The sequence below is a fragment of the Trachypithecus francoisi genome, unplaced genomic scaffold, assembly GCF_009764315.1.
Source record: "Trachypithecus francoisi isolate TF-2019V2 unplaced genomic scaffold, Tfra_2.0 Lachesis_group4, whole genome shotgun sequence".
Classification (NCBI taxonomy): domain Eukaryota; kingdom Metazoa; phylum Chordata; class Mammalia; order Primates; family Cercopithecidae; genus Trachypithecus; species Trachypithecus francoisi.
The window spans coordinates 121,646,116-121,790,294 of NW_022681469.1; the positions used below are offsets into that span (position 1 = coordinate 121,646,116).

Below are 144,179 nucleotides of genomic sequence, written 5' to 3' on the forward strand. Positions count from 1 at the left end.
GGGAATTCACATTTTTTGTTGCTGGCAGCATCAGTAAAGTGAACATCCATGTTCATGGTGTGACAGTACTTGGACTTTCTCAACTATAAATAGGTCAAGTTTGCTTTGGTTCCTTCAGCCACACCTACAGGGCACCTGTTTCCCATTCTAAGGATCATTCTTTTCAGGAATCATGAGCCTTCAGGATCTCGCTCCTGTTGAACTCCAACTGAAGGAACCTGCTGCAAATCTGCACTTACCTAAGGGTGAATCTCAGCTCCAGGAGTTTGCATGGAATCCACATCTCTCACTGAAGGTGTTAAGGCTTGGTTTTCTTCTTTATGAATTCCAGGTACCCAATAACAGGCTTGAGGAAGGTATGGTCTTAAAGGTGGGACAGGAAGACTTTGCCAGGGCATTTGAAGACCCAGCTATACATTTATCTCTGAAGGCTGACTTCCCTGTAGAGCACAGATGTCATAGATGAACAAGCTGAGATATGAATACATTTAGGAAAAAAAGGAGGAATTGCTGTGTCCTGTGCAGAAATGGTTAGTTCCTTTCTCTTCTTGACTTTTCATACCTTATTAAGTTCCTCTTAGTAATTTTTATTCATTGTCTCACCCTACCCGTTGGCTATACACCCCTACTTATCACTGTTGTATTGCAAACTGAGGCCAATATCTCTCCCTTATTGCAATAGTCTTTAATAAAGCTTTCCTTGCCGTTTTTAACAAGTATCAGAATAATTTTCTTTCAGTGATACTCATGGCCTGTAATCCCAGCACTTTGGGAGACTAAGGTGGGCAGACTATATTTATGCTAAAACTTTTACCCCAAGAACTATCTTGATGGCATGATCTGGGTGCAGCCAACTTGAAACAAAAGGAATCCGGAGAAGCAAGAGCTGTTCCGTCACTTTCTACTACCTCTAAAGGTCTCTGAGACAATGACCATAGAGACATTTGTGACCCTGGTAACGGTATCTGCAGCCAAGGGCTAAGAGGAGACCCCAAGCCCCACACACCTGACAGACTATCTGTAAAGCAAGCAGGTCAAACAGGAAATATAATTTAAGCTCATAGTGACAAATCCCATCAACGACAGCAGTTCCTCTTACTTGCCAGACAGAGCCTCAGGTCCTGCATTGAAGAGATCAGTGAACAGTCCAAGATGATCAGCCACTTGCCAGGAAGTATTCTTGAAAGCTTTTCTTCCTGGAGCTGGAAGGCTCCCAGAAGCACAGCTAGAGCTGTGCAGCCTGCTGTCTAACAAAGGCTGCTAAGGAAGAGAGAAAGCCAGGTGGGCCTGTCCAACCCACTTAGCCCAGGTGGGACAGGTAGCAAGCATGTCAAGCTTTCTTAGTGAACCATTCACTGCAGCCTTGCACAGACTAAAGCTGTAATTTCCCAAGACTATCCAAGGTGACATAGGCTGCTCTTCTAAAAGCATTAATTAGGAACATCTCATTCCCCGTGGCAGGGGTGGAGCAGATCTTTCCAACTGGAGTGTGTATTTATTTAGAGCTATTACCACATAATATTTACAAGATACTTAACATGCATTAATTACCCTGTAATGAACTCTATGGCTGTAATATCAATGTTCTGTCAGGACTGTAAAATGTCCCTACACACACACATGCACATCTTTTTATCATCTTGGGGAATAAATGAAAAATGAAAATTAATTGTGTGCCTATTAAATGCTTATTTTTAATAGAAAATGTGCAAATGATGTGAAAATGCAAAATAGGGTACGCAGTAAATCAAGAGCAGATAACACACACTTCTAGACACATTCTACTGTTTTTATGAGCATGTTTTACAATCCATTCATTATGCTGTCTGTCCTTCTGAAAGCTGGTTATTATATTGCTCATACAAAGAAACATGTGAATGGCTGTGCAACAAGCCATGAAAATCAGAACAAAACTGAACATTTCTGCTGCTATTTGAACCCGCCTCCCTCAAATCTCTGCCTGGAGAATTCTTACAGGAGGTTCATCCCAACAACACCCACTCAAAGCCTGTAGAAGAGAGAGAAGGGAAAGACTAGCTATGGTAGCTCAAGATTCAAGTTACTCTGGTCTGAATATTTTTATCTCCCCAAAAATGGACATGTTGAAACCTAATCTTCAGTGCAATAGTATTAAGAGGTAGGACCTTTGGGAGGTGATCAGGTTATGAGGCTTTGCCTCCATGAATGGAATTAGTATAGTTATTGTTATTATTACTATTTTAGAGACAGATTCTTGCTCTGTCACTCAGGCTGGAGTGCAGTGCTGTGATCAAAGCTCACTGCAGCCTTAGACTCCTGGGCTCAAGCTGTCCTCTTGCCTCAGCCTCCTGAGTAGCTGGGACTACAGGCACACACCACCATGCCCTACTAGTTATTTTGTTTTTTGTAGAGAAGAGACCTTGCTATGTTGTGCAGGTTGGTCTTGGACTCCTGGTTTCAAACAGTCGTCCCTCCTCAGGGTCCCAAAGCTCTGGGATTACAGACATGAGACATCACCCCCAGCCCTGGATTGGTACCCTTATAAAAGAGGCCTGCGGAACCCTATTTTCCCCTTCTACCATGCGCAGGTATCGAGCAAGAAAGCACCTTCTGTAAGGAATAGACCTTTACCAGACACCCAATCTGCTGGTGCTTTGATCTTGGACTTCCCAGCCTCCAGAACAGTGAGAAATAAATTCTATTGTTTATGAGTTACCCAGTCTAAAACATTTTGTTAGAGCAATCTAAACAGACTGAGACAGTGGTTATTCAATGAATGGTCAGCAACCCTCTTATTTCTTCAGAAGGCAGCATTTTCTCTGGAGACAAGGAGATGAGGTAAGAGAATAAGTGTTGTACAGAATAATCTGCATCATAGAATCACCAGTAATCACTGCTACATGTCCCTCCCCAAATACAAGTAATTTTTTTTTGAGACAGAGTCTCACTCTGTTGCCCAGGCTGGAGTGCAGTTGCACAATCTTTGCTTACTGCAGCCTCAGCTTCCTGGGCTCAAGCAATGCTCCCATCTCATCCTCCCAAGTAGCTGGGGCTACAGGCATGCACCACCACACCTGGCTAATTTTTGTATTTTTATAGAAATTGGGTTTAGCCATGTTACCCAGGCTGGTTTCAAGCTCCTGAGCTTAAGCAATCCTCCTGCCTTGGCCTCCCAAAGGGCTGGGATTACAGCCACCATGCCTAGCCTATAAGTCATTTTTATATTACCCATGGCATGTCACCATCCAAGCTATATTTCAATAAGGACACCTTAGCTCAATGAACAGAGTTTAACTGACTTAGTTTTCAGAAAAAAATCTTCTTAATTAAGCCAAAATCTTATGTCTAAAAATTGTACCCATTTGTTCTACTGTTGACCTGTGGGACCATAGATAGCTATAAAACATTTTATTCCTTCAATTATTTGACCACCTTTTTAGTAGTTGCTAACAGGCAACTAATTCCCGAAAGGGTTAAACTTTTCGGTGATGTGAAGAATGTCCTTACTTTGTACTAAGGCCATGCACCAAACAGGCAAGTTTATTTGGAAGTTTATCTGCAGACAAATACAGAAGCCCTGGGTTCCAGATCACTGTCTTTCCATGGTTTTTTTTTTTTTATAGCATCCCTGCTTTAATCATAGCACCCCTGTTTCAATCTACTCATCTATAAGATTGAAGTGTCTGTCTCTCTTTTAGGCCAAAGGGCCCTTCAGGTTCTCAGTTTGCTTCTCATTGGTAGTCATCAGCTTGAACTGTATCCCAGTACACTTGTGCATTTCCTAATTACAGTTTCCAGTTTGATGATAAATGCAGAGTGCTTCTTTTATAGAGCTTACAACTCGTGACAAGCATGCAATAAAAGTATGAAATGAACATCTTACTCTGAGAGGAGGATTACAGACAAGAGGACTAGTTGATACGAATACATGCTGGAAATGATCCAGACAAGAGGAAAATTGAATACATTTCCCAGGTAATGACCAAACATTGCTTACTTTATGCTACTGAAAATTGTGAAATTATATAGTGAATTGTCTCTTACTTGCACAAAGAAATACCATTGACATCTCTTTGGGTTGCATTTCTTGGAGCATAGAACTGAGAGCATTCATTCAACAAACATATATTAACATCCACCTTTTGCCAGATACTATGCTAGACACTGAGGACAGGAAAGTTGGAGACACTTCTCTAGAGGTATCCATGAAGGACACAGATATAAAATAATGATTGTAGTATGTTGTGTGCTGCTAGCAAGCCACTTCTGGTTTGCCAAGAAACCACAGAAGGAAGAATAACCAACTCAACTTGGCACAACTGAGGAAGCCTTCACAGGGCACTGATAAGCTAGCTGGGTATAAACGACAAATAAGATTTATAGAGCAGACAAGGGTAGGAAAGACATTCCATGTAAAGGAAGCAACTAGTCAAGGCCAGTAGGGTAAAAGAACCTGGCAAATTCTGTTACGACTGAAATTAGGGGCATATGAGAGAGAAAAGGAAGAAGAGGCAGATAAAGTAGTTTGTGTCTGTGTCATGCAAGGCCTTTGATACCTTGCTAAGAATTTAGGGTTTATTTCAGATACATAAAGCAACTTGAAATTTTTCAGCTGGAGAATGTTTAATTATGTTTTTATGGTAGAAAGAGAAGTTGTGTGGCATTTATAGAAGAGTGGCAAGGTGACACAGGAAGCTGAGAAGTCATTTTAGTAGTCTAGGAGGTGCTTATAAGGACCTGGGTGCTAGGCATGGCCATGGGAACAGAGAAAAAGGAGACAGAAACAAAAGATGGTCAGGTTGTAGAGTCATCAGGGTCCGAAGAATTAGTATACAGGCACAACAAGAGAGTAAGAGAATCCAGAAGGATGATTAGGGTTCTTGATTGGGCAATTTGGAGAATAAAGCCATTATTAACTAAGACATATGGCAAGTTCCAGGGGTAAAATAATAAGCTTTTAAAGGGTATATAAATATAAATGTTATTTGCCCTTTTATACCCAATTGGTCTATCATTGCCCTGTGAGGACTTCCTCAGCTGTGCCAAGTTGAGTTGCTTATTCTCTCTTCTGTGGTATCTTGGCAAATCCGAAGTGGCTTGCTAGCAGCACTACAACACACTGCAATCATTGTTGTATACATTTATCTCCCCAGACGCCCTGGGTGTTCCTGTTTTGTATCAAGGCACATTGATATGTGTGATATGTGCCTGCAGGCACATTACTGCAAGCCAGTGATTCTGAAAGTGTGGTGCCAGGACCAGCAGCTTTGGCATCTCTTGTTGGGAATACAAATTCTTGTTGTAAATACAATAGGTCCCATCTCAGGTTTATTAAATCAGAAACTCAGATGGGAACCAGTAATCTGTGTTTCCATAAGATCTCCAGGAGGTTTTGATGCCTGTTCAAGATTGAGAGCTACAAAAAAAACCCTGCTTTTCTCTTGTTCTAAAATGATACATGGATAGATGGATAATGGATAATGAATTAACCATGGATAATGGACAGATTCAGTTCAAAATGAAAAGATTCTGGTGTTTTCTTTTTAAATTACATTATACTTTAATCATACATAATATCCAGAGTCTAATCTACACAATGATTATCCCCAGGTCTTTTAGTTCTTATTATTAGTTAATTGAGGGGAAAATTGGCAGAAGGTAGAGTGATCGGCTGTCCAATTATCAGTAACTGTTAAAGGAATAGTAGCTAAATGCCAAAGTCATGTAACAGGAATCTTTTTCTTTATCTTTTGACAAGATGATGGCTACAATAAGCCTTAATGTTTCTATATTTTACATTTACATGTAAATGTATGTACAAAAAATTATACATTGTATTTACATATGTTGGTCTATGCAGTGTACAATGTATGTACAATACAATACATACATTGTGTTGTTCAAAGAAATATACATTATATATTATATATGTATTATATATTATATACAATGCAAATGCAATATATAATGTATATTCAATATATAATTTATAATCCATGTATAATGTATATTATTGTATAATGTACAATACAATGCACATGCAATATATAATGTATATTTCTTTGAAATAATTAGAAATCAATGTTTTATATTCATTTGTTAGTATCCATCCTCATTCTGCGAGACCAGAGGCAGCACAAAGAAAATACATGTATTGAAATACTAAATGAAAATGTAAGCTTCAGATGAGATGCCAGTCTTAGCACAGAAGGAGGCCTGGAAGTTTCCTTCTGTGCTAGACATTAACTTTTTAGCTACTAGAGGTAGGATAACTGGGAAATGGTCCAAGGGAGGAACTACAGTTTCAGAAACACAGCTCTAATTGGCTGGAGCAGTGACTATCTGTTAGGCTGGGTGATCTATCATTTTCTCCGAAAGAAACCTTAAGATTATCATAATTCCTTCACATTAACACTGCCATAATTCATTAAAAATGACATCATGCATGTTGCACTATTTGTGTGCACCTGATTGACTCTAGAGTGTCATTCTCTGCCTTTCCTGCGTTCAGAGAGTCTTATGCCTGAACACAACCAGCTTGGCCAGACGACCTTAAAATCTTCATCATCTTTTGACTACGTTGTTGTATAAAATATGCATTCTTTAATTATATATCTCTCTATATATATTTTTACAATTTTTGGTTTTTCCATTCTCACAAATCAATATCCAATCCCTTATACCTAATACATAGTATGCAATAATAATATTTTCTGAAAAAATAGAAGTGCAGCAAGGTGTGAAGGCACTGTACTAGCAAATTGAGCGATCTGGGTTGTGGTCCAGACAACCGCACAGATTTTTTTAGTTTGAGTGAATTATTTCATTTCCCTAAGCCTTAGTTTCTTCACCTCTGAAATGAAAATACGTAAAATCTTCAGTATTCTCAGCCTTGGGTATCACGGATTAAAAACAGAAAAGAAAGTGAGAAAACCACCTGTCTAGAAATTTTCCAGTACTGACCAACGTGTCTGCTACATTCTTCGGAAGTTTCTGGAAGATCCCTGGGGAGGTGGGGGGGGGTCCATTTCAAGTGAGCAAGAGTTGATTTATGATTTAGTCCAAGGGCCATGAGAAACTCAAGGATCTAAATTGCTGTTTCCTTGAAATTATTCCATTCCAGTGAACCCAGATGAAATGAGGCAAAAGCAGGATCTTATAGGAACCCTGGAGAAGCAAAACTGCTGATTTCTGTGAGCCTCTGACCTGCCCCTGATAAATCTGCTGACACTTCTACACCAGACTCTCCCATAAGGTTCACAGTAGTCCCATCCACAGGAAGGAAGATGTAAAAGTATCTCCTGACCTAAATTCTGGGAGATAACCCAGGCCATTTTTCTATCAGTCTTTGAAAACAGACCCAGTCTGATGTTACCGCCTTGTATGAACGTCTCCAAAGTGAGAGGTGACACTTGTGTGCTTAGAATATATGTTTAAGGCTGTTTAGAGCATCTCAAATGATGCCCACAGTCAAGGGTACCCCACGGCTTTCAGAGAAGGGGAATTATCATCAGAAGACCTATAACTCCCATTTCTTTATGTTTTTGTTTTGTTTTGTTTTAGAGACAGGTTCTCACTATTACCCAGGCTGAAGAGCAGTGGCATTGTCATAGTTCATTGCAGCCTTGAACTCCTGGTCTCAACAGATCCTCCCATGTAGCCTCACACTCCTAAAGGGCTAGGATTACAGGCGTGAGCCATTGCGCCGTCCCAGTGCCCTTTCATGAGAACTTAATGCCACACAAAGGATATGTTTTACATAAGACATCTCATTTAAAATCACACTTGAGAACCCTCAAATTTGAGACAGGTCTCAATTAATCTAGAAGGTTTGTTTTGCTAAGGTTGAGGACATGTGTCCACGACACGGCCTCAGGAGATCCTGACAACATGTGCCCCAGCTGGTCAGAGCACAGCTTGGTTTTACACATTTTAGGGAGAAATGGCACATCAGTCGACATATGTAAAATGAACATTGGTTTGGTCTGGAAAGACGGGACAACTCAAGGAAAAGTGGACTACTTGAAACAGGGAAGGGGGTTTCCAGGTAACAGGTAGGTGAGAGACCAATCTTGCATTCTTTTGAGTTTAGCCTTTCCAAAGGAGACAATCAGATATGTATTTATCTCAGTGAGCAGAGGGGTGACTTTGAATAGAATGGGAGGCAGGTTTGCCCTTGCCCTAAGCAGTTCTCAGTTTGATTTCTTCCTTTAGCTTAGTGGTTTTGGGGGGGCCAAGATATTTTCTTTTTACACACTCAAAGTCATTGGTTTACAGGTGAGAAAAGCAAGGCTTAGGAAGACCTTCATGTGTTTATCTTCTGAGAGATTCTCAATTGCCTTAATTCAATTAAGAGCAGCTAGTATCTTGTAGAATGAAAAGAGCCACGTTATTTTAGAGTCAGATATTTTGTTATTAGGGTGGATAATTTAAAATGTCAGGGAAGATTTTGTTCCCTTCCCTTCCCTTTCCTTCCCTTCCTTTCCCCTCCGCTGCCCTTCCCTCCCCTCCCCTCCCCTCCCCTCCCATCCCTTCACTTTTCCTCCCTTCCCTTTCTTTCCTTTTCTTTTCTTCTGTCTTTTCTTTTAAGTTCTGGGATACATGTGCAGAACGTGCAGGTTTGTTACATAGGTAAACGTGTGCCATAGTGGTTTGCTGCACCTATCAACCCATCACCTAGGTATTAAGCCCAGCATGCATCAGCTCTTTATCCTGATGCTCTCCCTCCCTCAACCCCAACCCCGGCAGGCCCCAGTGTATATTGTTCTCCTCCCTGTGTCTCTGCGTTCTCATTGTTCAGCTCCCACTTATAAGTGAGAACATGCGGTGTTTGGTCTCAGTTCCTGTGTTAGTTTGCTGAGGATGATGACTCGCCATCAGAGCGAACAGGCAACCTACAGAATGGGAGAAAATTTTTGCAATCTACCTATCTGACAAAGGTCTAAAATCCAGAATTCACATGGAACATAAAGAAATTTACAAGACAAAAAAACAAACAATTCCATGAAAAAGTGGGTAAAGGACCTGAACAGACACTTCTGAAAAGAGGACATTTATGTGGCCAACAAACATGAAAAAACTCCTCTTTTCTTTTTGCTGGTTGGGATGGTTAATTTCTTGAGTCAATTTCAGTGGGCCATGGGGTGCCCAGATTAACCGTTATTTCTGAACGTGTCAGGGAGGGTGTCTTTGGATGAGATTAGCATTTGAATGAGTGGATAGACTCAGTAAAGTAGATGGTCCTTCCTAATGTGGTTGGGCATTTTCCAATTCATTGAGGGCTTGAATAAAACTAGAGGAGGAGAAAATACGAATTTGTCCCTTTCTTTGCTGCCTCATTTCTTGGCCCTCAGAATGGGATTCACACTGTTGGTTCTCCTGGTTATCAGGCCTTCATACTTAGACTCAGTTATGCCACTACTCCTTCATACTTAGACTCAATTATGCCACTACTTTCCTGGTGATAAAGGAGTTAAAAAGAAATTATTTAGGCAGAGAGTGAGGATAAGGAAGTCCTTGGTAAGGTTTTCCTTTTAATGAAAAGCATCCCCCAAATCATTTTTTTTTTCTAACAAGAGCAGCCTGTAAAATCAAGCTGCAGACATAGACAAGCAAGCTGGAGGCTTGCATGAGTGATGCCCGCAGTTGTGCCAATAGGAAAAGGCTGCCTGGGACTAGGCAAATCCAACATGGCAGCTCCATCTTCCCTTTTCCTTTCCAACCAGGTGTGCAGTAGAGAGCAGACAAGTGGAAAGCCCATTTGTATAATAAGATTAGAGTGGGGCGGCCAGCTTCCCTGCACACTATGACTATGTAAACGTCACACCTGGTCCAACCAATCTGTAAGCCCTATGTAAATCAGACACTGCCTCCTCCAGCCTGTCTATGAATTCTGATGCACTCCACTGTGGGCCGGAAGTCCCATTTGGGCGCCCCTCTCTCTCGAAGGAGAGAGAGCTGTTCTCTCTTCTCTTTCTTTTGCCTATTAAACCTCCACTCTTAACTCTACATGTATCTATGTCCTTGATTTCTTTGGCATGAGGCAACGAATCTCGGGTACTTACCCCGGACAACGACACCACTTCACTGGGTCTCTAATTTGCAGTTGGCAGAGATGGGATATTGTAGTACTTCTTAGCTTAATAATTATGTGAACCAATTTTTCATTATCAATCTTGTATGTGTGTTTCCTATTGGTTCTATTTCTCTGGAGAACTCTGACTTATATAGTAATATAACTGAATAAGATCACATTTTGCAAACTTTCCTGGAGGTTAGCAACATTTCAGAAGTGTTTGCCAAAGATCTGTCATGTTACTTGGAGGAAATACAGAAAGAAACCTGAAGGTCCCTGATAACATGTGAACTCTGAAGAGAGATGGGAAATAGGAATTTGGCTTTTGGGAGAGGAAATTCAGTGGTGAAATTGTCACAAGAAAGGGTATGGTGGTAAAAATCGTAAAACTGTCAGAAAAAAATTATTAAATGGACACGTCCTTGGAAACCTTGGTTTTAGAAAAGCTGTGAGTCTCTTTGACAATCAAACCACATCTGAGAGAGAATTGGAGGAAAATAAAATAGAAATGTGATGTTAAGATCAGGACATTTTAACCTAAAAAAATGAAAGTTAGAAAAGTGGCTCTTCACAGCCTGGGCAACATAGCAAGACTCCATCTCTACCAAAAATAAAATAAAAAATAGTTAGGCATGGGGGTGCATGCCTATGGCTCCAGCTACTCAAGAGGTTGAGATGGGAGGATTCCTTGAGTCCAAGAGTTCGAGGCTGCAGTGAGCTATGATCACACCACTGCACTCCAGTTTGGGTGACAGAGTGAGATCTTGTCTCAAAAAGAGAGAGAGGAAAGTGGCCCTTCACTTACTCAGAATGACTTATGAGAGGGGAGGGGGAGCCATGCCCCTGTGGTGGGACTTGTTTATCTTCTATGATTTACTACACACACTTAGTCCATGAGCCAGGAGAGAGGTTTCCAAAAACATGACAGAGAAGAGGTGACCTCTATCATGGGAGGAGGAGGACTCTCCTCCCTTCCTGCAAGGTTTGAGTAAACCTGGAAGGAAGGCTTCTGAGCTGCTAATGAGGTTTCTCTTAGGCAGTGCTAGTGTAGAGAAATGTATCTCCCCGGCTTCCCCGGGTTCTTTTAAAAAGGACCTTAGCTGAGACAAAGTGGAGGCACTTTTGAAGAAGCTCAAAGTGTGCTTTGTGGGTTGTTGATAACAGTCTTGGACCATTAGATAATAGTCTTAGTCCTTAGAGAAAGAGGAGAAGGAGGAGAAAGAGGAGGAGAAGAAGGGGGAGAAGAGGAAGAGGAAAGAGAGGAAAAGAAGAGGGAGGAGAAGGAGAAGGAGAAAGGAGAGAAAGAGAAAGAGGAGGAGGGGAAGGAGGAGGAAGAGAAGAAGGAGGAGAAGAAGAAGGAGGAGAAAGAGGAGGAAGATGAGGAGGAAGACAAAGAGGAGAAAGAAGAGCAGGAGAAGTGGAAGGAGAAGAAGGAGGAGGAAGAGGGGAAAGAGAAGGAGAAAAGAAGGAGGAGAAGAAGGAGGAGGATGAAAAAAAGGAGGGGGAGAAGAGAGCGGTTACGTCAACTTTGCCATGTTAGGATGAAACCACCAAAAGGTGAAACCTAAGGTTGAGTAGAAGAATGTGGATAACACATCAAAATCAGGTTTCTGCAGGAAGAGAGGGGGCAGAAGTATAGCCAGTTTTATCAATGAAGCTGGCATGATGTATAATGGGAGGTGCAAAATCTGAGCACAGTGTGTACGGATGCCCAATTCTGGTAGCCAAATCTCAAGTTAAAGGCAAAATGATACTTTACCCTCAACCCTTTAAACAGACCCATTTGGTACATCATTAGGATCAGGTAACTATCCAGGCTTTCATGCACTGAAACAGACAATTATCCATTTACCTAGAATTCCCCTTCTACTGTCTCTCTCTTATGCTTTTAGTTAATCATGGCTGCACTATAATCTGTGTCATGGCATAAAATAACCATCTTACTATGCTTATGGGTTCTGTGGATCAGGAAGACAGCAGGTTGTAGTCGAAATGATTTTTGTCTACTCTGTGATGCCTAGGGCTTCATCTAGGAAGATCAGATAGCTGGAGGGTGACATCTGGAGTCTGGAATCATTTGGATACTTCTTCATTCACATATCTGTGTCTGGTCTGGGATGACTCAGAGTGGCCTCAGTGGAGGCTGTTGGTCCACATGTAGCCTCTCCTGTGCTCGGGCTTCCTCACAGCATGGTGACCTTGTAACTATAATAGATCATTTGCTAATGCACAGAGCAAGTCAATACCCTGAGACACCAATTTGCACCAGAGAAAGAGGTTTAATCATAGGATCACCAAAGGAGGAGATGGGAGAAAACCTCACATCCTTCTCCCTGAGGAATTTGGGGTTAGATTTTTTGAGGGTTTTGAAGTGAGCTGAAGCGTGGAGATTATTAATTGGTGGAAAAGTGTGGGGACAGAGAGATAAAGAAGCTATATTCCATGCTGATCCCATTCTTCTGTGGGGGCCTCCAAACTGGTTGCTGAAATTTATGGTTTGAAAAATATCTTAAGCAGTTCTTAAACAAAAGCCCTATGATTCTAACGTCAGAGATCCTCTCTAGAGGAACAATGGTGGTGTACATGTTCAGGATCTAGTGCTACATGACTTTCAGCAACAAGGAAGTCAGCCAAAGCCCAGCCTATTGATGTTTAATTATAATTATGTTTCTGTACAGAAGCTGGCATGCAATTCTGGTCAATCCTGTGAGGATAGTTTCAACCTCAGGATAGCCAGTGGTGGCTCAGGTATCCAAGAGCAAGTGTCCCAGAAAACAAGGTGGAACCTGCTTGTCCTAGCATTGAAATGTCCCACAGTGTCTTGTCGTTTGTACTCTGCAGGTCAAAGTAGTCACAGATCTGCCCAGATTCAACAGGGGAGGGCACAGAGCTCACATCTCAGTGGGAGAGTATCGAAGAATTGGTAGCCATGTTTAAAAATCACCACTCTCGGCCGGGCGCGGTGGCTCAAGCCTGTAATCCCAGCACTTAGGGAGGCCGAGACGGGCGGATCACGAGGTCAGGAGATCGAGACCATCCTGGCTAACACGGTGAAACCCCGTCTCTACTAAAAAAAAAAATACAAAAAATTAGCCGGGCGAGATGGCGGGCGCCTGTAGTCCCAGCTACTCGGGAGGCTGAGGCAGGAGAATGGCGTGAACCCGGGAGGCGGAGCTTGCAGTGAGCTGAGATCCGGCCACTGCACTCCAGCCTGGGCGACAGAGCGAGACTCCGTCTCAAAAAAAAAAAACAAAAACAAACAAACAAACAAACAAACAAACAAAAAAAAAACAAACAAAAAAAAATCACCACTCTCATTTTCCTGAGCATCTCTCTCCTGTCTTGCCTTTTCATGTCAAGGTTTTTGACTCATCTCTGGATTTATTCTCCTTTGTATCCAGATAGGTGTCTCCTGCATTCTTCCACACATAGATTGGGTTGTTGTATTAGGTTGGTGCCCATGTAATTGCGACTATTGCTCTCACTTTTAACGGAGAATTCTTCACTTACATATCTGTGTCTGGTCTGGGATGACTCAGAGTGGCCTCAGTGGAGGCTGTTGGTCCACAGGTAGCCTCTCATGTGCTTGGGCTTCCTCACAGCATGGTGGCCTTGGAACTGTAATAGGTGCATTTGCTAATGGACAGAGCAAGTCAATACCCTGAGACACCAATTAGCAGAAGAGAAAGACGTTTAATCATAGGGTGACCAAATGAGGAGATGGGAGGAAACCTCCGGTCCATCTCCCCAAGGAATTTGGGGTTAGACTTTTTAAGGGTTCTGGAATGGCCATTATTTTAATGGCAGAAATCGCAATTACTTTTCCATCAACTTAGTATTTCCAACAGCTAAGGTCAAACAGTTCTTAGGTTTTGTAGGACTTGGGCTGGCTTCATGGCGAAGTAGAAATAACACAGGTTTGGTTAGAGACACAGAAACCCAGGTTCCAATGGTTTATCAGTCCCTATGCTAACTTCTATGCATGCATGATCTTCCTGGATCCTTGCAAGAACTCCTCGATGAAGGTATAATTAGTTCCCTCATTTAACAAGTGAAGGAACTGAAGCCCAGAAATGTTAATGAATTGGCCCAGGGTTCCACAGCTAAGTGACAGAACCGCAATTTAAATCCGCAGTCTTAATCACCATGCTCTTCACCTCTCCTGCCAATGTCATTTAGTGAATATTTCTAGCTCTGTGTATTTGGGCATGCAGTCAGTATACGGTTGCATTTTCTATACTTTCCTTCCCTATGTCATGGTTGGTTAGGGTCATGTAACCAGTACCAGCCAATGAATGATAAGCAGAGGTAATAAATGTAATTTCTGGGGCAAGCATTTAACTGCTGTTGCAAGACCTTGTTCCAGAGTTCTCTCTCCCTTTGGGGACAGCGACTAGCATTATTTGAGGTGGTAGCTGTTTAATCAGCCCGGGTCCCTGATATGGTTTACATCTGTGTCCTCACCCAAATCTCATGTTCAGTTGTAATCCCCAGTGTTAAAGGTGGGGCCTGGTGGGAGGTAAGTGGATCATGGGGGCAGATTTTTCATGAACAGTTTAGCACCATCCCCTTCAGTATTTCCCTTGAGATAGTGAGTGAGTTCTCATGAGATCTGGTTGTTTAAAAGTGGGTGGCACCTCCTCCTTCACTCTCTCTTGCTTCTGCTCTTACTATGCCTGCTCCTGCTTTATCTTTTGCCATGACTGTAAGCTTCCTGAGGCCTCCCCAGAAGCCGAGCAGATGCCAGCATCATGTTTCCTATACAGCCTGCAGAGCCATGAGCCAATTAAACTTCTCGTCTTTATAAATTACCCAGTCTCAGATCTTTCTTTTTTTTTCTTTTTTCTTTTTTTTTATTTTTATTTTGGAGAAAAGGTGCACTCTGTCACCCAGGATGGAGTGCAGTGGCACTATCTGGGCTCACTGCAACCTCTGCCTTCTAGGCTCAAGCAATTCTCCTGCCTCAGCCTCTGGGTACCTGGGATTACAGGTGCCCACCACCATGCCCAACTAATTTTTGTATTTTTAGTAGATATGGGATTTCACCATGTTGGCCAGGCTGATCTCGAACTCCTGACCTCAGGTGATCTGCCCACCTTGGCATCACAAAGTGCTGGGATTACAGGCGTGAGCCACCATCCCTGGCTCAGGTATTTCCTTATAGTAATGCAAGAACAAACTAATACAGTCTCATAGCCCTCTACCAACCCACAGTGGACATGTAACATGAATGAGAAATAAGTATGTGTGGATTTAAGCCACTGAATATTTAAATTATTACACAGTATAACTGGAACTATTTGGACTGACTATATCATGTCTTTAATCTTCAGTTTCTTTAGCTGTAAAATGGGAATAATAATTACTACCTAGAGGGACTATTTAAAGCTTTTAGAATGGCCCAGCGTAGTGGCTCACCTCTGTAATCCCAGCACTTTGGGACGCCAAGGTGGGCACATCACTTGAGGTCAGGAGTTCAAGACCAGCCTGGACACCTGTCGTCCCAGCTACTTGCGAGGCTGAGGTGGGAGAATCACTTGAACCCAGGAGGTGGAGGTTGCAGTGAGCTGAGATCATGCCACTGTACTCCAGCTTAGGCGACAGAGTGAGATTCTGTCTCAACAAAAAGAACAACAACAAAAGTTTCCAGAAATAGTCTATACATGTAAAATATCGAATTCAGTGTTTAGCCTAAAGCAGGACAGTATCACTATCATATATATGAAGGATACATGGCATTGAGCAGAATGGTAATTAGGCACGGGCCTGCCCACATAAGTGGAGCTGAACTTGCCTAATTCCCATTTATTCTTTGTAAACATCTATTTGGCACCTGTAAGATTTCAGCAGGGTGGACCCTGAACGTAGAGAAGTCAGAGAGAAGAAAGATAGGGAGTCGTGGGGAGAATCAGAGTTAATAGGGCTTCTTAGGAATGTGATGTTTGCTAGGATTATAAACTGGCAGTTGGTAAGAGTTAAGCCAGTTGGCGAAATACTGAGACGGAACCAACCACGACTCTGCTATTTTATCCTGGTTACAGTGACAAGAATAACTTTACAGAACAGAAGCTCCCAAAACAGATTTCTTTCATAACCAAATAACAACCAGGTATAGAAAAATCATGTTTTCCAAACGGAGCTTCAATTTCCCGTTAGAGGAGGAATTTTGAACACTTCCCCTAGCGGGAACTGAGGAAGTGCCTCTTATTCAAATGGATGCCAGTCTATGATTGTCCAATTATTCACTGCAGTTTGTCTTTGATGGCCCAGATGTTCTCAATTTCTTGTAATAAGTTCTTTCATCTGAAAAGTCGTTCTACTCAGAAATGCAAAATCCTCTACAGCTCGCCAGCTTTTTTTGATGAGCTGGTATAATTGGCCTTCAATTTGCTCATTGTTTTGCAATAAAAAGCCCAAGTTTAATTTCATTTCTGTAAACCTGTAGATAAGAGCCGACCACTGCCCCATTTAAGTCACTGTCATTACAATCCACTTGGGCTCTGCCCACCAGCCCATCTCCATTGGCAGGATGAAATTGTGCAAAAGCCTTTTTAACATGTCTCCTTATTTTTCTGCTTAAAAAAAAGAAAGAAAAAACACACAACAAATTTTTAATTTAATTTTATTTATTTTTTTGAGACAGAATCTCGCTGTCACCCAGGCTGGAGTGCAGCAGTGTGATCTCATCTCACTGCACCCTCTGCCTCCCAGATTCAACCGATTCTCCTGCCACAGCCTCCTGAGTAGCTGGGACTACAGGCGTCTGCCACCACACCCAGCTAATCTTTGTATTTTTACTAGAGACGAGGTTTCAACATGTTGGCCAGGCTGGTCTTGAACTCCTGACCTGAAATGATCCACCGACTTCAGCCTCCCAAAGTGCTGGGATTACAGGCATGAGCCACCATGCCCTGCCTTAAATTTGATTTATTAACATTTATTGATCACTTCTTGAAAAAGCAACATAACTTACACCCAATGATTAATCAATAGATTAACATCTTTAGTCACCAATCTAACCATATCAATCAATGCATATTGAGCTCCTTCTGATCCCATAAACCATGTAAGGCCCATGAGAGAGACAGAGATGTATGAGAAAAGTACTTGGTCTGAGAGTTCCTTATCCTCTATTTGTGGAGGCTGGGTATACTCATTAAAAAAAAAAAAAATAGAATAGTAGGCCTGGCATGGTGGCTCACGTCTTTAATCTCAGAACTTCGCGAGGCCGAGGTGGGAGGATCACCTGAGGTCAGGAGTTTGAGACCAGCCTGGTCAACACGGTGAAACCCCGTCTCTACTAAAAATACAAAATTAGCCGGGCATGGTGGTACATGCCTGTAATCACAGCCACTCAGGAGGCTGAGGCAGGAGAATCATTTGAACCTGGGAGGCAGAGGTTTCAGTGAGTGGAGATCTTGCTATTGTACTCCAGCCTGGGCCACAAGAGTGGAACTCCGTCTCAAAAAAAAAAAAAAAGAACAAATTGCCATCTATTAGATGATTAAAGTCACTCATTCAAAAAGCACTGATTAATTTAACACACAGTGATTAAATTCTTCAACATGGTTGAATGCTAGGAGATCAATTATTCCCTTGTCTTTACACTTTAAATTGTTGTGGCATTAGAACTGCACCTTCCCCACCTTTTTTTTCCGGATGGTTTTGTATCTAATTCCGTCTCCTGCATTAAGAAGATTTCACCTTTTTTTTTCTTTTTGGAGACAAGTCCATGCTTCTCCGCCCAGGCTGGAGTGCAGTGACACAATCATGGCTTACTGCAGCCTCAACCTCCTTTGCTCAAGTGATCCTCCCATCCCAGCCTCCAAAGTAGCGGGACTTCAGGTATACATCACAACACCTGGCTTGTTTTTTTTTCCTTTTGTAGAGAGGGGGGTCTTCCTATGTTGCTCAGGCTGAACTTGAACTCCTGGGCTCAAGCAATCTTCCCACCTTGGCCTCCCAACTTGCTGGGATACCAGGCATGATCCACGGTTCCCAGCTGGAGATTTCACTTTATAGGGATGAGAAACCTGAACTATCTGAGATGCTTCTGCTATGTCTTCTGGACTGTGGCATACAGAGACAATGTCTCACAGTCGTTACAGCATCGGCTCTCGAATCAGGCAGCCTGGGTTCAAATCCGAGGTCACCTGCTTGCTGCATGACTTGTCAAGTAACTTATCTCCTCAGGCCCTAGTTTCCCCATCTATTGGGATAATAGGACCTATATTATTAAATGGCATGATAGAGAGAGAGTACTTGGAACAGCATTGGGAGCAAGTTCATGCCTCTGTGCTCATTCACTGCTATTAATCTCTAAGCTATAGTGCATAGAGCTTTCTGGCCATTTGTACCTCAAAATTGTCCCTCCATTGCCAATGCCCTCATCTTGGGATACACCCTCCAAATACAGAATTGATACTGTTGTTGTTGCTGTTGTTGTTGTTGTTAAGATGGAGTTTCCCTCTGTTGCCCAGGCTGGAGTGCAGTGGCAGGATCTCGGCTCACTGCACCATCCACCTCCTGGATTCAAGCCATTCTCCTGCCTCAGCCTCCCAAGTAGATGGGATTACAGGCGTGTGCCACCATACTCAGCTAATTTTTGTATTTTTAATAGAGATGGGGTTTCACCATGTTGACCAAGCTGGTCTCGAACTCCTAACCTCAAATGATTGCCCGCCTCAGCCTCCCAAAGTGCTGGGATTATAGGTGTGAGCCACTGCACCCGGCCTAGAATTGACACTTTTCTTGGTACCTACCTGATTTATTCATTTTCCCCCTTTGTATATCTCACTTGAAATCACATTATTTCCACTCAGTGGAAAATAATTCTGTTGGGTCATAGACGGACTCAAACAGAGAAACTAGAAAGAATCAGAAATTACTTACACCAGTGAAATGTCAGGCGGGTCTGCATGCCCCATTCTTCCAAGAACATTTTTGGTAATTCTGTAGAAGAAAGAGGATTGTGAAGGTTTTGTAAGTCTTTTTTTATTATTATTCTTTTCCTTCTTCTCCCAGATGATAAGAGCCCTCAACAGCCCTTTGTTGAAGAAGAATTTTCCAAGGCTACCAATTTGGATCTCAAAAGCCCAGATTCAAAGGGAACCTCAGTTTGCTGTCTAAAATAAGTGTCTGAATAGCTATCAGTTAAGGTACACACAGAGCAGATGGGAAATAGATAGCTACATTATAGATTGCTCTGTGAATTCAAGAGGTCTTTGACTGAGGACAATAGTAACACGAACAAATATTCAGGTTTTCAGTTACAGGCCAGCCAGAGGATCGAGCGAAAAAAAAAAAAATCAAATTAAATCTAATTCAATCAGCAACGCCAGCACCACTAATACAAAATGCATCACCACCAGATATGCTTCCCCAGGTTGCCTGGCCCAATTCTTGGAAATGTGGCTGGATTGAACCCAATATAATACTTCCAGGTATCTTTCTGGTTAAGTACAATGGGGTTTTATTGTTTCTAATTAAATAGGGTTGATTCACAATCCTCAAATGGTTCCCCTGTGCCTTTCACCAAATGAGAATCCTCTCAAGACTCTAGACACGTTATCAATAGGAAATGTACCCTATTAGTTATTTGAATGTTAGTGAATGCAAGTTCTGTGAAGAGAATGACCTGGAAAATAATCATCTGTCATCCATAATTGTGTTCTCAATCAATTGAAACCATTTAACACTGAGGTTTGGTTTTACCCATAATTGCTAGTGACTGTATTTTACTAAGTGAGGGGAAAAAAATCTATCTGTATCTATGTATCTTTTTGCTCAGATTAGCTGTCTCCTCAAATGTCCTATTTCAATTGAAGGCACCAACACATACCCAATCCATCATCTTTGACACCACCTTCTCCTCCTCCTCCTCTGTCACAGACACGTCCAACAACTAGTCACTAATCCTGTTAATTCCATTACCTACGTAGCTGTCATATTTATCCCTTTCTCTCCTTGGCACTGCTGCTTATCCTGTTCTAGTGGGAGTCGTCATGGTGGGTAACCAGAAAGGCATTCTGGGACATTCCCAGGTGAGAGGGAAGAACAAGTTAAGGGCAATAGGTTAGTAGTTTTGGAATTGGATTTAGGTGAAAAAGAATAAAACTTCTCAGAGATGGGATAGCAGTTTAAGTCGCTAAATGCCATAGATGTAACAGAAATGAATCCCATCCAGATGATAATGTTTAACTGAATTATCTGATTCAACAGGACTGGGCCAAGAAGGCATAATTCTGAACAGTAGTCATAGGCACAAGTGCTAAATGAAAGTCTAAACCATGGCTTCAGATGTCCCTGTTTGGGTTCCAGTAAGACTAAATATGCAAAGCAGAATCCGGCAGATACAACAGCAAACAAATCAATCTAGATGTTGATCAGGCTTGGTGGCTCATGCCTGTAATCCCAGCACTCTGGGTGGTTGAAGAGGGAGGATCGATTTAGCCTAGGAGTTTAAGACCAGCCTGGGCAACCCATTGTGAGACTCAGTCTCCACAAAACTATTTTTTAAAAAAAATTAGCCAGGGGTGGTGGTGTGTGTTTGTAGTCCCAGCTACTTGGGCGACTGAGGTAGGAGAATCGCTTGAGCTCAGGAGTTTGAGGCTACAGTGAGCCATGATGGTGCCACTGCACTCCAGCCTGGGAAAACAGAGCAAGACCCTGTCTCAAAACAACAACAACAACAACAAAAAATTAAACAGCTAGATGTCAAACTCAGATTTAATGGTCTCTTTGTAAAGGACAAGCATTGAAACTATTTTATATACATAGAAGCTCCTAATAAAGATCTCAATGGTCATTCATTCCCCAAGGAAGAAACAATCAACAAATTTATTCATGATCTTCCTGCTTTCTTATCTGAATTGATGTATACAAAGCACTGAACCTTGGTGTGGACAATTATTGATTACGTGTAACTGGAATTGTATTTAAATTTCTCATCTCACTTTTATTCTAAGGAAGGCATTCTACTAACCCTCTCAAGTGCTGATGACTATAATCTAGCCATCATAATAATAATAATTACAATAATGATAATAACAATATACTTGTCTCACCCTTTACAGTTTATAAAATCCATTCCAAGATGCGTTCACATGTATTATCTCACACATAAAAGGGTATTTTTCTACATTAACGGGGATTGGTCTTGAGAGTAAAAAGCATAAACAAAGCGCGTGATCATTTATGAATTAGCATTTCAGGGTCTTTGTGGCAGGTCCCGTCTGTGCGCCTCCCGCATCTCTTTGGATTCTATTACTATTTCTGTGCACACCAGCATCTTTGCTGACTGGCTGACCTGAGGCTGCCAGAACACATTCAGCCCATATGTAAGAGATGAAAGTGGCTGGAAATTGACATCTTCTGGAATATTCATATTTTGTAACCAATAGCTGATGGGTGGGGGATATAAATACCCCAGCTCCTTTGCCCCTTGGCTAGGATAATCCTAAAGTGTGTGTTTTATGGTATTTTCTGAAGCTTCCTTGCAGGATTATGCTTCAGGTGCCAACAACAGTAGCTAGGGTTTCTGACTGTTTCTTTCCCTCCCTGTGTCTCCTCCACGTTATCCTTTTATGCCTCTGCAACTCCCAAATAAACTGTGCATCCTCAATCCTCCTCTTATGAACTGCTTCTGATGATAATGATCTTAAGACAGTGTATATATCATTCCATCAAGACAGGTACTTGGATGTTCATTGCTGCGCTATTCACAATAGCAAAGACATGGAATCAAACCAGGTGCCCATCAATGGTAGACTGAATACAGAAATTGTGGTGCATATACACCATGAAATACTGCACATGTCCTATAGGACAGAATTTCATTCTTTCTTATGGCTGTGCAGAATTCCATGGTGTATATGTACCAGCAACATGGATGCAGCTGGCAGTCATAATCCTAAGTAAATTAATGCGGTAACAGAAAAACAATTACCACATGTTCCCACTTATAAATGGGAGCTAAGAATTTGAGCACACATGGACATAAACATGATAACAATAGATACTGTGGACTACTAGAGGATGGGAGAATGGGTTAAAAACTGGTTATCTGCCTATTGAGTGCTATGCTAACTGTCTGAGTGACGAGATCTATATTTCAAACCTCAGCATCACACAATATTCCCGTAAAACAAATCTGCACATGTACTCACTGTGCCTAAAATAAAAGTTGAGGCTGGGCACAGTGGCTCATGCCTGTAATCCCAGGACTTTGGGAGGCCAAGGCAGGTGGATCACCTGAGGTCAGGAATTCGAGACCAGCCTGGCCAACATGGTGAAACCCTGTCTCTACTAAAATACAAACATACAAAAAATACAAAAGCCAGGTGTGGTGGTGGGCGTCTATAATTCCAGTGACTTGGGAGGCTGAGGCAGGAGAATCACTTGAACCCAGGAAACAGAGATTGCAATGAGCCAAGATTGCGCCACTGCACTCCAGCCTGGGAGACAGAGCCAGACTCAGTCTCAAAAAAAATAAAATAAAATAAAAAGTTGAATTTATTTTTTTTTAAAGTAACCATGAACATTCTGATTCAATGCATGGTATGTGGCATACAAACAAAAAAGTCATCTAAACTGAACAACATTAATATCCATTGAGGAATCAATTTTGTTTTTAAGAAAGTATTCCACCTATCTGTAATAAGGTAGTTGCTGCTATTATCATGCATTTGTCATCACAGTTCAAGTCCTGACCCCTGAACTGACAGTATGCTGGACACTGTGAGTAAAAATTAAGTGACCGACTTTGCCTTTCCAGTGACCAGAAATTCACATCTTCCCAAATGTTCATTTTGTAACCAATGAATGATGGATGTGGGGATATAAATGCCTCAGCTCCATTCATCCCTTGGCTAAGACAATCCTGAAGTGTGTGTTTTACGTATTTCCTAAGGCTTCCCTGCAGGATTAAGTTTCAGTTGCCCACAACAGTAGCTTTACATTCTGGGCTGGCAGTGGGAGCTCACGCCTGTAATCCCAGCACTTTGGGAGGCCAAGGCCAGGGGATCACTTGAGCCCAGGAGCTTGAGACCAGGCTGAGCAACATAGGGAGATTTCATCTTAGTCTTTATAAAATAAAATAATAAAACAAAAAATTAGCTGGGCATAGTGGCATGCTCCTACAGTCCCACCTACTCGGGAGGCTGAGACAGGAGGATCGCTTGAGCCCAGGAGTTTGAGACTGCAGTGGGTTCCAATTGTGCCACTGCACCGCATCCTAGGTGACAGAGTAATAGCAGGTCTATAAAAAAACCAGGCCGGGCACAGTGGTTCACGCCTGTAATCCCGGCACTTTTGGAGGCAGAGGCAGGTAGATCACCTGAGATCAGGAGTTTGAGACCAGCCTGGCCAACATGATGAAACCCCATCTCTACTAAAAATACAAAAATTAGCTGGGTATGGTGGCAGGCACCTGTAACCCCAGCTACTCGGTGGGGTTAGGCAGGAGAATCGCTGGAACCCAGGAGGCAGAGGTTGCAGTGAGCCGAGATTGTGCCTTTGCACTCCAACCTGGGAAACAAGAGCGAAACTCCAACTCAAAAAACAAAACAAAACAAAAAAAAACCACCCAGAGTTTCTGTTCTGGTGGTTAAAGAAGGACAGCAAAACAAAGCGTCTATTCACTGTGCAACAGTGATTTCAAGCTGGTGTTGTAAAGAGAAAGGAAAGACTTATTACTTTCCAGTGATTTTCTTAAGGTGTGACCAGACTTGGAAACACAAGAAAACAGCTCAGCTGGGGAAATGACCACCTCCCACAGATTGCATTACAGCCAAGGAAAGGGCAACTGTTTGGGGGTTTAATGCACCATCAGAAGAATGTGTGTCAGTATGACGTCATCTTGCAATTGAAAACAAAAGGAGAAAACCAGGCGTGCTGATCTTAGCAAATCCTTAGAGATCTCAGCTTTTGTCACAAACCTTGTTTGTCGTATCAGAAAAATTGATGCCTTGCAACCAGTTCTTGTAAGATCTGTCTCTGAAGACGGAGTGGAAATAGATAGATCAAGTTCCAAGCATGTTTTGTTGAAAGATAACAAACATTTTTCACAACAATGAAGCAAAGAACAAACAACAGTGTTCCCTCCAATCTCCATATCTCTGATTCACAGAATGGTTGTTGAGATGCTCACTTAAGTGTAAAATCGGCTGTCCCCACCTCCTCTTTCCATTTTCAAACATGAGCAAGATAATCCAAGAACAAAAGAAAAAAGACAGCATTTCTTAATACCCTTGATAACAAACAGATACAACTTATTTCTCTAAGGAGCTCTACAGGACAAATACATTAAGAGTTTCCAGAAGAATTGTGATAAGCTGATGGCAGATTCAACACTGATTGTTAATAGGTTTTGTCTAAGATCAGTCAACTACATAGGATAAGAGCAGAAATTTAAATAGCAGGCTGGAATTCTTAGGAGCTGTCCGCTCATTTTCTAGACAGCCGCGTTCTGCAAACCTCCTGTTGTGCAGTGTGATTCCTTTTAGCCCTCAGAATGGTTTCTATTATAGATACATAGGCAGACAGCAAGATCTCAGAGAACAAGCAGGCTGTGAGATCCTTCCAGCCAGCAAGGGGCTATTGATCCTCACAGAATTTCCTTTGGTCTGGCAGGATGATTCTCATGTGCCCTAGGGGTGACCCAGGACATGTGGAAAGAGAAGCAAGCCCTCAAAACCAAACACAGACATTATAAGACAAGAAGACTACAGACCAATATCTCTTATGAACATATATGCAAAAATCCTCAACAAAATATTAGCACACAGAGTTCAACAAAGTATGAAAAGCATTATGCACCATGACCAGGTGAGATTTCTCCCAGCTATGCAAGGCTAATTCAGCATTCAAAAGTTAATTTTTGTGGCCGGGGGCGGTGGCTCACACCTGTAATCCCAGCACTTTGGGAGGCCGAGGCAAGTGGATCATCTGAGGTCAGGAGTTCGAGACCAGCCTGGCCAACATCGCGAAATCCCATCTCTACTAAAAATACAAAAATCAGCCAGGCGCAGTGGCACACGCCTGTAATCCCAGCTACTCAGGATGCTGAGGCAGGAGAATTGCTTGAACCCAGGAGGCAGAGGTTCCAATGAGCCAAGATCGTGCCACTGGACTCCAGCCTGGGCAACAGAGTGAGATTTTGTCTCAAAACTAAAAATAAATAAATACATAAAAATTAATTTGTGTAATCCACTGTATTAACAGGCTGAAGAAGACAAATCATGTGATCCTATCAACAGATGCGGAAAAAGCATTTAACAGCAGCTGACATCCATTCATGATCAAAGCGCTTGGTAAACTAGGGACAGATGGGAACTTCCTCAAGTTAGTGAAGGTCATCTACAAAAAACCTAGAGTGAGCATCACACATAACGAGGAGAAACTCAAAACTTTCCCTGTAAGATCAAGAACAAGGCACCACTGCCTTTAAACATCACATACGGGTATCTATGTTGGCAAATAAGAATAAAAATGGCTTTGTTTACAGATGGTGTGGTTGTCGATGCAGAAAATCTGAAACTTTTTTCTAAAAAAACTTCCTGGTGGTCTATGCAGAAAATCTGAATTTTTTTTTTTCTAAAAAAACATCCAGAACAACTTCCAGTCCTGCAAACTCCAAGTATGGTATGTTCCCTATACAGATCTACCATTTTTTATTTTTTACAACACATTTTAATTGTACCTTTTCTACATACAGATATGTTTAGATACACTAGTGCTTACCTTTGAATTGCCTGCAGTGTTCAATACAGTCCCATCTTGTACAGGTCTGTAGCTTAGGAGTAATAGGCTAGACCATATACCCTAGACACATAGTAGGCTATGCTGTCAAGGTTTGTATAAGTACATTCCATGATGTTCACACAATGACAAAATCACCTAAAGGCACATCTCTCAGAACCTATTCCCGTCATTAGGTGATACATAACTGTATTTCTTCAAATAACCTTGAAAAACCTATATCCACCTAAAAACCTGCATGTGGTTGCTTATACAAGCTTTATTCATAATTGCCAAAACTTGGAAGCAACCAAGACATCCCTCAGCAGGTGATGGATAAATAAACTGTAATATATCCAGACAATAGAATATTATTCAATGCTAAAAAGGAAATGAGCTATCACACCATAAAAACACATGGAAGAAACTAAAATGCACATTGCTAAGTGAAAAAAGTCAATCTGAAAAGGCTATAGTACTGTATACTTACAACTCTATGACATCCTGGAAAAGGTGAAATTATGGAGACAGTAAAAAGATCAGTTGTTTCCAGGGGCTAGGGGGAAGGGAGGTGTATGAATAGGCAGAGTAGCGAGGCTTTTTAGGGGAGTGAAACTATTTTTTTTTTTTTTTTTTTTTGAGACGGAGTTTCACTCTTGTTGCCCAGGCTGGAGTGCAATGGCACGATCTAGTCTCACTGCAACCTCCGCCTCCTGGGTTCAAGCGATTCTCCTGCCTCAGCCTCTGAAGTAGCTAGGATTACAGGCATGTGCCACCACGCCCGGCTAATTTTGTATTTTTAGTAGAGACAGGGTTTCTCCATGTTGGTCAGGCTGGTCTTGAACTCCCGACCTCAAGTGATCCGCCTGCCTCGGCCTCCCAAAGTTCTGGGATTACAGGCATGAGCCACTATGCCAGGCTGAAACTATTCTAATGATACTACAATGGTGGATACATTACACATCCTTCAACACCCACAGGATGTATAACACCAAGAGTAAATCTTAATTTACACTGTGGCCTTTGGGTGCTAATGATGTGCCATTTTAGGCTCACCGACTCTAAGAAATGCCCAACTGTGATAGGGGATGTCAATAGCAGGGAAGTAATGCAAGGGTGAGATAGAGGTATATGGTACCTCTGTGTCTTTCATTCAATTTTGCTGTGAACTTAAAACTGCTCTAGAAATAAAGTCTATTAAAATAGAAAAAGAGTTTTGCACACAAACATGCAGATCTCTCTCCAAAATTATCCCCACCCAAGAATTTGACTGTAGTCCATGACTCCACCAAGTCTTCACCTCCAATTCTCCATTAATTTATTCCAGTTAGGCTTTTGCTTCTCCTCTTCTGCAGAAACTTCTCTTGTGAAAGTCGTTAATGACCTCCATGTTGCTAATCACAACGACCCATTCTCAGTCTGCATTGTACGTCGTGAATCAACAGCATTTGTCAGTTATCCTCTTCCTTCTCATCAATTTACTTTCTTTACTTGGCTTCCAAGACACCAGATGCTCCAGGTTTCCTCACACTGTGCCCCTCCCACTTCCTTTGTTGGATTTTATTTTTTCCCAAACTTTTTTAAAATAATTTTTTTGATTTTTGATTTTCGTGGGTGCATAGTAGGTATATATATTTATGGGGTACTTGAGATGTTTTGATACAGAGATGCAATGCTGAATAACCACATCATGGAGAACGGGGCATCCATTCCCTCAAGCACTTATTTTTTGTGTTGTAAACAATCCAATTATGCTCTTAGTTATTTTAAAATGTACAATTAAGTTACTATTGGCTATAGTCTCCCTGGTCTGCTATCAAATAGTAGGTCTTATTGTAAGTCTTATTCATTCGTACTATTTTGTTTTCTTTTTTTTTTCTTTCTTTCTTTCTTTTTTTTTTTTTTGAGATGGAGTCTTGCTCTGTCACCCAGGCTGGAGTGATATGGCACAATCTCAGCTCACTGTAACCTCTGCCTCCTGGATTCAAGTGATTCTCCTGCCTCAGCCTCCTGAGTGGCTGGGATTACAGGTGCCTGACAACATGCCCAGTTAATTTTTGTGTTTTTAGTAGAGATGGAGTTTCACCAACTATTTTCTTTTAGTACCCAATAACCATCCCCCTACCCCCTCAGCCCCCACTACCCTTCCCAGCCTTTGGTAACCAACCTTCCACTCTCTATGTCCATGAGTTCAATTGTTGTAATGTTCAAGCATCACTAATAAGTGAGAACGTGTGATGCCTGTCTTTCTGTGCCTTGCTTATTTTACTTAACGTAATGATGTTATGTTGCAAATGACATGTTGTTGCAAATGACAGACTCTTGTTCTTTTTTTTTTTTTTTTTGGAGATGGAGTCTTGCTCTGTTGCCCAGGCTGGAGTGCAGTGGCGTGATCTCGGCTCACTGCAAGCTCCGCCTCCCTGGTTCACGCCATTCTCCTGCCTCAGCCTCCGGAGTAGCTAGGACTACAGGCGCCCACCACCACACCCGGCTAATTTTTTGTATTTTTACTAGAGACGGGGTTTCACGGTGTTAGCCAGGATGGTCTCGATCTCCTGCCCTCGTGATCTGCCCGCCTCGGCCTCCCAAAGTGCTGGGATTACAGGCATGAACAACAGCACCCGGCCTTTTATTCTTTTTTATGGCTGAATAGTACTCCATTGTGTATATGTACCATATTTTCTTTATCCATGCATCTGTTGATGGATGCTTAGGTTGCTTTCACATCTTGGCTCTCATGAACAGTGCAACAAACGTGGGAGTACAGATATCTCTTTGATATACTGAGTTCCTTTCTTTTCAGTACATGCCTAGAAGTGGGAATGCTGGATCATATGGTAGCTCTATTTTTATATTTTTGAGGAAAGTGGAAACTGTTCTCCATAGTGGTTGTACTAATTTACATTCCCACCAACAGTGTACAAGGGTTCTATTTTTCTCCTCATCCTCGCCGGTATTTGTTATTGCCTGTCTCTTGGATAAAAGCCATTTTAGCTAGGGTACCAAACTCAAAAGATTAGAGCACGCCAAGTCTCAGTCTTTTTAGTCTCTTTTCTCTACAGTTAGTCCAGGCCTCAGAGATTTAATATGTCAACAACTCGCAAATGCAAAACTCTCATCCAAACCTCTCTCCAGAATTCCAAATCTTTCTGCATATTTTGTTGGATCTACCACTTCATTGTGTCTAGAATCTGATTGTTTATCACCACCCAGTCTGAATCATCATCATCTTAGCATTGTAACTGGTCTTCCTGTTTCTAGTCTCCGTAGAGGACCCTTGACATAAGTAACTCCATCTTAGAAGAAGACTCCATCTTACATTGCAAAAAGCAACTTGCCATCAGGAACCAGATGTTTTGCCTAATCAGTAAAGACTGCATCTAACCAGGTAAAGACATAATCAACCACACTTTCCACTGTCAGTCCTCACCGGAGGCCCCATGGCCATAAAGAGTGCAGGACTTCAACAGCTCAAAATGACCATCTTAACAGACATGGTCTTGCTGTCACTTGAAATATTCACACAGCATATGCCAGTGAAGGCTCTAACCACATCGAAGACTCTTCCTTGTAAGACCAGTGGACCACCCAACCCAGGCCAAAATGTTGTTTTTGTTCAGGTCGTTTTCCCTAGACTGATTTTTTTTTTTTTTTTTTGAGACGGAATCTTGATCTGTTGCCAGGCTAGAGTGCTATGGTGCAATCTCAGTGCGCTGCAACCTCTGACTCCCTGGTTCAAGCGGTTCTCCTGTCTCAGCCTCCCTAGTAGCTAGGATTACAGGCATGTGGCACCATGCCCAGCTAATTTTTTTGGATTTTTAGTAGAGACTGGGTTTCACCCTGTTGGTCGGGATGGTCTTGATCTCCTGACCTTGTGATCCGCCTGTCTCGGCCTCCCAAAGTGCTGGGATTACAGGCGTGAGCCACCGTGCCCAGACTCCTGGACTGATTTGATAACCCATTTTCCTGTCCCTTCTCTCTCGATGTTAAATGTCACTTTTTTTGTGGTGCAATGTTTACTCTATAACATTTATGTATTGATTAGGTATGCTATTAGGTGTGGTTTGCAATATTGATTGACTTGTGGAGTGGCTTGAGCCCGTATGTCGGTGGCTCTGACTTCCGAGTGGACGGGAATTACTAAGTGGAATTGCCTCCTTGGGAATTCCACATAGCCGATGACTTTTGTGATCGAAATAGCATCAATAAAAGCCTAACATGGTGGAAAGACACAAACCTGAATAAATCTGATTATCTCTGGCCCCATGCTGCTCACAATACACCTTTCCCCTACATTTTACTTTCCAAACAGAGATAGAATTTTCCTTTTAAAATCTATGTCATATCGTGTTCGTACTTTGACTCAAATTCTCAATAGCTCCCATTTCACCAGAAGAAAAGTCAAAGTTCATCCAGTGTCTTCTTGAGGCACCACCACTGCCTCTCTGCTCTCTTTATCCATTTCCCTCCCATCCAGCTATCCAGGTATATACTCAGGTGTATAAAACCTGGATAAAGAGACAGCTTTGCAGGACCATTTCAAAGAAATATGTTTGGGGGTAATATTTTGACCATAACATGTGAGGGTTAATTTCAATTTCTTTCAGGGCTTCCTATCTGTTATGTTGGCATCTTATTGTCACAAGGAGTCTGTTTTGTCAGTGTTAAGGTCTTTGTTTTTGTTTCTTTTTTTTGAGATTGAGTTTCACTCTTGTTGCCCAGGCTGGAGTACAATGGCACAACCTTGGCTCACTGCAACATCTGCCTCCTGGATTCAAGTCATTCTCCTGCCTCAGCCTCCCAAGTAGCTGGGATTATAGGCACCCACCACCACGTCTGGCTAATTTTTTATGTTTTTAGTAGAGTCGGGGTTTCACCATGCTGGCCAGGCTGGTCTCGAACTCTGGACCTCAGCCTCCCAAAGTGCTGGGATTATAGGCATGAGCCACCATGCCAGGCTTAAGGTCTCTGTTTTAATATTAATGCTGGTTAATGCTGTGCCTGAATTGCAAAGGGAGGAGGGGATAATGAGGCATGTCCAACCCCCTTTTCCCATCATGGCCTGAGCTAGTTTTCCAGTTTTACTTCAGAATGTCCTTGGTGAACAGGAGGGCTCCATTCAGTTGGGTAGGGGGCTTAGAATTTTATTTTAAGTTTACAGCTTGTTACCTTTTATTTATTTATTTTATTTATTATTTTCTTTTTATTTGGGATCAGGGTCTCACTCTGTCGCCCAGGCTGGAGTGCAGTGGTGCAATCTCGGCTGATTCCAACCTCCACCTGAGGGGTTCAAACGATTCTTATTCCTCAGCCTCCTGAGTAGCTGGAATTACAGGCGTGCACCACCATGCCCAGCTAATTTTCATATTTTTAGTAGAGATGGGGGTCTCACCATGATGGCCAGGCTGGTCTGGAGCTCCTGGCCTCAAGTGATCTGCCCACCTCAGCCTCCCAAAGTGCTGGGATTACAGGCGTGAGCCACCGTGCCCAGCCTAGTTAGCTTTTAGATGACAATCTAGGACTTGAACTTGGTGCAGTCAAGCCACGTATCTCACAATCACAAGCACTAGGCTACTTGCGAACTCTCCAGTTGCTATCCTGCAGTAAATTCGAGGTGATATTCAAAGCACATCTCTTTACTTGAAGTGTGGTCCACAGACCAGCAGCTTTGGGACCATCAGGAGCGTGATAGACATGCAGAATCTTTTCCTCACCTCCTCTGGCCCCCTCTAGTTAGACTCGGCATTTTAGCAATAGTCAAAGCGATGAGCATAAACATCAAAGTTTGAGAACACTGGAAGATTTGGCAATTCAAAATGTACTAGTAACAAATACCCAAAAGGAATAAGGTGAGGGAAGATCCCAAGGTAGGGCTGGAAGTCAGAGTGGGAGTAGAATTTTGGGTGAAAAAAGTCATAGCTTTTTGTTGTTCACTGCAAAAGTATTTCAGTATTTCTTTTCTTTTCTTTTTTCTTTTTTGCTCTGTCACCCAGACTGAAGGGCAGTGGTACCATCTTGGTTCGCTGCAACCTCCATCTTCTGAGTTCAATTGATTCTCTTACCTCAGTCACTCGAGTAGCTGGGACTACAAGTATGCACCACCATGCCCTGCTAATTGTTGTATTTTTTGTAGAGATGGCATTTCGCCCTGTTGGCCAGGCTGGTCTTGAACTCCTGGCCTCAAATGATCCTCCTGCCTTGGCCTTCCAAAGCGTTGGGATTACAGGCATGAGCCATCATGTCCCGCCGCAGTATTTCAGTATCTCAATAACAGTAAGAGTAGCAGGTATTTACCAGCTGGAGATTAATCTCTGGGTCTACTAATGTGCTATGAATGAGTTACAGTGTGTTCGATACTGACCACCTTAACCTGCTAGCATCCAAGTGAACTTGCTGCCACGAGAGACCTAAGGCCTGTGTGTAAAAGCCATGAGTAGCTTAATGTGGGCTAAGAAAGTGGCCTTGTTATTGCCCAGTGGGTTCACCTTGCCTGCTTCCTAGACAGAGTTGATTTGTCAAGACAGGGAATTGCAGTGGAGAAGGAGTAATTCATGCAGAGCCAGTTGTGCAGGAGACCAGTTTTATTATTACTCAAATCAGACTCTCTAAAAACTCAGGGATCAGAGTTTTAAACAATAATTTGATGAGTAGGGGGCCAGTAAGTTGGAAGTTCTGATTGGTTGGGTCAGAGATGAAATTATAGGGAGTTGAAGATGTCCTCTTGTGCTGAGTCAATTCCTGGGTGGCGGCCATAACACCAGATGAACCAGCATATCAATCTGGGTGGTGCCAGCAGATCCACTGAGTGCAGGGTCTGCAAAATATCTCAAGCACTGATCTTACGTTTTACAATAGTGATGTTATCCCCAGGAACAATTTGGGGTGGCTCAGACTCTCACAGCTGGAGGCTGCATGGACTCTAAACCGTAATTTCTAATCTTTGTGTGTGTGTTTTCTTTCTTTGAGATGGAGTCTTTCTCTGTTGCCCAGGCTGGAGTACAGTGGTGTGATCTTGGCTTGCTGCATCCTCCACCTCCTGGGTTCAAACAGTTCTCCTGCCTCAGCATCCCAAGTAGCTGGGATTACAGTACACACCACCACACCCAGCTGATTTCGTATTTTTAGTAGAGACGGGGTTTCACCACGTTGGCTGGGCTGGTCTCGAACTCCTGGCCTCAAGTGATCCACCAGCCTCGGCCTCCCAAAGTGCTGGGATTACAGCATTAGCCACCACTTCCGGCCTGTAATTTCTAATCTTGTAGCTAATTTGTAGATTGGTCCCTAGGCAAGAAGGGGTTTTTTTTCAGGAAAGGGCTCTTATCAATTTTGTTTCAGAGTTAAACTATAACTAAATTCCTTCCCAAGGTTTGTTCGGTCGATGCCTAGGTGTGAAAAAGGACAAGGTAAAGTTTAGAAGCAAAATGGAGTCAGTTAGGTCTGATCTCTTTCCCTGTCTTGATTCCCTCAGCTGTGACTTTTGCAAAGGTGGTTTCAGCCTAAGCAGAGGTGAATCTGACAGTGGATCCCAAATGTCAGCAAACATTGAATATAATAAGTGACATGCAACACCTCCACCTTGCCACAATCCTCCAAGAGCAGCCAATGAGTTTCTTTGTATCTTGGACACCTATGGTATAGCCAGCAATGTGGTATACCCCAACAAGTATGCCCCAGGAACAAGGAGTCCATGGACCTGCTAGTATAGTTTGTATTCCAAACACCTAAAGAGTCAGATGCACAGGTGAATATGTAGGTGTTAGAGTTGAAGAGGCTGAGATATTAGCAGGTGCTCCCGGCAGAGCAGCTCCAGGGGGCCCTGAATCTCTGCCTTCACACATATCAGATGCAATTGCTGCTAATATGCCCTTTTAGTGGCATACAGGATAGCTGCAGGGTGACTGCTCTAACAATGCATGCATTTTCTGCTAATTAGAGCATCATCATTATTTTGAAATACTTGATATGAAAACATTCTGTTAGATTTGAAACACATTTGCATTATCACAAGAAATTTCAACATTACATTTGTCAGTGCAAAAATAGAGGAGCTGTTAACTCCCTTAAATATGCTTCAACTATTGCAAATTTGTGAATAGCTGTAAAGACGGTTTTAAATTTTTTATCACCTACCAGTATGAATACATTTTCTTGCCAATGGTGAATATCAAAAATTTGAAAAGATCATCATTAAAAGGTCATGATCAGGAATTCAGTATAACCTTGACAAGCATAAAACTTGATATGAAAATTACTATGTTCATGGAGGATAATGGCTGAGTAAGATCCAACCAGACTAATCCACCTACTGATAATCACTGTAAACCATGGATATAATACAAAACAAATAGCTGCCTTAAGGCAATGGAGAGTGCATAATGCCTAGAATATAATAACAAAGTGCCCTGATATATGAAATATCAAGAAAATGGAACACATTCTTACAAAAAAAAAAAAAAAAAAAGACCTGTAGTCAACTCTGATACAGTCCAGATGTTAGAGTGAGCAAAAATGAATTTAAAAACAGTTATTATAACTATTGGTCGCGTGTAGCAGCTCATGCCTCCAGCACTTTGGGAGGCCGAGGTAGGTGGATCACTTGAGGTCAGGAGTTTGAGACCAGGCTGCCCAACATAGTGAGACCCTGTCTCTACTAAAAATACAAAAATTAGCCAGGTGTAGTGTTGCATGCCTGTAATTCCAGCTACATGGGAGGCCAAGGCAGGAGAATAACTTCAACCTGGGAAACAGAAATTGTAGTGAGCCAGGATCACACCACTGCACTCCAGCCTGGGCAACAGAGCAAGACTCTGTCTCAAAAAATAAATAAATAAATAAATAAATAAAATAAACAAAAATAGTTATTATAACTATTAACTCTTCTCTGTGAAGTAAAAGAAAACATGCTGGTGGTGAAAAATTAGGGAGAAAGTGAAAGCAGAGAAATAAAAACAATACAGATAATGAAATGGAGTATATTATAATTAAAAATATACAACAATCAAAATTAAAAAGGCACTGGATGGGCTTAACATAATGCCAGTGACATGGGAAAGAGTAAGTGAACTTGTTAATACAAATTAGCCAATGTGAAGAACAAAGAGAAAAAGACTAGAAAATAAAAAGAACTGAGCTCAAGGAACTCACTGAGCAATAGAAACTACTCTAATACATGTGTAATTGGAGTCCCAAAAAGAGAGCAGACAACAAATGGGGCAGAAAAGAAATTTTTGAAGAAACAAGGGTCAAATATTACAAATTTAATGAAAGAAGTAAATTTACATATTCAAAACGCTTAACAAACACCAAGCAGAATAAAATTGAAGCACATCATAGTCAAATATTTGAAAGTCAAATGATGAAAAGCAAATATTGAAAGCAGCAAGAAAAAAACCAGCTCCTTATTTGGTTAATAACAGACTTATTGCCAGAAACTACAGAGGCCAAAGGAGAGTAGAACAATACTTTTTTAATTGCTGAAAGAAAAAAGATGTCAAAACACAATTGTATGTCCAGTGCAAAATGTTTCTTAGTAAAAGATAAATTCATAATCAGATAAAAGGAGACTTTGCTGACAACAAAACTATCCAAACATGTACTGCTAAAGGAAGCTCTCAGACTGAAGAGATATTATACCAGATAGAGATTCAGATCCTCACAAAGAAATAAAGAGCATTATAAATGATTAGCATCTTGGTAAACATAAACGTATTTTTCTTTTTTTCTTATAATTTCACTATAATACACATGAGTCTCTAAGGAAAACACAGCAACTTGGTTTTTACATTTGGAATATATGTGAATAGTATAAAGGTAGTGGCCAAAATGGACCTATACATTAGCAAAGTTGAATAATTTTCCTTAAAATGGTACAATATTAACTGTAAGCAAAGTGTTAAAAGTTAAAGGTTACATTGTAATTTTAAATCAATCACTAGAATAAAATTCAAGAAGTAAAGCTAAAAGACAATAGAAGAATTAGTATGAAATTCCTGAAAGAGCCAGATAGAATTCCCCTTCCTCCTACCCCAACAAATTAAAAACAAACAAGAAAAGGGACAGAAAAGGAAGAACAGAGGAACAAGAACAAAATAAACAAAACTTGAAAACAAATAAAATGGTAGCCTCATTCCAAATCATATAAATAATTAAGTCAGCATTATCAGCAATCTTGACTTAACCCATTTATGCCTGAAGTTGCAATTTTTGGAATTTTTGCAATCAGAACTTGGCAATGACCTTGAGCAACAGAATACAAATAACTTCCACATGCTTAGCGTTCCAATAGTGGAAGGCTAAGCATAGATGTGCTCTAGAAATTGTGCTCTAGAAATTAATATTTATAGAAGATATATATTAAGTATATATATTTAAGTTTATTCCAAAATGGAAGAAATTTTCAACAAAATATCCAGGAAAATTCCAAATATTCAAAATTAAACAACACACTTCTAAATAATCTGTGTGTCAAAAAATACAAAATAAATTAGAAAATGTTTTGAGCTGGCCCGGCGCGGTGGCTCACGCCTGTAATCCCAGCACTTTGGGAGGCCAAGGCGGGTGGATCACAAGGTAGGAGATCGAGACCATCCTGGCAAACACGGTGAAACCCCGTCTCTATTTGAAATACAAAAAATTAGCCGGGTGTGGTGGCGGGCACCTGTAGTCCCAGCTACTCAGGAGGCTGAGGCAGGAGAATGGCGTGAACCTGGGAGGAGGAGCTTGCAGTGAGCCGAGATCGCGCCACTGCACTCTAGCCTGGGTGACAGAGTGAGACCCCATCTCAAAAAAAAAAAAAAGAAAAAGAAAATGTTTTGAGCTAAATAATAATCAAACTTCACTGTATACAGATTTTAGGGATGTAGCTACAGTAGGCTTTAGAGGAAGTTGCACAGCTTAAATGCTTACATTTGAAAAGAAAGATCTAAACTGAATTTTATACATTTCCACGTTAAAAAAAAAAAAACAAAATTAAAAAAAATTATGCCCGAGGCATTTTTTAAAGGGAAAACAATAAAAAAAATCAACAAAACCCACAATTGATTATTTGAAAAGTGTAATCAAATTGATATACCTCTGCCTGATAGATGAGGGGAAAAGGGAGACAGAGAGAGAGAGAAACTGCAAATTACCAATATAGGAAATGAGAGAGAGGATGTTACTATAGATCATACAACATAAAAAGGAAAATAAGGGAGCGTTATGGACAACTTTATGCCAATAAATTTAACACTGTAGATTAAATTGCCAAATTCTTGATAGATACAAAATACCAAAAGTGACCCAGTAAAAAAAACTTGAAGAGCTTTATATATATTAAATAGATACAATTTAAAATTAAAAAATTTCCACTAGGAAAACTCCAGGTCCAGATGTCTTAACTGGTGAATTATGTCATACATTTAAGAAAGAAATAACACTAATCCTATACAAACTCTGTCAGAAGACAGTGACATTATTTCCCAACTTATTTTATGAGGCAGGATTACACTGATAAAACCAGACTAATAAGTCACAATAAAACTACCTACATGCTATAATTTACATGTGTGTGTTCCTCTAAAATTTGTATATTGAAATCTTAGCTCTCAGTGTGACACTATTTGGAGGCAAGGCCTTTGAGAGGCGATTAGGTTCTAGAGATGGAATCCTCATGAATGGAGATCAATGCCCCTATAAAAGAGGCCCTAGAGAGGTCCCTCACCCATTCCACCATGTGAGGACACAGCAAGAAGATGCTGTCTATGAACCAGAAAAGGGACCCTCACCAGATACTGCATCTGCCAGTGGTCTGAACCTCGAACTTTCCGGTCTCCAGAACTGTGAGAAAAATATATATACATTTATATATTTTAAATATATATATGTTAAAATACATATATTATAAAATATATGTGTTAAAACATATATATTATTAAAATATATATTTTCACATATATTAAATATTAAATTAAATAGATAAAATGTATTTATTAAAATATGTATTTATTAAAATATATGTGTACAATAAATTAATATATTATATCTATTTAATATATATAAAGTTTTTCAAGTTTTTTTTTTAAATTTCTTCCTGGGTCACTTTTGGTATTTTGTATCTATCAAGAATTTGGCAATTTAATCTACATTGTTAAGTTTATTGGCATAAGGTTGTCCATAACACTCCTTTATTTTCCTTTTTATGTTGTATGATCTATAGTGACAACAGAACACATATATTTTAATAAATATATATGTTTTAACGTATACTTTTAACATATATATTAGCATGTTTTTAACATATATTTTAATAAATGTATGTTTTAAATAAATATATATTTTTAAATAAATATATTTTAATAAATATATATATAGCTTTTACAAAATATATTTATACATATGTATTTTGTTTGTCAGCTACCCAGTTTAGGGTATTTTGTTACAGCAGCCCAAAAGGATTAAGACAGTTTATCTACATTCTTCTGTCATAATAGAGATACTAACCTCCTCCTCACCAAATTTTAGCAAATGTAGTTCAGCAATATATAAAAGGACAATAAATGTTGACCAAGAAGTGTGTCTACCAGGAATGAAGGTTGGTATAATATCCAAAAATGAATCAATGCAATCCACAGAGTCAATAGAATAAAGACAGAAAAAAGAGGACATTTTAATTGATGCAGAGAAAGCATTTGAAAACATAAAAACTCCCAGAAAACTAGAAATAGCCTTTTGGCCAGAACCACTATCTTCCAGTAATTCACCAAAATGACGAAAGCAAAGGGAAAGTGAAGAAGCACCCGATATAAGTTCTCTAGGCTTTTTAGAAAACGTGGAGTCGTTCCTTTGGCCATGTATATGCGAATCTGTAAGAAAGGTGATATTGTGGACGTCGAGGGAATGGGTACTGTTCAAAAAGGAAGCCCCACAAGTGTTATCATGGCGAAACTGGAAAAGTCTACAGTGTTCCCCAGCGCGCTGCTGGCGTTGTTGTAAACAAACAAGTTAAGGGCAAGATTTTTGCTAAGAGAATTAATGTGTGTGTTGAGCATCTTGAGCACTCTAAGAGCCAAGATAGCTTCCTGAAAGGCGTGAAGGAAAATGATCAATAAAAAGAAAAAAGCCAGCCGAGCTCGGTTGCTCACACCTGTAATCCCAGCACTTTGGGAGGCCGAGGCAGGCGGATCACTTCAGGTTGGGAGTTCAAGATCAGCCTGACCAACATGGAGAAAGCCGGTTCCTACTAAAAATACAAAAAAAATTAGCCGTGCATGGTGGTGTGTGCCTGTAATCCCAGTTACTCGGGAGGCTGAGGCAGGAGAATCACTTGAACCCAGGAGGCGGAGGTTGCGGTGAACTGAGATGGTGCCATTGCACTCCAGCCTGGGCTACAGAGCGAGATTCCGTCTCAAAAAGAAAAAAGAAAGAAGCCAAAGAGAAACGTACCTGGGTTCAACTGAAGCACCACTCTGCTCCACCCAGAGAAGCACACTTTGTGTGAACCATGGGAAGAAGCCTGAACTGCTGGAACCTATTCCCTATGAATTCATGGCATATTCAGTGAAAAAAAAAAAAAAAAAAGACTTCGGGGCTGTAAAAATGTTTCTATTGTCTTTTAGCTTTACTTCTTGGATTTTATTCTAGTGATTGATTTACAATTACATTGTAATTTTAGAAGAATTAGTATGAAATTCATTGTCCTCTCCCCCAAAGAAAAATTTAAACCAAATTTTAATCGTGTCCTAATTCATTATGTAATGTCTGTACTACCCAGATGTAATGTATTTCTTATTGAAAGATGTGAGGGAGCTTATTGTGCAACAAATTACTCAATTGCTTAGAAAACGGCCAGATGTTATTTATGAAATAGTTGTACTGGGTTGAAGACAGTCCCTCTAAATCATCATGGAGGAAGTGAAATAATTTACAAAAATTAAAAATAAAAGAAAACTAGAAATAGAAGGAAATTTCCTCAACCTGATATAGAGCATTTATAACAAACTCCTAGCTAGCATCATAGTCAGTGATTAATTACTGGATATTTCTGGCCTAAAAGCAAGAGCAAGGTAAAAATGTATATTGTTATCATCAATTATTTTTTTAAAATTATTTTTAGTTTTTGTAGGGACAGGGTCTTGCTATGTTGCTCTGGCTGGCCTTGAACTCTTGGCATCAAACAATCTTCCTGCCTTGGTCTCCTAAAGTACTGGGCCTACAGGCATGAGCCACTGTACTTGGCCTCATCATTTTCATTTAATATTGTACTAGAGGTGTTAATCAGTGTCACAGTTAAGAAAAAACTTTAATGTTCAGTTTAGAAAGAAAAAAACATATTTGTATTCATAATGATATGACTTATAGAATCCTAAGCAATTTTTTAAAAGTCACTAGAACTAATAAGTGAATTTATAACAGTCCTAGGATAAAAATTCAGTATAAAAAAATTAATTGTGTTTCTATAAACTATTAATGAACAATTAGAAAGTGAAATTGAAATCAATTTATAATTAGAACTAAAAAATAAGTAAATTAGCTACAAATAAATTTAATAGAAAATGTAGAAGAGTTTTACACTGAAAACTTTAAAAAATATTGCTGAGGAAAATTAAATACCTAAATCACCTAAAGAAATGGAGGTCATCCTGGCTAACATGGTGAAACCCCATCTCTACTAAAAACACAAAAAGTTAGCCAAGCGTGGTCCGTGGGCACCTGTAGTCCCAGCTACTCAGGAGGCTGAGGCAGGAGAATGGCATGAACCTGGGAGGTGGAGCTTGCAGTGAGCCAAGATCACGCCACTGCACTCCAGCCTGGGAGACACAGTGAGACTCCATCTCAAAAAAAAAAAAAAAAAAGAAATGGAGGTAATTACCTAAATAAATGGAGAAATACATGGATGTTAATGTGTTAATTTAAATATTAGTGTGGAAATTCTTCCCAAATTAGTCTGTAAATTCAAAATTCTCTGATCAAAATAACAGTGAAATCTTTTGAAGAAATTTACAAGCTGATTCTAAAATGTATATGGAAAGTCAAAGGGCTTAGAGTAACAAAAAGAATTTGACTTGCATTTTCTGATTTTAATACTTAAAAATTTACTGTAATCACGACACTAGAACTAGCAAAAGGTCGACATCAAGATTAATGGAACAAATTAGAGTTAAGAAATAAACCAGATATATATGGTCAATTGATTTTTGACAAAGATAATTTGTCAAAAAGATAATTCAATAGCGAATAGCCTTTTCAACAAATGTTGCTGAAAAAAATTGAGTATCAGTGTGGAAAAGATGAACATCAATAACTACCAAACATCACATAAATAAATGAATTAAATTTGGGTCATAGACCTCAACATTAAATGTAAAACTATATAATTTCTAGGAGACAAACATAGAAGAACATCTTTATGGCACAGGGTTAGTGAAAAAGCATGAGAAAGTTGGTTAAAGAGATATCATTAGAAATGAAAACTACTGTTCTTTAAAAGACACACATAAAAACACAAAAAGGCAAGCCTCACTCTGGGAAAAAATATATGTGTGTGTGTGTGGTGTGTGTGTGTGTGTATATATATATATAATAAATATATCTATTTTTACATATAAGAATATAAATAGTAAATAATTATTTTATTTATATAAACACACACACACACATCTGACAAAGAACTTGTATTCAAAATAGTAAAATAACTTTTACAAGATAATAAAACCCAAGAAAAAATATTCAAATGTATTCAAATGATTTGAGCAAACACTTCACAAAAGAGGACATATGAATGACTAATAAGCCCATGAAAAAATGTCAGCCATCATCACTCATGAGGGAAATACAAATTAAAACTAATATGATATACTGCTACACACTTCTATTCCACACACATTTCCTGGAAGGGCTGAGACTGAAAATACTGACTACACTAAATGTTGGTGAGAATGTGGAGCAACTGGAACAATCAATCATACATTCCTATTGAGAATGTGAAGTGCTACAGCCACTTTGAAAAACAGTGAAGCAGTTTCTTGTAAAGTTAAACATAAAGTTGCCATGACTGGCCAGGCGTGGTGTCTCACACCTGTGATCCCAACAGTTTGGGAGGCCGAGACAGGCAGATCACTTGAGGTCAGGAGTTTGAGACCAGCCTGGTCAACAAAGTGAAACCCTGTCTCTAATAAAAACACAAAAATTAGCCGAGTGTAGTGGCAGGCGCCTGTAATCCCAGCTACTCAGGAGGCTGAGGCAGGAGAATTGCTTGAACCCGGGAGGCGGAGGTGCAGTGAGCTGAGATTGCACCACGGCAATGGCGCCACTGCAATGGTGACAGTGCCTGGGCGACGAAGTGAGACTCCATCTCAAAAAAAAAAAAAAAAACCCAACTTGCCGTGACCAAGTAATCCCACTGGGAAATTAAAGACCTAAATAAATAAAAATGCATGTTCAGACAAAAACTTGTTACAAATGTTCATAGCAGCTTTATTGATGATAGCCAGATATTTGAAACAACCTAAATGTCCATTGACATGTTAATAGATAAATTATTTTATTTTAATATAATGAATATAATGTAGCAGTACTGAGAAATAAAAAAGAAAAAAATGGATCCACACAATAGTAGAAATTTATGTCATAAACATGCTAAATGAGACAAAGTCAAAATGGAAATTATCATACACTGTATGATTCAATTTCTATAAAAGGCTAGAAAAGGCAAAACTATAATGACAAATATCAGACCAGGGTCAGGCATGGTGGCTTACACCTGCAATCCCAGCACTTTGGGAGGCTGAGCGGGTGGATCGCCTGAAGTCAGGAGTTTGAGAACAGGCTGGCCAACATGGTGAAACCCTGTCTCTACTAAAAATACAAAAATCAGCTGGGTGTGGTGGCATGAGCCTGCAATCCCAGCTACTCAGGAGGCTGAGGCAGGAGAATCACTTGAACCCAGGAGGTGGAGGTTGCAGTGATCTAAGATCATACCACTGCACTCCAGCCTGGACAACAGAGTGAAACTCTGTCTCAAAAAACAAAAACAAAAATGTCCCTTGAGTTCCTAGCATGTACACACACAAGCAGCTGGACATGGAGAGGAATACACCAGTAGAAGAACACACAGATGCCAACAGGCCATCGACAGTGGAACCACGTGGATGCTGAGGGAAATTCAGCCAATGGCAGTCAGAAGAGAGCCCAGCTGCTAGGCAACCTGACTCCAGGGAAAGACCACTTTCCCACTCCATCCCCCTTCTAGCTCCCCATCCATATGCTAAGAGCTACTTCCACCATTCAATAAAACCTTGCATTCATTCTTCAAGCCCATCTGTGATCCGATTTTTCTGGTACACTAGGGCAAGAACCCCAGGATACAGAAACCCACTGTTGTTGCAATAAGGCAGAGGGACTAATTGAGCTGATAAGCCAAGCCACCTGTGGATGGCTAAGCTAAAAGAACACACTGTAATACATACCCACTGGGGCTTCAGGAGCTGTAAACACTCAACCCTAGACACTGCCATGGGGTTGAAGCCCATACTCCCCACGACCTGCCCATCTGCATGCTCCCCTAGGGATTTGAGCTGCAGAGCTCTAAGGAAGCAAGCCATTCCCCCGTCACACATCCTGTGAGGCTAGAAGGGAACTTTTCCCATTTCACTGTCAGAGTCCATTCTCAGCAGGACCCTGAACAGGGTGTCCCAGGTGCCACTGAAGACCCAAGGAGCTCCTTGGAGATGGAACTGCCAGCCACAGCTCTGAACCCTACTGTCCCAGCTAAGTGTATGAGGATTTAAGGGTAGGGGGCTCTAGGCCCTTCAACAACCATAATAAAAGTTACAGAAACTGGGGCTAGGCACAGTGTCTCACGTTTGTAATCCCAGCACTTTAGGAGGCTGAGGCGGGAGGATCACTTGAGGCCAGGAGTTCAAGACCAGCCTGGCCAACATGGTGAGACCCCCATCTCTACCAATAATACGAAAATTACCTGGGCATGGTGGCAGGTGCCTGTAATCTCAGCTAGTCAGGAGGCTAAGGCAGGAGAGTCGCTTGAACCTGGAAGGTGGAGGTTGCAGTGAGCCAAGATCGTACCACCACATTCCAGCCTGGGTAACAGAGCGAGACTTTGTCTCAAAAACAACAATAAAAAAAATAGAGTATAATAAAAGAATATGGACTTTGAAATTAGGCAGATCTTTGCTGGACTTTCAGTTCTTCCTTTTCTTAACCATGTGAACTTCAGTGAATTATTTAATCCCTCTGTAACATCTATTGCTAGTATTACTATCAATCATAAGAATTACATGGTGATGAAAGCCATACAAAAAGGCACTAGAGACTAGAACTCGTCTCAGGATCATAAGTAATCTTAATTCTAGGCCCCACCATGCACTGTTCTCCACACCTTGGTCATAAATAACTCAGAGACGAATGAGAGAGCAGTGAGGCTGCTTATACAAATTTTTGTCTCTGCTTGACAGAGGCTAGTGAAATCAGTGACCAAACAGAAGCATTTTCTGGAAACGACTTGTTTCTTCTTCTTAGTGGACAAACACTATCTAAGGGAAACAAGCAATTCCAGCCTCATTTTTATTCAGAAGGCCTCAGGGCTTTGCAAAGCGAAGAGCTGCAGGTTAAATTGCAACTTGTGTTGATGGAAGATCTGTCTTCCAACATAAAGATGTATGTAAAAGGAGACAAACTGCTCTTCTCCAGATCTATACACCCTATTCTTCTTCTCAGAGGCACAACGTAACATCGCCGTTTCAACGACAATGTCAATAATTATTTAATTCATGTAGAACACGCCATCTTCATTGAGAAACCAGCAGCAAGCCGTCCCCGGCCAATGCAAACCGCACAAGCCTCCTGGGTGCAGGAATAAAGCCGACTGAAGACACGGTAGACGCAGAAGACAACCAGTGGCAGACAACTAGGGTAGAGCAGAGTTGAATGTCTTGTCACTTGCACGGTGTATTTGTAACTAACGCCTTGATGGAATCAATTAGTAAGAGACAAGCTCAAAAAGAAGAGAGAGAGAGTAGGTTCTGTAGGAAGGAAGAAAAGAACGGAAACATTTTCAGAGAAAGTCATTTACTTTTTATCTTACGAAGACCAGAAGTTCTCCTTGGCAGCTGGATATGCCTAAGATGAATAAAAATGAGAAAAATAAATTACTTAATACATTACTTTAATGTACTGTATTTAGGAGATAATTTTTTTAAAGGTATGACTTCTGCAGAAGAAAATAGCAGGACATCAGTCTGATGGCATAGAGGATGGGGCAGCATCAGTGCAGATCTCTGCTCACTTTTAGTTCTGGGACAATCAGAAAACTCAGTTTTTCAATAAAAAAGGAAATAGGCCAGGCACAGTGGCTCACGCCTATAATCCCAGCACTTTGGGAGGCCGAGGCGGGTGGATCACGAGGTCAGGAGATAGAGACCATCCTGGCTAACATGGTGAAACCCTGTCTCTACTAAAAATACAAAAAAAAATTAGCTGGGAGTGGTGGTGGGCACCTGCAATCCCAGCTACTCGGGAGGCTGAGGCAGGAGAATGGCGTGAACCTGGGAGGCGGAGCTTGCAGTGAGCGGAGATGGCGCCACTGCTCTCCAGCCTGGGTGATTGAGCAAGACTCCGTCTCAAAAACAAACAAACAAACAAACAAACAAAACAAAACCAAAACAAACAAAAAAAAAAAAAAGGAAAGGAGATAAGTCTCTGTAGCTTTATCTTGCTTCCTTAGGGTCCCATTATTTTCCTGTTCACCCCTAACTTACTTCCAAGTGCCCAATATGTCCAGGCCATCTCCAATGATCAAGGGACTCCCTTACAGATGGGGCCCCATTTGACTCTTCATTCTACCTTTTTCCTCTGCCCTAGTTACCATTCCAGGGTGCCACCTTGTTAGAGCCCTGTGCTCTGCTGCTTCATCTGGCAAACACAGGCAGATGTCAGAAAAGTGCCATCAGGTTCAAACCATCTTGCAGATTGGATGGTTTGTTATTTGTTTGTTTTGAGACAGTTTCGCTCTTGTTGCCCCGGCTGGAGTGCAAAGGCACGATCTCGGCTCACTGCAGCCTCCACCTCCTGGGTTCAAGCGATTCTCCTGCCTCAGCCTCCCAAGTAGCTGGGATTACAGATGCTCACCACCATGCCTGGCTAATCTCTCTCTGTGTGTGTGTGTGTGTGTGTGTGTGTGTGTTTTAGTAGAGACGGGGTTTTGCCATATTGGCCAGGCTGGTCTCAAACTCCTGACCTCAGGTGATCCACCCACCTCTGCCTCCCAAAGTGCTGGGATTACAGGTGTGAGCCACCATGTCCGGCCTGGATGTTTTTACTAAACACTTCTTATTTACAAAATGCCAGGAACCATGGAGAACGTGAAAATGAAATGAAGGCATCATCTCATGAGGAAGAGCTACAGGAAGGACCATGGTAAGTGCTCAAGAGGAGAGCTGTGACTAACACTAAGCAGGGACTGTGTTTCAGGACCATGTTAAGCACTTGCTCACTTAACCCCTCCCATGACACCGTGAAAGAAGATGCCCATTTAGCTGAAGGTGATACTAAGATGCTCAGAGATGAAGCAAATAACTAGTAGGATAAGGATCTGGTCTCAAATTACTAACTTTAAGACATATGTTTCTTCCACCTCCTCTTACACAAGATAAATTTCAGCTGCAGGAAACTCTACTACCTGGATGAACAGCTTGTTGTGACCTGAATAAGCATGGGCATGGGTTCAAAATGTGGATGGAAGTCGTGATCTTCCCTGAAAGAGATTTTCTCCAAAATCTGTTGGTTTACATTTATACCCAAAAGCAATCCTTCCTAATTGTATTAGAGTTTGTTTTCATATTGCTATGAAGAAATACCCAAGACTGGGTAATTTATAAAGAAAAAGAGATTTAATGAACTCACAGTTCTACATGGCTGGGGAGGCCTCACAATCATGGCAGAAGGTGAAGAAGGAGCAAAGGCAAGTCTTACATGGCAGCAGGTAAGAGAGGTTGTACAGGGGAATGGCCCTTTATAAAACCATCAGATCTCGTGAGACTGATTCACTATCATGAGAACAGCACAGGAAAATCTACCCCCATGATAATTACCTCCCACTGGGTCCCTCCCACCCAACAGATAGGGTTTTATGGGAGCTACAATTCAAGATGAGAATTAGGCAGGGACACAGCCAAACCATATCACTAATAATAGCAACAATAATACCTTGCATGATCTTTTAAAATATTTTTAAAATATATTTATGATCTCATTTTAAGCACCTAAAATCCTTTTAGGGCAGGAAGGGGGAAATATTATGCCCACGTTACTAAGAAAGCAACTAGTGCCCAGACACACAATGAATTAGAAGAAGAGACAAAATTCAAAGAAGGTTTTTCCATTTGGTGGAACACTGCTTTCAAAGCTAACCCAAATGCATCTTGGGTAAAAGAAATGTTTAATTAAAATACAATATTCGGACCAGGTACAGTGACACATGGCTGTAATCCCAGGGCTTTTGGGAGGCCGAGGCAGGAGGATGGTTTGAGCCCAGGAGTGGGAGGCTGCAGTAAGTTATGATCATGCCACTGCACTCCAACCTGGATTTTATTTCTCCTTCTCTTATGAAGCTTAGTTTGGTCAGATAAGAGCAAAGCAATATTCAAGTAAGAAAATAACACTAGATGGTAACTCAAATCTATAGGAGCAAAGGAAATAAACCAAAAATATAAATATGTAGGTTAAAGTAACCAACTATACAAAAATACATAGTCATGCAGCACTAAACAATGGGGATGTGTTCTGAGAAATGCCTTGTTAGATGGTTCCATCATTGTGTGAACACGATAGGATGCACTTACACAAACCTAGATTGTACAGCCTACTACATACTTAGACTAGATAGTATAGTTTATTGCTCCTACACTACAAACCTGTACAGCATATTCCTGTACTGAATACTGTAGACAATTGTAACACAATGATATGCGTTTGTGTATCTAAACATAGCCATGCCTGGAAAAGATACAGTAAAAATATAGTATAAAAGATAAAATGTTGTACAGCCATATAGAGAACTCACCATAAATGGAGCTTGTAGGACTAGAAGTTACTCTGGGCTGAGTGAGTGAATGAACGCTATGCAAATGTGAAGGCCTACAACATTACTGCCCATTACTTTAGACTTTACTATCACTGCACACATCATAGGCTACCCAAAATTTGTAAAAACTGTTTTCTTCAACAATAAATTAACCTTAGCTTCCTGTGACTTTTTTACTTTATAAATTTTATAGATTTTTTTCTAATTTTTTGACTCTTGTAATAACACTTGTCTTAAAACACAAACATGTTTGTATAGCTGTACAGAAATATTTTCTTTCTCTACCTTCTTATTCTGTAATCTTTTTTCTATTTTTGTTTTAAAAATTGTTTTTAAATGTTTAAATACTTTTCTTTAAAATGACACAAACACACATACTAACCTAGGACTACAAAGCATAAAATCATCATTATCACTGTCTTGCAACTTGAAATCTTGTCCCACTGGAATGATTTTGGGGCAATAACAGACATGGAACTGTCATCTCCTAGGATAACAGTGCCTTTGTCTGGAATCCCTCCTGAAGGACCTGCCTGAGGCTCTTCTTGAGAAGGTGTCACTCTTTCCAGAAATATGTCCAATGTGGTTGGCTTGGTTTCTTTTTTATCATTATCGATTTACTTGTTGGCAGATAATGCACCATGAACATTCCTCTGTATTAATGGAAACCTTTCAACGTTGGCGTCCATGTTCTCAAACTTTTTAAGGAGCTTGTTAAGGTCTTCAAAAGCTTCTGCTAAACCCTTCACTGTGAATTTTCTTGTTTTCTTCTTCTTTTTTTTCTCTCTGTTTCCTTTTCTCTTGCCTCTTCTTTGTCTACATGTTTCTATTCCAGTTCCAACAACTCCTCCTTAGTCAATTCCTCAGGAACCAGCCCTAGGAGCTCCTCAATGCCATCCTCATCCACAGAATTGTTTGCCAACTCAAGGCAACCACAGCCTTGTATTATTGCAACCTCCTCATCCTTGGCAAATCCTTTGAAGTCATGGACAAAGCTCTTGAGTGCCTCCTTCTAGGCGACATTAAAACACTCCTTGGTGACATCACCCCAAGAGCAGGTTCTTGATGCAGTCATAAATGTTGTAAGCTTTCCAGAAATGTGTCGGTATCTCCTCAGTGTCTTTATCATTTGCAGCAATAGCCTCAGCAAAAGTTCTCCTCAGGTAATAGGTCTTAAATGTTGGTATAATTGTTTGATCCATTGGTTGGGTGAAATAGATGGTATTTGGAAGGAGAAATACTCCTTTGATATTGGGATGAAGATCACCAGTAAAAGGAGAATATGCAAGAGCATTATCAACAACAAGCAAAATCTTGAAAGGTATATTATCCTCCAAACCATCCATTTCACTGGGTCATCCATAACTTCTTATTGCTCCTGTAGTAGACAGGCAGTGTGTGCTTACTGAAATGCTTGAATGTCAATATGCTTGGGGGCCTTACTGTACCAGATTACAAAATGTTTCCATTTGTAGCCTGCAACATTGCCCCCAACAAGACTATTATCTTGTCCTAAAAAGCCTTGAAACCTTGCATTGACTTGGCCTCCTTATGGATGAAAGTCCTTTCAGGCATCTATTTCCAGAACAGAAAGGTTTTATCCATATTGAAGATTTGCTTTGCAAGTAATTTTCTTCCACAATCAGCTTAGCTACAGTTTCTAAAAATTCTTCAGCTGCCTTCATATCAGCACTCTCAGACTCGCCACTCATTTTCACATTATGTAATGGATAATGATTCTTTTAAAATGAACCATTTAAACCACTCAGAGTGAGCAGTAAATTCACCATGATAGTCAAGTCCAGCCTTTTCTTTCAACATCACAAACTTTTTGGTTCGGCTGTGATTGTCGTGATGCTGAGAGGAACACAGTTGTGTCTGGTCTTCAATTCAAGTTGTTAGAAGTTGCTCCATGTCTTTTAGAGATCCTTATTAAGAGTCTTATTGCCTTTAATGAAGCAAATCCTTTAACAGCTTCCATCATTTCGTTCTTGTTCTTCAAGACGGTAGCTACGGTGGAATGGGACTTGGCTGACTGGCAAGCAATCATCATTACTGATTTTCCACCTTTGTAGTCCTTAATCACTTTTAATTTCCAGGTCAATCACTTGATGTGGCTTCTTACTGGCACCATTAGCAGTGGATTTTGTATACTTGGGGCCATTATGAACAAAACAACATAAGATTAAATTATGCACAAGAGAAAACGATGCAATCAAGAGACACGATAAACAGGAGATGTATGAGGCTGGGGCTACTGCAACATGGCATATTATATAACAGTAAATACTTTTCAATAAGTAGAAATATTAAATAAATACTCTAAAATAATCATTAAAAGTATAGAATAGTAAATACCTAAACCAGGAATACAGATGTTTATTATCAATATCAAGTATCATGTATTGTACAAAAGGGGATGTCCTAGACTTTTATATGACTGGCAGTGCAGTAGGTTTGTTTATACCAGCATCGCCAACAAATACATGAGTAATGCACTGTCCTATGATATTCCAATGGCTACCATGTCACCAGGTGATAAGAATTTTTCTGATAACCTTATGAATCCACCTTCGTATATGTAGCCCATCATTGAAATGTTATGCTGCACGTGGTTGTACATGGTTTTGCTCCTTCTCTCCACATCATTAGAAGAAATAACACTATATAAAGCAATAACAATAGCAATGCATCATGTACATAAAACAACAATAAAAAGAGAAGAGAGAATAGAGTTACAGAGGAGTAACATTTCTGTATATCAATAACATTGTTAGTATAAATCTAAATTTGATTCTGATAATTTAACATGTATACTATTAGACCTAGAGCAACCACTAAGAAAATAATTTTAAAAATTCTAAAAAAAATTACTGAGGAAATTAAATGTTACACTGAAAATATTCACGTAATGCAAATAAAAGCAGTAAAGAAGGAACAGAAGAACAAAAAAGAAATCTGAGACATATAGCAAGCAAAAACTATAGTGGCAGACATAAGTCCAACTATGCCAATAATAACATTAGGCTGGGTGTGGTGGCCTATGCCTATAATCTCAGCACTTTTGGAGGCTGAGATGGGAGGATCACTTGAGTCCAGGAGTTTGACACCAGCCTGGGCAACATGGCAAAACGCTGTCTTTTCAAAAATAAAATTAAAAAATTAGCCAGATATGATGGCACATACCCTGTAGTCCTAGATACTTGGGAGGCTGACATGGGAGAATTGCTTGAGTCTGGGAAGATGAGGCAGCAGTGAGCCATGATTGCACCAGTGAATTCCATCCTGGGTGACAGAATGAGACCCTGTCTCCAAAAAAACAATAACATTAAACATGACTTAATTAACCAATCCAAACTAAAGTCAGCTATTGTTAGACTGGGTAAACAAACAAGATTCAACTATATGTTCCTTACAGGTGAAATAATTTAAATCCAAAGATACACATAGTTTGAAAGCAAAAGAATGGGAAAATGTATATCACGCAAACAGCAACCATAAAAAAGCTGGAGTAGATTTCTAATATTAGACAACATAGACTTTTTACAAATGTTACTAGAGATAAAAAGGGACATTTTGTAATTAAAAAATGGTCAATCCATTAGGAAGATATAAATATTATAAACACATATGCATTTAACAACAAAGCCCCAAAATATATCAAGCAAAAAAACAAAAGAAAAAAAAAATGACAGAATTGAAGAGAAAGACAGAGAATGCAACAATGATATTTAAAGACATCAATATTTTCATTTTCAGTAATGGAGAGAACTAAGCAGAAGATCAACAAGGAAACAGAAGATTTGAATGACACTGTAAATAAACCAGACCTGGCAGACAGATAAACAATACTCAGCCAACAACAGCAGATTACACATTTTTCTCAAGTGCACATGGAACATTCTTGAGGATAAACCTTATGCTACACCATAAATCAAGCTTCAATAAATTTAAGAGGATTGAAATTGTACAAGGTGTCTTCTCTAATTACAATTGAATTAGAAATTAATAACAGAAATAAATTTGGGAAATTAACAAATAACATGGAAATTAAGCAGCACTCTCCTAAATAATCAATGGGTCAAAGAAGAAATCACAAGGGAATTAGAGAATACTTTGAGATGAATGAAAATGAAAACACAAGTATCAACATTTATTGGATGAAGCCAAAGCACTGCTTAACTAGAGGAAAATTTATAGCTATAAATGACTATATTAAAATAGAAGAAAGATCTCAAGTCAATAATTTAAATTTTCAACTTAAGACACTGGACAGGAAAAGAGTACACTAAACCCATAGCAAGCAGAAAGAAGAAAATAATAAGAATTAGAATAAAATTTTTAAAAATGAAGAATAGAAAACAGAGAAAAAAATAAACCCCAGAATTTCATTCTTTCTTTCTTCTTTCTTTCTTTCTTTCTTTCTTTCTTTCTTTCTTTTTTTCATTTTGAGAGCAGGTACTGTTTATTAAGCTGATGAGACTCGAAAAATAATCATGGTAGACACCTTAGTTCATTCTTCTAATAAGCCTGTTGATCTGGTCCTCCCTGTTGCCAGCATCTCCACTTTCTACAAAATGGGTGGTCTTTTTCTTCATTCCACCTCGTGGAGAAGATAATTTGAAGGGCCACAGGAAGTTATTTGCCTCTTTGAAGCGTTTTCCAACAGTATAGATCTCATGAATCAGATCCTCCATGCAGATGATGCCATATTTACCAAGAGATCAAGCAATCAAAGCGTTATCTGTCAAAGTAATTCACTTCTTATTGATTTTGCCATAACCACGCTTGCAGATTAGCTCATTTACTAACTTCAGATTGGGGTACCCCCATGCAATATATGGCTCTACAATCCTCAGCATGTTAATCAAAGCCTTGTTGAGCTTCACAAAGGTTCCACTGAAGATTTGACGAAGGCGAAGAAGCTACAACACCTTTTGGACCTTTGGGCTCACGCCATTGATACCTCTGATCCTGATGACAAACGCCAATTTGGGTTCAGCAGGTACATAGAAGTTGCCAGCTTTTCTTGCCATCCTCGCCATTCGAATTTCAGTTCTGTACATCTGCCTATACTCCTTGTGACAGTGCTTCGCTTTTTCATAGATAAGCTTCCTCCTTGCCTTTCAAAGCATCTTTTGGGCAAAATTCTTTCTCAGGCGCTTTATCTTCAGCTCTGTGAAATTCCTTCACTTTTTCTTAAGGGTTTCTGGCACAGCAGGAACCTTCTTCTTCTTCTGTTCTGCACCCTCCATGGTTCCAGCCAGAAAAAGAGCCCCAGAAGTTATTTTTTTAAAAGATCAACAAAATTGAAAGACCTTCAGATAGACTGACCAAGAAAAATGAGAGAAGATGCAAACTACTAAAATCAGGAATGAAAGAGGGGACATTATTACTGACCTTACAGAAATAAAAATGATTATAAGGAAATACCATAAACAAGTGTATGCCAACAAATTAGATAACCAAGGTGAGATAGAAAAAGTTATAAAAAGACACAAACTACCAAAACTGACTCAAGAGGAAATTAAAAATCTGAATAGTCTTATAACAAAGGAAGAGAACTTACTTATCAAACAACTTCCTACAAAGAAGTCCAGAACTATATGGCCTCACTTGGAATTCTACCAATGTTTAGAGAAAAGTTAATACCAAGTCTTCACAAACTTTTTCAAAAAATGGGAGAGGAGGGAATCCCTCCTAATTCATTCTATGAGACCACTGTTACCCTGACCAAAGCCAGAAAAAGAAAGTACAAGAAAAGAAAAGTGCAGATCAATGTCTCTCAGGACCTTAGACTAAAAAACAATCCTCTTCCTCAACAAAATTATTATACAAAATGAATTTACTAATGTAGAAAAATAATCATACAACATGCAACATAACCAAGTGGAAGATTTTTTATTTTTATTTTTATTTGTTTTTTGAGATGCAGTCTCACTCTGTACCCCAAGCTGGATTGCAGTGGAACAGTCTCAGCTCACTACAACCTCTGCCTGCTGGGTTCAAGTGATTCTCCTGCTCCAGCCTCCTGAGAAGCTGGGACTACAGGCACACAACACCATGCTCCACTAATTTTTGTATTTTTAGTAGAGACAGGGTTTCACCATGTTGGCGAGGCTAGTCTTGAACTCCTGATCTCATATGATCTGCCCACCTCAGCCTCCCAAAGTGCTGGGATTACAGGCATGAGCCACTGTGCCCGGCCCAAGTTGGGAGATTATCAAAATTAAAATTACATGCTTCAATGGACAGAATCAAGAGAGTGAAAAGACAACCTATATATTTGCAAATCATATATCTGATGAGAAATTTGTATTTAGAATATATAAGGAACTCCTACCACCTTATAATAAAAAGACAGATAGCTTAATTAAAAATGGGCAAAGAACTTGATAGACAGACATTTCTCCAAAGAAGATATAAAATGGTCAAAAAGCACATGAAAAGATTCTCAACATCATTCACTACCAGGGAAACACAAATAAAAGCCATAATGATATACTACTCCCCATCCGCTAGGGTGGCTATAAATCAAATAGTAGATTTCAACATGTGCCAGTGAAGATGTCGTGAAATTGGAAACCTTGCATGCTGCTGGTGAAATGTAAATGATGCAGCTGCCATGGAAAGACTAGCAGTTCCTTAAATGGCTATGGATAGTTACCATACGACCCAGTGATTCCACTCCTAGACATATACCCAAGATAAATGAAAACATGAAATCTGTCTACACTAGGTCGGGTGTGTTGGCTCACGCCTGTAATCCTAGCATTTTCAGAGGCCAAGGTGAGCAGATCATCTGAGGTAAGGAGTTTGAGACCAGCCTGGCCGACATGGCGAAACCCTGTCTCTACTAAAAATACAAAAATTAGTTGGGCATGGTGGCACACGCCTGTAATCCCAGTTACTCAGAAGGCTGAGGCAGGAGAACCACTTGAACCCAGGAGGCGGAGGTTGCAGTGAGCCAAGATTGCAACACTGAACTGCAGCCTGGATGACAGAGTAAGACTCCATCTCAAAAAAAAAAAAAGTAGAAATATATCTACACTAAAACTTATACACAAATGTTCACTGTTACATTATTCATAGCAGATAAAAAATGGAAACAATCCAAATGTCTATCAACTGATGAATGGATAAATAAAACGTGACACAGTCATACGATGAAATATTATTTGGAAATAAAAATTAAGTACCAATGAATATTACAACATGGATTCACCTTGAAAACATTACACTAAGTGAACGAAGTTAGTCACAAGAGACCACATATTGTATGATTCCATCTGTATGACACTTCCAGAATAGACAAATGTATTAGGCTGTTCTTGCATTGCTATAAAGAAATACTTGAGACAGGGTAATTTATCAAGAAAGGAAGTTTAGGCCTGGCGTGGTGGCTCACACTTGTAATCCCAGCACTTTGGAAGGCTGAAGTGGGTGGATCGCTCAAGGTCAGGAGTTCAAGACTAGCCTGGGCAATATGGTGAAACCCTATCTCTACTAAAAAGACAAAAATTAGCCAGGCATAGTGGTGTGTGCCTGTGATTCCAGCTACTCAGGAGGCTGAGACAGGAGAATCGCTTGAATCTGGGAGGCGGAGGTTGCTGTGAGCTGAGATTGTGCCACTGCACTCCAGCCTGGACAGAGAGAGAGAGAGAAAAATAAAGGTTTAATTGGCTAATGATTCTGCAGGCTTTGTAGGAAACATGGTATTGGCACCTGGTCAGCTTCTGGTGAAGCCTCAGGGAGCTTTTAATCATGGTGGAAAGTGAAGGGGCAACAGGCACATCACATGGCTGGAGAAGAAGCAAGAGAGAGAGTAGGGTGGACGGAGAGGTGCCATATACTTTTAAATGACCAGATCTCTTTAGAACTCACTATCAGGAAGACAGCACCAAGCCATGCGGGATCCATTCCCCCATGATCCAAACACCTCCCACAAGGCCAGCATTGGAGATTATATTTCAACATGAAATTTGGGCAGAGAAAATATCCAAACTACATCAACAAATCTATAGGAACAGAAAGTAGATTAATGGTTTCCAGGGACTAGGAGAGTTGGGGGGAAATGAGGAATGACAGTGAAGAGGTTCATAGTTTCATTTTGTACATTATGAATATATTCTAATATAGATTTTTATGATGGTTATACAACACTTAATATAATTTTTAAAACCACTGAATTGTACATTTGAAAGTGGCAAATTGCATAATATATGAACTAAATTCCAATAAAGCTATCTTAAAATATCAAATGGAACTCAAAAGGGATTGTTTGGGGAATTGATAAAATTTCTCTAGAGTTTACTCTTAATGAAATTATAAGAATCGAACCCATCACTACTTTTTTACATTTCTTAAGTATATTGCATTGGGTATATCATTCAGACTATGGTAATCATTAAAATTTGTGAATTCTTGTGTTGCAGAGATGGGTATACACATCTGTTTCCTTCATAGCCTCTGATGCCCTTGAAGGCAGCTATTTTGTTTGATTCATCTCTCCTAACTTTCTCAGTCCTCAGAGCCCAGTCCTGAGTGTGGGACCTGGTACATGTGTCAGACATTGTGGCCCATGGGCTTTGTGGCACATCCCACTTTTGGGAAGCATTGCATTAACATTCTACAGGATGCACCCACTGGTCAGGCACAGTGGCTCACACCTGTAATCCCAGCACTTTTGGAGGCTGAGGCAGGGGGATCACCTGAGGTCAGGAGTTCAAGGCTAGCCTGGTCAACATGGTGAAATCCCGACTCTACTGAAAATTTTAAAAAATCAGCCCAGCATGGTGGTGGGCACCTGTAATCCCAACTACTCAGGGGGCTGAGGCAGGAGAATCACTTGAACCCTGGAGGTGGAGGTTGCAGTGAGCTGAGATGTGCCATTGCACTCCAGCCTGGGTGACAAGAGTGAAACTCCATCTCCAAAACCTACGAGACGCAAGCATAGTAACCAGTGGCACCTATCTGGAAAAGTCACTGGACAGCCTCACAGAGGTTCAGCTTCCATTTTGGGTCTTGATATTTTCTTTTCCACCTTGTCTGTATCAGGAGAAGTCAAACATTGAAGGCAGAGAGTCGGAAAAGGTGATATTAAAAACTTTGAGCTCAGAGTCTGATTTTTACATTTCAATCTTTCTAGGATATAATTTGATTCTATCATATCTTTCAGGTTGGAACTATAGGATTAATGGTAAGTTACATGTTTCTGACCTATGGAAAATTTCCCTATCGTGAATAGGAGGACTCTACTTACAGCATGATGGATTTCATGGCAATAAGTAGAAAGACTTTGTGATTACAAATAACACCTGTTATAAAAATAACTACCCAGACCTTATGTTAATGTTAAAATATTTTTAAAAATTGCTTGGTGAGGCTTCCCCTATCAAAGAGAACACTTCTTTCTATAAAGGATTTATACTGAATAAGTGTAGAAGCTCAAATGACTAAAGTTTATTGCAAGCAACAGTCATTAAGCCAAATCTTAAGTCAAAGCCAAGACTGATGTACTCAATTCCACTGATTATTGCTGTATAAAGAAAATATGATTTTTGAAGTATAACTTACTAAGTTGGGTTTAGTCACACAATGGTTCTCAAGCCATATACTTCCTAAATCATTCTACCATTGTTTCATTTAACTACTCATTCAGTACGTATTACTCAAAAATCCCACTCTATTGAAAATGGATCATGGACTTAAATGTCCACTGTAAAACTATAATTTTTTTTAAAAACTACAGGCCAGGTGTGGTGGCTCACACCTGTAATCCCAATACTTTGGGAGGCTGAGGTAGACAAATCACCTGAGGTCAGGAGTTCGACACCAGCCTGGCCAACATGGTGAAACCCCATCTCTACTAAAAATACAAAAATTAGCCGACTGTGGTAGTGGGTGCCTGTAATCCCAGCTACTCGGGAGACTGAGGCAGGAAAATCGCTCGTACCCAGGAGACGGAAGTTGCAGTGAGATGGTGCCATTGTACCCCAGCCTGGGCAACAAGAGTGAAACTCCAACTCAACAACAACAAAAAATACACAGGAGAAAATCTTAGGTATCTAGGACTAGCCAAAGAGTTCTTAGATTTGACACAGAAAGTACAATTCATAAAAGAAAAAATTAATAAATCGAACTCTCAAAACCTTTTACTCTGAGCAAGAATTTTAAGAGGATATAAAGAAAAGCTACAAACTAGAAGAAAATATTTTCAAACTATGTATCTGACAAAGGACTCATATCTAGAATCAAAAACTCAAAACTCAACAATAAAAAAAATCAAACTATGTCATTAGAAAATGGACAAAAGACATGAAGGAACATATCACCAAAGATGGCAAACAAGCACAGGAAAATATGTTCAATATCATGAGCCATTAGGGAAATGCAAATTAAAATCATGATGAAATATGAATACAGGCTGCGTGCAGTGGCTCATGCCTGTAATCCCAACACTTTAGGAAGCTGAGATGGAACCTGTCTCTACTAAAAACACAAAAAAGTAGCTGGGCATGGTGGTACGTGACTGTAGTCCCAGCTACTTGGGAGGTTGAGGCAGGAGAATCACTTGAACCCAGGGAGGTGGAGGTTGCAGTGAGCCAAGATTGCACCACTGTACTCCAGCCTGTAGGATAGAGTGAGACTCAGAAAAGAAAGAAAGAAAGAGAGAAAGAGAGAAAGAGAGAGAGAGAGGGAGGGAGGGAGGGAGGGAGAGAGAAAGAGAGAAAGAAAGGGAAGAAGGGAGGGAGGGAAGGAAGGAAGGAGGAAGGAAGGAAGGAAGGAAGGAAGGAAGAAGGAAGGAAGAAGGAAGGGAAAGAAAGAAAGAAAGAAGGAAAGAAAGAAAGAGAGAGAGAGAGAGAAAGAAAGGAAGGAAGGAAGGAAAGAAAAAAGAAAGAAAGAGAAAGAAAGAAAGAAGGAAGGAAGGAAGGGAAAGAAAAAAGAAAGAGAAAGAAAGAAAGAAAGAGAGAAGAGAAGGAAGGAAGGAAAGAAAAAAGAAAGAAAGAGAGAAAGAAGGAAGGAAGGAAGGAAGGAAGGAAAAGAAAAAAAGAAAGAGAAAGAAAGAAAGAAGAAAGAAAAGAAAGAAAGAAAGAAAGAAAGAAAGATTAATACAGCAGCCCCCAACGTTTTGGGCACCAGGGACTGTTTTTGTGGAAGACAATTTTTCCATGGACCAGTGGCAGGGGTGGTTTCAGGATGATTCAAATGCATTAAATTTATTGTGCACTTTATTTCTATTATTATTACATAGTAGTAAACAATGAAACAATTTCACAACTCACCAAAATGTAGAATTAGTGGGAGCCCTGAACTTGTTTTCCTGGTCCTATCTGGGGGTGATGGGAGACAGTGACAGATCATCAGGCATTAGGTTGTCATAAGGAGCGTGCAACCTAGATCCCTCACATACACAGTTCACAATAGAGTTCGTGCTCCTACCAGAATCTAATGCTGCTGCTGCTCTGATGGTGTGGAGCTTAGGTGGTCATGCAAGTGATCGGGAGTGACTGTAAGTATAGATGAAGCTCCCCTCACCTGCTCACTGCTCACCTCGTACTGTGCAGCTGGGTTCCTAACAGGCCACAGACCAATTCAGATCCACGGCCCAGGGGTTGGGGACGCCTGTATTCATATATATATCCATCACAGTGACTGGTGGCTAACATAAAAAATAGTGACAACATCAAATGCTGGCAAGGATGCAGAGAAACGTAGTCATTCAAATACTGCTGGTGGGAATATAAAATGGTATAGCCACTGAAAATTAGCTTGGTATTAATAGTTTCTTATCAAACTAAACATGCCACTATCACATGACCCAACAATGACATTCTTAAGGCATTTATTGCAGCAAAATGGAAACTCAGACATCTTTCGACAAGTGAATATACTGTGTTATATCCATACCATAGGATACTAATCAGCAAAAACTGAACAAACTGTAGGAGGCTGAGGCAGGAGGATTGCTAGAGTTCAGGAGTTCAAGACTAGTTCAAGATGTGGGCAACATAGCAAGACCCCATCTCTAGAAAAAAAATGGAAAATTAGCCAGACCTGGTGGTCTGCATCTGTAGTCAAAGCTACTCAGGAGGCACAGGTGGGAGGATCGCAGGAGTTTGAGGCTGCAGTCAGCTATGAGATCGTGCCACACAGCTCCAGCCTGGGCAATGAAGCAAGACCCTGTCTCAAAAAAAAGCAACCATGGAAGAATGATAGGGAGGAAGGAAAGGCATCGTGCCTGTAAGCAATCTGACCAGTTACAGTTGCTTCCCAGGAGAAATGGTGTAGAAGTGGCAAGGGAGGGCACAGAAGACACATTCGGCCAGAGACAGTGGCTCACATCTGTAATCCCAGCACTTTAGAAGGCCGAGGCAGGAGGATCACTTGAGCTCATGAGTTTGAGACCAGCCTGGACAACATAGCAAGACCCCATCTCTACAAAAAATTTAAAAAATTAGCTGAGTGTGGTATTGCGTGCTTGTAGTCCCAGCTACTTGGAAGGCTGAAGTGGGAGGATCCCTTGAGCCCAGGAGGTTGAGGCTGCAGTGAACTAAGATCACACCACTGCCGCTGCACTCCAGCCTGAGCAACAGAGTGAGACCCTGTCTCAAAAAACAAACAAACAAACAAACAAACAAACAAACAAAACCAAGAAGAAGATGACAGTCTCCCTTAAGCATTTGTCCCAGAGCACACTTCAGAAACATTTGGGAGGCTTGGGAGAGTGGGCTTAGGAGAGCGGAAAATGACAGGAGGGGATTATGTGTTGTACAGAGTAACGTGAAGATAAGAACCAAGAGATGATAGATGTCTGGAAAGCTTGGGTTTCCAGGGGCTCCAGAGAGAAAATATAGGATGAGAATAGTGCTACAGATAAAGGCAATTAGTTTAGATTAAGGCAACTAGTATGCATAGATGAAGGCAGCTAATATAAGCCCTAGTCCAGAATGTTTAGGGACCTTCTTTTGCGAGAAGCCTGAACATACTACCAGGTACAACTGTGTTTTCCTATAAGTGACCATTCGAATCAGATAGTCTTTCAGTGAGAAAATGGAACTGAATAGGGAGTCTGACACCGGGTATGACAGAGTCTAATCTGAAATGGGTGAGGGTCTCCAGGAAATGGTGACAGAAACAGAACTGAAGTTGCCCAATATATCTCCACTGCCTAAGAGAGAGTCGGGTACATGATATAGGCTCAAGAAGGAACAAATTAATTACAGATGCTCTTTGATGTACGATGGGGTTGCATCCTGATAAAATTCATCATGACTCAAAAATTCATAAACAGGTCGGGCGCGGTGGCTCATGCCTGTAATCCCAGCACTTTGGGAGGCCAAGGTGGGCAGATCACGAGGTCAGGAGATCGAGATCATCCTGGCCAACATGGTGAAACTCTGTCTCTACTAAAAATACAAAAATTAGCTGGGCGTGGTGGCATGTGCCTGTAATCCCAGCTACTCGGGAGGCTGAGGCAGAATAATTGCTTGAACCCGGGAGTCGTAGGTTGCAGTGAGCTGAGATCGTGCCACTGCACTCCAGCCTGGAAACAGAGCAAGACTCCATCACAAAAAGCAAATAAACAAAAACAAAAAATTCATAAACAAACCATAGTAATTCAGAGACTGTTTGTAATTAATTAAGATTTCAGGAGTACTGGAATATGTGAAATCTTTGCCTCAAGAGAGATACTAGGGGATGAAACTCATGGAATAAAACCATCCACAGTGCAAGAGCCACCAGGTGTCCTGTGGGCCCACTGTGGATGCTTCTAGAACCCAGGGAGAATGCATGGTTTTCTAGTAGCAAAAGTTGTTGTTATGACTCTTGATCTGTTTGGTGTTCTTTTGAGTCATTCGATCCCTTCAAATGTGCTCCATCACCTCCCAGAAAAATTCCAGTCTCCAAACACGTGGTGCTAAGAAGAACCCTTGAGATTTAATACAGTGTGTGGCGTGTGATTAGAAGAAGCCCCCACTGATAACGTATGTATTCTGCATGAGGTCCTCAAAGGGCCATCCACTTTCCATATGCCAAAGATTTCTTTCCTGGGGAAAATAAACATTGTAATCCTAAATTGATCACACTCCTGGTTATCTCTTACAATTTTAGTTACATGGCATGGCGCTCTCAAAACAAACTTCATTTTCATCATATTGAAGAAAAAATACCAGCCACGCCGCTCTATGAGGAAGAAGGTAGGTTTCACAAAATCAAATGGCAATATATTGCTGCTGCTCTAAAAAAGAATTGCTACTCTAGAGAATACTCCCTTCCTAAATGGCTATAAAGGCCCCACGCTCCAGAAAAGTCAGAAGAAAAATTACCTCCCAGCTTGTGCATTTATTTTTATGGCTGCTCTTGATCGCTTCTCCCACTTCTGCCTACAACATACCCCAGTGCCTGTCAATTTCCAGACCTAATCCTAGACCAGTTTCCAAAGTCCCAGCTGGGCCAGTTTGCTGAAATGACATGGTACGACTGGCTTTTGCCAGGCATCCAAGTCAAGAATTATAAAGTGAATGAGTCTATCTGTCTTTATAAGTGCATTGTGAGCTTTATAGTTAAATATTAAACTTGCATCATAAAAAATGGCTCATAAATGGCTAATAAAAACCTAGTTTACAGCTTATAAAGTGCATCAGTACTTTACATGGGTTTGCTTAGAAAGATTTATGTGCAAGCTCTTTGTCTTCTGGTTAAAAATTATTCCCCATCCTCCATACCCCCCACAAAAAAAAAAAAAAAACCATTAAAAATAACTCTTGAAAAATGACTCTTTGGTTGAACTCTGTGTGGTACCAAAGTTGAGGGCTCTGAGAGATTCAGACCCAGTGTGCTACTGCTCATTAATATCATAGGAAATGCCCGGGGTTCCCTAACTGGTACAACCACCAGGTACACCCAGAGTGGGTGGCTCCTTGGGAGGTATAGATAAATTGTCAGTAACTTTAAGACCAAGGAAATCCAGGCGCGATGGCTCATGCCTGTAATCCTAGCACTTTGGGAGGCCGAGGCGGGCTGATCACCTGAGGTCAAGAGTTCGAGACCAGCCTGGCCAATATGATGAAACCTCATCTCTAATAAAAATACAAAAATTAGCCAGGCATGGTATCGAGCAACTGTTATCCCAGCTACTCAGGAGGCTGAGGCAGGAGAATCACTTGAACCTGGGAGGCAGAAGTTGCAGTGAACCAAGATTGCACCATTGCACTCCAGCCTGGGCAACAGAGCAAAAACTCTGTCTCAAAAAAAAAAAAAAAAAGAAGAAGAAGATCAAGTAAGGTCTACACAACCCTTAGCACCATAGCATGAAATCATGTGTTAGCCCCAATCCTGAGGCCACAAAGAGCTTTGTGAAAACAGCAGAGATGCCAACAAGCCAATCCCCAAGCCACAGAGAGTGAGTGAACCCCCTACAAAAGCACTCAGAGACTCCTTTAATGAGTTTCAAGAGATGGAACACCTCCCTCTTCCTGCCTCTCTCTCTGTTCCTTCGCTTAATGCATTCATGATATATGTGACTGCAATTCACTCACCCCCTCCACCCTATTTCACTTTTTATTACCCATTGCACTGCTTTATCCAGGTTTATATACTTCATTATGTTCTGTGCTGTCACTTCCCTTATTTCATTTTTGATTTTTATTTTAAACTCAGCAGCTGGCAGCTGCATTGCCGCTGTCTCCCTCCTGCTTCTGCAATACCCCTCTATGCTGCCAGAGACCAAGGTCTTCCATTATGTATTGACTGCAAAGTCTTTGCGACATTGCCAAGGAGGTGGAGTTCTGGGATGCTATACCCTGGACATGGGAATAGAAACCTTCATTCCTGCATTTGTTTTGCCGTCAGGTAGCTGTGATGCTTTTGGATATTTAATTGGCTTTTGAGCAGGTCAAATGTAAAAAGAAAAGTGATTGAATGAAATGATCTCCAAGATGCTAAACTATTCTCCGATGCTGCCTCCTCTATAAAATGTGGATAACAGCTTCTCTGCTTTCCACTCAAGATTGTTATTGGGACTAAATGAGATTAGGGCAGTCAGAAAGCTTTGAATATTATAATGCTTTTTCCAAACCTACAATATTATATTAATTATTAAAGAGTGATTTCAGCACTTTCAGTGTCAACTTTTTTTATATATATATCTCAACATACTTCCTCTGCATTTTTAAAGAATGCAATCTTGTGTTTTCTCAAGGGAGGCATTTAATCATCCTTGCAACCATGAGCATCTATAAAGCTAGGAGCCAGAGAGAGATCAAAGAAATAGAGAAAACAGATTCTGCCCTTGTTCAACTTTCTAAGACTGGAGAACCAATCTATGGCCAAAGAAATAGCAAGAACTGGGGCAGGAGAATTGCTTTGGGGCCTTCTGGAAGGAGGCAACATTTAAGCTAGACTTTGGAAGGATAAATGGTTCTTCTAATTCTGTTTTTATTTTATTTAATTAATTAATTTATTTATTGAGACAGAGTTTCACTCTGTTGCCCAGGCTGGAGTGCAGCGGCACGATCTTGGCTCACTGCAACTTCCACCTCCTAGGTTCAAGTGATTCTCCTGCCTCAGCCTGCCGAGTAGCTGGGATTATAGATGCCCGCCACCACGCCCGGCTAATTTTTGTGTTTTTAGTAGAGATGGAGTTTCACCATGTTGGCCAGGTTGGTCTTCAACTCCTGACCTCAGGTGATCCACCTGCCTTGGCCTCCCAAAATGCTAGGATTACATTCTAATTCTAAAATGGCATCAAATGGGTTTTAGTTTTAAAGATTTAGAAAGTGAAGAGTTTTTCTTTAATGAGGCATTTCAGCGTTGCCAAATATTGGTCTCTGGAGCCATTTGAGCTCACTAGGGAACATTAAGATTTCAGGACCCTGAACATCTTCCTTTTAAGGTGTTGAAAGAAAGCCAAAACTTATCATCAGTTGTACTAAATACAAGATCAGGGCGCTGCATGAGTCACATTTTTGGTTCTTTTTGATTTGAAGAACTTCTCCTTTCCTGAAACAAAAAATTGCATCTCAAACAGCCCCTTGGTCATTGTCGAAGGCAGAAGACCCTGGTCCAAGGTGAGGCAGTCCATTTCTTTCCTGGGATTCATTTACCTCAGTCTAAGAAGAGAGACATTGCTTCCTTCTGATGGTAATGAAATTAGAAAGATGATATGAAATGGAAAGAAGGCTTTGGTGGGCCGGATGCAGTTGTTCACAACTATTCTCCCAGCACTTTGGGAGGCTGAGGCGGGTGGATTACCTGAGGTCAGGAGTTTGAGAACCAGCCTGGCCAACATGGTGAAACCCTTTCTCTAATAAAAATACAATTAAACAAAAAAATTAGCCAGGCACGGTGGTGGGCACCTATAATCTCAGTTAGTCAGGAGGCCGAGGCAGGAGAATCGCTTGTGCCTGGGAGGCAGAGGTTGCAGTGAGCCAAGTTTGTGCCATTGTACTCCAGCCTGGGTGACAAGAGTGAGACTCCATCTCAAAAAAAAAAAAAAAGAAAAAAAAGAAAAGAAAAGAAAAAGGAAAAAGGAGGCTTTGCTGTCTTGGAGTCCCAGTATCCAGGTATCTCTAGCTACTCTCAGCCATTCTAGATTATGAAAGCAAGTAACTTCTCCATTTTACTTCAGCCAGGTGCACTGGGTTTCTCCCACTTGTGATTGAAAACATCCACACTAATGTACATAACCTCATAGTTCTTGAAGACCAGGTCTTAGTCTACTCTTCCCAACTCATTTCTGACCACTCTTCTAGCTGCCAACTGAAGTCTCATTATGGCGAATCACTTGGAGTTACCCCAACCCCACCATGTCTTTCCACCACTCCACATGTTTGCAAATTCTTTTTCCTCTGTCTAGAACATGCTTCCCTCATTTGTCTATCTGGAAATCTTCAAGTCTTTCCCAATAGCGCCACTCAAACTCTATGGCCAACCTGAAGCCTCTCACTATTACAAAATTGCTTTGATATCCAATGAACACTCTCAACATGATTAATACTGGCTTAGACTCAGATGGAGGATGCAAAAACTTGTGGACTCACAGACACTGCCACTGTTATCAAGGAGTTAAGCATCTAGTTGAGGAGTAAGATTAATTCCATGAAACAATATGAGAGAATGTACAATCAAGCCCCAATTTGGGCAGTACAGATTTTAAATGCCAAAGGAGTTGAGAAAAAAGGAAAAATTCATCCAAGCTGATTCTGCAAAAACTCCAACTCACGGCTCACATGTATATAGCAGCTGAAAATAGTCCACTCCCACCAATTGTACTGCCGCCAGCAAATTATTGAAATTTTCTCCCCAAAAAGGATGAGAGAGAAAAGAATTAGGACGGGAGAGAAAAGGGCTGGATTATAAACATTCTCACCTGGGAGGGAAAACAGTCGAAATGCAAACGAGGTTGTCAAAATTTGCTTCACCTCTTTCACCAGGCAATTTCACTTCTTGGTGTTTATCCTAGGGAAATATTCTGAATGCATAAAGAGTCAGAGTTGTTAATAATAGAGAAAAATTGCAAACATCCATCAGTAAAAAACTAGTTGAACACATTTTGTTATATCTATACCATGGAATCCTAGTGCAGCCAGTAAAAGAGAATGATGTGTTTCGTTTTGTTTGTTTTTGTTTTTGTTTTTGTTTGAGATGGAGTCTCACTCTGTCACCCAGGTTGGAGTGCAGTGGTGCATCTCAGCTCACTGCAACCTCCACCTCCCGAGTTCAAGCAATTCTCCTATCTCAGCCTCCCGAATAGCTGGGGTTATGGGTGTGCACTACCATGCCCAGCTAATTTTTGTATTTTTAGTAGAGACGGGGTTCACCAGGTTGACCAGGATGGTCTCGATCTCTTGACCTTGTGATCCACCCGTCTTGGCCTCCCAAAGTCCTGGGATTACAGGCGTGAGCCACCGCACCCGGCCGAGAATGTTGTGTTTATGTACTGTCATGGAAAGATCAACATCTGTGATTAAACAGAAAAAATAGCAAATACCCATAATGCAATTGAGTTCATATAAAACACAGAAGCAGAAAATACTATACCTCTGTACAACTCATTCATTAATTTATTCATTCATTCAACAAATATCTGTAGAACTCCAATAACGTGCCTGACAATATTCTGAGTGTTGGAGAATCCACAGTGTACCAAACATCAAAAGTCCTTGTCCTCCCAGTTTTGATAAAAGTAGAAAGACCGACATGAAGCCAATAAGCAAGTAAAATAGGCAATTTATCAAATGGTGGTGAGAGCTACACAGAAACATAGGTCAAGGTAAAGGGGAAAAGGAATAACATTGCAATTTTCAATACTGTGGTAAGAGAAAGCAGAGACCTAAAGGAAAGGTGATCATCATGCCGTCATGCTTTTTTTCTTTTCTCTTTTTTTGAGACAGAGTCTGGCTCTCTTGCCCAGGCTGGGGTGCAATGATGCAATCTCGGCTCACTGCAATCTCCACCTCCCAGGTTCAAGCAATTCTCCTGCCTCAGCCTCCCGAGTAGCTGGGACTAAAGGTGCACGCTACAACGCCATGCTAATTTTTTTTTTTTTTTTTTTTTGTATTTTAGTAGAGATGGGGTTTCACTGTGTTGCCCAGGCTGGTCTCGAACTCCTGAGCTCAGGCGATCTGCCCACCTCAGCCTCCCAAAGTGCTAGGATTACAGGCGTGAGCCACCACGCCCGGCAGATCATCATGTTGAAGGATGAGGAAAGACCACTGCAGACAAAGGCCCTAGCCATTGCAAAGAGCACAGAGCCAAGAATGGGGAAGACTGAGTAAAGACAGAAGTTGACAAAATTAGAGGCAGTGGGGACCACATCTCGCACATCTTCACTAGCCGTTCTGAAGTCTTCAGCTTTAGCCTTGAATGAGACAACAAGCCATTGCTGTGCTGGACAGAGATATGATATGATGTGAGCTCTGTTTCACCAGGGCTACTCTATCTGCTGTGCTAAGAACAGATTATTGGGGGGAAGAGGTGAAAACAGGAGGGCCACTTAAAAGGCTATTAAGGTGATCTAGAAAGAATTGCTAGTAAGTGGAATAAGATGAACCAGGATGAAGCAAGGAAACTGGTGACAAGCGGTTGAATTCTGGCTGCATTTAGAAAGTAAAGTCAACAGGGCCGGGTACGGTGGCTCACACCTGCAATTCCAGGACTTTGGGAGGCTGAGGTGGGTGGATCACCTGATAACAGGAGTTCAAGACCAGCCTGACCAACATGGTGAAACCCCATCTCTACCAAAATATAAAAATTAGCCAGGCATGATGGTGGGTGTCTGTAATCCGAGCTACTCAGGAGGCCAGGGTGGGAGAATCACCTGAACTTGGGAGGTGGAGGTTGCAGTGAGCTGAGATTGTGCCATTGCACTCTAGCCTGGGCAACAGAGCAAGACTCTGTCTCAAAAAAAAAAAAAAAAAAGAAAGAAAGAAAAAGAAAGTAGCACCAACAGGATTTAGCAATGGAGTGGGTGTGGAGTGTTAAAAAAAAGGGAGAGATAATTTTATTTCTGTTCAAAGCAACTGAAAGAATAACGCAAATGTTAACCGACATGGGGGAAACTATGGGATAAATATGTTTAGGGGAAAATGTGTATACACAGTGAGGACATAAGTGTGTGGATAATTTGCATGTGTTTTTCCTATAGCCAACCATCTCCTTTATTCTCATTCCAAACTGGTAGCTGAGCTCTATAATTCCTAGGCCCAGGGATTTGCACTGGGCAGAAATAGAAGTAGCCTGAAGACCAGGGATCTTTCTTGATCTGGAAAGGACTTATTGAACCTCATGAAGAAAATGGTGCTGAGTCTTTAAACAGAAGAACAGGAAAAGTTCTTCATCTTGAGGATGAAGAGATTCAGAAAGGACACTTGCCCCAGACTCAGTAGGAAGACAGCAGTCTGCAGTTTTTGGATTGTGACCCAAGTTTCATTCTCCAGCAGTTGGGAAAGCAGCAGAAACTTGGAGGGCAGTTGAGCAGTGTGTCCTTAGACTCTCAGTCCATAGCATGTGCAGATTTTTTTGCCCTGTGCAAAGCAGGGCACAGCAGAGACAGCCATAATTTATGAAGACCAAGAGAATGGGGAAAAGGGACAGCAACCTGTGGAAACCAATGACCAGAACTCTGAGAGCACCTTCCATTGCCTTAGCACTTCGTAAGACCTTTATCACTTGGCCCAAAACAATGGTGGAACTCCCAAATTTCTGCAATTAGATCTTCTGCCTGCTTGACTGAACTTTGGAGCTTTGGAATCAATATCACACTGAGTTATAAAAAATGAAACATGGTATTTCTTGCACATGTGAGATTGTATGGTTAGATGTATGTCCATTGGAAGAGAAAACGCATAACAAAGGGTATAGCGGGACGCAGTCCACACTGACAAGAGCGCCCCCATCTGGACTGGAGGGTGGGATCCGATGTGCCGTGTAAAGAGGTCCTTTTATTCTTTACTCCGTGAATTTGATGGTGTTTGACTATTTCCCCCACAACAATATGTCTGTGGCATGCTTGTAGAATTAGAATTATTTTTTATCTTCATCTCCTTTTGAAGCCGAGCTGTTGGGAAATACTGGCAAACACCTTCTTTTTCTCTTGCAGTAATCATTTTGTCATTACCTTTTGCTATATAGACTTTATCCCGTGCAATAACAAAAGATTTTTTTGAAAAAGGTAATATGAACTTATTATTTAAATTAATTAACCTTTATTTTATTATTATTGTCATTATTATTATTACAGAGATAGAATCTTGCTCTGTTACCCAGGCTAGAGTGCAGTGGCTCAATCACAGCTCACTGCAGCCTCAAAGTCCTGGGCTCAAGCAATCCTCCTGGCTCAGCCTCCCAAGTAGCTGGGACTACAGGCACGTGCCACCACACCTGGCTAATTTTCTATTTATTTATTTGTTTATTTATTTATTTATTTATTATTTTTGAGACGGGGCCTTGCTCTGTCTTCGAGGCTGGAGTGCAGTGGCACCATCTCGGCTCACTGCAAGTCCTGCTTCCTGGGTTCATGCCATTCTCCTGCCTCAGCCTCCCTAGTAGCTGGGACCACAGGCACCCGCCACCACACCTGGCAATTTTTTTTTTTTTTTTTTTTGAGATGGAGTCTCGCTCTGTCGCCCAGGCTGGAGTGCAGTGGCGCGATTTCGGCTCACTGCAAGCTCCGCCTCCCGGGTTCAGGCCATTCTCCGGCCTTAGCCTCCCGAGTAGCTGGGACTACAGGCGCCCACCACCACGCCAGGCTAATTTTTGTATTATTAGTAGAGACGGGGTTTCACCATGTTAGCCAGGATGGTCTCAATCTACTGACCTCGTGATCCACCCACCTCGGCCTCCCAAAGTGCTGGGATTACAGGCGTGAGCCACTGCGCCTGGCCTATTCTATTTATTTTTTGTGAAAAAAGTGTCTTACCGTATTGCCTAGGCTGTTCTTTAACTCCTGGTCACAAGGAATCCTCTCACATTGGCCTCCAAAAAAGCTAGGATCATGGGCATGAACCATCATGCCTGGCCTGAACCTATATTTTAAATAAAATACATAAAATATTTTAAAATAATAGTAAATGTACCTAAATAATATTTTAGAATATTTTAAAATAATAATAAATGTATCTAAAGTCACTTGTCAAGTGAACCAGCATCATGCTTTACCTCCAACAAATTTGATTTGGAAAATCCACCTGCTTTGTACAGCAGATTATATTTAAGTACACGATGCTTTCAGACATAGAGATTTATCTCTTCAATAGCTTTCTTATAAAATCATCTTGTTCCAAAGACTAAGAATCTCGAATGGGAGAGAGAGATGTCTGTTTGACTGTGGATTATTGCTGCAGGAGGGAGATCAATGGTATACAAGTCTCTTCAAGGAAAGAGGGACTCTCTCTCTCTGCCTTGTTAAGTAAAGGCATGAGGTCTGTGATTTCCTTGAGCCATTGGGAGTGATCAATAAACTCAGCCTCACAGATTCCTGATAGATAACTCTGTAGTCCTCAACATGCTCAAAGGACCCTAGGGAATCCTCTCAAACTCAAAGATCCCCAAGAGCAACACGAATGTGGAACAGGAAAGTCTGTTAGACCACCAAGACTCCTAGAGCCCCCATCAGCATCAATAAGTCAAACTCATGGCCAACCTCCCTTTTTTAACTGAGAAAATTATGACAGGGAAGAGATCTGACCTAACCAACTCTATCTTGCTTCTAACCTCCAAGTTGTCGTTGTTCATTCCTGGGCATAGGCCAAACTAAGTTTGGGAGGAATTTAGTTTACAGTTTAACTTTAAAACAAAGATGATAACAACCCTTTCCCTAGATGGACCCCCTTCTTGCCTGGGGACTAGTCTGCCTTTGTAGGACTAACAAAGTAGCCATAAGATTAGAAATTAAGATTTAAGGCTTGGCGCTGTGGCTCACACCTGTAATCCCAGCACCTTGGGAGGCTGAGGCAGACAGATCACCTGAGGTCAAGAGTTTGAGACTAGCCTGGCCAACATGGTGAAACCCTGTCTCTACTAAAAAATAAAAAAAAAAAAATAGCTGGGCATGGTGGCAGGCGCCTGTAGTCCCAGCTACTCGGGAGGCTGAGGCAGAGAATTGCTTGAACCCACGAGGCAGAGGTTGCAATGAGCTGAGATCACACCACTGCACTCCAGCCTGGGTGACAGAGCAAGACTCTGTCTCAAAAAAACAAAAAAAAAAAAAAAAAAAGAAAGAAGAAAGAAAAGAAAAGAAATTCTGATTTAAAAGTCATGCAGGTGGAGGTCTGAACCTCCCTGGATTGCTCCCAGGGGTAACATCACTGTTATAAAATGTATGATCAGTGCTTGAGATATTTTGCAGACCCTGCAGACACCACCCAGACCAGTAATCTGGCTCAACCAGTTCTGCAATTCCACCCAGGAGCAGAAGATAGCAAGGAAAATCCACTTTGACCCCCTGTGATTTCATTTCTGACCCAACCAATCAGCAACTCCTCACTTCCCGACCCTCTGCCCATCTAATTATCCTTAAAAACTCCATTCTCCAATTTGGGAGACTTTTTTGAGTAACAATAAAACCCCTGTCTCTGGTACAGCCAGCTCTGTGTGAAATAACTCTTTCTCTATTGCAATTCCCCTGTCTTGGTAAATCAGCTCTGCATTAAAAACAAATATATTATCATGGGCTGGGCATAGTGGCTCAAGCCTGTAATCCCAGCACTTCGGGAGGCTGAGGCGGGTGAAGAGCAGCCTGGTTGACAGGGTGAAACCCTGTCTCTACTAAAAATACAAAAAATTAGCCAGACATGGTGGTGCACACCTGTAATCCCAGCTACTCGGGAGGCTGAGGCCAGAGAATCTCTTGAACCCAGGAGGCAGAGGTTGCAGTGAGCAGAGATCGTGTCACTGCACTCCAGCCTGAGTGATAAGAGTGAAACTCCATCTCAAAAAAATTAAAAAATTAATTAATTAAAAATTAAAAACAAAGATTATCAGAAGTTAAACCTGGTAAGGGTTAAAACTTTGACAGAGACAGTCAATGTAAAGAAAGTAAAAAAATAAAAAAATCTAAAATAGGCTGGAGAGCTGGCCTCGGGTCCGGAAACCATCACTGACTGGCTGGTGTTACTGGGTCTCTAGGGCTTGTTACTTCTATTGGTTAAAATGAGCTTAATTGGAGGAAGTAATTTCTGAGGGCCTAATTAAGCTCTACGATTTTAGAATATCTATTATCTACGGAAGCCCAGAAAATGTGCACCATGGCTTATTCCTTTGTTCATTTATTCATTCATTTATTTGGTTGGTTAGATTCAAAGGCCTCTGGGTCTATCTTCCTGGGAAATTTCTAGGATCAACTGCTAATAGCAAATAAAGACATCCACCAACTGAAAAATCAGAGAACAGTTTATGTATAATGTATCCTAGGAAGGCTCTGCAGAACCAAAACTGTGGTGCTCTAAGGGCCTGGAAGTCCCATTTCTCTCCTAACTGCTTCATGGAACCAGGCCCACCTGCTAGCAGGGCCAGGACTCAGTAAAGAAACTTGGACACCATAGCACAGTGTTAGCCCAGCATCTGCACTCAGACAGTAACACTCTTTCCTTGCTCCTTGAAGCCCTTTCTCTCAATCTCTCTCTCTCTCTCTCTCTCTCTCTCTCTCTTTTATTTTATATTTTAAACTTTAGATTCAGGTGTATATGTGCATGTTTGTTACATGGGTCTATTGTCTAATAGTGAAGATTGGGCTTCCAGTGAACCCATCACCCAAATATTGAACATTGTTCCCAGTAGGTACTTTTTTTATCTTTACCTCCCTCCCACCCTTTCCCTTTCGGAGTCCCTTGTCTCCATTATCCTCATTTTTATGTCCATGTTTACTCATCGTTTAGCTCCCACTTATAAGTGAAAACATGTGGTATTGGATTTTCTGCTTCTGAGTTTGTTCACCTAGCATAATGGCCTCCAGCTCCATCCATGTTGCTGCAAAAGAACATAACGTCATTCTTTTTTATGGCTGCGTACTATTCCATGGTGGATATGTACCATGTTTTCTTTATCCAATCAACCTTTGATGGACACCTAGGTTGGTTCCATGACTTTGCTATGGTGAATAGTGCTGTGAAAAAACATACGATGGCAGGTGTCTTTTTCATATGGTGATTTCTTTTCTTTTGGGTAGATACCCAGTAATGGGATTGCTGGATCCCACTGGATTGAGATAGCTACATACTGTTTTCCACAGAGATTAAACTAATTTACATTCCCAATAACAAAATAGAAGTGTTCCCTTTTCTCCATATCCACACCAACATCTGTTGCTTTTTGACATTTTAATGATAGTCATTCTGACTTGTGTGTCTTTTGAACTTTTGTATGTCTGTAATCCCTCCCTAAGCCCTCACTTGTCACTGATCCCAAGTACACATTAGGCTGTGTTTCTAACCTGCAAAATTGTGTCTTGCATACAATTTCCGCTTGTCCTCTTGACTTCATCTGCTTCTGGTCACTCCAAAGAGCCACCTATCCTCTCAAACCTGAGCTCCTAGGATACAACTTGACTGGAGGCTCAGTGGACCTAACCTAGCCCTTAGGTTGGTTCCATGACTTTGCTATTGTGAACAGTGCTATTATAAGAGGGGTATGGAGTTGTTGAACATCAGGAGGGCTTGATGCTTTACTGTGCTTCAGTTTCTTCACTCTGCTTTAGTTTCCTCATAAAGAACTTAAGATTGCAGGCCGAGGTGGGCAGATCACCTGAGGTCAGCAGTTTGAGACCAGCCTGGCCAACATAGTGAAACCCCATCTCTACTAAAACTACAAAAATTATCCAGGTGTGGTGGTGGGTGCCTGTAATCCCAGCTACACGTGAGGCTGAGGCAGGAGAATCACTTGAACCCTGGAGGCAGAGGTTGCAGCGAGCCGAGATGGTACCACTGCACTCCAGCCTGGGTGACAGAGCAAGACTCTGTCTCAAAAAAAAAAAAAAAAAGAACTGAAGATCATAATACATCATATTCATTTGTCTTAGGATCAAATCTCTAAAATTCACAACTCAGGACTATAAGCCAGTGATTGAAAGTAACAAAGAACAAGAAAGGAGGTGGGAAGGGGAAGAAGAGGGGGAGGACTTGACCAAACCTAAGAATTAGCAAACATCCAGAAACTTACTCTGTTACCATTGGTACCAAAAGAGGTAGCTGAGATCTATTAAATTTACTGAAACTTGAGATCAGTTATTTTATAGAAAATACTTTAGATAAAATTAATTCAATCTGCAATTCTGAGTTTTAAGCAGCAAAAATGATTCCCTTGGCTAAAATGTTGGGCTTTAGTAGGGGATAGTAACTTTCTTATTACTAAGCACAGTGTCCTCCCAAGAGTTCTGACTTAAACCCTGTAGTCGAGCCAAGACATCTGGCAATTTCAAAAATTGAACTTGATCTTTAACAAATATAGATACAAATGTGAAGGACTTAAAACCGCTCTTCAGAATGAGCTTTAATGGGCTGCGTTGCCTTTTAGAAACATTTTCTAATGAGCCTTCAGACACGAAATGATTCTAATTTGTGATGCATTGGAAGAAAAACCAAGAGGAGAAATTGCATTTGCTTTTCCCTACTGGGTTGTTAAGGGCTCCAGATTGACAAGCTTCAGACGCTCAATTGTGGGCAAGGCTCTCTGAGTTCAACTCCCTCTCTTGCAGGAGCTGGCACTGGGAAGGACTGAGTACAATGGAGCCCTTCACATCTGATACAGACCGGCAATCCACAGACAGCCGGGTAGTAAATGGAGATGGCAGCCGGTCAGTGCCAGGCGCCGTGCTAGTCACTGGCTGGGTGCAAAGAGAGAGGGAAAGAAAGCAGAGATGAAAAAGACACAGGACAGGCTGGGCACGGTGGCTCACGCCTGTAATCCCAGCACTTTGGGAGGCTGAGGTGGGCAGATCACGAGGTCAGGAGATGAGACTATCCTGGCTAACACAGTGAAACCCTGTGTCTACTAAAAATACAGAAAATTAGCCAGGTGTGGTGGCACCTGCCTATAGTCCCAGCTACTCTATTCGGGAGGCTGAGGCACGAGAATCGGTTGAACCCGGGAGGTGGAGGTTCCAGTGAGCCAAGATTGCACCACTGCAGTCCAGCCTGGGTGACAGGCTGGGTATTAAAAATAAAAGAAAAAGAAAAAGACACGGGACATCCAGCCTAGGTACCATAGCAGGACACCATCTCTGCAAAAAATCAAAAAAACTAACCGAGCATGGTGGTGTATGCCTGTGGTCTCAGCTGCTCTGGAGGCTGAGGCAGGAGGATCACTTGAGCCCAGGAGCTCAAGGCTGCAGTGAGCTATAATCGCACCACTGCACTCCAGCCTGGATGACAGAGCTAGACCCTGTTTCTAGAAAAAAAAAAGAAAAAGAACACAGGATTCATTCATAAATAGGGTCCCATCACACACGCTCAGATTTATGTATGTATTGTGGATACATAAATGGACCAGAAATGGATAGTACGCTCTGCTTTCCGAAAGTCAGCCTTCCAGTTACTCTACATTTCATGGAGGATTGGACTTCGTCCAAGTAGAGAAGTGGGCCTCTGAACTTGCAAGCTTCACTTCCCTTCCTAACCTCCCTCAGACACCTCTGACTATGAATATGCACCCACGCGTTTCCTGAGTTTCTCAGGGAGTCTCAGACACTGAGGTGACAGCCTGTGCGTCGGGTTCCTATTTAGAAAATGCACCTAGTTGGCGCCAGTGTTTTAACCTTTACCTCCTTCCAGATCTTGGTGCAAACTTACACTGGGAAGAGTAGACTCTAAGCTTGCTATATGAGCTTTTCCATGAGTCACCCAAAATTTGGAGAGACCCAAAATATAATAAGGTGATTTTAAAATTCCCAGCAGGTCTGGTGCAGTGGCTCATGTCTGTGATCCTAGCACTTTTGGGAGGCCGAGGCACTTGAGGTCAAAAGTTTCAGACCATTCTGGGCAACAGAGCAAGACCGTGTCTCTACAAAAAATAAAAAATTAGCCAGGTAAGGTGGCACGCACCTGTAGTCCTAGCTACTCAAGAGGCTGAGACAGGAGGATCACTTGAGCCCAGAGGTAGAGGCTGCTGTGAGCTATGATTGCACCTCTGCCCCCCAGCCTGGGTGACAGAGGAAGACCCTGTATCTAAAAAAAAATAAATCAATGGTCACATTCTGGGCAAAGTTTCAGTCTCTTTCTCTTTTCTCTCCAATTACTTCAGAGCTGTAGATAGGAGCCCAACACTGGCCACAGGCGAGGCACTTAAGCGACTACTTGAGATGGAGATAGTCAAAAGGATAAAGATCCAGGAAAGGGCCAGATATGGTGGCTTATGCCTGTAATCCCAGCACTTTCGGAGGCTGAAGGCAGGGGGATCACGAGGTCAGGACATCAAGACTATCCTGGCCAACATGATGAAACCCCATCTCTACTAAAAATACAAAAATTAGCCAGGCATGGTGGCGGGTGCCTGTAGTCCCAACCACTCGGGAGGCAGGGGCAGGATAATTGCTTGAACCCAGGAGGCAGAGGTTGCAGTGAGCCAAGATCACGCCACTGCACTCCAGCCTGGGCAACACAGCGAGACACCGTCTCAAAAAAAAAAAAAAAAGATCAAGGAAAGAGAATTCCCAGGCCTTTGGAATCTTTGTGGGTTCCAGGGGAGCACCCCCACTCTGTATGGCACATCAGGCTTGAGGGCATCCATGGGATTCCATTATGCACATTAGGAAAAGTAGCCCCCAGGGCAGACTGAGCTTCAAGGGTACAGAGCTTGGGAACCCTCTGGTTCTTTGGACCTTGCTAGGATGGACACTGCCCCGGGGCAAGTGCATGCCTTGGCAAGTGGAACCAGCACTGGTCTTCAGCCCTGCTCATGCCGTAGCCAAGAGCCCTATTCAGGCCACAGACTGTCAAACTGCAGGCAATGGCCCTGTGCCAGGAAATGGTTTCCCTTCTCAGCTTCTCCCTGGGCATTTATCTGCTTCTGCTAAGTCCATTGGTAAGATGCCTCCGGTTTTCAAAATGACCTGGGCCTCTCTTCATCAGCACCCCATTACCCCGACCCCAAGCATGCCTACTTGGACTTCCACAGAAACCACCCTCACTCTTGAGCAATACCATCATGCAGCCTTGCTTCCAGCACCTCTGAGAGGCTAATATTCAGCATTCTGGAGAGATTGCTAATAATTGCCCACAACAGACATAGCAGCATGGTTAAGAATCTTGCTCAACTGGTACAATGGCTCATGCCTGTAATCCCAGCACTTTGGGAGGCTGAGATGGGAGGATGACTTGAGCCCAGGAGTTTAAGATCAGACTGAGCAACATGACGAGACCTCGTTTCTATAAAAAATGAAACAATTAGCTGGATGTGGTGGTGTATGCACCTGTGGTCTCAGTTCCTCAAGAGGCTGAGGTGGGAGGATCACTTGATCCTAGGAGATTGAGGCTGCAGTGAGCTGTGATTGAGCCACTGCACTCCAGCCTGGACGACAGAGCAAGACCCTGCCTCAAAAAGAAGGAAGGAAGGAAAGACGGAAGGAAGGAAGGAAGGAAGGAAGGGGAAAGGAAAGGAAAGGAGAGAGAGAAAAACAAGAAGTAAAGAAAGAGAAAAAAGAAAGAAAGAAAGAAAAGAAAAGAAAGAAGGAAGGGAAGGAGAGAGAGAGAAACAAGAAGTAAAGAAAGAGAAAGAAAGAAAGAAAAAAAGAAAGAAAGAAAGAAAAGAAAGAAGGGAGGGAGGGAGGAAAGGAGAGAGGGAAACAAGAAGGAAAGAAAGAGAAAGAAAGAGGAAGAAAGTAAGAAAGAAAGAAAGAAAGGAAGGAGAAAAGAAAAGAAAGAAGGAAGGAAGGAAAGAAAGGGAGAGAAGGAGGGAGGGAGGAAAGACGGGAAATAACAGAAAGAAAGAAAGAAAGAAAGAAAGAAGGAAGAACCTTGTGCTGCAATTTACAACCAGACTGCCTAAATTACAACTCATGCTCCACCCCTTTCTTAGTTATATAAGCCTGTGAAAGTTTCTTAAGCTCTTTGTGCCTCTATTACATCCCCTGTGAAAAGAGGATAGTAATATTAATATCACAGGGTTGTTGGGAGGATTAACTGAGACAGCAATTGGAAGCAGTACCTGCTCCAGGCAATATTTAGTTAGCACTTGCTATGTGCTAAATACTAGCTGTTATTACTATTTGAGTGAAATGAAAGATGTTCTATAATGAGATATTTACAGTCCAAGATGCCCTACTGTGTGCCTTCAGTATGTCTGTGTGATCAAATATTGTTCAAAAGAAGGTTTTAAAAAGCCAATTTTTTTTTTTTTTTTTTTTGCAACAGGGTCTTACTCTGTCACCCAGGTTGGGTGTGATCTCAGCTCACTGTAACCTCCGCTTCCCAGGTTGAAGTGATTCTCCCACCTCAGCCTACCAGGAAGCTGGAACTACAGACTCCCGCTACCATGCACGACTAATGTTTGTGTTTTTAGTAGAGAAGGGGGTTTCACCATGCTGGCCAGGCTGGTCTCGAACTCCTGGCCTCAAGTGATCCACTCGCCTCAGCCTCCCAAAGTGCTGGGATTACAGGTGTGAACCATTGCGCCTGGTCCACAAAATATGTTCTAAGTAAAAGGTGTATAGGGCAGTTCTTCTTTTGCCTAAGTGCGGGGAGTAAACTGAAGCATAAATAAGGTCCTATCACACATGCATGTATTTATAAATGTATTATGTTTACATAAATGGGACTGTACTTCATGTGCTGTGAAAGTTCCTTTTAAACTCTTTGAGCCTCATCCACCTTATTTGTAAAATGAGGAAATAATTACACAAGATGATACATCTAACCTGTCTACCAGTTCTCTCCCTCTTGTTTCTAGGTTTCAGCACAAACTCCTTCTCTCCCTTGACCCTTATCAATCTGCTGTTCTTCTCATTCTCCTATGTCTTCCCAACATGTTAGGGCAAAAATTGAAGAACATTTTTGAAAAAAACTGTCCATGATTCGCCTCCTAGGGATGGCCACTAAAAATAGTGTGCTTTGTGTTGTCTTCCTTGAGCAAGGCAGGGCTAGTCCCCTCTGAATCTCGGTTTAGAATCCTATGGAATGGAGATAGAGAAGAATCTGCACACCAGCCTGGAAGGAGTTTCAGGAGTTTGTGTGGTTGTTTTGTTTTGTTTGAGACACAGTTTTGCTCTTGTCGCCCAGGCTGGAGTGCAATGGTGTGATCTCGGCTCACTGTAAACTCCGCCTCCCGGGTTCAAGTGATTCTCCTGCCTCAGCCTCTGGAGTAACTGGGAGTGCAGGTGCCCACCACCACACCAGGCTAATTTTTGTATTTTTAGTAGAAATGGGGTTTCTCCACGTTGGCCATGCTGGTCTCGAACTCCCGACCTCAGGTGATCCTACTGCCTCAGCGACTCAAAGTGCTGGGATTACAGGAGTGAGCTACCACACCCGGTTCTTTTTGTTTGGTTGGTTGGTTGGTATTTATTTATTTATTTTTGAGATGAAGTCTTGCTCTGTCTCCTAGGCTGGAATGCAGTGGCGTGAACTCAGCTCACTGCAACATCTGCCTCCAGGGTTCAAGAGATTCTCCTGTTTCAGCCTTCCTAGTAGCTGGGAATACAAGCACACGCCACCACGCCCAGCTAATTTTTGCATTTTTAGTAAAGATGAGGTTTCACCGTGTTGGCCCGCCTGGTCTTAAACTCCTGACCTCACATGATCCACCTGCCTTAACCTCCCAAAGTGCTGGGATTACAGGCATGAGCCACTGTTTTTTTAAGACAGAGTCTCACTCTCTCGCCCAGGCTGGAGTGCAGCAGCATGATCTCAGTTCACTGCAACCTCCATCCCCTGGTTTCAAGCAATTCTCGTGCCTCAGCCTCCCGAGTAGCTGGGATTACAGGTGCACCATCATGCCCAGCTAAGTTTTGTATTTTTAGTAGAGACTGGGTTTCGCCATGTTGACCAGGCTGGTCTTGAACTCCTGACCTCAAGTGATCCACCTGCCTTGGCCTCCCAAAGTGCTGGAATTAAGTGAGCCACTACGCCCAGCCGGGGTTTCAGGATTTTTAAATGAGATTATGCAGATCTAAGTGCCTGGTATTGCATGTGATAAACGTTGGTTCTTTCTGAACCATGGTGCTGCTTAGAAGCGTGATCCAAATAAATTATATTTTATTCCACAACTCAGCAAACCTCAGCCTGTGCATAAACCTTTCCTGTTCAGTGTGATTTTTCTGCCTGGCTTCCCTCTTCTGTCCTTTCTCTACCACCCTGTGTTTTGCTGATGGCCAATCAATGGCACATTTTTCTTAAACAGCCTGCACTTGGTATTTTACTACCGACTATGAGGGCCCCCGCCTTTTAATTACTCCTGCTGAGCCCAGCACTATATATAACACTAATGTTTCTGGGACTGCCGGCAATTAAAACCAAAAATAAATAACACATTACAAGCTGCAAACCCAGCTAGGCTTGGGTAATGCTACGGATGGATAGGAGGCTCTTTGTTTTTAATTGCTCAAGTTTCTCCAGGCCCCACTGAATATAAACACCTGACAAGCAGCTGTTTGCCAGGGGACGGAGCAGAGGAAGCCTTGACTGAAATCTCTTCTCTGATGCTCTGTCTCTTTTTCTGGGCCCCCAGGGAGCTGACGGACATTCTCCTGCCTCAGTGTTGGTCTCTGCAAAAGGGAGATGTTCAAGAACAAAGCCGATGGTAGACACACATGTTTATGAACATGTTGCTCTTGGTCCTGTATCGAATTGGAACAAGCTTTATTGATTTTTGCTGTTGTTTTTGTTTTTCTAGCTTGAAAAAATAAAGACACGGAAAGAGCAGTTTTGATGAATACTTATTTCATTTAGTGAACATGTGAGGTTAATACCAGATGTTGTCCACAACCAGGGACTACCATTATAACATCCAATTGTTAAAGCCCAACTTGAAAAATTAACCTTATTTATTTTTTTCTAAAGGAAGTCCTTGGGTCGTACCCATGTCACAGTGTTGGCTGAGCTTAGGACAGCTCCAAGTCGTGGGATCCAAAAATATGGGGGGGGGGCAGGAAGGACCTTGAGTCTCATCCATTCCCTTGCCCCCTCCATAGCCCCCTTGGAGGAGTTCTGATATTTTTAATCTAATAGACATAAGATGAAAGGATCAAAGGTTCCGACATTGCAAATGCATCTGATACGTTTCCGTGAAATTGTTCCTAGAAAGACAGGGCACCAATAAAACTCAGTTTGAAAAGGTCAAGAATGGGCTGGGCGTGGTGGCTCATGCCTGTGATCCCAGCACTCTGGGAGGCCGAGGTGGGCAGATCACTTGAGGTCAGGAGTTGAGACCAGCCTGGCCAACATGGTGACACTTCGTTTCTATTAAAAACACAAACATTGGCCAGGGGTGGTGGCGAGCACCTGTAATCCCAGCTACTTGGGAGGCTGAGGCAGTAGAATCTCTTGAACCCTGGAGGTGGAGGTTGCAGGACTGCAGTGAGACGAGGTTGCGCCACTGCACTCCGGCCTGGGCAACAGAGTGAGACTTCATCTCAAAAAGTAAATAAATAAATGAAAAGATCAAGAACGATCTCCTTTGTGGAGCTCCTGGGTGCCTCCTTAGAAGTCCTGCTCAGCACCAAGAGACATGTGGCCTCCAAGGCAACCTCCCCTCCACCCCAACTCTGAGCAGCCACCTGCTAATGACTGAGTGTAAATGGGTATGCACTGCCGCCCACTGAAGCAGCTCTCTGCACCTGCCTAGCCAGCAGATGGCTGCAGTATGGCTGAGTCCCCCCTCCGCCGCACCTCCCAGTCTTACTGCCTAGACTGCCAAGAAATGCAAGATGGAAAATTCGAACACACCAGGGCAAATCCACATGCACTTTCCTTTACCCGTAGGTGTCAGTGGCTTTGCTGCAGGCAAAAGCAACTCTCTTGAAAGCAACAAATAATGAGCCTTGACAGCAGCAGCACGGTGCGAGTGCTGACTCATGAATGTCATCATTGTTCTTTCCTGCTATGGGCATTAGTCCATGTTCAGCCCGAAGCCAGAATGTCTGCATAGAGAACAAAGCTTATTATCTCCACAGCCGCTTGATTCGCTTGATTCTAGACGTGTGGCTAATGCAGGTAAACAAGTGCAAGGCCAGGTCTCATAGTTGAGGAAGAAACACCCAAGGATAAATCCAAGAGGGTCCGGGGTTACATTCTTCATTTGTTCCCATTGCCCATTGCTTCTTCTCAATGGTTCCCTGCAAAAGGGAGGAGCTCATGAATGGCTTTTGGTTCTGTGAGAAGGACCAGCCTGCCTCATTCATTAAGCTCAAGAATCATCATATGTTAACCACCAACAAGCCAAAGCGAAAAAAAAAAAAAAAAAAAAAGAGTACTAGCTCCCTCCTCGAACTCCAACATTGCTCACCCTTCCTCAGCACCTGTCAAAGCTCTGGGTACCAGCCTCCCTGCTGGGCAGGGGGCACGTTGTCAGCAGCCCAGCTGTCTGGCACAGCCCAGCTGGAAGCTGAGACTCCATTGCCTCTCCATCCCTTTTCAAATCACATCCATCAAGACCTTTTTCTCCCCCTGTCAGGTTCCTGGCCTCCACCTCCACCCGCAGCACACCCTCTGATTGGCCCGCTTCCCTTGAACAAATGTTTTATTTCTCACATCAATGGGTATCTTGGCACTGCAGCCCCTATTATACACTGGATTGAACACTATACCCATTTAATGTGAGGGGTAATCATTTTTCTCTCGCAAATATGGAGCAGAGATTGTTAAGGTTTTCACTCACTACTCATGGTGCGATTAGACATTTTGGCCTCTGAGACAAGTGTTAGAAAAGGCCAGAGGAGAAATGATGAATGTTCCATTCGAGTGCAAAGATGGCACAGGAGGTGTGTGACCCGTGGGGAGAAAATGAAGACCCTGCCTGCCCTTTTCTGCAGGGCGAGCAAATTCAGACGCCTCCAGGGCTAGACACATCACACAAAGGTGAAAAACTACCCTTGTAAAAATCACAGGGAGGGAGTAGTGGAGCTTCCTCCCTGTGGGGAGGGCACACCCCTCCAAAGGGCATTCGAATTTAAATTGAAAAATAATTGCAGCCGGCTCCTGGTGGCTCCTGCCTGTAATCCCAGTACTTAGGGAGGCCAAGACAGGCAGATCATTTGAGGTCAGGAGTTCGAGACCAGCCTGGCCAACATGGTGAAACCCCACTTCTATTAAAAACACAAACATTAGCTGGGCATGGTGGCACACACCTGTAATCCCAGCTACTCAGGAGGGAGGCTGAGGCAGGAGAATTGCTTGAACCCGGGAGATGGAGGTCACAGTGAGTCGAGATCACACCATTACACTCCAGCCAGGGCAACAGAGCAAGACTCCATTTCAAAATAATAGTAATAATAATAATTGTTATCCAAAAAAAAAAAAATCCATGCACAGACCACTTTAGGGAGGTTGCTAGTCTGCTATTTCTGGATTGTGACTACCACATGGTTTAGACTCACAGTCACCTGGGTGTCAATATAGCTCTGTCACATCTTGGCGACCTGACTTTGACAACTTCCCATCATCTTCTAAGCATTCACTTCCCAGGTATCAAAAAGAAGTTGTTACAAGTCACAGTGCTGTCGGGAGCTAACAAAAGCTGTTCTGTTGATGAACCTAGCACAATGCCTGGCTCATAGAAAAGCTAATCAGTGTTTAGTGCTTTTACTCTGACACTTCACTTTCACGAGGCAGGCAGTAATCATTGAGGATTCATCCCCCAACAAACCAGGTAAATCAGGTAAATGAACCTCTTATAAATGCATCGAGTTGCCTGAAGTAGGTAATTTAGGAATACTCAGTCAGTAAAGGAGTCTCACTAGAGACTGCAGTCTAATAATCCTCAGTAAAAAACAGTCTTGTCTCTCTCTCTCTCTCTCTCTCTCTCTGTTTGTGTGTGTGTGTGTGTGTGTGTGTGTGTGTGTCTGTGTTTTAGACATAAGATTGCACTCTGCTGCCCAGGCTGGAGTACAATTATCATAGCTCACTGCAGCCTCAACCTCCTGGGCTCAAGCAAGCCCCCTGTCTCAGCCTCCCAAGCAGCTGGGACTACAGGCATGCACCGCCACGCCCAGCTAATTTTTAAATTTTTTTGGTAGAAGTGGAGTCTCACTATGCTTCCCAGGCTGGTCTGGAACTCCTAGCCTCAAGCAATCCTCCTGCCTTGGCCTCCCAAAAATGTTGGTATTTACAGGTGTGAGCTACCATACCCAGCTAAAAAATTCTTCCTCAAGTAAAAGAACTTGGGAATAGGTAGTTGAGCCATGCCATGCACTCAGCCATTCATTCACAAGCTCTTGTTAAGTATCTAGGCAGGACCAGCCCAAACTGGGCCTGCTCTGTCGTTCACAAAACGTCAAGCATCCTCATAGGCATAACAGAGCCAAACTATGACTTATGAACCCTGGGCACATGTAATGGAAAAAGCTTTGACCTCTGACAACACCTGAAATCAACAATTCCTACTCATGGAACCAAGAAGACTGGGATGTGACCAGAATCTGACTGTTGGAACTCCTTTAGAAGTGAGGGGTTTGGGGGGTGGGGTGTGCGGGTGGTGGTTCATGCCTGTGATCCCAGCACTTTGGGAGGCTGAGGAAGGTACATCACTTGAGGCCAGCAGTTCGAGACCAGCCTGGCCAACATGGTAAAACCCCATCTCTACTGGTGGTGTGTGCCTGTAGTTCCAGCTACCCAGGAGGCTGAGGCAGGAGAATTCTTTGAACCCAGACGGTGGAGGTTGCAGTGAGCTGAGATCGTGCCACTGCACTCCAGCCTGGGAAACAGAGTGAGACTCTGTCTCAAAAAAAAAAAAAAAAAAAGAGGTTCATTGGCCAGGAATATCTGGGACTAAAATCCTCTTCAACATACCTTACTGTAAACTGTCAAATTTAAAGCACTCCCATCAGACCCTGCCATGCCAAATTTCTGAAATTCTCTCCCTTGCCCTCTGACTCTTTAAAATTTGCCCCAGACCCTAAATCAGGGAGACACGTTTGAACCCAATTCCTGTCTCCTTGCTGGCCAGACTTAAAGCCTTTCTTTTCTCAAAAGCTGATGCCATGGTATTGGGTTCTGGGTACGTTGGGTGTTGAGCCCATTTGCTCGATAACACCTCCTAGGTTCCAGACACCGTCACGTCAAATTTGCTCTCTTCTTCATCTTTCGACTTTTTTTTTAATGTATTGATATAAAATAGATGTACATACTTTGAGAGTGTATGCGGTAATTTAATACATTCATATAATTTTTAAAGCTCCAATCAGTGTAACTGATCTATTCATCGCCTTAAATATTTGTCTTTTCTTTATCCTAGAAACATTCAAATTATTCTCTTTTAGCTATTTTGAAATATACAATAGATTACTGTAAACTACAATTACCTTACTGATCTGTCAAATACTAGGTCTTACTGGGTCCTTGAACTCCTAGCCCCAGAATTCGTTACAGGCAATTCAGACTGGTGTTCTGATTTCACTCAGATCACAGGAGTACGAGGAAAATATCTTTTCTTTATCCATGCATAAACATCGATCAGATGACTTTTAAAATCATCTAATTGCTAACTGCACATCTGTTTAGAAACGTCCTTTGTCCAATATTCCCTCAGAGCAGCTGCACGGGAACCTGAGCTGTAATTTCTCTCACACATCTATCAACATTTACACCCAGCTCTGTACCACCTACAGAAACGCTTGTAGCACTTAAAACCACAGCTGGTTTTCAGCACTCACACTGTAATTCCCCCAATTAACAAGGCTTAAAAAATCATTCCAGGGTGGACCAGGAATTATGTAAGCCACAGATATAACAGTGATTATACCTGGCCCTTCTGGCTGGCTCTCACCCCAGCCACAGGAATCGCTTTGCAAATGCTAATTAGTTATATTCATTCGGGGCTGCCCCACGCAGAATGTGGCAGTCATTGGAAACTGGAAGAGAAGCCCTGAGTCACTTTCTCAGTTGAACAGGAAAGTCAATGGCTCAGAGCCCAGCTGACTGCATGGAGCGTACCAGAGAACAAAATGAGGCAGCAGAGGTGTAAAAGTTGCAGGTGCCGAGGGGAAAAGAATGGAGTAATATTAGCCAAAGGGTTCCTAAAATTCGTCCAGAGGCGGAACCATTGGAACGATCTCTATTGGAGTTATGATTGGGTAGAAAAGAGCTGAACCAGCATCTCTCCAAACTGACTGCCTCGCACCTGGGTTAGGTTTGCCAAACCTCTTGACGTTAACACCAAGGTGCTCATGTCACCAGTGGAGAGTGTCCAGGTTCTTGGGGCTTTGAACAAAGAATTGGATAAAACACACAAGCAAAGACCGGAAAGAATGAAGCAACAAAAGCAGAGATTTATTGAAAATGAAAGCACACTCCACAGGGTGGGAGCAATCAGAGCAAGCCGCTCAAGGGTCCAGTTACAGAATTTCCTGGGGTTTAAATGCCCTCTAGAGGTTTCCCATTGGTTACTTGGTACACACCCTATGTAAATGAAGTAGTGGCCGCCCATCAGTCTGATTGGTTGCTTTCTGCAACCAATCAGAGGCTGAAGTGAAGTTGCAAAGTTATACTCTCATGCAAATGAAGACTTGGCCCATGATCAGCCTGATTGGTTGTAGGAGGGGACCAATTGGAGGTGCTTTCAGTTTTTCAGTTGCCATGCAGAAAAGGAGTGGCAGGGAGTGGCAGGGGCTGGTCCTTTTGTTACTTGGGCATGGAAAGTTGGGGGTTTCCTTTTGATTTAATTCTAGGAAGTCAGTGCGAATTGGCCTTAGGTTCTCTGCCTCCAGACCCTATTCTCCTGCCTCAGTCATTTAACCAGTCTCCCTACCTCTGGCCTCTCCCTCCTCCAAGTAAATACACTCACTGCTGTCAATCTTCCTAGATCACAATTTCACTCAGGTAATTATCCATTAAGAATCTCTAACCCAGTCAGGCATGGTGGCTCACATCTGTAATCCCAGCACTTTGGGAGACCGAGGCAGATGGATCACCTGAGATCAGGAGTTTGAGACCAGCCTGGCCAACATGGTGAAACCCTGTCTCCACTAAAATACAAAAATTAGCCAGACGTGGTGGCACATGCCTGTAATCCCAGCTACTTGGGAGGCTGAAGCAGGAGAATCGCTTGAACCCAGAAGACGGAGGTTGCCGTGAGCCGAGATTGCACCACTGGACTCCAGCCTGGGCAACAGAGCAAGACTCTGTCCAAAAAAAAAAAAAACATAGACTCTCTAACCCCCCATAGCCACCCCCCATCACAACTCATTGCTTAATATAGGGGTGAGGGCAAAAACCAGCCTGCTACCAATAAAGTTTTATAGGAACACAGCCATAGTCATTCATTTGCATAGGATCTATGGTACATCAATGGGGGAGTTGAGTGTTGTAACAGAGATCATATTTGACCTGCAAAGCATAAAACAGTTACCATGTGGCCCTTTAAAAGCATAAGATAGTTACTATGTGACCCTTTAAAAAAAAAGTTTGCCAAGTCCTGGTTTATGGCAATGCTTTCAACACTTTTCCTCCAAAGCACTTCTAACAGAAAAAGATACTCATTGACCTCTTACAAGTGCAAAAATACTTTGAAGTCTCCTGGTTTTTCTTAAAATCACGTGACTTTTGCACAATCATGCAACAGTCTTAGCATAAAAATCACAGCTTTTGTGTTTGTCCCAAATCTACAGGTGAAACTGATGACCCAAGAAAATGTATGATGGCTGGTTAGTTATTTTGTGCTCCAAACTAAGAAGGATTGCCCATGGGTTAAATTCCAACCTTTCCGGCTAGTATTTGAGGGTCTGCACTGTTGGTAACCTAGGAGATTGAATGGAAATTGATTTAATCACAACCCAGTTAGGAAAACAAGCCACCCCAAGTTTTAGAAAAAGAGGGAGTTTTGACCAGGCATGGTGGATCACGCCTGTCATCCCAGCACTTTGGGACGTCGAGAAGGGCGGATCCCTTGAGGACAGGAGTTTGAGACCAGCCCGGCCAACATGGCGAAACCCCATCTCCACTAAAAATACAAAAATTAGCCAGGCGTGGTGGTGCGTGCCTGTAATCCCAACTGCCTGGGAGGCTGAGGCAGGAAAATCACTTGAACCTGGGAGGCGGAGGTTGCAGTGAGCCGAGATCATACCACTGCATTCCAGCCTGGATGACAGAATGAGAATCTGGAAGGAAGGAAGGAAGGAAGGAAGGAAGGAAGGAGGGAGGGAGGGAGGGAGGGAGGGAGGGAGGAGGAAGGGAGGGGGAAGAGGAGGAGGAGGAGGGGAGGGAGGGGGAGAGAGGGAGGGAAGGAAGGAAGGAGGGAGGGAGGGAAGGAAGGAAGGAAAGAAGGAAGGAAGGAAGGAAGGAAGGAAGGAAAAGGAAGGGAGAGAGAAAGAAAGAAGGGAGGGAAGGAGGGAGGGAAAAAGAGGGAGTTTTACACAGGAGATTTGTTACAAAGGGGACGAAAGATCTGAGACATATAAGAGGGGACAATGAGACAACGGAGAGATTAACAAGGCAGGAAATAACTATTCCCTGACCCCTACCACTCTCATCCCCTGCCCCATGGCTGTAGAGACAAAGAGAAGAGGCTGAGTCCTTGGACCTAGAAGCTAGGTACATGGACAGAAGTTGGAGCTACAGTGCACCTGTGGTGGTAAAGACAGGTAGCCAAAGTCCTGGAAGAGCAGTATTAGCCACCAAGACTTCTCTGCTCTACCATCTCCCGCCAGTTCCCCTACTGGCTACACCCAGCCAGAAGCCAGGTGTCCAGGGATAGCTGGAAAATGTGATTTTGTTCACAGTACAGAGTAAGAGAAGGGCAGGTCATGGGTCTAAGAGCAAATAAGCAAATGGCCGGCACAGATGGCCATGAAAGCAGGTTGCCATCATGAACAAAAGTCCATCCAGATGGCCACCAAGAGACCCAAAAAATGACAGAGCCTTGAGGAATTCATGAGAGCTCAGCATGTCAGTGTTACCACCCAGAGCCTTCCTCTGACCACAGATTATTGACTCCTGGAAACAGATTCATTATGATGAGATTCATCTGAAAAGCTGACACACACAAAAAAACCCAGAGTAACCTTCTAGCTGATGAGACATTTTTAAAAGCCTGAACACTATTTCCCTGTTTGAAAACTGCCAGGAAATTCAGCCCATCAGCAGAATCTGTGGAGCACGGCTGTGGAATCAAGGAGAGTTTGTTTTAGGATCAGGATGTTTGTGGACATCAGGTTTCCTTGGGGTGAGCAATCATCTTCCCAACCATGCTCTCCCTGACATTAAACACAGATCCTTCTCGTCTTCCCATCAAGGTATCTCCCCGTGGAATTTTGCCTGTAGCTCTGCCGGCATTTGCTCTGTGACTAACTCGTCATGCTTCCATGACTGGCTAATGGGCAACGCTTTATTTAGATATGCCAACACAATCAATCAAGCCTTAATCTGGTCCGGGAGACATACTGTCTCTTTGAGAAGACTTAGCACAGTTTTGGCGTTACTCATTCAATGTTGCTAGGATGACTTAACTCTCAGAAGGCAGTTGTTTCTAGGACATTGGAGTGGGAGAATGGGGCTATGAAATAAGGTAGGTTTACTGCAGTGCCTCTCTCTGTTACCTTCCTTTGTTTTTCTGGTTCTCGGTTGTAGAGGATCATTCCTAGTGTGCTTAACATGTCCTGAACTTTCCCACGTGTACTTTCCCATCTTTGTGGATCTGCTTTCTGCCATAAAATGTCCATTTTCAAGCTTCTCCCAGTGCCCAGGTCTCAACTTGATACCCTCATTGGTATACTACTGGTTTATTCATTGGTCTATCCTGATCCCCAAGTCAAGCTAACATGATGGCCCCTCCTCTGGAGCCTCAGAGCAACTTGTTTGAATCCTTCTTTACATAAAATACAATGCTCCACCATTATTGTGGTCATAGTGTCAGAGGCATTTGAACCAGAGCAACTCCATCTTCAATAGGGGCTAGGCAAAATGAGGCTGAACATCTTCAGCTGGCTGGGCATTCTTAGTCTCAGGATGAGAAAGGAGGTTGGCACAGGATACAGGTCATAAAGACCTTGCTGATAAAACAGGTTGCAGTTAAAAAGCTGGCTAAAACCCACCAAAACCAAGATGGCAACAAGAGTGACCTCTGGTCGTCCTTATTGCTACACTGTCACCAGCACCATGACAGTTTACAAATGCCATGGCAATGTCAGGAAGTTACCCTATATGGTCTAAAAAGGGGAGGCATGAATAATTCGCCCCTTGTTTAGCATATTATCAAGAAAATAACCATAAAAATGGGCAACCAACAGCTCTCGTGGCTGTTCTGTCTATGGAGTAGCCATTTTTTTATTCCTTCACTTTCTCAATAAACGTGCTTTCACTTTACTCTGTGGACTCACCCTGACCTTTTTCTTGCGTGAGATCCAAGAACTCTCTCTTGGGGTCTGGATCTAGACCCCTGTCTAGTAACAATAGGTCTTGTTTGACTTCCAAAATGGTATACCAAAGGACAAGGATCATGTCTTCCTCACCTCTATATCCTCAACAGTGCTTGAATACCGTAAGATCCCAATTCCTGAGTAAATAACTCTGATAGATAGCCTGGTTGGTTAGACAGCTCTATTTTTTCTTAATGCTCTTCTTTCTTTTCGCCTAAAATCTTGTTTTGTTTTATTTTGTTTTGTGTGTTTGGGCTGCTAAAATAAAATATCTTACACCAGGTAGTTTGTAAACAGTAGAAATCTATTGCTCACGGTTCTGGAGGCTGAGAAGTCCAAGATCAAGGCACCAGCAGATTTGGCATCTGGTGAGGTCCTATTTCTCACAGATCTTGCCTTCCATGTGTTCTTGCATGATGGAAGGGGCAAACAAGCCCCTGTGGGACTCTTTCATATGGGCACAATTCCCATTCATGAGAGCTGTACCCTTCTGACCTAATCACCTCCCACAGGCTCCATCTCCAAATACCATCACACTGGAGATTAGGTTTCAACATAAATTTTGCAGGGATTAAAAACTTTCAGTCTGGCTGGGTGTGGCAGTTCACTCCTGTACTCCCAGCACTTAGGGAGCCCGAGGCAGGCAGATCATCTGAGGTCAGGAGTTCAAGACCAACCTGGTCAACATGGTGAAATCTCACCTCTACTAAAAATACAAAAATTAGCCAGGCATGGTGGTGGGTGCCTGTAATCCCAGCTACTCAGGAGGCTGAGGCAAGAGAATCACTTGAACCCGAGAGGCAGAGGTTGCAGTGAGCCAAGGTCACACCACTGCACTCCAGCCTAGGTGACAGAGTAAGACTATCTCAAAAAAAAAATTTAAAAATAAAAAATAAAAACATTTAGTTTGTAGTGACAACCCTTTAGATATCTAAATTAGAGATATTAGGTTGTACCTGAGTCTCTTATTCTCTCAGTCATACCTTCTAGACTTCAGAATCTCCATTACATTGGTTCTTTCTGATCCCATTCCTAGGATCTACCCACCACATCTACTGGACTTGGCATTCAAATCATGCCTGTACTAAACATTATTTCTAGGCTCTTATTTGTTGGTTACTGTCGTGTGCTCTTAGAAGTAACTCTAGTTCATTCTCCCACAGCCCCCACTCCCACCTAGGTATTTCTACTCTTCTGAACAATGCTTGTCTCTAGACCACCTTTTTCCAGACCAGCTCTAGATTATCACATTCCTGGGCTCAATCTACAGATGCTAGAGCTGGTGCTCCTATTGGGATGGAGCTGTTTCCACCCTGTATCCTCTCAGTTGTCACAGAGGTCTTACTTAATATTCAAGTGCATTGATATAAATTTGTTCAGTCTTCTAATAATTTTATTCTACACCCAACCTCCTGCAGCCAATGCATCACCAAGAGAAAGAGACAGAGCATCTAAATATCTCTCAGACACCCAGCTACTTGCATGTTCAGTGTTACCCTCTGCTCTCACCAGACAACTAAATAGCCTGCCCCCAGTCTGTTCTCCACACAGTATACACAGTGAGCTATTGAATGCAAATCTGGCTATGATATTCTCTCACTTAAAATACTCAGTGGCACTCCTTTGTTCTTAGGACAAAGACCAAAATTCCTAACATGATCTTTGTGACCTTCCATAGCTTCTTTAGAAACCACTTAACTGTCTTACTTCCTCTCCCTAAACGAGATCAGGCAAACAACTCTATTGCAGGTTCATAGACCTATGTTCATTACCATGGTCGTGTAACTTTATGTTTACATGGGTGACTATTTGATTTTTGTCACCTTCCCCTCTAGAGTGTAAGCTGAGTTCATGTGGCAAAGACCATGTCTGTTTCTGCTCATCAATATATCTCCAGCATCAGTCATGGGACATGAAACATTTAAAAATCCTCAAGAAGCATTTGTGAATAGTAAAAAGAAGGAAGGATGGTACAGTGGGCTTAATAATAATCCCCCAAAAGATATTTACATTTGAATCCCCAGAATGTATGAATGTAACCTTACATGACAAAGGATATGAAGAATGTAAAGATACAAAGGATGTGAAGATATAAAGGGTGTGAAGATATTAAGGATGTGAAGATATGAAGGGCATGAAGATATGAAAGGTGTGAAGGTATGAAGGATGGGAAGATATGAAGAATGGGAAGATATGAAGGATGGGAAGACATGAAGGATGGGAAGCTATGAAGGATGGGAAGATATGAAGGATGTGAAGATATGAAGGATGGGAAGATATGAAGGATGTGAAGATATGAAGGATGGGAAGACATGAAGGATGGTAAGATATGAATGGTGTGAAGATTTGAAGGATGGGAAGATATGAAGGATGTGAAGATATGAAGGATGGGAAGACATGAAGGATGGTAAGATATGAATGTGTGAAGATATGAAGGATGGGAAGATATGAAGAGTGTAAATATATGAAGGATGGGAAGATAAGAAGGATGTGAAGGTATGAAGGGTGTGAAGATATGAAGGGTGTGAAGATATGAGGATGTGAAGGTATGAAGGGTGTGAAGATATGAAGGAGGGGAAGACATGAAGGATGGGAAGACATGAAGGATGTGAAGATATGAAGGATGGGAAGATATGAAGGATAGGAAGATATGAAGGATGGGAAGACATGAAGGATGTAAACATACGAAGGATGGGAAGATATGAAGAGTGAAGATATAAAGGATGTGAAGATATGAAGGGTGTGAAGATATGAAGGGTGTGAAGATATGAAGGATGGGAAGACATGAAGGATGTGAAGATATGCAAGATGTGAAGATATGAAAGATGGGAAGATATGAAGGGTGTGAAGATACGAAGGATGGGAAGATATGAAGGCTGAGAAGATATGAAAAGTCCGAAGATATAAAGGGTGTGAAGATATGAAGAATGGGAAGATATGAAGAGTGTGAAGATATAAAGTGTATGAAGATATGAAGTATGGGAAGATATGAAGGATGGAAAAATATGAAGGGTGTGAAGACATGAAGGGTTGAAGATATGAAGGAGGGGAAGACATGAAGGATGGGAAACATGAAAGATGAAGGATGATATGAGGATGGGAAGATATGAAGATAGGAAGATATGAAGGATGGGAAGGCATGAAGGATGTAAACATATGAAGGATGGGAAGATATGAAGGTGGAATATATAAAGGATGTGAAGGTATGAAGGGTGGAAATATGAAAGGATGGGAAGACATGAAGGAGTTGAAAGATATGCAAGATGTGAAGATATGAAAGATGGGAAGATATAAGGGTGTGAAGATACAAAGGATGGGAAGATATGAAGGATGAGAAGTTATGAAAAGTGCGAAGATATAAAGGGTGTGAAGATATGAAGAATGGGAAGATATGAAGAGTGTGAAGGTATAAAGTGTATGAAGATATGAAGTATGGGAAGATATGAAGGATGGAAAAATATGAAGGGTGTGAAGATATGAAGAATGGGAATATATGAAGGATGGGAAGATATGAAAGTTGGGAATATATGAAGGGTGTGCACTTATGAAGGATGGGACGACCTGAAAGTTGTGAAGATATGAAGGGTGTGAAGATATGAAGGATGTGAAGATATGAAGGATGGGAAGATATGAAGGATGGGAAGACATGAAGGATGTGAAGATATGAAGGATGGGAAGATATGAAGGATGGGAAGACATGAAGGATGTGAAGATAGGATTAAATTAAGGATCTTGAGATGGGGAGATTATCCTGGATAATCTGGATAAGATATCCTGGGTGAGTCCTATGTAATCACAAGATCCTTACAAGAGGAGGGCAAGAAAGTCACAGGAGGAAGTAGGAGACATGAGAATAGAAGCAAGAGGTTGGGGAGATTGGAGGAAGAGGTCATGAGCCAAGGAATGCAGGTAACCTCCAGAAGCTAAAAAAAGCAAGGATATGGATTCTCCCCTTAAGACTTTGGAAGGAGGCTGAACATGGTGGCTCATGCTTGTAATCCTAGTGCCTCGGAAGATCATGGCAGAAGGATTACTTGAGGCCAAGGATTCAAGCCCAGCCTGGGCCACATAGTGACATCCTGTCTCTACAAACAATTTTAGAAATTAAAAAATAAAAATAAAATATTTGGGAGGAACCAGCCTTGCCAACACCTTAACTTCATCCCGGTGAGATTCATTTCAGACTTCTGGGCTCTATAACCATAGGAAAATAATTTTTGCTTTTGAGACAAAGTCTCACTTTGTCGCCCAGCCTGGAGTGCAGTGGCATGATCTTGGCTCACTGTAACCTCCATCTCCTGGGTTCAAGCAATTCTTGTGCCTCAGTTGGGTACCACCACGCCCAGCTAATTTTTGTATTTTTAGTAGAGACGGGGTTTCACCATGTTGGCCCGGCTGGTCTCAAACTCCTGACCTCAGGTGATTCGCCCGCCCCAGCCTCCCAAAATGCTGGGATTACAGGCATAAGCCACTGCGCCTGGCCTTAAATTTATGCTGTTTTATGCCACCAAGTTTGTATGAATTTGTTATAGTACCTATAGGAAACTAACACAGATGGTAAGAAAGAAGGAAAAGAGAAAGACAAAATATTTGTCTTTGTTTAATATTTGGGAAAAGAGAAGAAGAACTTTATCTAAAATACCTAAGAGGAAAGATCATTTCAGGAAAGATTAAAGTTCATCTCTCCAGCTGGGGTTCACTGTCCCTAAAAAGAAGCCGTCTTCATGGGCATGGAGTGCTACCAATTCATACACTTCTGCCAAAGACTTCCAGCTCCCCCATCTTCCTGGCCCTTACTCTTCACTGTGTCACTGCTGCCTGCTCTGTGTTGACACCTCTAAACTCGCTAATTCCTAGGGTTCTAGCCTCCCTGTATGCTGCCAGGCGTCTGACTTCTCTCTCTTTCCATGCCCTGTCTCCTCCTCATTGGCCCCTGTCTAAGCCCCTATAGCTCAAAGGGCTGGAGCAGCTCCTGTACACCCAGAGTCACACTTGAAATAGGCAGAGGATAGGGCTGGAGCTCGCATCTTCTAAGTCCTCACTCAGCGTTCTCTGTCTACCACACACAAGATGCCTCTCTGTCCATGGGTCAGAAAGATCAGGATACTAGGAGACTGTATCTAGGGACATAAAAATGGCCCTTACGACTGGGAACGGTAACTCATGCCTGTAATCCCAACACTTTGGGAGGCTGAGGCGGGTGGATCACGAGGTCATGAGTTGGAGACCAGCCTGGCCAATGTGGTGAAACCCTCTCTCTACTAAAAATACAAAAATTAGCTGGGCATGGTGGTGCACACCTGTAGTCCCAGCTCTGTGGGAGTCTGAGGCAGGAGAATCACTTGAACCCGGGAGGCGGAGGTTGCAGTGAGCCAAGATCATGCCACTGCACTCTAGCCTGGGTGACAGAGCGAGATTCTGTGTCAAAAAAAAAAAAAAAAAAGGCCCTAACTAAAAACTTGCCAACCAGAGACCAGAGAAACCCAACTGTATTTCCATCTGCAAATCCTGTTCAAATATATTCCAGAGCTTGTTTTTTCTCCCTCACTGAAGGCCAAGACTTGCCTGGCATGTGTCCTAATTTCTTTCTGCCTCAAAGAAGCCCCCTGACCGAAGGGGGCTGGTTCTCCTTCTATTCAAAGGAGTACAACCTCCTTGCCTCAGCAAATGACATGACATTTGCAGAAAGCCTGAATTGAGATGCTCTGGAGCGGGTGATGCATTGAGAAACCCTTCACTCTGTTCCTGTCCATCAGCCTTACTGGAGATCATCTGCCCCGTGTCTCTGTTTCTGCATAGCCAGCCCTCAGAGCCAGTCAGCACAGGGAGGCAGGAATCAGGCCAGCTGCCTGACGACTTTAATGTTAAAATGTGTTGAACATTCACAGGCCACGGAACTCTGCTAAGTGAACCAAATGGACCTCCCTAAAGCCATATGCTCACTCCATCACATCCCAGCTGCAGACCTCTTGCAACAAGGGAACAGACTTGCTGGGGAAGGTTTGGGGATTTTTTTTTTCTTCCTGTTGAACTGCTAATGCCAGATGCTGATGGCACAATCAGAGAACTGACAGAGAAAAGTCAGCAGCAAGCATCGCGTCCCCAGAGAACAAGAATGTACCCTTTCCTAACAGGCACTTTGTAGAAATGTCTTTAGATGTTTGCAGCCCCTGTGCGCACTTAAAGGATGAGATCATTATGAAGTGATTAGGAGCTATGGCAAAGACTGGTTAGCTCCTCAAAAAACCACTTTCCTCTTCCTCCTGGGCATACAGCTAGGCCACATTTGTCAGCTCCCCTTATACTAAGGTTACAGCCATATGACTGAATTTTGGTCAGTGAAATGGGTTCTGTGTCACTTCAACAAAAATAGAGTCTGGCAGGTCGCGGTGGTTCACGTCTGTAGTCCCAGCGCTTTGGGAGGCCCAGCACTTTGGCAAGCCAAGGCGGGCGGATCATCTGAGGTCAAGGACTCAAGACCAGTCTGGCCAACATGGTGAAAACTCGTCTCTACTAATACAAAACTTAGCCGGTGTGGTGGTGCCTGCCTGTAATCCCAGCTACTTGGGAGGCTGGGGCAGGAGAATCGCTTGAACTCAGGAGGTGGAGGTCTCGGTGAGCCGAGATCTTGCCATTGCTCTCCAGCCTAGGTGACAGAGCGAGACTCGGTCACCAAATAATTAATAAATAAGTAAATAAAGGAGTCTTCCATGACACAGAGTGACCAACTGTGATGGAAATACTGAGTGTCAACTTGATTGGATTGAGGGACACAAAGTATTGATCCTGGGTGTGCCTGTGTGGGTGCTGCCCAAAAGAGATTAACAGTTGAGTCAGTGGGCTGGGAAAGGCAGATCCACCCTTAATCTGGGTGAGCACCATCTAATCAGCTGCCTGCGTGGCTAGAATATAAGCAGGCAGAAAAACAGGAAAAGAGAGACTGGCCTAGCCTCCCAGCCTACATCTTTTTCCTGTGCTGGAGGCTTCCTGCCCTTAAACACCAGACTCCAAGTTCTTCAGTTTTGGAACTCGGACTGGCTCTCCTTGCTCCTCAGCCTGCAGACGGCCTATTGTGGGATCTTGTGATTGTGTGAGTCAATACTGAATAAACTCCTCTCTCTCCATATATATTCCATTAGTTCTGTCCCTCTAGAGAACCCTGACTAATACATCAACCATCCCAGTTTGCTCAGGACTGTCCTGGTTTTAGCAATGAAAGTCCTGCTTCCTGGGAGATCCATCCACTCCTGCCAAACTGACAGGTAGGGACCCTAGTGTTCTCCCCCATCACCATCTCCAGCCAGCTATATCAAAAGGGTACCCAGGCCCTGGATCATGGTTCTCAAGCTCAAGCCTGCATTGGTATTATCTGCAGGGCTTGTTAAAACATTCATTGTTGGGCCTCAGCTCCAGAGTTTCTGATTCCGTAGGTTTGGGGTGGATCCCAAGAATTTACATTTCTAACACATTCCCCCAGGGAGGCCTGTGCTTCCCGCACCAGGGACCACATTTGCAGAAATATTGCCCTAGGTCACCGCCCTGGCTGAGTGGCTCTCAAACTTTGCTACATATTAGAGTTACCTGGGGAGTGAAAAAAAAGTTTTTTTTTTAAACCTAGGCTGTCCCCCGGATCCATCAATCAAATCAGAATCCCTAAGGGAGGATCCCAAACATCAGTGGTGCTTAAAGCTCTATCGGTCAAGTGTGAGAACAGGTACCCTAGCTCAGTGTTTTCAAATGTGAATGTCCCTGTCAATTACCTGAAGGTCTTGTTAAAAATGTATACTCTTGGCCTGGGCATGGTGGCTCACGCTTGTGAGCCCAGCACTTTGGGAGGACAAGGTGGGCGGATTACTTGAGGTCAGGAGTTCGAGACCAGCCTAGTGAACGTGGTGAAACCCCATTTTTTGTGCTAAAAATTCAAAAATTTAGCCCGGCATGGTGGTGTGCGCCTGTAGTCCCAGCTACTTGGGAGACTGAGGCACAAAAAATCACTTAAGCGTGGGAGGCAGAGTTTGGAGTGAGCCAAGATGGTGCCATCGCACTCCTGCATGGGTGACAGACTGAGACTCTGTCTCAAAAAAAAAAAAAAAGCAAAAAACAAAAAAGCACATTCTTATTAGGTTGCTCTGGAAGAGAACCTGGGATTCTGCACTTTTAGCAAGTTTCAAGGTTATGATTGAGCTACTGGTCTGGGAGCTACACTTTGAGTATGTCAAAGTAAAAATCTCTGAAATTGAACATTTTATTTGGGAAGAATTGCAATTTGGAGTATACACAGAGACTGGGTAATCTCTAGTATATCAGAAGCACAAAGAAAAGGTTGGCGATTTTATTTTAAAAAGAGAAATTTTTTTTATATACATACATACACACACACATTATTTTTCAAGAAAATGCATTGATATTGGCAAGGTTTTGGGGAGTTGGCAAAGCTCTGACTGGTGAATGACGGTGGTGGCTAAAATTAGTCTTAGAGTCAGTCACAGTAAATTGTTTCAGTAGCTATTAGAGAAAACTGATCTCAGATTACAACAGGCAGTTTCAGCAGCCAGGCTTGCAGAAAATTACATTCCGGGGGTAATACTACATGTCCTAGCTTCTCAACTCTGTTGTAGTTGGGTATGACAGGAATGACTCAACTGGTAAGATCTACATTCGCAAGTAGCACGATCTCAGATCAGTGTCTCTAGGACTCTGTCTGCATTCAGAGTACATCGAAAACGTTGCTAAAATCCAGAGATCGCTAGGCACCCCCATCCCCAGAATTTCAGACTCAGTAGAACTGGGTAGGGGTCTAAGAAGTTGTGTGTTTAATAAGTTTCCAAAGAAGGGTCTGGCTCATGTTATCAAAAGAAGGGTAGGGAATAAATTCTGAGTGAGAAACAGCAAATGTTCACTATTTTAATATGGATCCTGACCCTTTTTTGTTGTTGTTGTTGTTTTTGAGAAGGAGTTTTGCTCTTGTTGCCTAGACTGGAGTGCAATGGTGCGATCTTAGTTCACTGCAACCTCCGCCTCCCAGGTTCAAGCAATTCTCCTGCGTCAGCCTCTCCAGTAGCTAGGACTACAGGTGCCCACCACCACACCCAGCTAATTTTCATATTTTTAGTAGAGATGGGGTTTCGCCACGTTAGCCAGGCTGGTCTCGAACTCCTGACCTCAAGAGATCCATCTCAGCCTCCCAAAGTGCTGGGATTACAGGCTTGAGCCACTGCGCCTGGCCCACCCTGACCCATTTTAAGGAAGAACTAAGGCTCCTGCAATTAACGACAAACACTACATCTGCCTAAAGTTCCTCATCTGACACTGGAAGTGCTCATGAGGACAAAAACCTCTTAAAATCTCAGTATTAACTAGATAGCTCCTGATATAGGCCAAATCAGGTTAGAAATATCTTACCATCAATATTTTTACTATGATAAAAAGAAGGAATGTGACTGCGACTACTACCACAAAAGTACCAATTAGTGTTTGTAGATTGCTGTCTAAGTATCAGGCTCTGTCATAAGCACCTAAAAAGGTGTCCTTACAACAACCACATGAGAGAGGAACTATTATCACATTCACATTGCTTTTGAGTAAACTGAGGCACAGGGGAGCTAAGTAACATGCCTAAGATCATGAAACTAGAACCAGAAATCAGAAACCAGACAGACTAACTCCAGGGTACACTGTACTGATTATTGTCCTGTACTGCCTCTCTTGGGGATGAGGAAAAATCTATAATCTGGACAGAAACAGCCAAATATTATCATCTATAATAATTATCGCTAATGTCCTTTTCTCCTTCCCAACTCTTAAATGTGTGGTATTCGCTAAGGAATGTAGGGGCTTTAATGTTTTACAGATACAATATAAAACTGCAGAAACAAAGGCATGAAATGGTCAACCAAAAGCTAAAGGAACACTGAGAGCCTGTAATGCCCTGAATGTCTGCTGCTGCTGCTTCTTTTTTTTTTTTTTTTTTTAGACACAGTCTCTCTCTGTCACCCAGGCTGGAGTACAACAGCATGATCAAGCTTACTGCAACCTCCGCCTCCCAGGTTCAAGTGATTCTCATGCCTCAGCCTCCTGAGTAACTGGGATTACAGGTGTGTGCCACCATGCCCAGCTAATTTTTGTATTTTTAGTAGAAACGGGGTTTCACCATGTTGGCCGGCTGGTCTTGAACTCCTGACCTTAAGTGATCCACCTGCCTCTGCCTTTCAAAGTGCTGGAATTAGAGGCGTGAGCCATCACGCCCAACGCCTGCTGCTTAGCAGAAGCTTTGAAAAACTCTTTCAGTCCCTGTCCTACAGATGGATGATGCTGAGTGAGTAGAAAGTATCTTCCAGCCCATCTGCGACTTTGGACATCACTTAACCTCCCTTAGCATCAGTTTCTTTATCTGGAGAAGTGGGAGGAAGAACAGAAGCTACCTCACTGGATCGAGGTGAGAATTAAACAAGGTATCTCATGTAAAGTACTCAGCTTAGTGTCTACCCCATAGTAAGCAGTAAAGAAGCATTAACTATAACAAGCTATTGTTATCATCAGTTTCAAAAAATAGACTTTGGGGAAGGTGTAGTGGCTCACGCCTGTAATCTCAGCACTTTGGGAGGCCAAGGTGGGCAGATCACTTGAGATCAGGAGTTTCAGACCAGCCAGCCAATATGGTGAAACCCCGTCTTTACTAAAAATACAGAAGTTAGCCAGGCATGGTGGTACATGCCTGTAATCCCAGCTACTTGGGAGGCTGAGGCAGGAAAATCACTTGAACCCGGGAAGCAGAGGTTGCAGTGAGCTGAGATCGTGCCACTGCACTCCAGCCTCGGTGACAGAGCAGGACTCTGTCTAACAAGAAACAAAAAACAAAACCAACAACAACACAAAAAGACTTTGTATGGTTATTATGAGGATTAGAAATAATATATGTCTCACACCTGACATTACATAAACATAAAAAACTCTAGCCATTATTAATATCTCCACAGTGGGGATGCATCATGCTACCTTTGGGTGAATCAGTATTTATGAAATGCATTGCGTATCCAACATTCATTAATTCATTCCTTTATTACTCAACACTTACCCTATTGTTTTTTTTGTTTTTCCTTTTTTGTTTTTCTTTTTTTTTTTTTTTTTGAGACAGAGTCTTGCTCTGTTGCCCAGACTGGAGTGCAGTGGCGTGATCACAGATCACTGTAGCCTCCACCTCCTGGACTCAAGTGATCTTCCCATCTCAGCCTCCCAAAGAGCTGGGACTACAGGCACGTATCACCATACCTAGCTAATTTTTTTTTTTTTTTTTTTGGCAAAGACGAGGTTTTGCCATGTTGCCCAGGCTTGTCTCGAACTCCTAAGCTCACACGGCCCTCCTGCCTTGGCCTCTCAAAGTGCTGGGATTACAGGTGCGAGCCACTGTTCCCAGCCACAATTGTCTTTCAAGAAGAGGTCCCATTCTGCATATATGTTAAAGGTGGAGCCACTGGAATCTACGAATGGATCAAATGTGGAGTATGAGAGAAAGAGAGGAGTAAAAGTTGATCATGAGGGCACAGTCCTACTTCCTACTGTGAAGCAAAATGAGCAAAGATGGAAACAGAAGGACATGAAGCTGGAGACACAGACAAAGTTTACATCATGAGGAAATCTGTACGCAAGAAATCTCTTCTTCATGCCGAAGGCAATGTGGAGGCATTGAAAGGCTGCAAGCAGAGGGATGCTGACTTGAAGATGAGACAGGGTGCAGTGGAACCAGCAGAAATTCTTACCTAATAAAACAGTTCGGGTGAAATGAGTCCTGAACTAAGACAAGCCCAGCAGGAATGAATAGGGTACAGAGATGTGTGAGTAAAAGAAATGTTGGTGTGTTGCTATGAATTGTTGGTTTCTTGAATGAGAAGGGTGAGGGAATGGAGAAAACTAGATGGAGCCCCAAGTCTCTGCCTTCAAAGTCATGGCAGAGATGTCCAGTTACCAAGCCTTCCTCATTTTCATCAGAAATCCAGCTACCAAGGGACCACCTTAAAAAAAAAAAAAAAAAGTTTCCCAGAATTCTTTGCAGCTGAAGGTAACCATGTGACACCATTCTAGCCAATAAGATATAAGTGTTGAGTGCTGCTTTCTGGAAAGCTTCTTAAAGAGAGTTCACTCTGCTGGAACACACTATCTCATCTCACCTTTTTTCTTTTTTCTTGCCTAGAACATGGCCAGGAAAGTAGATGGACAGTAGGTGAGCTCCAAAATTGAGGCTCGCCTGCTCTGCATCAACAGTGCAGAAGCCATACTGAAACCACAGCGAGGAGCACATAATAAGGACATCAGAGCAAAAATCCTGGGTTCCTAATGATCCCATGCTGCCATGGTGCTAACCCTGCATTGCTGAAGCAGCTACAGGGAAAGAAAAGGTTGGGGAAGGAGCTACCACTATAATTTTCCTAACACATAGAGAAAATTTAAAAGAATCATACAAAGGACCATTTTCTTCCCTCTGGTCTCAGGTTGAGCAATGTGTATTATTTTCTCTGGGCTTTTCACCATTTACTACAGACTACAAACACAGAACCATAGAATTTAGGGTACACTTTCAAATCACTCTCATCTGCCAGGGGGAAATTAAATGATGCAGAATTGCCTCTAGTCACTACTACACCAGTCCAGGATAAAAATCCTCTCTGCGGCTACAGACTGGTCCTTATTCCAGCACTTGCCTTCATCCATCCTCAAGCTGCACCAAGCAGTCTTAACACATGCCCATACCAGCCACTTACAAGTTGCTTAGCCCTTTTACATACGTTTCATCCTAGCTGCCCTTTTAAAGAGTATCTATGGGTATGCTGGTCATGGTGGCACACACCTGTAATCATAGCATTTTGGGAGGCCAAGGCAGAAGGATTGCTTGAACCAAGGAGTTCAAGATCAGTCTGGGTGACATAATGGGACCCATTCTCTAAAAAAAAAAAAAAAAAAAAAATAGCCAGGAATGATGGAGCATATCTATAGTCCCAGCTACTTGGAGGGGCTGAGGTGTAGGGACATCATTTGAGCCCAGGAGTCTGAGGCTGTAGTGAACTGTAATTATGCCACTGCACTCCAGCCTGAGCAGCAGAATGAGACCCTGTCTCGCAATAATGAAATAAAATAAAATGAAGAGAATATCTATGGGTATATTTCTATCATGCAATGTTCTGAAACTCTTGGCTTTAAATGAAATGGGCTGGAATATGTCGCACCCCATAGAAGCAGGAATGGTTCTCCTCCATGAAGCTCCCTCATGATGTGTCTGTCCTGACCTTATTTAATAACCCCCCACCCAGGACTTTACCTCTGCCCTCCTTCCTCCAAGCCTAGAAATGTAATATTGTTAATTCATATAGAGAAGGTCCTTCTCTCAGAGGAAAACTCACATTAACCAAACCTGCAGCCTTGATGTATAAAACCAAACAGTGGCTTCTCAATGTACAGTGGGACATTTATTTATAACTGCTATATAAAAATGGTGTTTAAGGAGCATACATAGAGAGCAAAAAGAATCTCTTAGCTGGACTAAATGTTGGAGAGACTCAGAATGAAGCAGAATTCGCTTTAACAATGAGACTTGGAATGGGTTGACTACAACTTTCACATCTATCCTATGGTAGTGGTGCCTGTGGTTACAGGACCAGAAACTCTTAGAGATCTTCAGTTAAGGCCAGGCGCGGTGGCTCACGCCTGTAATCCCAGCACTTTGGGAGGCTCAGGTGAGCAGATCACTTGAACTCAGGAGTTCATGACCAGCCTGGCCAACATCATGAACCTCTGTCTCTACTAAAAACACAAAAATTAGCCAGGCATGATGGTGCATGCCTGTAATCCCAGCTATTTGGGGAGCTGAGGCAGGAGAATCACTTGAATCCAGGAGGCGGAGGTTAGTGAGCCAAGATTGCGCCACTGCAATCCAGCCTGGGTGAAAAAGTGAGACTCTGTCTCAAAAACAAACAAACAAACAAACAAACAAAAAACCCAAAAATCAGCCGGGCGCGGTGGTGTGTGCCTGTAATCCCAGCTACTCAGGGGGTTGAGACAGGAGAATCACTTGAACCCAGGGAGGTGGGGGTTGCAGGGAGATGAGATCACACCACTGCACTCCAGCCTGGGTAACAGAGCGAGACTCCATCTCAAAACAAAAACAAAAACAAAAACAAGATCTTCAGTTCAAGCTCTATCTCCCTGCGTGATGTTACCTAGATTTCCACAGATTCTCCCGATTGCCAACGTCTTTCTTTGACTATGTGAGTAGCGATACTAAGATGGCTGTGTATGCTTACTGTCTCTTTAAGATGACTGTGCAGTATTTCCACTCTGATCTATTATGTATCTGTATTAAAGTTTAACACTCAGAAGGCATCCTTATTTCCCTCATTTCTAAGTTCTTAAAGAGTGACTCACTTTCAGACCCCAAGGACTGACAAAAGCAATGAAAGTAGTTTGATTTCTGCCTCCGGCACAGAATCTCTTTTCATAACTTCAGCGTCTAATGTTATGTTTAGTACTGGTAAGACTTTAAATTCTGGGCCACAGGGAACTTTTTCAGGAAGGTCATACATAGTCATCTCTGCTGGGAAAATAAGCCACTGGCTGGGTGCTGTGGCTCACACCTGCAATCCCAGCTCTTTGGCAGGCTGAGGTTGGAGAATCGTATGAGCCCAGGAGTTCAAGACCATCCTGGGCAACACAGTGAGACCCCATCTCTACAAAAAATGAACGAATAGCTGGGCATGGTGTCGCATGCCTGTAGTCTCAGCTACTTGGGAGGCTGAAGTGGAAGGATTGCTTGAGGCCAGGAGTTCGAGGCTGCAGTGAGTCATGATGGCACCACTGTACTCCAGCCTGGGTAATGATAGAAGGAGACATTGTCTCAAAAAAAAAAAAAAAAAGAAAGAAAAGAAAAGAAAGAAAGAAAAGAAAAGAAAAAAGAGAAGAAAGAAAGAAAAAGAAAAAAGAAAGAAAAGATGCTGTAACGTTTCTAGAACAAGGCTTTACAGCAGGATCTCTATGGAATTCCAAGGCTGGCTGAGCATAATGGTGCCTCTGTTGGTAGGGGCCAGTGAACAGCTTAATTCATATTTGAATCTTATAGGGAAATCATTGGCATTGTTACATAACAATTTTCCTAACCGTTGTCACTTCCTATAGTTCAAGCCCTCTCTCTTCTCCCTAGCAGGCCAGATTAATCATACTGTATTTGGACAGCTGACGAGTAAGCCCAAGTATAAAAAGGGTTTTGCTGGCACCAGAGGCAGGTTCCGAACACATTACTGATGAGATCGTCAATTTCTCTGACACTGGCATTATGAAAACAACTTGCTATTGACATACAAGTCACCATATGCAAAAATATATCATTCCAAGAGGCAATTTGCATGGGTAGCTGCAGTGCTTAAAAACACAGGAGAGGAAAAGGAATCTATTGGCTCCTTCCTTCCTCTGAGCCAGCCTCTGACTGTCCCCAAACAAACAATCCCTCCACCACCTGCCTGTCCGGGCCAGAAATGTCAGAAAGGAATTGAGGGTACCACAACTACTGCCTGTATCCAGCCTTGCTGACAGTGAGTTCTGCAACACTGTCTGGACTTTCATCTGTAAAATGATATGGGCCAAACACAGTGGCTAATGCCTGTAATCCCAGCACTTACTTATTTATTTATTTTATTTTTGAGACAGAGTCTCACTCTATCGTCCAGGCTGGAGTGCAGTGGTGTGATCTCGGCTCACTGCAACCTCCGCCTCCCGAATTCAAGCGATTCTCCTGCCTCAGCCTCCCAAGTAACTGGGATTACAGGCATGTGCCACCACGCCCAGCTAATTTTTTTTTTTTTTTTTTTTTTTTTTTTAGTAGAGATGGAGTTTCACCATGTTAGCCAGGCTAATCTTGAACTCCTGACCTCAGGTGATTCACCCACCTTGGCCTCCCAGAATGCTGGGGTTATAGGGCATGAGCCACTGCACTCAGCCATCCCAGCACTTTTTGAGGCTGAGGCGGGAGGATCACTTGAGCCCAGGTGTTTGAGGCTGCAGTGAGCTGTGATTGCACCACTGCACTCCAGCCTGGATGGCAGAGCAAAACCCTGTCTCTAAAAATAAATAAAATAAAATAAAACAAGATGGTTGAACTAGTAGGTTTCTAAAGCTCCTACCAATTCTCATATTCTATTTTATTTGGGGCTTTATTAAAATTACATAGCTCTTCAGGCACATAGGGATCCATTCACTTCATAATAGAAAAAGGTAAGGAAGCAATAATTCATTTGGCAAATATTTATGAGCCTCTTCCACATATAAGGCACAATGCATTCTGTGGCTGTCACAGTTACATCAATGTGGACATGCTATTTCATTCTACAATTTTGTCTTGGTGACAATTTGATGAAGATGGAACAAGAAGTTGTTAAAATTACAAGATTTTTATTTGATTGTTTATTTCTTCTTCTTCTTCTTCTTTCTTTCCTCCTCCTCCTCCTCCCCCTCCTCCTCCTCCCCCTCCTCCTCCTCCTTCTTCTCTCCTCCTCCTCCTCCTTCTTCTTCTTCCTCTTCCTCTTCCTCTTCTTCTTTTTTCTTGAGACAGAGTTTCGCTTTTGTCACCCAGGCTGGAATGTAGTGGTACCATCTCAGTTTACTGCAACCTCTGTCCCCTGGGTTCAAGCAATTCTCGTGCCTCAGCCTCCCAAGCACCTGGGGTTACAAGCATGCACCACGATGCTTGGCTAATTTTGTATTTTTAGTAGAGATGGGGTTTCTTCATGTTGGCCAGGCTGGTCTCGAACTCCTGACCTCAGATGATCTGCTCGCCTTGACCTCCCAAAGGGCTGGGATTACAGGCGTGAGCCACTGTGCCTGGCCTGCTTACTTATTTTTTCTCTGCTCTGTGCCTGCCAGTTCTTCTTAGCAAGTTTCTCAACTCTATCCCATCCCCATGGATCTCACAAGCTTCCCAGAGTTGTCTCCAGACTCAGGAATGGGATGGGGCAAGGAGGGGAAGAGGAGCTGAGTGAGTCAGGAATGGGCAAAACAGAGGAGAGTGTGGTGGTAAGGGGTGGACGGGGTCAGAGCCTGACTTCACTGTGGGATCTGAGTTCAAGTGCAGCCTTGGCCATTTACCAACCTTGTATCATTAACCCTGCTTCCCTTATATAAAATTGGGTCAAGAATATACCTTCCTCACAGGCCCATTGAGAGATCAGGAGGAATAAATATAATACATATCAAGTGCATAGCACATGTCTGAGTTAGTTTGCATTGTAGTTGGCATTGCTGTAAGAGAACATCTTACCCTGGGTAATTTATAAAGAAAAGAGGTTTAGGCTGGGCGCGGTGGCTCACTCCTGTGATCCCAGCACTTTGGGAGGCCAAGGTGGAAGGATTGCATGAGATTAGGAGTTCAAGATCAGTCTGGGCAATATGGCAAATCCCTGTCTCTACAAAAAACACAAAAATTAGTTGGGTGTGGTGGTGCACACCTGTAATCCCAGCTACTCGTGAGGCTGAGATGGGAGGATCAACTGGGCCTGGGAGGTTGAGGCTGCAGTGAGCCATAATCACACCACTGCCCTCCAGCTTGGGTGACAGAGTAAGACTGTGTCTCAAACAAACAAGAGAAAGAAAAGAGGTTTATTTGGCTCACAGGTCTGCAGGCTGTCTGGACAAGAAGTATGGCACCAGCATCGGCTTCTAGTGAGGGCTTCGGGAGGTTCTTACTCATGGCAGAAAGGGAAGAGAAACAGACCTCACAAAGCCAGAGGGAAGGAAAGAGAGAGGGAGGGTGCCACGCTCTTTTCAACAACCACCTCTCATGAGAACTAATAGAGCTCAGTCATGACCCAGAGGAGGCCACCAAGTCTTCCTTGAAGGACCCGCCCCATGACCCAAACACCTCCGACCAGGCCATACCTCCAACACTGGAGATCAAATTTCAACATGAGATTAGGAGGGGCCAAATATCCCAACGGTATCAGCACAGTGTTTAGGACAGAATAAGTGCTCAGTTAAAATAAAGCTATTGTGATCAAAGACATGGAATCAACCCAAATACCCATCAATGATACACTGGATAAAGAAAATCTGGTACATGTACACCATGGAATACTATGCAGCCATTAAAAGGAATCAGATCATGTCCTTTGCAGGGATGTGGATGAAGCTGGAAACCATTTTCCTTAGCAAACTAACACAGGTACAGAAAACCAAATACCTCATGTTCTAACTTATAAGTGGGAGCTGAACAATGACAGCACACAGACACAGGGAGGGGAACAACACAATGGGGCCTGTTGGGGGTAGGGTGGGGGGAGGGAGAGCATCGGGACAAATAACTAATGCCTGCTGGGCTTAATACCTAGGTGATGGGTTGACTGGTACAGCAAACCACCATAGTACATGTTTACCTATGTAACAAATCTGCACATCCTGCACATGTACCCCAGAACTTAAAATAAAAATAAAAATAAATAAATAAAAAATAACAAAGCTATTTTGATCATCAGAGAAGGGTGAGATTTAGAAATTTGACCATCATCAACAATGACTCTGTTCAATTCCTAGAGGATTCAATACACTATATCTGTATCAAATCAGTCATATCAAAGGTTCCTCCATCTTTACATAAAATATCATCTCTGCTCTTACAAAGCTGAAGGTAGAAAATGTGCATGACTGGCCGGTCATGGTAGCTCACACCTGTAATCCCAGCACTATGAGAGGCTGAGGCGGGGGATCACTTGAAGCCAAGAGTTCGAGACCAGCCTAGCCAACACGGTGAAACCCTGCCTCTACTAAAAATACAAAAAGTAGCCGGGTATGGTGGCATATGTCTGTAATCCCAGCTACTTGGGAGGCTGAGGCAGGAGAATCACTTGAACTCAGAAGGCGGAAGTTGCAGTGAGCCAAGATCACGCCACTACATTCCAGCCTGGGTGACAGAGTGAGATTTGGTCTCAAAAATAAATAAATAAATAAATAAATAATCTAGCCTTAAACTCTCTACAGGCATACCGAGGAAATATTGCAGGTTCAGTTCCAGACCACTGCAATAAAACAACTATTGCTACAACGTGAGTCACACAATTTTTTTAGTTTCTCAGCATATAAAAAGTATGTTTACACTCTGTCGTAGTCTATTAAGTGTGCAATAGCACTATGTCTAAAAAATTTACATACCTTAATTAAAAAGTACTTGATCGCTAAAAAATGCTAACAATCATCTGAGCCTTCTGTGAGTTGTAATCTGGTTACTGGTGGAGAGTCTTGCCTTGATGTTGATGGCTGCTGACTGATCAGGGTGGTGGTTGCTGAAGGTTGGGGTAGCTATGGTGCTTTTTTTAAATGAGACAATAGTGAGATTTGCCGCATCAATTGACTCTTCCTTTCACACACACATACACAAAAATTCTCTATACCACGCAGTGTTTCATAGCATTTAACCCACAGAAGAACTTTTTTCAAAATTTGGAGTCAATATTCTCAAGCCTTGTTCCTGGCTTTATCAACTAAGTTTATAGGTTGATGCAATATTCTAAATCCTCTGTTGCCATTTTTTTTTTTTTTTTTTTTTGAGACTGAGTCTCACTCTCTTGCCCAGGCCGGAGAGCCTTGGTGTGATCTCGGCTCACTGCACCCTCCTTCCCCAGGTTAAAGCAATTCACTTGCCCCAGCCTCCCGACTAGCTGGGATTACAGGCACATGCCACCACACACAGCGAATTTTTGTATTTTTAGTAGAATGAGAGTTTCACCACGTTGGCCAGGCTAGTCGCAAACTCCTGACCTCAAGTGATCCCCTCGCCTCGGACTCCCAAAGTGCTGGGATTACAGGTGTGAGCCACTGTACCTGGCTGCTTTGTTGCCATTTCAACAATGTTCACAGCATCTTCACCAGGAGTAAATTCCATCTCAAGAAACCACTTTCTCTGCTCATCCATAAGAAGCAACTCCTCATCTGTTTAAGTGTGATCATGAGATTGCAGCAATTCAGTCCCATCCGCAGGCTCCATTTCAATTCTAGTTCTCTTGCTATTTCCACCACGTCTGCAGTTCCTTCCTCCACTGAAGCCTTGAAACCCTCCAGGTCACCCATGAGGGTTGGAATCTACTTCTTCCACACTCCTGTTCATGCCGATATTTTGACCTCCTCCCATGAATCATAAATGTTCTTAATGGCTGGCTCACGCCTGTAATCCCAGCACTTTGGGAGGCCGAGGCGGGTGGATCACGAGGTCAGGAGATCAAGACCATCCTGACTAACACTGTGAAACCCCGTCTCTACTAAAAATACAAAAAAATTAGCCGGGCGTGGTGGCGGGCGCCTGTAGTCCCAGCTACTCGGGAGGCTGAGGCAGGAGAATGGCGTGAACCCGGGAGGCAGAGCTTGCAGTGAGCCGAGATCGCACCATTGCACTCCAACCTGGGCGACAGAGTGAGACTCCACCTCAAAAAAAAAAAAAAAAAAAAAGAAAAGAAAAGAAAAGAAAAGAAATGTTCTTAATGGCATCTAGCTGGTGAATCCTTTCCAGAATGTTTTCAATTGACTTTGCCCAGATCCACCAGAGGAATCATGGTCTATAGCAGCTACAGTCTTACAAAAAGCATTTATTTAATAATAAGACTTGAAAGTTGATATTACTCTTTGATTCATGGGCAACAAAATGGATGTTATGTTAGAAGGCATTAAAAGAACATTCATCTCCTTGTACATCTCCATCGGAGCTTTGGGTGACCAGGTGCATTGTCAATGAGCAGGAATATTTGAGAAAAACAAACCTGTTTTTCTAAGCTGTGGATCCTAACAGTGGGCTTAAAATATTCAACAAACCACCTTGTAAACAGATGTGCCGTCAGCTTTGCTGTTCCATTTATAGAACACAGGCAGAGTAGATTTAGCATAATTTTTAAGGGCCCTAGAATTTTTGGAATGGTAAAAATGAGCATTGCTTTCAACTTAGTGACAAGCTGCGTCAGCCTCTCACAAAACAGTCAACCTGTCCTTTGAAGCTTTGAAGCCTGGCATTGACTTCTCTCTAGCTAGGAAAGTCCTAGATGGCATCTTCTTCTGACATGAGACTTCATTGAAAATATATTTTTTGTCTTCATTGAAAATATATTGTTGAGTGTAGCCACTTTCATCAATGATCTCAGCTAGGTCTGGATAACTTGCTGCTTCAACCTCACACTTTTATGTTATGGAGACAGTTTCTTTCCTTAAGCCTCATGAACCAACCTCTGCTAGCTTCCAACTTTTCTTCTGCAGCTTCTTCACATCTCTCAGCCTTCACAGCATTGAAGAGAGTTAGGCCCTTGCTCTGGATTAGGCTTTGGCTGAAGAACATATTGTGACTGCTTATATCTGCTATTCAGGCCACTAAAACTTCCTCCATGTCAGCAACAAAGCTATTTCATTTTCTTATCACATGTGTGTTCACTGGAGTAGCACATTTAATTTCTTTCAAGAACTTTTCCTTCACGTTCACAACTTGGCTATTTGGCACAAGAGGCCTAGCTTTCAGCCTAAATCAGCTTTCAACATGCCTTCCTCACTAAGCTTCATCATTTCTAGCTTTTGATTTAAAGAGAGAGACATGCAACGTGAACACTTAGCAGCTTGTATGAATTGGTTATTAATTGGCCTAATTTCAATACTGTTTTGTCTCAGGCGATAGGAAGGCCCATAGAGAGTGAGAGAGGCCTGGAAGCAGTTGGACAGTGGAGAACTCAGAACACACACAACATTGATCAATTGAGTTCACTGTTTTATATAAGTTACCATTTCACACAGTTCGTATTGCCCCCAAACAATTGTGATGGTAACGCCAAAGATAACATATCTTAGATCATCATAATGGAGATAATAATAATGAAAAAGCTTGAAATATTGCCAGGATTGCTGCAATGTGACACAGAGACATGAAATGAGCATATGCTGTTGGAAAATGGCGCTGGTAGACTTGCTTCATGCAGGGTTTTGACAAACTTTCTTTTTATTCTATTTTATTTTTAGGTTCTGGGATACATGTGCAGGATGTGCAGGTTTGTTACATAGGTAAATATGTACCATGGTGGTTTGCTGCACCTAACAACTCATCACCTCGGTTTTTTTTGTTTTGTTTTGTTTTTGAGACAGTTTCGCTCTTGTTGCCCAGGCTGGACTACAATGGTGCAATCTCGGCTCACCGCAACCTCTGCCTCCTGGGTTCAAGCAATTCTCCTGCCTCGGCCTCCTGAGTAGCTGGGATTACAGGCATGCACCACCATGCCTGGTTAAGTTTGCATTTTTAGTAGAGACTGGGTTTCTCCATGTTGGTCAGGCTGGTCTTGAACTCCCGACCTCAGGTGATCTGCCTGCCTCGGCCTTCCAAAATGCTGGAATTACAGGTGTGAGCCACTGTGTGTGGTATTAAGCCCAGCATGCATTAGCTATTTTTCCTAATGCTCTCTCTACCCCAACTCCATCCCCCAACAGGCCCCAGCATGTGTTGTTCCCCTCCCTGTGTCCATGTGATCTCATTGTTCAGCTCCCACTTATAAGTGAGAACATGTGGTGTTTGGTTTTCTGTTCCTGCATTAGTTTGCTGAGGATAATGGCTTCCAGCTCCATCCATGTCCCTGCAAAAGTAATTCATCACATAAACAGAACCAAAGACAAAACTTCATGATTATCTCAATAGACTCAGAAAAGGCCTTTGATAAAATTCAGCATGCCTTCCTGTTAAAAACTCTTAATAAAGTAGGTATTGATGGAACATACCTAAAAATATTAACAGCCACTTATGACAAACCCACAGCCAATATCATACTGAATGGTCAAAAGCTGGAAGCATTCTCCTTGAAAACCAGCATAAGACAAGCATGCCCCCTCTCACCACTCCTTTTCAACATAGTATTGGAAGTTCTGACCAGGGCGATCAGGCAAGAGAAAGAAATAAAGTGTATTCAGATAGGAAGAGAGGAAGTCAAATTGTCTCTGTTTACAGATGACATGATCCTGTATCTAGAAAACCCCCATCGTCTCGGCCCGAAAGCTTCTTAAGCTGATAAGCAACTTCAGCAAAGTCTCAAGATACAAAATCAATGTGCAAAAATCACAGGCATTCTTATACACCAAGGACAGACAAGCAGAGAGCCAAATCACAAGTGAACTCCCATTCACAATTGCTACAAACAGAACAAAATACTTAGGAATACAGCTAACAAGGGAAGTGAAGGACCTCTTCACGGAGAACTACAAACCACCACTCAAGGAAATCAGTGAAGTGACAAACTTTCAATTTGTAAAAAGTGCAATCTCTGCAAAGTGCAATAAAGTTACATGCAATGAAACAAGATGTACCTGTGTTGAAACATAATTCCAGCAATCCTTTTTGAGCCTTCTGCTGCAGCCAAACTGGTCTGGTCAGAGCACACCATCCTAAAACTCACCTGGCACACAAGACCCTTTCTCTTTTTAGTAGCACAGTTCCTTCTGCCTGAAGGCTCTTGCTTCTCTTCTCTTTTCTCTTCTCTTCTCTTCTTTTCTCTTCTCTTCTCTTCGCTTCGCTTTGCTTTGCTTCGCTTCTTCTTTCAGGCGTATGTTCATCTCCAGCGTCCTTCATAGAGCCATTCCTGACCATTCTGCCCTACATAACCCCTCCTTTCCCTCAAAAGAGTATTGTTCACCTGCTGCTCTTGGTTGGCATGAGCATGCTACTCTCTCAATGCTGGGTGATGTTTCACAAGTTTATGGAAATTCAACATTAATTTATTATTATTATTATTATTATTATTGAGGCTAGGCATGGTGGCTCATTCTTATAATCCCAGTGCTTTGGGAACCCTGGAGGGCAGGAGCATTCGAGGTCAGGAATTAGAGACCAGGCTGGGCAACACAGCGAGACCCCATCTCTACAAAAAATTTTAAAAAGTAGCTGGGCATGGTGGCGCACTCCTGTAGTCCCAGATGGGATTTGTGAGGCAAGCAGGTGGGTGGCCAGAAGACCTCTAGGAGGTACCACCCAGAGAGGGAAGGAGATGGAATGTGAGGCAAGCAGTTTCACCCATTTCATAGACTGAACAATCTGGTGTCATTCGCGTGTAAGGATGGGAGCAGATAGGACAGGTATCCTGCTTGGGAGGCGAAGGCAGGAGGATCAGTTGAGCCCAGGAGTTTGAGGCTGCAGTGACCCGTGATTGCACCACTGCACTCCAGTCTGGCAACAGAGCAAGATCCTATTTCAAAGGGAAAAAAAAAGTTATTGACATCTCCTAAGGGCAAAATACCCTGCAGAGATGTGAAGGCATAATTGCACCCTTCAAGGCGTTCATAATATGGCAAGGAAGATAGGTACGCAACCCCAAACTCAGAAGATAACTGAATACAAGAACTGTTCCTTAGTTGTAATGAGTAATGTGTGAATGGGTAAAAGATAAGAAATTCTGATACCTACCTCTCCTATCAGGATTAATACTTCTACTAATGAAGCAGGTGGAGCACTGGACGCAAACCCACAAGGCCACTGTAGAATTATTCCTGAGGTTTATCCTATTAGTACAGCGATTTTTTTTGTTTTGTTTTTCTTTAGAAAGTGTCCACTTGGAAGGCACAGGTATGTCTTCCTAAGGGGGTGCAGTACAGGATGGTTCCATTGACAGGAGAGAGGAGGCTCAAAAAGATGGAACATGGCACCTGGAAATGGGTGGCCAGAAGAGCTCTAGGAGGCTCCACCCAGAGAGGGAAGGAGATGGTATGTGGGGCAAGCAGTTCCAACCTTTTCGTAGGTTGATCTGAGCTTGAACAATCTGGTGTCATCCCCATGTAAGGGAGGAAGTAGACGGGGCAGGTGTCCAAGGTTTCTAGCAAGCTTGACAGTGAAACTGATGTCAAATGTCAGGGGAGAAAAAGCTGCTATCTGGGGTCAGACAGGCTTGAAAGTCAAGGCAGTAGGGTCTTATACGGGATGGTTGTGGACATTCAGGGCGGGTGCCCAGAATGGAGCCCGTTCACTTGCAGGGAGAGGCTGCCCTCGCCCCTGAGGGCTTCCTGCCTGGGGAAGTTTCCTGCCCTTGTGAAGACTTGCTTCTGAAGCCAGAAGACAATCTCAGTTGGGCCTGAGACCCCAGCAAAATGGTTCCCACCAAAGTCCTGACAATGCTGCCCTGTCCTTTCATGGACACCAAGTGACTCCCAACTTTAAAGGGACAAAATATGCCTGGAATACTCAGATGCCTTCAGTCCCTGGCATGCAGTGGTCAGAGCTGGTTAATTCATAGCCATTGTTTAGCACATCATCAGCTGCAGGTCTTCCAGAGTGTCTTCAAAAAATCCATTTCTATCTGAACCTGGCGTTTGAGCCCAGCCACCCCTAGCCAATAGGGTAAACTGAGAGAAGTTGAATAAGTTGGTTGCAATGACCCTCAGGGTCACTTTCCCATCGCTTGATGACTCGCCTATGGATTCAGGATCCCCACCCCACCTACATACATGGAGATGTCCCTTTTATGTCTCTGCTAACCACCTACCTATAATAAGCTAGAAACAGACCCCATCAACCTTTTCAGGAATGAGGAAAGGCAGTACAGCATTGTGATTAAGCAAACTAACCATGGCATCAGACCACCTGCCTTGAATCTAGCTTCTGTTACTTATTTGCTGTGTGACTTTGGACAAGTTGCTTCATTTCTCTGTGCAAGTTTCTATCAATAAAATAATAATAGCAATAACAGTAACCACTCATAAGTTTGTCATAAAGATTACATTAATCTATGCAACATTCTTATGTCATTAGGGCTGGAAAATAATAGCTATTGTTATTTGCTTTTTTAAAAAATGCAGGCAGCACTTTGTTTCCAGGAAATGAGTTTTCCAGAGGTAAATGCCACACACTGAAGCAATCAAGTGGTCAATGGTGTGGAGCAGAACCACGAACGCCAAAGCTCTCCATGTCTATCACGTAGACCTCCATCCCTGAGTAGAACTGGCATTGCCTGTGGGTTTAACTTTATCAGTTCTGCAAACCCACCTGCCTTCTTCATCTTTATTATTCTCTATGGTGATGTGATATCTTCATTCCTTTCCTCTATATAAATATCGTTTCTATTTTCTGTATTTACTACTCAAATTGATGCATTACACCACAAGCTGTATATTTATCTTCATTCTGAAGGGGTAATAGATCTTTTTTTTCTTTTTTTCATAATTCAGTAATTTGGTTTTCTATACAAAGCAATTCAGGTTTCTATTCCTGAGGGAAAGAAAAAAAAAAAAGAAACAAGCAAATAGTGCTGTCTCAGTACAGAGAGAGGGGGGAGTAAAACCAGAACAGGGACACAGTTTGATGCAGAAGCCCTGAGGGTGAGAGAGAGTGCAATTTCAAAGGGACAAATTATCCTTACAGACATCCGAGGTCTTTCACACCATTTGAATCTCACACAACTATTATTGGCAGGGTCTGGTTAGAGCAAGAAGACAGTTAACAGGTCTGAACAGGGGGCTGTAAACAAGCCAAGAGTCTTCTCTTCCAGATGCTCCCGGAAGCCAGAAGGAAAAAGGCTGTCTGGAATTTGTGTCAAGAGCTGCAGGGCACCCAACAGCGAAGGGGACCACTGTGCACAGGAGAGCACGAGGGAATCATCATTCTCTTGGCTGCTGGTTGAGGTGAACCCTAACTTTTCTCCACTTGCAGTTAGTGGAATTGAATTTCAGTCAGAGCCAAGCAATTATCGTGAGGAACTAATCAGTTCATTGTATAGACTGTGCCAGAGAGGCAGCAGAGCAGAGAGGCTTTATGTTCAGGCTCTGAACCCAGACACTGGGCTCAGATCCTGGGGCCGCCACTCTGCAGGCTCTGAACTCAGAGAACTCTGGGCTCAGATCCTGGAGCTGCCAGTCTGCAATCTCTGAACTCAGAAAACTCTGGGCTCATATCTGGAGGCTGCTGCCCTGCACCTGGGTGCCACTGAGCAAACACTTCTCTGAGCCCCAGTTTCCACGTGTATAAAACAGAAATGGCAAGGGTACGTGCCTCGAAGGGATGCAGTGGTATGACAGTAAAGTGAGTTTATCTATAGCAAATCCTAAACATAGGGCCTGGCACATGGTAAACACCAAGTATATATTAACAATTTTTTTTTTTTTTTTTGAGATGGAGTCCTCGCTCTGTTGCCAGGCTAGAGTGCAGTTGCTCAATCTCAGCTCACTGCAACCTCCAAGTCTCTGGTTCAAGCAATTCTCTTGCCTCAGCCTCCTGAGTAACTGGGACTACAGGGGCATACCACCATGCCCAGCTAATTTTTGTATTTTTAGTAAAGATGGGGTTTCACCATGTTAGCCAGGATGGTCTCCATCTCTTGACCTCGTGATCTGCCCATCTCGGCCTCCCAAAGTGCTGGGATTACAGGCATGAGCCACCACACCTGGCCTATATTAGCAATTTTTTAATAGCTGTCTTATAGAAGAAACCTTGGTTTGTATCGCATTTCACTAACAGCAACCAATACAACAATCTTAACAACTTTGTGTTTATCCTATAAATCTAACTGCAATTAACTCTGTGCCCCACATGCTAAAGCCATAATTATTTCTGTGCTAGATCTCTCTAGGTTCTGTGGGTGAAGGTGAAGGTGGTATAAGGCAATGCCCTTAAGATTCTTAGCAGCCTTTTATAGTAGGCACTGTCCAAAATTTTTCTGAACTCTGAGCAAGTGGTCTTACAGCCACTCCCTTGATTTGGTCCTATCCTAAGGCCATATCTTAGTTTGAGAAACTTTTAACACACCAGGGATGAAGTGTTAAAAATTATGTTTTTCAACCTTGCAGATGCCAAGCCTTCTATATTTTCTGTAAATTCTGCTTAAAAACAAAACATTGTATTCCTTAGTTTCTCTCTCTGTCTTCCTATATCTTATCATATGCAGATATAATTAATTGCTTGATTGTATCACAGCCATTGTTTAGCACTTCATCAGCTGCAGGTCTTCCAGAGTGTCTTCAAAAATCAGTTTCTATTGAACCCAGCATTCGAACCCAGTTGCCCCTAAACAATATGGTAGACTGAGAGAAGTTGAACAGATTGCAAAGCAATGCTGTATATTTAATTTTTTTTTTTTTTGGAGAGATGGAGTCTTGCTCTGTTGCCCAGGCTGGAGTGATCTTGGCACTGCAAACTCTTGGCACTGCAAACTCGTCTCCCGGGTTCAAGCAATTCTCCTGCCTCAGCCACCAGAGTAGCTGGGATTACAGGCCCACACTGCCACACCTGGCTAATTTCTTTTGTATTTTAGTAGAGATGGGGTTTCACCCTGTTGCCCAGTCTGGTCTCAAACTCCTGAGCTCAGGCAATTCACCATCCTCAGCCTTCTAAAGTGCTAGGATTACAGGCGTGAGGCACCACACCTGGCATGTTTTAAATTTTTCTTGTGGCAGCAGCCTATTTGTCTTTGGTTATCGATTATCCCAAACGTTTATTCTTTTTCATGATTCTTCATGATTTCATAAAATCACAATGAGTTTGCCTGTGCCATACCTTTGCTATTTTCTCCTGGGTTCCTTCACTCATATGGTTACCTCCACTGGAGGACCGGCTGGCTGGAAGGCCAAAGATTCAAAGATGCCTCACTCATACATCTGGCAGTTCTTGTTGGCTGCTGGTTGGGGTGCTGCTGTGCTCTTTGTGGTTTACCTCCCAAGAGGTTAGACTGGGCTTTCTCATAGCATGGTGACCTCAGTGACCCAAAAGAGTGAAGGCAAAATCCATAAGGCCTATTAAGATATAACTTTGAGAGTCCCCAGTGTCATTTCCATCATATTTATTTCTCATTAATTGTTTTCTTTTGAGATAGGGTCTCACTCTGTCACCCAGGCTGGAGTGCAGTGGTGCAATCAGAGCTCACTGCAGGCTCAAACTCCTGGCTCAAGCAAGCCTCTTGCCTCAGCCTCCCGGTAGCTGGGACTATAGGCATGCACCACCATGCTTGGCTAACTTTTTTTTTTTTTTGCAGAGACAGGGTCTTGCTGTGTTGCCCAATCTAGTCTTGGACTTCTGGCCTCAAGCAAACCTCCCACCTCTGCCTCCAAAAGTGCTGTGATTACAGGGATGAACCACCAAACCCAGCTCTTTCCATCATATTCTAATGGCCAAAGTCAATCATAGGGCCATCCCAGATTCAAGGGGAGAGAAAATAGACTCCACTTCCCAATGAAAGGAGGGGCAAAGTCACATTTCAAAGGAGTATGTGAGAGGGTGCTGATGGCAAATAATATTCCACAAGGTTTGTCACTGTCTCAGGCCTTAGTTATTCTCATGTTGAATGAGAATAATTTGCAGAATTTGGTATTCTGTGGCTCTCAGGATGATGGTGAAATCAAGTGATCAAAAACAGGGCCCATAAACAAGTCAGTTTTCCTCTGTGTAGAAGTGGCAATCCGTCTCCTAAAGCCAGGTTCTTTCCTCCTTTTCTTTCTTAAGAAAATCCTCTAACAAGTCTTACCTGATGAAAGTCATCACGTCTTCTCGGTCCTACCTGGCTATCACTCAATCTTCTCCATGCAATGCCCCTAGGAAAAGGCGTCTGCACTCTAAAAGGAACATATTAAGATGTTTCTAAATGCATGAAAATTTTGAGACCATGGGCTTGATTCCATCCTCTGCTGTTCACTGGTGAAATGACATTGGGCAAGTCACTATCTGAGTCCCAATTTTCTTGTGAGAGCAAAAAAATATGATTCCAGGAATTCAACTATGACTTTAATGAGATAATATTTTTAAAACACATTGTGTAAACTCTAAAGGGTTTATATTACTATCACTTAACTCTATTGCCATGATGATTAAGAGTATAGAAATCTCCTTTACCAATTACTACTTTGTAGTGCAAGGGTCAGAACTGGGGCCCACTGTTTTTGGCATAGCCTTCACTTAGAGACAAACATTTATCCTCTGATAAAAATATAAACATTTATGTCGGGTGCAATGGCTCATGCCTCTGATCCCAGTACTTTGGGAGTCTGAGGCAGGTGGACTAGGTTAGGAGTTCAAAACCAGCCTAGCCAACATGGTGAAACCCCGTATCTACTGAAAATACAAAAATTAGCCTGGTGTGGTGGCGTCCACCTGTAATCCCAGCTACTCGGGAGGCTGAGGCAGAAGAATAACTTAAACCCGGGAGGTGGAGGTTGTGGTGAGCCGAGATTGTGCCACTGCACTCCAGCCTAGGTGACAGAGCAAGACTGCCTTGAAAATAAATAAATAAAAGTAAATAAACATTTATTTGATGAAAGCCACAATATGGAGCATTTTGTCAATATTTGTTAGTTGGGCAATATTTGCCTCAACTTGGCCTTTGCTTCCAGAGTTTTTACACACAGGGTGAATCAGAGATGCTGCCAGGCAGCTCCATTGAGCAAACTGCTTCTCTAGCTCAGCTCTGAGCAATGCCTGAGGGTTGCAACCAGGTGCTCTGGTGCCCAAGTGCAGCATTTGCAGGAAGAAGGAGGAGCAGAGAAGGGGATCATGAACCACATACCAAAAAGCAGCTCCAGGGAAGAAACCTTTGTTTCCCACTTACCAGAATACCATGGTGCCCATTATTAGGACTCAGAATAAGCATCAGACTTGGGGAGTAAGATTCAAGTGTAAGCACCCTCTAGAGACTAGTGCCAGAGGGGATATGGAGGGCCTTTCAGGAGGGGTCAGGGGCATGGCTCTTACAGGACTGAGAGCTCAGTGTTTGCACCTGGGTTATACCACCCTGCTTCCTGGACATCAAGAAAGGGGACCCCGTTAACCAAAGCTCACATAGCAGGGAGAACCAAATGTCTTCACTTCATTAAAAAATATTGTTTAAGTTTTTGATCTATGTTTATGCATATATATTGGAGGTTAGGTAGACATTGGGGAAGACAGTAAACTGTAATATAATAATATAATATAGGCTCTGCACATTGGAGAAATATACAGTCAGGGTTTCCTCTGTGGTTTTACAATAGTGTGAATTCCAAATCATTCATTCATTCCTTCAAACAATATATTGAATGTATTCCAGCTTATTCATTCATTCAAACACTATCTACTGAGCATATTCCACCTCATCCAGTTATTCATTCAAACAGTATTTATTGAGCATATCTCAGTTCACTTGTTCATTAATTCAAACATTATTTGTTGAGTGTATTTCAGCTAATTCATTCATTCATTCAAACACTATCTACCAACCGTATCCCACCTCATTCATTCTTTCATTCAAACAAGATTTATTAAGAGCCTTCCAGCTCATTCATTAAAACAATATTTATTGAATGTATTTCAGCTCATTCATTCATTCATTTAAACACTACCTACTAAGCATATCTCAGCTTATTCATTCATTCATTCAAACAATATTTATTGAGCGTATTCCAGTTCTTTCATGCAAAAAATATTTGTTCAGCCTAGTTTGGCTTATTCATTCATACAAACAATATCGAACGTACTTCAGCTCACTCATTCATTTGTTCAAACAATACCTATTGAGAGTATTCCAGCTCATTCATTCATTCATCCAACCAAACAGCATTTACTGGGCATGTGCATAGCCATTGGGAATACTAAAGTAGACTAGGCAGGCACCGTCCCTTCCTCATGGTGCTTCCATTCCCAAGGACCCAGACGACAAACAGATGATGGACAAATGTGGTGAATACGTCATCATAAACAGCAATCAGCACTCCGGGGGGAATCAACGGAGAATGACAGACAGGAAGTGTAGAGTGGAATGGGGAGGGCTCTGAAAATCTCTCTCAAGAGGAAGGGAACCTGAAGACTGCCAGGGACATGTATGCAAGGAGAAAGTGAAAAGTGATTCCTGCAGAGAGATCACTTGAGGAAGGACAGAGACGGTGGGGCTACACCCCATGAGCAGGACAGCAATTCCCTCTGCTGCTGTGAAGTCGAAGCCCTCTATGATCCAGCCCCCACTCCAGGGACCTTCTTCCACTGCACCCCAACACCCATGCTCAGCTCTAGCCACCAGACGTCCTGGCTGCCCCTGCACCCCCTTCCTCCCTGCCCCAGGGCCTTTGACTCTGCACTTTGCCCTGAGTGGTGCCATCCTAGCATTCCCACCCTATAAATCCAACACTCAGGCCTCCTTCCCATCCAGGTACCAACCAGACTGAACCTGCTTAGCTTCTGAGATCAGACAAGATCGGGTGTATTCAGGGTGGTGTGGATGGCTGTAGATACATTCAGGCCTCTTTTTTTATTTTTTTTTATTTTTTTATTTTTTAATTATACTTTAAGTTCTAGGGTACATGTGCATAACGTGCAGGTTTGTTACATATGTATACTTATGCCATGTTGGTGTGCTGCACCCATCAACTCGTCAGCACCCATCAATCCATCAAAAAGTGGGGAAAGGATATGAACAGACATTTCTCAAAAGAAGACATTCATACAGCCAACAGACACATGAAAAAATGCTCATCATTACTCGCCATCAGAGAAATGCAAATCAAAACCACAATGAGATACCATCTCACACCAGTTAGAATGGCAATCATTAAGAAGTCAGGAAACAACAGGTGTTGGAGAGGATGTGGAGAAATAGGAACACTTTTACACTGTTGGTGGGATTGTAAACTAGTTCAACCATTATGGAAAACAGGCCTCTTTTAAAGCTCATGCAAAGGCCTGTTTTTCAACACCTCCAAGTCTTATCTCTACACTCTGACTAGAAGCAATCTTGGGCCGAGTGCGGTGGCTCATGCCTGTAATCCCAGCACTTTGGGAGGCCAAGGCAGGCAGATCACTTGAGTTCGAGACCAGCCTGGCCAATATGGTGAAACCCCATTTCTACTGAAAATACCAAAATTAGCCGGGCGTGGTGGCAGGTGCCTATAATCCCAGCTACTAGGGAGGCTGAGGTAGGAGAATCGCTTGAACCTGGCAGGCGCAGGTTGCAGGGAGCTGAGATCGTGCCATTGCACTCAGCCTGGGCGTCACAACAAGACTCCATCTCCAAAAAGAAAAAGAAGCAATCTTGACCTTTTCTATGTTTATGTGTAAATACATATATTTATATATATACACATGCATGTACATGCATATGTACAATTAACCCTTCAATAACATGGATTTGAACTATGCAGGCCCACTTATACACAGATTGTTTTACATAAATATACTGGAAAATTTTTTGGAAATTTGCAACAATTTGAAAAACTTGCAGACAAACACATAGCCTAGAAATATTGAAAATAAAAAAAAGAAAAGAAATAGGTATGTTGGGAATGCATAAAATATTTGCAGATACTAGTGTAATTATCTTTTTGTTTGTTTTTTGAGATGGAGTCCTGCTCTGTTGTCCAGGCTGGAGTGCAGTGGCATGATCTCAGCTCACTGCAACCTCCGACCCCCAGGTTCGAGTGATTCTCCTGCCTCAGCCTCCCAAGTAGCTGGGATTACAGGCATGCACCACTAAGCCCGGCTAACTTTGTTGTATTTTTAGTAGAGATGGGGTTTCACCATGTTGGTCAGGCTGGTCTCAAACTCCTGACCTCAGGTGATCCACCTGCCTTGGCCCCCCAAAGTGCTGGGATTACAGGCATGAGCCACCATACCTGGCCTATTTATTTGTCTTTTCACCCACATTATTGGTAAGGCTTCCAGTCAACAGTGGGTGTATCAGTCCATTCTTGCACTGCTATACATAATTACCTGAGACTCGGTAACTCATAAAGAAAAGAGGTTTAATTAGCTCACAGTTCCGCAGGCTGTACAAGAAGCGTGACTCAGGAAACTCACGATCATGGCTGGAAGGTGAAGGAGAAGCAGGCACATCTTACACGGCCAGAACAGGACGGAGGGAGAGAGGGCAGAGGTGCCACACACTTTTAAACAACCAGATCTCAGGACAACTCACTCACTATCAGAAGAAAGGCGCGAAAGGGGAAATCTCCCCCCTGATCCAATCACCTCCCCCCAGGCCCCCTTCCAACACTGGGGATTACCATTTGACATAAAATTTGGGTGAGGACACAGACCCAAATCATATCAGTAGGCTATTAGTAAAGCTGTGGGCTGGGATGAGGGGGTTCAAATGTTTTTGACTGCATGGGACTCCCATGCCCCTAACTCCTTCCTGCATTGTTCAAGAGTCAACTGTAGGATGGGCGAGGTGGCTCACGCCTGTAATCCCAGCACTTTGGGAGGCTGAGGCAGGTGGATCATTTGAGGTCAGGAGTTCAAGACCAGCCTGGCCAACATGGCGAAGCCTCCTCTCGACTAAAAATACAAAAAAGTAGCCAGGCGTGATGGTGGGCACCTCTAGTGCCAGCTACTCTGGAGGCTGAGGCATGAGAATGGCTTGAACCCAGGAGGTGGAGGTTGCAGTAAGCTGAGATCATGCCGCTACACTCCAGCCTGGGCAACAGAGCAAGACTATCTCCAAAAAAAAAAAAAAAAAAGAGTCAACTATACAACTGTATATGTCTGTCTCTACCTCTAATTATATTGTTTTGAAGCCAAAGAAACTTTAAGAATTATCTCTTTTAGACTCCTCCTCTTACAGATCAGAGGTTTGGTCCTAAAGTTTTAGGAGACTTGCTGAAGGTCACTTTGCTGAGATTTGAACCCAACAGGACACCTGCCCTTTAATGGCTCAGGGTGCCCCTAGAGGTGAGTGTTACAGGACTTAAATGGCTTGTGTTTACAAGATAAGCATGTTCAATTCAGGCTCCAGATGCCTGAATACTCACCCCAAGGAGGGATCCCCTCTCAAAGCCTTTTTCCCCTCCTCTCACGTTCACACCGCTGCCGGGACACCAATGTCACCACATTGGTTTATACATCCTTGTATTCCCCACAGTACTTAGAAATGGAAGTTGCTCAATAAATGTTCGTAAATGAACGAACGGTGAGTGGGACACGAATAACGGGACTTCGCAGGGAGGTCCGGAGGGAATAAAGATTTACCTAACAATTTATGTTGCTCTTGACGTGCCATGCTTTTTTCCTTGCCCAGGAGGCCGATAGCACAAATACATGCCTTGCCATGAAAAATTCACAACCACGCATTTAGTCAGCTACCCTGGTGACATGACTTGCAAACTGGAAAGCCAAGGTCACAGCGGAAGCTGATGTAAATCAAATGTGTCTTAAACACAGCATCTTCCCGTTGGGAAATCTGACCCCTTTACTGTGTTTCCTCAAGGGAAGAGGCTACTTAGCACACTTCCCACTTAAAGAGAGAGAACACCTGACACTCAATGTGTCTGATGCTACCTTCCAGTCTTGGCCACCAGCCCCGAAGCCTCCATCTCCTCTGCCCTCAAGGCAGACCTTGTCATCCACACAGTGCATTAAGCAATTGCAGAAGGAGATAGAAAAAGCTTTAGAACTGCATTTCCCAAACTGTTCCACGTGATACTTCCAGGTGTTTGACAAATAAATGTGTTCTGTGGTCAATCATTTGGGGAAGCCATGTGTCCTATATCCTATTCTTGAGGGTTTCACAAAGCATCCCTGAAAAATCCGGCAGGAAACAAACCTGTTTGATTTTGCTTAACCCAAAGTTTCCCCATCATTTTGATAAGAAACCCTTTTATCCCAGGCAACGGCAGCTCTGTGGCACTTTTGGCCCTGTTGTTATTGCTATCTATAACTACAGAGGCTATTCAGGGTCCTTATGCCTACCTGCCTTCATGATTCCTGGCGTCCTTAAGAGAGAGAAGATTCACAGGAGAGTATCATCAGCATGGGAGAGCGGTGACTCAGCTTTACTTGGCCACAGTGTCAAGGAGAAAATCTGCATCCAGGCTTCTTGTTTACTGAGGTCCTCAGGTGCCTACCCAGTGCCCCCAGGACTTAGGGGCTGTCAAGGAAAAAAGAAATCTGGACTTAGCAAGAAGAGACTTTGGTTCAAAAGGATTATTGCACAACGTGTTGGGGAGGAAGGCAGGAAAGAGACTTGCAATAGGGGCAGGAGGAGGAGGAGGAGGACAATCGCAATAGGATTAGGGGGACTATTGCAACAGGAAGAACGCTCTGACCATAAAATCCACACAGCTCCAGAGTTAGGCTACAGGCAATAACAAATGCTGGCCAGGATGTGAAGGAAAGGGAACACTTGCACACTTCTCATGAGAGTGTAAATTAGTACAACAACTATGGAGAACGGTTTGGAGGTTCCTCAAATCTAAAAACCGGTCTACCATATGATCCGGCAATCCCACTGCCCGGTATACACCCTAAAGAAAAGAAATCAGTATATGGAAGAGATATCTACACTCTTTTGTTTATTGCAGCATTATTGACAATAGCCAAGATGTGGAAGCAACCTAAATGTCCATCAACAGAAGAATGAATAAAGAAAATGTGGTACATATACACAGTGGAGTACTATTCAGCTGTTAAAAAGAATGAGATCCTGTTATTTGAAACAACATGGATGAACTGGAGGTCACTACGTTAAGTGAAATAAGCCAGGCACCAAAAGACAAACTTTGCATGTTCTCACTTATTTGTGAGAGCTAAAAGTTAAAACAATTGAACTCATGGAAAGAGAGTAGAAGGAGGGTTAGCAGGGGCTGGGAAGGGTAGTGGTGGAGGCAGTGTGTTGAAGGGGTTTGAGGGTGGTTAATGGGTATAAAAATATCATTAAATAAAATGAATAAGACCTACTATTTGACAACACAACTGGGTGACTACAGTCAACAATAATTTTTTCTACACCTTCAAATAACTAAAAGAGTATAATTGGTTTGTTTATAACCAATTATAAACACTTGAAGTGATGGATACCCCATTTACCCTAGTATGATTATTATGCATTGTATGTCAGTATCAAAATACTTCATGTACCCTATCAATATATACACCTACTAAATACTTATAAAAATTGTTAAGGCTGGGCGCAGTGGCTCATGTCTATAATCCTAGGTGGGTGGATCACCTGAGGTCAGCAGTTCAAGACCTGTCTGGTCAGCATGGTGAAACCCTGTCTCTACTAAAAATACAAAAATTAGCCAGGCGTGATGCCGGGTGCGTATAATCCCAGCTACTCGGGAGACTGAAACAGGAGAATCCCTTGAACCCGGGTGGCAGAGGTTGCGGTGAGCCGAGATCGCACCACTGCACTCCAGCCTGTGCAACAGAGTAAGACTCTCTCGAAAATAAATAAATAAGGATTAGGCAAAAGTGTCTCCTTTTACAGAGAAAGATAAGCAAAGCTAGAGAAAAGTTAGGAGTGGGGAAGTGCGATGAAAGGGTAACATAATCAGATAACAGATCCAAGAATATTTCACCCTGAAGCCAGCCTGTTCTGAGGAGTGTACGCTAGCTCAGGCTGAGGGTTGGCCAGAGATCAGGGGCACCTTGAAGATGGGAACCATGCAGGAAGGATGGTAGGAAAAGAAAACAGAACAAGCTTCAGGCCAGCCCAGAACTACTACCTCCATGCTTCTATTTCTTTAGAAAAATAAATGAATACATTGCTTTGTCATTAAGCAATTGTAACTTCCAGTCTCTGTTGGCTCCATCTGATGCAATTCCTGACACACAGGCAAGTGGAAACAGAAACGGTGGAAATAGGGGATACTAAAAATACTTTCTACTATTATAATAGTCCGAAAACCTTTCCTTGCACCCCAAGGCCAAGCTCACTAAGTACAATACTTTACAGAGGTAAATTCTACCAAGAACTTCCCCTCCAGACCTGTGTCGTGGTCCATAGGGCCCACAGGCAGGGCTAGGTGCTGAAATGCCCTTCAAATTCCTTTTCCTAAAAGCTGAGGATAGAGTGTGACAGCTGCAGGTGTGAGCCAAATGGTCCCAAGGGCTTTGCCTTGCTGATACCACTAAGTGCCAAGTTCTCAGAGATGTGCTGCTTGCAGCTACAGCTCCTGGGGAAAACAAAGAGAAATTCACAGAGAGAAGGCACTTAGTTGAAATTCACTCACCCAGGAAGAAAATGACAGAATTCAGCCAGGCGTGGTGGCTCACGCCTGTAATCCCAGCACTTTGGGAGGCCGAGGTGGGCAGATCACTTGAGGTCAGGAGCTCCAGACCAGCCTGGCCAACATGGTGAAACCCTATCTCTACTAAAAATACAAAAACTAGCCAGGCATGGTGGCACAGACCTATAGTTCCAGCTACTCGGGAGGATGAGGCAGGAGAATCACTTGAACCCAGGAGGCAAAGGCTGCAGTGAGCCGAGATGGCATGACTGCACTCCAGCCTGAGCAACAGAGGAAGACTCTGTCTCAAAAAGAGAAAGAGAAAGAAAGGAAGGAAGGAAGGGAGGGAGAGATGGAGAGAGGGAGAGAGAGAGAGAGAGAAAGGAAGGAAGGAAGGAAGGAAGGAAGGAAGGAAGGAAGGAAGGAAGGGAGGGAGGGAGGGAGGGAGGGAGGGAAAGAAAGAAGGAAAGAAAGAGAGAGAGGAAGGAAGGAAGGGAGGGAGGGAAAAGGAAAGAAAAGAAAATGATGGAAGTCCTATAGAGCCAACCTCCGATAGTACAGACAGGTAACTGTACCCAGGTAAGGTGAGAGTCACTCTCAGCCCACTTGGCTGCCTGCCTCCAGCCTGCTAGCTAAAGGAACAGGGAGAGGAACTGTGAAAAGATGTGGTGTGAGCAACTCCTCTGGAACTGGAGCCCATATGATTGAGATGCTGTGGTCTAAGCTGCTCTCCACTGCCAATCATTCACAGTGAGCAAGGGAGCTCAATGTGATGGTTAAGACCAAAGGTCCCCAGGTTCAGCCTCTGAGTCACCGTTCATAACCTGTGTCACTTTGGATGAGTTACTTAACCCTCTGTATACCGTACACTTGATCTGCAAAATAAGGATGATAGTGTACTCATCTCATATTGTGGGTAGAAAAGAGTTATTTAATAGAGGACATTAAGAACAGTGTCTGGCACATAGAAAGTCCCCAATAAATGCTAACTGTAATTATTCAGAGACATGTCTCACTGACCTCTTTAACTAATGGGCACATTGAAATGTATTTGCTTCTCCTGATTAGAAGAATTGTAAGAAAATCAAAAGGCATCAAATTCTCTTTCTGTCATTACTGCAAACTCTCTGGATAAGTTGCTTAGCGGTTAGTCTATGAGCCTTGATTTCCTTACCTGCAAAACAAAAAGGTTGACCTAGATCATTATCACACAGAATCTTTTGAGTTTAAAGCTTCTCATAGTTGCTCCACTTTCTCATAGCCAGGGATGGGAGGGAAAAAGCCAGAGTGTGCATACAAATGCTCCAGCTGGCTCCTTCACAACAGGGTCTGCACCTGCTGTGTTCTCCCAGGTGCACAGGAAAATGGTAGGTCACACAAAAAAGGGAAGAGAACGTGCTAGAAGAATCTGGTATCACACACACGCACACTTCCATATAAGCTCTGCACAACTTGCTTCCTTCAGTGTTAAGCATTATTAGTGTAGAAGTCATGTCTGGTTTGCTTGTCTTGCTAGTCCCAGGGCCTGGCACAAGGCCTGGAATTGCATAGGTGCTCAGTCAATATTTATTGAGTAAATGAGGCAGAGGAGGTCCGGTTTGCAAAGCTCCATCACTCTGCAAGTCTAACAGCTTCAAAAGGTTATGTGGTCCTGTTTGTTGTCACCGCTGTTCCAGATCCACCCTATAGATTCTATAGCCTCTCTTCTTTGGGGACAGAGTCTTCATGAACTTTCAGGCAGCATGGGAGACCAGAAGAAGCACTGGCCAGGGATTCAGTGTTCCCGATATAGTCTCTGTTACAGTGGGTGGCTAGTCAGGCATAAGCAGGGCAGGAGAGAGCTTTCGCAACCCCACCAGGAATGTGAGGCAGCCATCAGGTGATGGTCAGGCAGTTGTTAGCAGGCGCTCTAAAATAATAATTGTTTGCAGCTGGCGCCAGGGAAAGGCAGTCTCCCAACAGATAGAAACACCTGAAACTGGTGACTAGCAGCTTCCTGATAACATCTCAGGAGTTGGGCGAGTGGGCTCATTCATGCATATTAAGAAGCAACATAGCGGAGTTTACCTGGTTTATGACCTTCTAGGAACATTCGGCTGGAAAGGGCAGAACGCCTCCAGTGAGCATGCGTACAACTCCAGTAAACACACTGCACAGTGCTCACTTCCCAAGCGCTAACAGGCCACTGTGCCTGCGGACAGCCCACCCCAAGGGAAGAATCATGGGAGAAGGGACGCGAGACTCTGGAAGTATGCCAATGCATAAAACCCTAAGTCAGAGGTCAAACAGGGCACTTGATCTTTTAAGCTGTCCACTTGGCCCTCTTCCAAGTGTACTTTCCTTCCTTTCATTTCCTTTCATTCCTGCTCTATAGCTTTTTTTCTTTTTTAAGAGATGGAGTCTCACTCCGTCGCCCAGTCTGGAGTGCAATGGTGCAATCTCGGCTCACTGCAAACTCGCCTCCCAGGTTCAGGCCATTCTCCTTTCTTAGCCTCCTGAGTAGCTGGGACTACAAGCGCTCGCCACCACGCCCGGCTAATTTTTGTATTTTTAGAGACAGGGTTTCACCATGTTAGCCAGGATAGTCTTGATCTCCTGACCTCGTGATCCGCCCTGGTGATCCGCCCACCTTGGCCTCCCAAAGTGCTGGGATTATAGGCGTGAGCCACCGTGCCCAGCCCTGCTCTATAGCTTTTTAATAAACTCTCACTCCTGCTCTAAGACTTGCTTTGGTCTCTTCTTCTGTGCCTATGCCTTCTCTGCCAAATTCTTCCTTCTCTGGAGGCAAGAATCAAGGTTACTGCAGACCCCTATGGATTCACGACCTATAATGGTCTCATTCTCACGTGTTTGTTTGTTTTGTTTTATTTTGTTGTTTCTTGAGAAGGAGTCTCACTCTGTTGCCCAGGCTGGAGTGCAGTGGCATGATCTTGGCTCACTGCAACCTCCATCTCCTAGGTTCAAGCAATTCTTCTGCCTCAGCCTCCGGAGGGATTACAGGCGTGCCCCACCACACCCAGCTAATTTTTGGTTTTGGGGGGGGGTTTTTGTATTTTTAGAGGAGACAGGGTTTCACCATTTTGGCCACCTGGTCTAGAACTCCTGACCTCAAGTCATCCACCTGCCTCAGCCTCCCAAAGTGCTGGGGTAATAAGCGTGAGCCACCATGCCCAGACTCCATCTCACAATTGACTCTCTGTGTATCCTTAGCCTTGTAGGGCTCACCGAGCCCCTCTGTGAAATGATATTGCCCCTTAAAAAATGTTAGAGATTGGGCCTAGAAGGAAACACATTAAGGTCTTGTGTTTATATCTCAATGCTAAAATTCCACAGGACATTTAATTTCTTCCTTAAACTTTTTCTGCATTTCCCAAATCTCTAACAATGGAAATATGTTTTTGTAAGAAGAAGAAACAGTGCATGTTATTAAAGTGTGAGATCGTTCTGGGCTCTATGTTTTGCTTATTTAGAATAATTTAAAAACCATCATTTTTGGTCAGGCACAGTGGCTCATGATTGTAGTCCCAGCACTTTGAGAGGCCAAGGCAGGAGGATTGCATGAGTCCAGGGGTTCGAGACCAGCCTGAGCCACATGGTGAAACCTGGTCTCTACCAAAAATACAAATATTGGCCAGGTGTGGTGGCACACGCCTGTAGTCTCAGCTACTTGGGAGACTGAGGCAAGAGGATCGCTGGATTTCGGGTGGTAGAGGCTGCAGTGAGCTGAGATTGCGCTGCTGCAGTCCAGCCTGGGTGAGAGTGAGACTGTGTCTTAAAAATCAATCAATCAATCAACAAACAAACAAAAAACTATCATTTTTCAGTACTTTTTCCCTTTATTTCTAAACCCAATCACACATTCTCACCTCAGAGAGCGGGATCTTCTGTTGATGGTAAAAAGTTAAGCTGTGCGGTGTTGGAAATGTCATCACCAAATAGTATGGTATTAGCCAAGGCATTTAGCCTTTTCACCTACCGTGTCTCCTCTTTTTATGAAGCAAAGGGACTAGATGAACATTGCCCTGGCTCTGAAATTTTATGCTTCCTTATGCAATTAGCCCGACGTACTTTGAGTGATCCTCTGGAGAAATGAGATGTGTATTACTGGAACAAGAGCCACAAGCCTTAGGAGTTCGGTTTGTCATTCCCGCTGGAGAAACCACCATGTCTTGCAATGCATCACATCTCCTGGAAAGTGCATTGATTTTATGAGGGCAACTGGGGATCAGGCACTTGAGTCCTTATCAGACTGGCTGTGAGAAAAACAGAATCTCCTGATTAAATCTGTAGTGGGAAAACGTTCCAGCCAACTTTCTGGAGTCAGTAGTTGGAATGATTCCAAAGTTATGAATGAATAACAGCAATGACAAACATGTATCCAGGGCTATCTCAGTCATCATAGCCTCAGCCACTTTACCTCCCAATTTCTTGCCAAACAGAGAAGAAAACCTCTATTTGGAGGGGAGAAAGCATGCTTTGTTTCTCAGTCCCTCCTTTTGTCTGTCTTTTTGTCTGTCCCTCCCATTGGCAGCCACAAAGTGAAGCTCGACTTTCTTCAGTCTGCTAAGGAACAGCAGGTACTTGTTGGCAGTCACCAAGTTCTTAGAGGTGACTTCTAAAATAGTGAGCAACTGCAAATTGTTGTCCTCTGCCAACGGAAGTTCTCCAGTTTCCAGTACCTAAAAGGGGACGTAATACTAGTCATTGGGATTCTTTCTTAGCTGAATAGGACAAGGCATTCTTCAAAGGGAAAGTTAACCTTGGATATCTGGGCTTTCTTTTTCTTGTACTACTTCTTTTTTCTTTCTTTCTTTCTTTCTTTTTTTTTTTTTTTTTTTGAGACAGAGTCTTGCTCTGTTGCCCAGGTTGGAGTGCAGTGGTGTGATCTTGGCTCACAGCAACCTCTGCCTCCTGGGTTCCAGTGATTCTCCTGTCTCAGCCTCCCAAGTGGCTGGGACTACAGGCACATGCCATCATGCCGAGCTAATTTTTTTTTTTTTTTCCAGTGGAGACGGGGTTTCGCCATATTGGCCAGGCTGGTCTCAAACTCCTGACCTCGTGATCTGCCCGCCTTGGCCTCCCAAAGTGCTGGGATTACAGGCGTGAGCCACCGCACCCGGCCTTCTTGTCCTACTTCTTGCTAAGAAAGATGATGGTTTACTTATCATCAATGCAAACTGCAGTTCAAAATTAAAGAATTCAAGAACATAGCTGAGGCCTAAGAAGAATGAGAATGTTTCTGTAATCTGAGGTCTTTCAAGGGCTCAAAATAATTAGGGAGCTACTGGGTATAGAAAGATCGGGCACTATGGGAGCTCTAAGGGGCTCCTTGACCACATTCCTCTAAAGCTACTCAAGACCAGTAGGTCATTAATCAAGGCTCATAACAAAACTTGGGTGAGATTAATCACCTAAGAGGAGGCGTTAATACATCCTCATCTAAGAAGCAGCGAGCCCTGCCTCTCTTCCCCTTCAGCCCGCAGAAGCTCAGAGAGAACCGTCCCTCCCCTGCCCTTCTGAACCACTCAACATCAGAACAAGCTAACTTCCCCTTCATTGCATTGAATCTCTCAGACACTGACCTAGCACTTTCCATGTGCCAATCATCAGTCAGGACCCGGAGGAATTAGCAAAATAAGATTATTTATGCTATGAGCAGAATGCAAGTCACAAAGAGACATAGATAGCAATGTTTTCCCTTTCGTCATATGGACAGAATCAGGGATGGGACCCAGAAGCACAACTGCAAAGTCAAAACTGGAAACAAACAAATGCTTAGATGGAGGCTGAGTACAAGAAACTCTGGAGACCCAAGAGAAAAAGTGATCTGTTCAATGTGGGAAGCTCAGGAAAAGCTTCCCAGTAATTTATAGCAGAATGACAGTGATAGGAATGGCTATTAGTGTACAGGCATGAACACAGTTATTTGGTTATGTTAGAGTTGCTTGATTGGTCGGGCATGGTGGCTCATGCCTGTAATCCCAGCACTTTGGGAGGCTGAGGCAAGAGGATCACTTGAGCTCAGAAGTTCGAGACCAGCCTGGGCAACATAATAAGACCCCGTCTCTCTCTCTGTCTCTCTCTGAAAAAGAGAACTGCTTAATGATGGATTTCAGATGGAACAATAGAAAAGAGAAGAGTTAAGATTAACCTCCAAGTTACTGCCTTTTATACCTAGGCGATGGTGGTGCCACTTACCAACAAGGGAAGGACTGGGGTAGAGAACTTTATCAGATTTATGCCACTAGTACTGCCAAGGACCCCTGAAAAGTGCCAGTTGACCTCAGCATCCTGGTATTCATGGTACCATGAATACCATCCAGTATTCATGGTCCATATGAAAGAGTTTGAGATCCAGGAATGGTAGAGACAGCACCGCGTTGGAAGAAGTACTGCAGACATCCAAGTGTCCAGTTCTATATTCCCAATGGGCACAAATGCTGTCTCTTAGGGTTCATGTATTGATGCCAACTTTCAGGAGGACTCCTCTAGTTTCTACTGGAGGGTCAAAAAAGGAAGAAAGACATGACATTAACAAGCATGACAGGAAAACAAGGAAGAGTAAACAGTCATCATCCTTCCTCCTGCAGATTTCCAACCTCCCTACATTGCCCTGTGCTGGCAGAGCCTAACTTGGAACCAGCTGACAAAGAAATGTGATGTGGCTGAGTCCCAGCCTCAACACAGCAAAATAGAGTACAGGATAGTTTTGGAGCTTGATATAGTTTTGATATTTGTCCCCTCCAAATCTCATATTGAAATTTGATTCTAATGTTGGAAGTGGGGCTAAGTGGCAGGTGTTTGGGTCATGGGGGTGGATCCCTCATGAATGGCTTGGTGCCCTCCCTGCAGTAACGAGTGAGTTCTTGTTCTATTAGTTCACACAAGACCTAGTTGTTTAAAAGAACCTGGCATCTCTTATCTTCTCTCTCCTGCTCCCTCTCTTGCCATGTGACACATCAGCTCTGCTCCTTCTACCATGATTGAAAGCTTCCCGAGGTCCTCACCAGAAGCAGATGCTGGCACTGTGCTTCTCGCACAGCCTGCAGAACTGTGAGCCAAATAAACCTCTCTTCTTTATGAATTACCCAGTCTCAGGTATTCCTTTATAGCAACACAAAATGGACTGATAGAGGGCTGAAGAACAAGAGTTTAATTACCTGCACACCATTCAGGGCCTCCACCCACAGTCACTGACACCTTGATACCTAATCTGTGGAGTTACTAATGTTTTCCATTATGAGGTGTGCACAGATGACAGATGAATATGAATCAAGAATGGTGCCCAGTGGGCAGTGAAAATGACCCTTCCTGCAGGGAGTTACTGAAACACAACTTAAGGTTCCTGAGGTTGCTACCATCGGCAGTCCAGCTTCTCCTTTCAGAAACTTCTCACTGAATAATCATCACAAGGACCTCCCTAGAGGTATCAGATGCTAAGTTATACTTACCCAATAAGAATGGCCTCAGGCAAGAAGGAACCCCACAGGAAGAACCAATTGACCCTCCCAAGAACAATCATATATTCCTGTCATGGGATATCCACAGTAGCCCCTATTTCTCAAGGCTTGGCCCCCTCCCTGGATTACAGTTCTTAGTGACCTCTCCGTGTCTTCTTAGCTTTTTTTTTTTTCTTTCTTTTTCTGGGAGCCACCTTTAATATTATCCATGACTCTGTATTCAGATCGTGGACTGTGCTTTGGTGGATAGATACCTAGCCCTGACACTGTGAACTTACAACTTTGAACTCTTCTCCATGCCAACACTATGCTGAACTTCAAGGGCTTCCAAAGGGGAAAAGAATCCTGACCTTGAACTCTTTCCCATGCCAACACCATGCTGAAACTCAAGGGCTTCCAAAGAGGCAGAGAATTGTGACCTTGAACCCTTCTCCATGCCAACACCATGTTGAACCACAAGGGCTTCCAAAGGAGAAAAGAATTCTGATCTCTAACTCGTTCCCATGCCAACACCATGCTGAACTTTAATAAGAGCTTCCAAAGGAGAAAAAGAATCCTGACCTTGACCTTTTCCTTATGCCAGCACCACGCTGAACCACAAGGGCTTCCAAAGAGGCAAAGAATTGTGACCTTGAGCTCTTCTCCATGCCAACACCACACTGAACCATAAAGACTTCCAAAGGGGGAAAAATTCTGACCTTGAACTCCTTCCTATGCCAACACTATGCTGAACCTCAAGGGCTTCCAAAGGGGAAAAGAATTAGGGCAAAGGTACACCTCTGATCAGAGCCAACCAGAGAGGGGATTAGCATGAACATAATCTCAAGACCATCCCAACCACACCCCCTATTTACTCCCTCTCTGCAAGACTAATAAAGTCCATTTAATATATATACTATGCCAACATCTGGAGTTCTCTAAAAAAGAGTAGGCCAATTCTACAAAGACGAATGGGGAAAATTCTGAGTATCCAGAGGCCTGTAAAATGGAGACAATTGTGCCTACTGCACAGACTCCTCTGAGGTCAGAAGAGATGAAAGTACAGCTGTGAACTGGAGAATATGTAATATCAGTGGAAGAATTATTGATACCATATATGCACTTGATCGAAGACAATTTCCAAGTTGATAGAAGAGTAAGAGGAAAAGCATCAAAAGCAAATCTCCTCGGCCCCTTTTTTTTAATCACTGCATTTCATCAGCAACTTTTGCTGTTCCCCTGCAGAACAAACCTCATTCCACCTCAGAAGGGAACAGGCGAACACAGTTGTTTACTCGTTCCAGAAGCCATCAGGCTGACTTCAACACACGCTTAGAACAAGCCCCATTTTATCCAAGTGAATAATATGGTTTCCCTTCTGTAAGCAAAACCATGATATATAGGCAAACTCCACGTTAATTGGATAAACCAGTGGTAAAGCCCCAGAAGAACAATTAACTTGCATGTGAAATACTCCCAACTGAAATCTTGGAAAATTTGCATGTAATTAGTACTCCCTTCCAGCTCTCCGAAGTATAAAATACAATACATTAGGGCTTGTAACACTAATATCGCTGAGAACACAGCTAACGTGGGAAGTCTAATTCGCCACTAATATGCAGATGCCAAACTAGTTGGTGCTTGCTTTCACCTGTTTAGGCTAATTGTTTTTGGTGTGATTTAGAAACTCCATACCTTATGATGCAGTTGTTCCTGATGCAACAACTTGCCAGTGCTGGACTGTGGGAGGTCACATCATTTAGATTGCAAATTCAGAAGTGACTTTCAAGGAAATTTGGTCTATTTCCCAAGCAATAAAACTGCTGCATCATAATCAGCTCAGAACAATTTGCAAATGATAGTTGCACCCATCAGAGATTCTGATTCAGCAAGTCCTGGTTGGATCTCATACATCTCAATTAAAAATAAACAATAGATCAGGCGTGGTGGCTCATGCCTGTCTGTCATCCCAGCACTTTGGGAGGCCAAGCCAGGTGGATCAGAAGTTCCAGTTCAGTCTGGCCAACACAGTGAAATGCCATCTCTACTAAAAATACAAAAATTAGCCTGGCGTGGTGGTGCATGCCTATAGTCCCAGCTACTGGGGAGGCTAAGGAAGGAGAATCACTTGAACCCGGGAGGCAGAGGTTGCAGTGAGCCGAGATCATGCCACTGTACTCCAGCCTGGATGACAGAGTGAGACTCTATCTCAAAAAAATAAATAAATAAAAATAATAAATAAGTAAACAATAAATGTCTTTTTGAATGCAACCAGAAGATCTTATGGTACAACCAGGATTGGGAACCACTGATATCCTGAACCTACTCAATGCATGAATTCCCAAAAATGAGTGACCAGTGGGCATCCAGTCTGTTTGTGTACTCCCAGGAATAAGATTAATTTCTCAGACCAGGCATGGTGGCTCATACCTATAATCCCAGCACTTTGGAAGGCAAAAACAGGCAGATCACCAGAGGTCAGGAGTTCAAGACCAGCCTGGCTAACATAGTGAAACCCTGTCTCTACTAAAAATACAAAAAAATTAGCCAGACATGGTGGTGCACACACCTGTAATCCCAGCTACTTGGGAGGCTGAGGCACAAGAATTGCTGGAACCTGGGAGGCAGACATTAGAGTGAGCCAAGATTGTGCCACAACACTCCAGCCTGGGCAACAGAGTGAGACTCCATCTCAAAAAAAAAAAAAAAAGATTAATTTCTCGGTTCCAGTCAAAGGTGGTTTCTTGTATCCCATGTTGAGAGATCTTTTAAGGCTGCACCAGGATTAGGTGCAAGAGACTGCCAAGTTGATTAGCACTCTCTAGGTGCAGGTGAGGGCAGCATGCCTGCCTGTATTTTTCACCAATGATAAGAGATATGTACTTCAATCCCATTCAGTAGCTTTCAGTTTGTAAAGATTAAAAATGGTGGTTTCCACCTAAGTGGGAGCTGAAAGATGAGAACACATGGACACGTGACGGGGAACAACATACACTGGGGCCTGTTTGCCAGGGGATGGGGAAGGAGAGCATCAGAAAAACAGTCAATAGATGCCAGGCTTAATACCTAGGTGATGGGACGATCTGTGCAGCAAACCACCATGACATATGTTTACCTATGTAACAAACCTGCACATCCTGCACATGTACCCCTGAACTTAAAACAATAGTTGAAGGACCAGGCACAGTGGCTTACACCATTTGAAAACCAGGCAAACCCAGCACTTTGAGGGGCCGAGGCAGTTGGATCACCTAAGGTCAGGAGTTCGAGACCAGCCTGGCCAACATGGTGAAACCCCGTTTTTACTAAAAATACAAAAATTAGCCGGGGATGTTGGCAGGTGCCTGTAATCCCAGCTACTCAGGAGGCTGAGGCATGAGAATCACTTGAATTCAGGAGGCGGTGGTTGCAGCAAGCTGAGATTGCGCCACTGCACTCCAGCCTGAGTGACAGAGTGAGACTCCATCTCAAAAAAAAAAAAAAAAAAAAGTTGAAGAAAAGAAAATGGTCTAGTTCACTCATTGGCCTTCTATTAGAATAGGGGTGCCCAGGCTTTTGGCTTTCCTGGTTCACATTGGAAGAAGAAGAATTATCTTGGGCATAAAATACACTAACAATAGCTGATGAGCTAAAAAAAAAATTCAAAAAATCTCATAATGTTTTAAGAAGTTTACAAATTTGTGTTGGACCGCATTCAAAGCCATCCTAGACCACATGCAGCCTGTGGGCCAGGAGTTGGACAAGCTTGTATTAGAATATTGCAATGGATGGTGGGGCACAGTGGCTCACTCTTGTAATCCCAACAGGTTGGGAGGCCGAGGCAGGTGGATCACCCAAGGTCAGGAGTTCGAGACCAGCTAGGCGTGGTGGTGCCTGCCTGTAATCCCAATCCCAGCTCCTTGGCAGGCTGAGGCATGAGAATTGCTTGAACCTGGGAGGTGGAGGTTGCAGCAGTGAGCCAAGATCATATCACTGCACTCCAGCCAGGGCGACAGAGCGAGACTCCATCTTGAAAAAAAAAAAAAAAAAAAAGTATATTGCAAGGGAAACAATAGGAGATCAGAGTCTGAAAACTTGGTTTTAACTGTAGCTTCAGCTCTTCCCAACAGTATTATTAGGTTGGTGCAAAAGCAATTGTGGGTTTTGTCGTTGAAAGTAATCTCTCAATACCTTGAGAAATTTGCCTAACCCTCCAAGTGCCGAGTGCCCATTTGTCAAATAAGGACATGGTATCTGCCTGACTTAGCACATGAGATTATTTTAAGGAGAATCAAAAAATCTTGCAAACGTGAAGAGGCTTTGAAAATACTAGCACTTTATTTAAAAAGGTAAAGTACTCTCACTGTCAGTATACTGTCAAACATTAGAAGTATTTTCCCAGGAGGAGGGGAGCTTCAGCAGGTAGCCAAATGTACACATGTCGTAATACAGAATTCGAAACACTGAGCCCTTCTTCGCATAATGATACAGAGACTTCTTTTGTTATCAGAACAAAGGCTTGTTCAAACCCAGAGCAATCAGAAAGTGGGTTTGCCTGGTTTTCAAATGGCTTTTGTAAATATTTTACAAACATCTCCCTCTCTGCTTTTCTCTCTGCCTTGAACTGCAACTACCAAGCCTGGTGACTGATTGGAATTCTACTGACTGGCCTTTGCTTAAGCACATTCTACACAATCGTGTCACTCAAATGGTAACTTGGCCTAATGGGCCTCACTGACTCCTGGTATTTTGAACTGAATACACTTAATTAGTTAAATGCTGGATGACATAGACACTGCCTAGCCTGAAAGCACCAGATTGTAAAACTGATGGAATGATCAGGTATGGTTTGTTAATAATCTCCTTAAGGGCAAAGAATAGGTCTTACAATTTCCTGGTCTTTTTTCTTTTCTTTTCTTTTTTTTTTTTTTTTTATTTGAGATAGGTTTCAAACCTGTGTTTTAAAAGCGACTGATTAAGAGCCCAGTGCAGTGGCTCACATCTATAATCCCAGCTACTCAGGAGGCTGAGGCAGGAGGCTCACTTGAGGTAAAGAGTTTAAGGCTGCAGTGAGCTATGATTGTACCACTGCACTCCAGCCTGGGCAATAGAATAAGACTCTGTCTCTTTAAAAAATAATAATAATAATGTAAAATAAAGAAAATAAGTAGGTCGTGCGCGGTGGCTCATGCCTGTAATCCCAGCACTTTGGGAGGTCGAGGCAGGCAGATCACCTGAGGTCAGGAGTTCGAGATCAGCCTGGCCAACATGGTGAAACCCTGTCTCTGCTAAAAATACAAAAATTAGCCAGGCATGGTGGTGGGCACCTATAATCCCAGCTACTTGGGAGGCTGAGGCAAGAGAATTGCTTGAAACCACTAGGCAGAGGTTGCAGTGAGCCAAGACCATGCCATCCAGCCTGGGCGACAGAGCCAGACTCCATCACAAAAAATAAAATAAAATAAAAATAAAATAAATAAATAAAATAAAAATTGCTGATCAAATCTTCTATAGCTCAAAATAAAAAAATAACAAAATTTAGTCATATCTATTGTATCTACGGAATGGACATTGGAACTGGATTTATAAGTGATCTGGTGTCAAGGTATCTGGTATCAAGGTATCTGATTTGTATCTGATATCAAGGATTTCTCACTCTTAGAGCAATATTCTCATATTTAAAAATAAATGGCATTGATTTAGCATTAGTGCCTTTTTATATAAGAATTTATCTCAACAGAACTTTTAAAGATGTAAAACATACAGTTTATGTAGCCTCAGGTTTCTTAGAGCCAAATCAAACCGAATAATAAAGTAAAATGGAATAATAAAATGATCAAATAGTGTAAGATCAAGTCAGGGCTGATTTGGAAGCAGCTTTTATAATTACTAGGCTGGAAGCAGTCTCTGCAGATTCAGCAGAACTGAATCATGAAATGAATTAAGACCATACCAAATTATTAATACTTTTCATATGCTGTAAAAAGCTTCTCTTCATGCCTCTCTGGGAACTGGTGCAAAATGTCTCGCAGAGCAGGCAGGGCAATTTGAGGAAAATTAATAAATAGGATAATGCTTATTGTTCTTTAATATCCACTTGTCTAATCCTTTGAACATCTGTGGGTCTTTATTCTTTTCAAAGAACTTTGAAGCACCTTATCTCTTTTCATCTTCCTAACACCTTGAGTAAATCAAGATGCAGTCAGTGGTTCAGAGGTTCTTAGACCTCAGGCTCTGACACTCTTACCTCTGCACCTGCCGGCAAGTTCTTAACTGGTCCATGCTCCCCTGGCCCCACCTGTACGGTGACTGACAGCAGAGTGCAATTGTTGAGTGCGGTTGCTAAATGCAGTTAGTAATACCTTCAGGGTCCACCTCAGTTTAGGGGCTGAGCTTACCCTCACCCAGCACTGTCATTTTTTTCTCTCTCTCTCTTTCATGGTTCTACTCTATTTTCTTCCAAATTTAAAATCGACAACCAATAAAGCAAACCTGATAAACCATCATCACCCTGTGTTGCTTGCAGCTATGAGCCCTCAATGACACAGAAATCCACCAGCTGTGTGACCTTGGGGAAGATACTGTACTTCTCTGGTCTCAGTTTCTTCATGCAATACCAACCTCAAAAGTTTTGCCAAGGGAGCTGGGTGCAGTGGTTCATGCCTGTAATCCCAGCACTTTGGGAGGCCGAGGCAGGTGGATCACCTGAGGTCAGTTCAGTACCAGCCTGGCCAATATGATAAAACCCAGTCTCTACTAAAAATACGAAAGTTAGCCGGGTATGGTGGCAGGCGCCTGTAATTCCAGCTACTCAGGAGGCTGAGGCAGGAGAATCTCTTGAACACAGAGGCAGAGGTTGCAGTGAGCCAAGATCGTGCTACTGCACTCCAGCCTGGGTGATAGAGCGAGACTCAGTCTCACATAAAAAAAAAAAAGTTTTGGGAGGGTGAACGGGTTAAGGTGTAGAGTGTGTCACACGGCTTGGCTCCTGAGAAGCATTTAATAAATGATAGAGCAAGGAGAAGAGTGGAGTAACTGAGCAAGTTATTACAGGGGTACTTGGGCCAGGTCAATTCCACCCAGCATGGGACTCCTTGAGTGGGCAATTTGTTTTCTGGAACTCTCCACTGGGCTAGCAGAGGCTTTGTCAGTCCTGCATTGTTTGAACAGCTTTTTCTGCTGAACGCTGCGTTTTTCTTCCTTGTGATTCATAGGTGTTACTTCCCTGTGATTTTTGCATTCCTAATTATCTCAGCATCTGCTTCCAGAGGCACCACGGGCCTGCCTAATCATGATACCTACCTGGGCAGACCATTGCAAAATAATGCATATTAAGTTTTTTTTTTTTTTTTTTTTTTAAGAGACAGGGTCTTGCGCTGTCGCCCAGGCTAACATGCAGTGGTGCAATCACAGCTCACTGAAGCCTCATACTCCTGGGTTCAAGTGATCTTCCTGCCTCAGCCTCCTGAGTAGCTGGGTTTAAAGGTGTGTGTCACTGCAGCCAGCTGGTTTTTAAACATTGCTTCTTGCAGGCTGGGCATGGTGACTCACATCTGTAATCCCAGCCCTTTGGGAGGCTGAGGTGGGAGGATCACTTGAGGTCAAAAGTTCAAGACCAGCCTGGCCAACATAGTGAAACCCCATCTCTACTGAAATACAAAAATTAGGTGGGCGTGGTGATGCATGCCTATAATCCCAGCTACTAAGGATGCCGAGGCGCAAAAATAGCTTGAACCCAGGAGGCTGAGGTTGCAGTGAGGTGAGCTGAGAGTGTGCCATTGCACTCCAGCCTGGGTGACAGAGTGAGACTGTCTCAAAAAAAAAAATAATAATTGCTTCTTGCAGAGATGGGGTCTTGTTATATTGCCCAGACTGATCTCAACTCCTGGCTTCAAGTGACCCCCCCATCTCAGCCATCCAAAGTGCTGGGATTGCAGACATGAGCCACACCACCCAGAAAAGGTGAAGTTCTTAGCCCAGCATTGCTCT

General features: G+C 42.7%; 1 long non-coding RNA gene and 1 pseudogene across 1 annotated transcript; one reads left to right on the top strand and one right to left on the bottom strand.

Moving 5' to 3' along the window:
* The first annotated feature begins 3,882 nt into the window (after positions 1–3,882).
* Positions 3,883–51,835, top strand: LOC117072990. Its single transcript, XR_004433049.1, has 3 exons — positions 3,883–3,954; positions 46,133–46,201; positions 51,627–51,835. It is a non-coding gene; the product is annotated as an uncharacterized LOC117072990 (long non-coding RNA).
* Positions 29,465–53,122, bottom strand: LOC117072989 (annotated as a pseudogene).
* Between the last annotated feature and the right edge of the window lie 91,057 nt (positions 53,123–144,179).